Source organism: Phyllobates terribilis, unplaced genomic scaffold (genome assembly GCF_046119375.1).
Source record: "Phyllobates terribilis strain yellow unplaced genomic scaffold, ASM4611937v1 Scaffold_4__5_contigs__length_816908805, whole genome shotgun sequence".
Classification (NCBI taxonomy): Eukaryota; Metazoa; Chordata; class Amphibia; order Anura; family Dendrobatidae; genus Phyllobates; species Phyllobates terribilis.
In genome coordinates, this window is record NW_027362764.1 from 583,293,626 (window position 1) to 583,415,521 (window position 121,896).

Here is a 121,896-nt window from a genome sequence, read left to right on the forward strand (position 1 = left end):
AAATTTTCTGCTTCATAAATGCAACGTGGGCACATAGCCTAAGTGAGTTGGACATCACCACTTCCTCTCCCAGAGAGTTCCAGAGTCTCACGGCTCTGACCGTAAAGAATCCCCTTCTATGCTGGTGCAGGAACCTCCTTTCCTCCAGACGCATAGTGTGCCCCCTCGTCTTTGTCACCATCCTTGGTATAAACAGGTCATGGGAGAGATCTCTGTACTGCCCCCTGATGTATTTATACATGTTTATGAGGTCTCCCCTAAGCCTTCTCTTTTCCAACGTAAATAGGCCTAATTTTTACAACCTCTCTGGGTATTCTAGTCCCTCCATTCCTTTTATTACCTTAGTCGCCCTCCTTTGTACCCTCTCTAGCTCCAATATGTCTTTCCTGAGTACCGGAGCCCAGAACTGTGCACAATATTCTAAGTGCGGCCTTACCAGCGCTTTATACAGAGGAAGAACAATGTTCTCATCATATGCCCCTATTCCTCTTCTGATGCATGCCATGACTCTATTTGCCTTCGCAGCTGCTGCCTGACACTGGGCATTCCAATTTAATTTGCTATTAATCAAGACGCCCAGGTCCTTCTCCATGTCAGATTTCCCCAACGGTTTCCCATTTAATATGTATGGGTGACTGCTGTTTTTCTTTCCCATGTGCATGACCTTACATTTATCGGCATTGAACCCCATTTGCCATTTTTTGGCCCAACTCCCCAATTTATCTAAATCCTCCTGTAGCTGTGCCCTATCCTCATCTGTATTAACTACTTTACAAAGTTTAGTATCATCTGCAAATATTGCTATTTTACTATGCAACCCTTCCACTAGATCATTAATAAATATATTAAATAATATAGGGCCCAAGACAGACCCTTGAGGCACCCCGCTAATAACCCGACACACCCTGAGCTTACTCCATTGATAACCACCCTCTGCTTTCTATCACTCAGCCAGCTATTTACCCACTTGCACACATTATCCCCCAGACCAAGCATTCTCATTTTATATACCAACCTTTTGTGTGGCACAGTATCAAACGCTTTGGAGAAGTCAAGGTATACAACATCCACTGACTCTCCCCGGTCCAGCTGTGAGCTCACCTCCTCGTAGAAGGCGATCAGGTTTGTTTGGCAGGAGCGATCCCTCATGAATCCATGTTGATATGGAGTTAGACAGTTATTATCATTAAGATATTCTACAATAGCATCTCTAAGAAATCCTTCAAATAATTTACCCACAACAGACGTTAAGCTGACTGGTCTATAGTTCCCAGGGTCACTTTTAGACCCCTTTTTGAATATTTGCTTGGCGCCAGTCTAGTGGGACAGTCCCTGTCCATAAAGAGTGCTTGAATATAAGATACAGCGGTCTGTCTATCACATTACTTAATTCTTTTAGTACCCGGGGGTGTATGCCATCTGGGCCTGGTGACTTGTCTATTTTGATATTATTTAGGCGTTTCTGAACTTCCTCCTGGGTTAGGTGGGTGATATTTAGCGGAGGGTTTACTTTATCACTCTGCATTTCCTCTGATAAATTGTTTTCTTTTGTGAAAACAGTGGAGAAGAAGCTATTGAGTAGGTTTGCTTTACCCTCATCGCCCTCTATGATTTTACCCAGGTTATTTTTCAATGAGGCCAACTCCATCAGTTTTAATCCTTTTACTTTTTGGTAAAAGAAGTTCCGGTAATATTAAAAATGCCTTATAATGTCATAGTAAAGAAAAGTGTTGGAAAAGAGAAAAGTTGCCTCCCATAAAGGGATGAATAATAATGGTTTATGGTTTTGTATATGGATACATAAAATTGCATGTTTTTGAATTGTCTTTTGCTCTGTTCCAGCCCGAGGACGTGCTGTGGTTTACTAGGGGGGAATGTGGCTCCCTGAGGGTTCGGTTGCCACAGGGGTATTGCACCTCAACCAGAGGTGTGATATTCCACTCCCAGGTAAGGATAGAGTGTGGACCAGGGCTCAGTTAGCTGCATACATACACACACTCACCCCATTTCCGGGGGACAGCTCAACGGTGCTCCCATATAATTGCAGGCACAACTGACCATGTCCCTGGCTGGAGTGGGGAGGGGGGAGAGAACCCAGTGATGTAGGAGCAGTAGGGGATGGTTTCTGGAGCATAGGAAGGAGCTCATTGGGTGCAGGTCACCTGAGCTCAGACACAGAGAAGCAGATAAAAGGTGGGGGCCATCTTAGGAGGGGGTTGAGGAGCAGTGCAGAGCAGAGTAGCAGCTCAGTCAGAGCTGACAGGGAGCTGTGGCTCAGCCTGAGCTCAGCTCCACGAGGCAGGCCTGGAGAGAAGGCCGGGGCCAGAGAGGAGAAGAGGAGAAGGAGAAGGAAGGAAAGAGGAGAGACAGAGGAGTAGAAAGGCTCCAGAAACAAAAAGGCAGAAGGGACCCTAAGAGAGCAGAACGGACAGCAACCATTGCAAGCCTGCGTTATATCGGGTGAAGGGTCAGGCCGCAGAAGGGTACCGGATTCCCAAGTTGGTGGAGGTAAATCAGCCAAGAACCGGAGGTCGTGATCATCTATTGGTGCGACCCCTTGCTACACCCGCTAGGAAGGCACCACATAGGGTCAGGGAAACTGGCGCCAAGTTTTACCAGAGAAGGCCCGAGGCAGCTGGACAGAAGCGTGGTCACTGGTGGGGCACGAGAGGCCAGAGAAAGGATAGAAGGGGGTCCTGTGCCATACTCCTGAACTGCCTGGTTGTTGACCGAGCCCCTCACCTGGTGGACGCAGCACGGCTTGGGCAGTCATTGCTGACAGAAGTGACTTGGATATCAACTGTGAGTAAAAGGCCTGAACTGCACCATTGGACTCTGTGTGATTTATGCTGCGCCTGCACCATCACCCCCAGAATCCACCTACATTGCCCTGAGGCTACACTCTCCCCGTGGGGAGTTGTCCTATCCCTTTGCTGCACACTAACACCAGCCTCAGCGGTCTGCCTTGCAGCGGCGGTCATCCCTGACCGCAATCCACGGGTGGCGTAGTCGGACATTCCATAACTCTACAAATAGACTGCCACAGCATTTGGTCTGACCACCCTGAGCCACGGGATCGGGTTGCCACTACTACCCCCATCATCGCACTGAAGCCCGATTCCGGGTGCCCCATGGCCTAGGGGGCGAGTCACAGTCATGTGGAGTCCCCGGAATCGCTCGCAGTTATCACATCACATGGTGTAGCGCAGACCGTCAGGAGTGATCATCAGAGCTGTACAAAAGCGGACAGGGAAAGTTGTGGCAATTATAGAGTTTTACAGCCTAGAGAACCACACAGTCCAGCATTAGAGCGCGGGAGAGAAAGGTCTAAGAGATTAGACAACTATGGCAGCGCTGTGAGAATAGAAAATGGTGGTGATAGCAGTCTGTGAATAATACATAGATTAAATTTATAGGGAGATAGTGATTGCAATAGAGCTGTCAGCAGCATAGCTCAGACATTTACAGTACAGACCAAAAGTTTGGACACACCTTCTCATTTAAAGATTTTTCTGTATTTTCATAACTTAGAAAATTGTGCATTCACACTGAAGGCATCAAAACTATGAATTAACACATGTGGAATTATATACTCAACAAAAAAGTGTGAAACAACTGAAAATATGTCTTATATTCTAGGTTCTTCAAAGTAGCCACCTTTTGCTTTGATGACTGCTTTGCACACTCTTGGCATTCTCTTGATGAGCTTCAAGAGGTAGTCACCGGAAATGGTCTTCCAAAAATCTTGAAGGATTTCCCAGAGATGCTTAGCACTTGTTGGCCCTTTTGCCTTCACTCTGTGGTCCAGCTCACCCCAAACCATCTCGATTGGGTTCAGGTCTAGTGACTGTGGAGGCCAGGTCATCTGGCGTAGCACCCCATCACTCTCCTTCTTGGTCAAATAGCCCTTACACAACCTGGAGGTGTGTTTGGGGTCATTGTCCTGTTGAAAAATAAATGATGGTCCAACTAAATGCAAACTGGATGGAATAGCATGCCGCTGCAAGATGCTGTGGTAGCCATGCTGGTTCAGTATGCCTTCAATTTTGAATAAATCCCCAACAGTGTCACCAGCAAAGCACCCCCACACCATCACACCTCCTCCTCCATGCTTCACGGTGGGAACCAGGCATGTAGAGTCCATCCGTTCACCTTTTCTGTGTCGCACAAAGACACGGTGGTTGGAACCAAAGATCTCAAATTTGGACTCATCAGACCAAAGCACAGATTTCCACTGGTCTAATGTCCATTCCTTGTGTTCTTTAGCCCAATCAAGTCACTTCTGCTTGTTGCCTGTCCTTAGCAGTGGTTTCCTAGCAGCTATTTTACCATGAAGGCCTGGTGCACAAAGTCTCCTCTTAACAGTTGTTGTAGAGTGTAACATAGCTGGCGGGGTCCTTGCATAGTGGTCCATCTCCCACTGTGCAAGAGCGCGCACTTGATCTCCAGTCCAGACTGCCACTTTAGCTTCTTTCCATGTTGTCTGTTTTGCTCTGCTCTTGCTGCTTAGGGCGACGCCCGCTGAACTTCCTGTTTCTTGTAGCTGCTGCTGACACTCCCCTGATGCGTCCTCAGCCTATTGCTGTCTGTCACCTGGTATTTAACCCAGCTCCTCCTTGGAATCCATGCCTGAGCATCTTGTTCTGTCAGCTGGCTTTTGGTCGCTGACATGCCAGGTCCTGTCTATGTTTCCTGCCTATTGGTATCAGTTCCCGTGTCTGAACTGTGTCCTGTCTGTGTATTCTAGCCAGCTGTCTGTCTGCCTTCCTGAGGCTGTATTTCCAGGCCTGTCTGAACACGCTCCTAGCCTGTTCGTCTCGCCCTCTGGGGGCCGCATACCCAGACTCGCACCTGTATTTGTTGCAGTACAGTTCCTGTCTGAACTGTCTCCTAGCTTCCTACCTGTTTTGTCTTTATGTCCGTTTGTTCCTTCTTTCTGCAGTGTCTGAACCAGCACTTGGCTTTACCTAGGCTCGTTCCTGCATTTTGTTGCAGTAACTGTTCTTGTCTGAACTGTCTCCTAGCTTCTTACCTGTTTTGTCTTTATGTCCGTTTGCTCCCTTTTTCTGTAGAGTCTGAACCTGCACCTAACTTCTACTCGTTGTCATTGTACTTCCGTTTGTGAGTTGGAGTCCTTTCGCTACTTCTTTGCAAGTACCTTGTGTGTATCTGGTTCTGCCTTTCTTTTCCAGTCTGTTTCGTGTGAACAGAGCCCTGTCCCCTTTGCTTTGTCTTTGTTTACCGCGTCGGCGATTTATCTCTGTCCTGTCTTACTTACCGCTTCGGCGGTTCCTGCCCGCTCAGCCTTGTCCACCGCACTTGCGGTTTTGCTCTGCTCAGCCTTGTCCACCGCGTCTGCGGTTTCGCTCTGCTCAGCCTTGTTTACCGCGTCTGTGGTTTTGCTCTGCTCAGCCTTCTCTACCGCGTCTGCGGTTTCGCTCTGCTCAGCCTTGTCTACCGCGTCTGCGGTTTCGCTCTGCTCAGCCTTGTCCACCGCGTCTGCGGTTTCGCTCTGCTCAGCCTTGTCCACCGCGTCTGCGGTTTTGCTCTGCTCAGCCTTGTCCACCGCGTCTGCGGTTTTGCTCTGCTCAGCCTTGTCCACCGCGTCTGCGGTTTTGCTCTGCTCAGTCTTGTCCACCGCGTCTGCGGTTTTGCTCTGCTCAGCCTTGTCCACCGTGTCTGCGGTTTTGCTCTGCTCATCCTTGTCCACCGCGTCTGCGGTTTTGCTCTGCTCAGCCTTGTCCACCGCGTCTGCGGTTTCGCTCTGCTCAGCCTTGTCTACCGCGTCTGCGGTTTCGTTCTACTCAGCCTTGTCTACCGCGTCTGCGGTTTTGCTCTGCTTAGCCTTGTCTACCGCGTCTGCGGTTTTGCTTTGCTCAGCCTTGTCTACCGCGTCTGCGGTTTCGTTCGGCTCAGCCTTGTCTACCGCGTCTGCGGTTTCGCTCTGCTCAGCCTTGTCTACCGCATCTGCGGTTTCGCTCTGCTCAGCCTTGTCTACCGCGTCTGCGGTTTCGTTCTTCTCAGCCTTGTCTACCGCGTCTGTGGTTTTGCTCTGCTCAGCCTTGTCTACCGCGTCTGCGGTTTTGCTCTGCTCAGCCTTGTGTACCGCGTCTACGGTTTCGTTCGGCTCAGCCTTGTCTACCGCGTCTGCGGTTTCGCTCTGCTCAGCCTTGTCTACCGCGTCTGCGGTTTCGCTCTGCTCAGCCTTGTCTACCGCGTCTGCGGTTTCGCTCTGCTCAGCCTTGTCTACCGCGTCTGCGGTTTCGCTCTGCTCAGCCTTGTCTACCGCGTCTGCAGTTTTGCTCTGCTCAGCCCTGTCCACCGCGTCTACGGTTTTGCTCTGCTCAGCCATGTCCACCGCGTCTGCGGTTTTGCTCTGCTCGGCCTTGTCCACCGCGTCTGCGGTTTTGCTCTGCTCGGCCTTGTCTACCGCACCTGCTGTTTCGCTTTGCTCTGCTTAATTACCGCATCTGCGGCTCTGAACCCGTCTCCCAGTCTGTACTGGACCCTACCCAGCCTACACTCTAGCCTGCCTGCTCCTGTATTCCCCGGTGTGAGTCAACAGCCGTGTCCGGGGTCTGACCTGGAGTCGCACCTGGTCCCTCTGCTCGGTTCCTCCCTGGTGCACTGGCGTCGTATGCCATCGTGCGACCTTGGTCGGATCGGGCAGATACTTAGTTATGCCCCTCCAGGCACTCTCCGGTTCACGGCACAGTGGAATCACTAATCACGCACACGCCAGTCAGTCCGGGCGTGTGCATTACATAGAAATGTGTCTGCTGCTAGAACTCTGTGTGGCATTGACCTGGTCTCTAATCTGAGCTGCTGTTAACCTGCGATTTCTGAGGCTGGTGACTCGGATAAACTTATCCTCAGAAGCAGAGGTGACTCTTGGTCTTCCTTTCCTGGGGCGGTCCTCATGTGAGCCAGTTTCTTTGTAGCGCTTGATGGTTTTTGCAACTGCACTTGGGGACACTTTCAAAGTTTGCCCAATTTTTCGCACTGACTGACGTTCATTTCTTAAAGTGATGATGGCCACTCATTTTCTTTACTTGGCTGCTTTTTTCTTGCCATAATACAAATTCTAACAGTCTATTCAGTAGGACTATCAGCTGTGTATCCACCAGACTTCTGCACAACACAACTGATGGTCCCAACCCCATTTATAAGGCAAGAAATCTCACTTATTAAACCTGACAGGGCACACCTGTGAAGTGAAAACCATTTCCGGTGACTACCTCTTGAAGCTCATCAAGAGAATGCCAAGAGTGTGCAAAGCAGTCATCAAAGCAAAAGGTGGCTACTTTGAAGAACCTAGAATATAAGACATATTTTCAGTTCTTTCACACTTTTTTGTTAAGTATATAATTCCATGTGTTAATTCATAGTTTTAATGACTTCAGTGTGAATGTACAATTTTCAAAGTTATGAAAATACAGAAAAATCTTTAAATGAGGTGTGTCCAAACTTTTGGTCTGTACTGTATATACTCAAGCAGGGCCCCTTTTCCAGCTACCGCTAACTAAATTACACATTTTTTATTCATTCTTGAAGCATTATAAAACTTCTACTGAAGAAAAAAACAGAAATCAGAAAGTGTGTCTGCTGGCTTATGACTCAAAAAAGCGATAAATGACTACTACTACTAATGCAAAAAAAATCCCGAAATTGGAAACACTTAAATTGTCTACTTCACTAGACATCGCCGCATTTGTATATGGTCCAGCTTCTGCCACTGCACAGCCAAACATCTCCAGCCTGTCCGCTGTGTTCTAGGCTGTGTGCCCACTATGCATTTTTTTAAGCGTTTCCGCAGCGGCAATTCCGCTGCAGAAATGCTTAAAAAACGCTTGGTAGAAGGTCTGCCATGTTCTCCAATGATAATCCGCATGTGCTGTGCTCATGCTGCGGAAATTTCCGCTGTGGATTATCATTGCGGAAAAATCCGCAGCACTACCAATTATTTTGCATAATCGCGGCGTTTTCGCCACCATTGACTTGCATTGAATCGCATAATATCTGCATCACTACATGTGCACATGCGGATATTAAGCGATTCAATGTGCGGATGGTACCCAGGTCTGGAGAAGAGGAGACTCTCCTCCAGACCCGGGTACCATAGTACCTGTGAAAAAAAGAATAAAATAAAAAATATACATTATACTTACCTTCTGATGGCTCCCAGTCTCCATAGCGATCTGTCCTGGCTTCCCGATGGTCTAAAAGGACCTGCCATGACGTCATTTAGTCATGTGACAAGTCATGTGACCCGTCACATGACTAAATGACGTCATGGCAGGTCCTTTTACACAACCGCGAGACACCGGGGAGACCAGACGCATCGGATAAGGAGACCGGGGGCCATCGGGAGGCGAGTATAATATTTATTTTTTACCATTCTTTTACGGTCACACTATATAAATCCATGCCGTTTGCATGGATTTATATAGTGTGACCAAGTTGTCAAGCACTTTCCAAGTGATGTTAAACTCGCTTGGAAAAGCGCTTGACAACCCGCATGTGAAATCGCATGTGCAAAACGCTTCAATTACGCTTGTCCCTGCCAGGAAAAACGCATGTACAATCTGCATGCGTTTTTTCTGCCAGAGAGATGCAGAAACGCTCAGGAAAAATCCAGAGCATTTCTGCATCGTGGGCATTTAGCCTTATAGTGCTATACTGTAATGTTGCTGCCAGGCCAGACAAAGCTGGCCCTACACTGCTCCTTGCCTGCTGTCATATTCTATACTGAGCGGTTGCCACTGGCAATAGATGCCCACAGGCTTTTTCTGCTGGTCCAGTACTGCTAATGGGAGGTGTACCATGTTCAGGATACGCAAACATGTTTCTACTCCCACAAAAGGGATAATTTCTGCATGACTTTTTGAGAAGCTATTGCTTCTACAGTTGCAAAGGAGCAAACCTTTTCCTGCTCCCCAAAAAAGGGATAATTACTGGATGGCTTGATAAAAAGCCATTATTTCTTCATCTTGTAAACAGCAAACCTGTTGCTGATTGAAAAATAATAGTTATGCCTTTTGCACAGCTTGTTGAAAAGCCAGTCACTTTCAAAACCGGTAACCTGTTACTGCTCCCTAAATGAAGGGATAACTTTTGCACTGCTGGATAAAAAGCCATTGGTCCGATTCATCAAAGCTTTCACGCCAGAATTCTAGTGTAAAACCTTTGAAAAATCACCAAATTTAGGCACAACTTCGAGTTGAGCCTTAATTTTCCAATTTTTAGTGTCTTCACACCGTTTTTTTTCAGCTCTGCCAAAATGGGCTGAGCTGGGCAGTTGCCTGACGCCACAACTCGTCTAATTCACGATGAGCTATTACGTTCCTTACGCCAGAAATCTCATTTCAGAAATACAGTGGTGTGAGAAAGTGTTTGCCCCCTTCCTGATTACTTATTCTTTTGCATGTTTGTCACACTTAAATGTTTCAGATCACAAATTTAAATATTAGACAAAAATAACGCAAGTAAACACAAAATGTAGTTTTTAAATGAAAGTCTTTATTATTAAGGGAAAAAATAAATCCAAACCTACAAAGCCCTGTGTGAAAAAGTTATTGCCCCCCCCCCCAAAAAAAAACATAAATTAACTGAGGTTTATCACATCTTTAGGACGCTGAGTTCAATTTCCCTAGCCACACACAGGCCTGCTTACTGCCACACCTGTTCTCAATCTTGCCCGGATCAAATGGATGCACTATTTCTAGGGCGGCTGAGGGCTGGTGTTAGTCTGGGAGGGGCCAATATCCAAGGCCCCTTCCCAGCCTATTAAGATCAGCCCACAGCTGTCTGTTTGGCCTTTCCTGGTTATTAAAAATAGGTGGGACCCCCACATCATTTTTTTGGGGGGTCCCCACTTTTTAATAACCAGTAAAGGCTGCTTCTCAGAACAATAACACCAGCCCCCTGCTGTCTGCTTTCCCGCAGCTGGTTAATAAAATGAAGGGGGACCCCATGCCATTTTTATATTTATTTCATGCGTGCTATTCACAGATGGCAGGTGATGACTACAATTTTCATCAGTGTCGCCTGGTCTCCCTGCGATCAGCGAGGCCAGGTGAGTATGATGAGAGCTATAGTCAGCAACCGTGGCTGGGAAAAGCGCTAACTGTATTGCTTTCCCCAGTCCCTGGAGCATTTAATTCCAGGAGGTGTCACATGGATGTTATCTGTGTGTCATCAGTGTGCACATGTGCGGCACTCATTTCGTCTGCGATGCAGGAAAAAAAAAAGGACAAGTCTGTGGGTTTTTCACACACACGTGTGAAAAACCTGACATGTGCGCACCACCATTGAATAGAATGGGTGCGCGTGTGTCCGTATTTGTGGTCCTTAAAAAACGGACTGCATACGGACATAAAAAACGGATGTGTGAAGGAGGCCTAAGGCGGTGTACGAATAAAAGCAATTGATAGGGGTTCAATACTGTCTGAGGAGACCTCAGAATGTCCCACATCACATAATCGCATAATTTTGATGTAGCTGGCGAATAAAAATTTCAAGATTCGATTATCTCTAGTGGACAGCTCTTTCAATTATTTAAGGCTTTCATTTGTTGTCGATTCAGTTCAACGGGAGCTATGTAAATCATGCAGAGGAAGACTTAAAGTGGCTGTGCGGTACTTTAGATTACCACCCCATGTATCCCCCCCCCCAGGTCCCTAAGACTTTTTGTAAATACCTTCTGCTGTTGATAATGCATGAGAGTGGCGCTATCACTGGCCGCTCACAGGCATCACGTGACCCCCGGCTGCAGCCGGCTCTGACATCCGCCTATGTCACGACAAGTGCTGGCAGCAGCCGGGGGTCTTTGTCTTCCGTGTTTCAGGTGCATGCCAGGCTGTGGGCGAGGTTACCCCCCCCCCCGCGTCACACCCGGCATCCACAGCCCGCTCTGCCTCTCCCCATTCATTGGGAAAACGCTCGGTGGATGCTGGGTGTAACGTGGGGGGGTAACCTCGCCCACAGCCCAGCAGCCACCGCGGGGACCCCAGCGCTGAGTCACGCCTCACTTGTTGTGATGTCAGCACGGGGTCACGTGATGCTTGTGAGCGGCCACCGATAGCGCCGCTCACAGGCATTATCAACAGCAGAAGGTATTTACAAAAAGTCTTAGGGGGGGGGGATATGTAGCACCCTGAGGGCTCGGCTGCTACAGGGGTATCGCACCTCGACCCAGAGGTGTGGTATTCCACTCCCGGGTAAGGATGGAGTGTGGGACTGAGCTCAGTAGGCTGCATGCACTACATACATCCCATTTCCGGGGGACAGAACTACGGTACTCCCACCAAGTATATGTGCAGGTACGACAGCGTCTGTCCCTGGCTGGAGTGGGAGGGGGGTGGAACATCCCAGTAGTGTAGGGGCAGATAGGGGGAGTACTCTGGGTAAAGCTAGGAGCTCATTGGGTGCTGGTCACCTGGGCTCACACATAGAGGGAGTATATAAGGTGGGCACCATCTTAGGACAGAGTCAGTCAGTCTGAGGAGGAGCAGAGCAGAGGAGCTCAGCCAGGAGGGCTGACAGGGAGCTGTGGCTCCGGCTGGGCCCAGCTCCAGAGCCAAGCCTGCAGAGGAGAGAGGAGAAAGAAAGGCCCAGAGTGGAAGATCAGAGGGAACCCTAAGAACCCAGAATCAGACCAAAAAGGGTGAAGGGTTGGCGGACACGGGTACCGGAACCCGAACTGGTGGAGGCCACTTATCCTCAGCCAGGAACCGGAGGTCGTGGTCAAGATTTGCCACGACCCTCACCAAATCCACCAGAAAGGCACACCAAGCATAGGGTCAGGGAACCCAGAAGAGGTTTGACCACCAAGAGACCCGAGGGAGCCGGCCAAAGGTGGATCCCTGGTGGGAACGGCCAGAGACAGAGAGAGAGAAGGGAGCTCAGGACCACGCTCCAGAACTGCCTGGGGGTTAGCCGAGTCCAGGACCTGGTGGACGCAGCACGGCTCGGGTGGTCACTCAAGGCCAGAGTGACTGAGAGAACACTTGTGAGTAAAACCCCTGAAACTGCATCTCCTGACTCTGACTCTTCTTACTGCACCGTCACAACCCCCCTCATCTTCACCTGCTGCCCTGAGGCCATACCCCTCCCGTTGGGGGTTATACCACCACGCTGCACATCCTTATACACCTGGCCTCAGTGGACTGTTCTGCAGCGGCGGCTTCAAAGCCGCACTCAACGGGTGGCGTAGTCGATCAAGTTAACATCTACTGCCATAGACTGCCACTTAGTTTGACACCCTGGGCACGGACCGGGTCACCGCCACAAGGACTACTACCCCTACCCAGATCCGGCTCCGGGTTTCCCCTGAACATGGCCCAGGGGGCGCGTCAGATACATAGGTAATCTAAAGTACCGCACAACCCCTTTAATAAATAAAAACTATGATGAACTATAATGGAAGTTCAGATTTCGAGCGGACCTGTAACTGGATTTTTTAATCTCCGACCCTCCTCCAGTTGGTTTTGCTCCACTGATTCTGTAACAGTTTTTCTTTTTCTTCTGTGCCCCTCCGTTCCAAAGTTATGTCCCCCAGAAATAAAGATGCAGGTATTCCCTTCAACCAATTAGGCGTGTACCACAGAACGTCTCTTTGGCCACACCAAGCTTTGATTGGCTAGTGTCAGAGGAGAAAAAGCAAACGCCCACACAGGTCTTGTTGTCCCCGCCCAGTTGGCTGAAGGGAAATTTTGCATCCTTATTTCCTAGGTGGGAGGATGGGGGGGCACATAAAAAAAAGAAAATCTGTTCCAGAATCAGTAGCACAGCACCAATAGGAGGGTCTCATTGAAATCCAGTGCAAAATCTTAAAGGAATGCGACACTATTCTGCAAGCCCCAGTATTGCTGCAGGCCCCCTGCGCGTTATTCCGCCATCCATCTCCTGTGCCGGAGCAGCAGACCTCGGCAGCACCAGAGCTGATGAGGAGGACACAAGCCCCAGCACGAGGAGCGGAGGGCGCAGAGCCGCACATGGAGGAAGTGGCGGCCCCCGCTGCAGCTCACACCGGAGGACGGATCCTGCGCTCAGATCCCGCCCCGCTCCAGCACTAACAGGCGCTGCTGCACCGCTCGCATGCTGTACTCTGCGCCGGGCGCTCCGCTCACACATGCGCCATGGCGGCTGCCGACTGCAGTAATGGGCTCTTGATAGGAGGTGCCATGCAGTCCCCAGGTGTCCGCAGCCTGCAGCACGTCAGGAGGCAGCAGCAGCAGCTCATGGACCCCCGCAGGAGACAGGCTGCCCTCTCCTTCCTTACCAACATTTCTCTGGACGGGCGCCCTCTGCAGGAGTGCGGGGGAGCGCAGGCGATAAGTCAGGCAGGTGCAGCAGAGGACGGCGCTCCGCTACCTGTCACCCCCGTGCACGTCCCGCCGCAGGGCTCTGCCAGCCCGGCCTCTCCACAACTTGTACCCGTGTGTCCGGCGGAGGAGGACGAAGGGCCGGGGGCAGGACTGGAGCTGGCAGAGGCGGAGGACGCCTTCACTCCTGTGCCCATGGCAGCTGTGTGCAGGGGGCGCCTCAACTCCTTCACCTATGGCATTCTGCCAGCTGCCTTCAGCAGGACGTCCTGCCCTGACCCCCTGCAGGGGCTGCTCTCCAGCGCCATGGACATCCCCAGGGCCAGGTGAGGAGGCTTTATTCATCAGCCAGCAGTGTGCACGGTGACATCATACTACATGCATGTGACCTCACCAGTGTAGCATATTACTAATTATTATTGCTGGGTGTGTGTATATATATATAATGTGTCACATGGCGGCTGCTGCAGGCGTTCTGTTCTGCATCGTCCCATTGTCAGTGCTGCTCTCAGCCCGGCCATAAACCTCTGTACAGCAGGGATAGCTCCCTATACTATCCCTGGATGTGGGGACTATAGGACACACTAGGACATGTGCTCCGGACATGAAAAAGTTGATTTATTTCAGTTCTTCAATACAAAAAGTCAAACTCATATATAGAGTCATTACAGAGTGATCTATTTCAAGTGTTTATTTCTGTTAATGATTATGGCTTACAGCCAATGAAAACACAAAAGTCATTATCTCAGTAAATTAGAATTAACAAAAAACACCTGCAAAGGCTTCCGAAGCGTTTTAATAGGTCCCTTAGTCTGTTTCAGTAGGCTCCACAAACATGGGGAAGACTGCTAACTTGACAGATATCCAGAAGGCAGTCATTGAAACACTCCACAAGGAGGGTAAGCTACAAAAGGTCATTGCTAAAGAAGCTGGCTGTTCACAGAGTGCTGTATCCAAGCATATTAATGGAAAGTTGAGTAGAAGGAAAAAGTGTGGTAGAAAAAGGTGCACAAGCAACCGGGAAAACCGCAGCCGTCAAAGGATTGTTAAGAAAAGGCCATTCAAAAATTTGGGGGAGTTTCACAAGGAGTGGACTGCTGCTGGAGTCATTGCTTCAAGAGCCACCACACACAGACGTATCCAGGACATGGGCTACAAGTGTCGCATTCCTTGTGTCAAACCACTCATGACCAATAGACAACGCCAGAAACGTCTTACCTGGGCCAAGGAGAAAAAGACCTGGACTGTTGCTCAGTGGTCCAAGGTGTTGTTTTCAGATGAAATTAAATTTTGCATTTCATTTGGAAATCAAGGTCCCAGAGTCTGGAGGAAGAGTGGAGAGGCACACAATCCAAGCTGCTTGAGGTCTAGTGTGAAGTTTCCACAATCAGTGATGGTTTGGGGAGCCATGTCATCTGCTGGTGTAGGTCCACTGTGTTTTATCAAGACCAAAGTCAGCGCAGCCGTCTACCAGGAAATTTTAGAGCACTTCATGCTTCCCTCTGCCGACAAGCTTTTTGGAGATGGAAATTTCATTCTCCAGCAGGACTTGGCACCTGTCCACACTGCCAAAAGTACCAATACCTGGTTTACACACAACAGTATCACTGTGCTTGATTGGCCAAGAGAATCTATGGGGTATTGTCAAGAGGAAGATGAGAGACACCAGACCCAACAATGCAGACGAGCTGAAGGCTGCTATCAAAGCAACCTGGGCTTCCATAACACCTCAGCAGTGCCACAGGCTGATCACCTCCATGCCACGCCGCATTGATGCAGTAATTGATGCAAAAGGAGCCCCGACCAAGTATTGAGTGCATTTACTGAACATACATTTCAGTAGACCAACATTTTGGATTTTAAAAATCATTTTTGAAGCTGTTGTTATAAAGTATTGTAATTTACTGAGATAATGATGTTTGTGTTTTCATTGGCTGTAAGCCATAATCATCAACATTAACAGAAATAAAACTTGAAATAGATCACTCTGTTTGTAATGACTCTATATAATATGAGTTTCACTTTTTGTGCTGAAGAACTGAAATAAATCAACTTTTTGATGATATTCTAATTTAGTGAGAAGTACTTGTATATAAAATCTATTATTACTATAATAGCCTGGGACACTCTTGGTTTACACCAGGTTATAAACAAAAAACTGATGTGAATACTGCCAAAACCAAAAATGAGCATCGCATAAGAGGCCAAGTTTCAAGTGTGACACAAGTGTTATGGATTGGCATTTGTCACAGATTTAAAGGTCTGATTCAGCTTAACTATGAAGGTATGTGCACACCAGGTCTTTTTCAGGCGGGTATGCTCCGTAACTCAGCTGAAAAACAACTCAATAAACTTTAAAAAGAATGAGCATCTTTTCACTGCCTCAAATTTGTAAAGATGCAAAGTGGTTAAAATAAGTGTCTGGTCCACTCCTCAGGTGGTTTCCGCTCAGAAGATGCTCACTAGTTGATACATAAAAGCCAAAAAAACAGTGGCCAAGCCTTTGACGTCTTCCTGTAGGAAAACTCTATGTCTAAAAGACTTTGTGCACATACCCAGATATGTCAGCAAAATGCAGATTTTCAGATCCAGGCTATGCACGTCTGAGATTTTCACCCGAATGATCATCTGCACAAAACACCCAGGACAAAGTAAGTTTACGTTAGATAACAGCCATTTGGCACTCTTTGCAGGCAGTTTATATGTCCATGTAAAACAACGCAAAGGGTGAGTCCACACAGTGCGGTTGAAACATGATGGCGAATGACTCCATGATCTTGAAACAAATTTGTGTGGCTATCGGCCTGCGTGGTCGGGCGTAGTCTCAGCCGGGTCGGGCGTAGTCTCAGCCGGGTCCGGCGTAGTCTCAGCCGGGTTGGGCGTAGTCTCAGCCGCACAGGCTGCCGCATTACCTGATCTCACCAATAGACCTCTCTCACATAAGAGAGTTTTAACATCAGCATCTCATTCATCTTTTACTGACTGAATTAGGGCTATTCACATGGATGTTTTGGGTTTTTCTTTTTAAATTCCGATTTTCAAAAAATTCTGCATGTTCTTCCTTGGTCGTTTTTGTAGCTAGTATGTGACAATTAATGGCGATGCATCATTATTTCTATAGTGTTTGCATGTGTATTCTCATTTATTGCTATTATTTTCTATAGCAGGGGTCCTCAAACTTTTTAAACAGGGGGCCAGTTCACTGTCCCTCAGACCATTGGAGGGCCGGAATATAATTTTTTTAAAAAAAACTATGAACAAATTCCTATGCACACTGCACATATCTTATTTTGAAGTAAAAAAATAATACAGGAACAAATACAATATTTAAAATGAATAACAAGTAAAGTTAAATCAACCGGTATTTCAATAGGCAGCATAGGTCCCCAATAGGCAGGTAAATATCCCCAATAGGCAGCATAGGTCCTCAATAGGCAGGTAAATGTCCCCAATAGGCAGCATAGGTCCTGAATGGGCAGGTAAATGTCCCCAATAGGCAGCATAGGTCCTCAATGGGCAGGTAAATGTCCCCAATAGGCAGCATAGGTCCTCAATGGGGAGGTAAATGTCCCCAATAGGCAGCATAGGTCCTCAATGGGGAGGTAAATGTCCCCAATAGGCAGCATAGGTCCTCAATGGGCAGGCTGCCCCCCCCCCTTATAATGCCCTATGCAGGCTGTTCCTCCCCTTATAATGCCCCATGCAGGCTGTCCCCCCCCCCCCCCATATAATGCCCCATGCAGCATGTCACCCCCCATATAATGCCCCATGCAGGATGTCCCTTTCTCCCACCATATAATGCCCCATGCAAGATATAACTCCCCTGTCTTTATAATGCCCCATGCAGGATGTTACCCCCCCCCATATAATGCCCCATCCATGCAGGATGCCACCCCCCATATAATGCCCCATGCAGGATGTCACCCCCCCATATAATGCCCCATTCAGGATGTCACCCCCCCATATAATGCCCCATGCAGGATGTCACCCCCCATATAATGCCCCATGCAGGATGTCACCCCCCATATAATGCCCCATTCAGGATGTCACCCCCCCATATTATGCCCCATGCAGGATGTCACCCCCTAATATTATGCCCCATGCCTCCATACATTAAAAAAAAAAATCAAATACTCACCTCACTTCTCACCTGCTGCCGCTGATCGGGTCCGGACTCCAGCGTTACCGGCATCTTCCCGCTCTGCGCAGCCTGTGACGGCTCAGGGGAGGGCGCGGTGTAAAGACGTCACAGCACCCTCTGACCTGAGACGTCACAGGGAGCGCAGACCAGGAAGACAGCGGATCTGCGGAGGCCCGAGGAGAGGTAAGTATCCGGCTGCCGGGGCCCTGAGCAAGCGGGAGGGAGCGGGCCCTGACACCGCTCTCCTCCATCCACAGCCCGGCGGGCCGGATAAAAATCCTCTGCGGTTCGTAGTTTGAGGACCCCTGTTCTATAGGGTAAAAAACGGTTTTGCTTTGACTCAATTGAAAAGAAAATAGCAATGAATAAAAATACAAATGCATAATCTCAGTTAGTCCTGTTTCAAGCTATGTTCATATTGCGGTTCCATATTATGGATGTATCAAATACGTCTGTGTGAAAGAGGCCCCTAGGCAGGACTCAGACGGCCTTATTTTATGGTCTGGGCACAGACAGAAACACTTGGGCTGGCCAAGGGACTCATGATCCAAAGTGACAGTCTCATGTATGCCTATGAGGCTGCTATTTCAGGTATGGAGACCCATGGCCAGGCGTTGCAGTCAGTACACAGACCAAGAAATACAGACTTCTGAACCTGGCCTAATGTTGGAGCTCCACAGCCACTCTGGTTCCATGACGTCAATTCTCAGGGTGCTTTCACATTGCGCTTATCGTCACGTTCGTGGGTCACGTCTGGGCCTTCGTCCGAACCCTTGCAAAGCTGGATTCGGACTTATGCACCGATGGGGCCATGGACTATAATGGTACCTACCGAATGAACATTCTCTCTGCCGTGCATCATTTTCGGGTGCATACGCCTACTGTAAGAGAAGTCTATGGCCCCGTCAGCGCAAATATGTGAGCAAAGTTGCGTGCTACCTGAGATCGAAAACATAAGTGTTTTGAATTGAAGATGGGCATATTGTGGCAGGTCACGGACCACAGCATGTCCTCATTGACAATCACTTGATGCAAATTCTCAGGTCATATGAAGATTATTCCTATGTAGCCCTAGCCTAAGTTATAAAGTCCCCTCTAATTAAACGGCAAATATATCTTTATTATAATAAGGCTAAGCTCACACGAACATATAAAAAATTATTTGATTTCATCCAGAAAAAAATGGACCGTTTTTCATCTGTATTAATCATCCGTTTTTATATATCAGCTGTCAATAAAAGGCCAAATACACATTCCTATGTTAATAAAAATAATCTGACACCATAGGGGTCAACCATTTTTTATGGATACATTGCCATTATTGACATGGGAAACAGCTTTTGATCTTCTAAATTTTATTCAGTGCTGATTGTATAAAAAAAAGTTTGAAAATACCGAAGAAAAATCGTCTCGGTTTTTTGGATGAAAATCAGACTTTTTTTTATACGGTCGTGTGAACTTGGCCTTTTATATGATCATGTTGAAGTTGACATTTTTTTCTGTTTGTAGATTTTCCTTTTAGTTTTATCACATTAAAAACATCTCACTTTTCAGCCTCGTTGGGAAAGTGCCAACGATTTCACTGTTCAGTAGGACATTCAGTGAACTGTAACCCGCTCTGCAGACGAAGCTGCTCATTACCAGAGCTGTGCACTCCAAGAAACCACAGCGCCATCTTAATTTGTTGATTTACATACTCTGTAGGTCATAAATCATTTGCTTCCTTTAACCCTATCTGGTTTTGTCACTTCAGTTGTTATGAAAAACAGATTTCAGCTAATATGCTGCACTGAGCAAGTGCAAAAGTTACAGTAATCCCATTAATTTAGTAAAACTCAGTCACTATATATTATTGCTGGTCTGTCCATATGTGGCTTTTCATAGCTAGCAATAGTCAGACCTCATATACAGCTGTCACTGGCTAACTTATATTACCACATTTGTGATTCATGTTCCGCACATTGGTCGTATTAATGGCTAGCGCTGGATGTCATTCCGGAGCCTTGATTTTTGAAAGCATAGAAGCAGTAACATTTCCTGATTTGTAGTGTTCAGAGCCAACTGTCTAGAGCAGGGTTCCCCAACTCCAGTCCTCAAGGCCCACCAACAGGTCATGTTTTCAGGATTTCCTTAGTATTGCACAGGTGATGTAACTATTGCCTGTGCTGATGATGGAATTATCACCTGTGCAATACTAAGGAAATCCTGAAAACATGACCTGTTGGTGGGCCTTGAGGACTGGAGTTGGGGAACCCTGGTCTAGAGGACCAGACCTAGTAAACGAAAGTGCCAATACAGAAATTGTTTATCCACGTCTTAGTGACCATGTTATTACACAGGTGACACCACTACAGGTAACACAGGATATAGTCACACATTCAGGGCTTGCAGAGTGAATTCTGAACTACAAATCCGTAGCAAATTATAGTCTAAGTGAATTGTGTTTTCAAAACCCTATTCACACATTGCAGAAAAAATCTTGACAAAAATTAGAGCATGCTGCTGTTTTTTGTATCTTCAATGTGCTTATTGTTGTGCAGATTGTCACTGCCGATATCACCTTGTACAATTCTTTGTAATTAGGTAGGGTGACTTGCAGCCAAATCTATGTTAGGCCTCTTTCACACGTCCAGATATATCTGGTACTGGAAAAACCGATACCGGAGATAACCGTGTCCGTGTGTGTGATCTGTGTGCCGCCCATGTGCCGCATCAGGAGCACACGTACCGGGACTTGGGAATCAGCGGTACAGTTAGCGATGTTCCTAAGCACTGGATGCTGAATGCTTCCCTCATCATTATCTCCTGCTTGTGCTGCGATCAGCTCTAGCAAGGGAAAATGATGAGAGTAGTAGTCTGCTCCCGCTGTGTCCAAAACCTGTAAAAATAAGAGTAAAATAAAAAAGTCCTTATACTCACCTGTCCTAAGTGTCCCCCTCTGTAATCCATCTGACCGCTCACACCAAGGAGAATGACTCACTCCAGCGAGCGGGCCCCTGACCTGCGCTGAGCTCACCAAGCAGTGCCCTGTCACTCACTGAGCTCAGCGGAGGTCCGGGGCGCGCTCGCTGCAGCAAGTCATTCTCTTGCTCCTCGGTGTGAGCAGTCAGATGGATTACAGCGGGGGACACTTAGGACAGGTGAGTATAAGGACTTTTTTATTTTACTCTTATTTTTACAGGTTCTTGACACAGCGGTAGCAGACTACTACTCTCAACATTGTCCACTGCTGACGTTGATCGGAGCTCAAGCAGGGGACAATGATGAGGGCAGCATTCAGCACCTGGCGCTTGGGAACAGCGCTAACTGTACCGCTGATTCCCAAGCGCCGGTACGTGTGATACTAAAGACACATGGATGTTATCCGTGTGTCATCGCTGTGCACGTGTGCGGGATATTTTGCGGCCCGTGCTGCGAGAAAAAAACTGACATGTCAGTGTGTTTTGCCCACGGACACACCGTCCGTGGAAACACACTGACCTGTGCACAGACCCTTTCATTTGAATGGGTCTACGTGTGTCAGTGTCTCCGGTACATGTGAAAACTGTCACGACACGTACTCAAAACATTGACGTCTGAAAGGCGCCTTGCATATACAGATTTTGTTGTAGACTAGTAATAAAATCTGCAGAAGAATTTTTTGCAATTTATGAACACGTGTGTATAGAATGTATTACAAGGTTGTTATCATGTTCTTTTTTTCAGTAGCACACCGCTCTCTGCCCAGCCTTCTTGTTTTGCAAGGAGCGGTGTGCTACTGATGATTGACAGCTCGGGTCAGCAGCATGGTGGTGCCGATGCTCATATCTGAGCGCTCTCCCAGGCTGCTTTGCCAGGCAGCTTTGTTTGTGCAGTATTTAACAAAACACTGTGGGACTGAATCTGGTTGGATCCAGCAAACCGGCCAGCTTCATAGCAGTGCATGCAGACTTTTAGCATAGAGGCTGCAAGTGTGTGCGCTCCTTACCTAGGCGACAGGCCACTCTGAGACTGCAGGATGCTATTAAACCTAAGTAATGAACTGTACACTATAGAATTATAAATCCCTCCTTTTAGAGAAGACAGAGATAAATTGCAAGGTTTGTTTTCACGAGCAGTTTTAACCTTTTTTTTAACCACAGGACTTGAGACAACCCGTTTAAGCTCTTGGTCTCTCCTTAGTATGCTATGATTTTAAAAGGTTTTCTGCAATATTTTTCAAGGTAACAGTGGACAGCTAACCTGATGAATAAAATGAAGAAACCATACTTGCCACTGGATCCTGCCTAATCAGTGCTGCCGCTCCGACGGCCTTCACCAGACCAGAAACGATGACCGACACAACCAGTGACCGTTGAAGCCACTACAGAGTCAGGTCACTGATGGATTTTGAGATCAGTGCTTACAGTTTTATGAAGACTATCATAGTTGTAGGAGCATAATGTAAAGGCAGAGTGTCACGATTCCTCCCATCAGTGTTGTCTGGACGCAGTGAATGACAGTTCTGCCGTCCAATCTAGAACAGGGGCGTACTGAGCTGTCAGTATGGTGATTGACAGCTCAGCCGTCCAATCGGATGAGGGGACTTGCTGAGCTGTCAGTGTCTTGAGTGACAGTATAGCCATCCAATCAGTTTAATTCAGATTAATTACCTGCCTATTTAGCCAGATTTCTGCCAATTGTAGCTTTGCTCATGAGGTGTGTGTTTGCTCTGTGCTCCTAGTCTTGTATTCTGATCTTTGCTACTTGACCTTGGATTTGACTTGGCCATCCATTTGCCTAGCCCTTTTGTCGTGATCTGCTACCTTATTGGAATTTTGACCTTGCACTGTTACCTGACTACACCTTTATCTCGCCCCTCTATCTATGACGTACCCTCCTGGCTTTTGATCTCGGACCTCTTTGACTACCCAGCCTCACAGCTTGTCCGTGAGTAGTGACTAGCATCACACAGAGGCCTCTTTCCAGCGATGTATAACTTACTGAGCTACTTGCTGTAGTCTTGATAAAATCACTGGTTTCTCTGCTGCAGATCTACCAGTTCATTGAATTCTGAGCCCTATATAACCCCGTCCACACAACTGATTGGCAGCCTTCTGTCTACACAATTAGCGGTGGGGCAGGGTACAGAGCTCATGAATATGGAGAACTACCTAGCAGATTTACTAGTCCTCTAGTGATAATCTCCTACTGATAAAACTGTGTTTGTTAATACTAAAGCAAGCAGCCCAGTAACTGACCTATTACTGGAATCAGGGTATCTGCCCTATATTATGCTGCTAAGATTAGGTGGTAAAAACCTGTTGACAGATTACCTTTAAAGTATGAATCCAAATAGACATTTAAGCCCACTTAAAGGAAACCTGTCAATAACGTTACTAACCTGCCTGGCGCCTGCACGTAGCCGAACACTGCGGGGAGAAAACCTTTATTCTCCCCGGCAGCATTTGGTTTCAATCACGGCTTGAACTGTGCCCTGACCCTAACTGACAGCCGGCTCCAATGCGGAGCCTGCTGTCAGTCAGGGCCGGGGGCGCGGTTACAGCAGCCACTCTATTCTCAGAGCGGTGACTGAAACCGCATCGGTGCTGCCCCGTGACTGAAACTGGATACTGCCAGGGAGAATAAAGGTAATTTTCTTCCTGCAGTGTTCTCCTACGTGCAGGCATCGGGCAGGTTAGTAACACTATTAACCTGCAGATTAACCCCATATCTGTAGGTTAATAGCATTTTTGCTGGTGACAGTGAAACGTGGTCAAGAGACGGCCACAGGGAGAGGGGTACAGCAGCAATCAGCAGACACAAGATTAGGTAATGTAATATGAATATTTACTAACCAGTTTATAAAATGGAAAGGATAGTAGGTAAACAGTGTATATATAACAAATACAATGACAACAGTTACTCTCAATAACACCAAATAAGAGTACACACAGGTACACTTAAACAGAATTAACAGTTATTTGCGAGCTGAATACAGTGCAATTAACCATTTCTATGCATAAATCCATAAAACAGTGTTGTGCCAGTACTTTACTAATCGCCAACTCAGAGCAATTTTCGAAGTGTTTCTTACAGAAGAGGCCTTTTATCCTAACTAACTAGACCTCTATAAAGCTATTTATATATACGCATACAGTTGAAACCAGAAGTTTACATACACTATATAAAAAGACACATCTGCAGGTTTTTCTCAATATCTGACATGAAATCATAATGAACCTTTCCCGTTTTAGGTCAGTTAGGATTACAATAATTTTTAACATTTGCCAAATGCCAGAATAATGAGAGAGAGAGAATTTTTTAAGGCATTTTTATTACTTACTGTGAAGTCAAAAGTACATACATTTCATTATTATTTGGTACCATTGCCCTTAAACTGAATGACTTGGGTCCAACATTTGGGATATCCTTCCCCCAAGCTTCTCACAATAGTTAGTCAGAATTTGGGCCCATTCCTCCTGACAGAACTGGTGTAACTGATCCAGGTTTGTAGGTCGCCTTGCTTGCACCTGCCTTTTCAGCTTTGCCCATAAATTTTCAATAGGATTGAGATCAGGGCTTTGTGATGGCCACTCCAAAACATTGACTTTGTTATCCTTAAACCTCTTTGTTACCATTTTGGCAGTATGCTTCAGGTCATTGTCCATTTGGAAGACCCATTTCCGCCCAAGCTTTAACTTCCTGTCTGATGTCTTGAGATGTTGCTTCAGTATTGTCATATAATCTTCTTTTCTCATGATGCTATCTATTTTGTGAAGTGCACCAGTCCCTCCTGCAGCAAAACAACCCCACAACATGATGCTGCAACTCCCATGTTTCACAGTTGGGACAGTGTTTTTAGGCTTCCAAGCTTCTCCCTTTTTCCTCCAAATGTAGCGATGGTCATTATGCCCAAAAAGTTCAATTTTACTTTCATCAGACCACAGGACATGTCTTCAAAAATTAAGGTCTTTGTTCCTGTGTGCATTTGTAAACATTAATCTGGCTTTTTTATGTTTCTTTTGGAGTAATGGCTTCTTCCTGGCACAGTGGCCTTTCAGCCCATGTTGATACAGTACTCATTTTACTGTGGATATTGACACAATCTTACCAGCTTCTGCCATCATCTTCACAAGGTCTTTTGCTTTTGTCCTTGGCTTGATATGCACATGTCGGACCAAAGCACGTTCATCTCTGGGACACAGAACCAGTCTCCTTCACGAGCAGTATGATGGCTGGACATTCCCATCTTGTTTGTACTTGCGTATAATTGTTTGTACAGATGAACGAGGCAATTGTACCCAAGGATGAGCCGGACTTTTGCAAGTCCACAATTCTCTTCCTGATATCTTAGCTGATTTCTTTAGACTTTCCAATAATGCTACACAAAGAAGCAGAGTGTTTCAGGTGTGCGTTAAAATACATCCACAGGTGTGTCTCTAATTAACTCAGATGTTGGGGAAAAAACAGAAGCTTCCAAACAAATGACATCATCATATGGGCAGTCCAGAATTATTTAAAAGCATAGTAATCTTAGTGTATGTAAACTTTTGACTTCTCAGTAAGTAATAAAAGCGACTTAAAACATTCTCTCTCTCATTATTCTGGCATCTGGCAAATATTAAAAATCATGGTAATCCTAATTGACCTAAAACGGGAAAGGTTTATTCTAATTTCATGTCAGATGTTGAGAAAAACATGCATATGTGTCTTTTTATAGAGTGTATGTAAACTTCTGGTTTCAACTATATATATTCAGATGTAAGGTGGCACCAGTACGTCCTGAGACAAAAGTAAAAGGTTCCTTGCTGGGCTGAGTCCCAAATAATCAGAAACGCCATCCTAAATCTCGTAGAAAATGCTGATCTCTCCAATGCAGGGCTTCCCTAAATCCTTAGAGATGAGGCTTCACATGACCTAGCCCAAGATGCTGTGTATGTGGTTGTCCTCACCAAGTCGGCTCATGTCAAGCCGAACAATGCGTCCCAGAGTCACCAACAACAGATCCAGAGTAGCACCGCTCTATCCAGACTTTTTCCCAAGGAACCACAGCTTCACTTTTCACCCACACTCTGCTTTGCCTTCCTCCAACCGCCAAAACTCCCCCACCCCTCGTGCTCCCACTCAGACCTCGCGCCACTGCCTTCTCCTGGCCAGATCATATATTACATTACAATACAGTAAACTGTGATTAACCGTTACATTCCACCCCACTAACATTTTGACATCTCGGCAAAAACAGCACCAACCGAGATCTGGCCCTACTCAGTCGTTTTGGAGGTACCTTTGTGGAGGGACACCCGCTGTGGGACGGCCCCATCTACACAAGCCAGCAGGGTCCAAAGACTCTATAGGGCCCTCAGCTTGTCCCTCTAGCTGTGGCTCTGGTATGGGTGCCAGAGCTGTACTGTCTGTTAAGCTCGGTGTGACCGGTACAGTCCACCATTCGTCATCATCGCAATCTTCTACTAGGGATCTGTTATTCCTCCTAGACTAAGGCCGAGGTTATCTCAGGGGGGTTGATGGAACGACAGGGGCGAAGCATGTTCTGATCTGGTCACTGGACAGGATCCGTCTTCTCGCTTCACATCATACACTAGTCCATTCTGCTTCAACACCTTGTAGGGTTCCGACTCCCAGCGAACATCCAACTTTTCTATGGTATTGGATGGGATTTATAGAAATCTCATGCCCCCTGTTTTGTTTTTACACATGTTAATTTCTCTTGCGGGTACATTTTATGTACGGATTTTCTCCATAGAATTGCATTAGATGCAGAAAATCTGCAGGTAAAAAAGGCATATGCTTCTTTGGTGCGTTTCCACTGCAGAAATGAACTAAAAATGCACATAATCCACACTTGACTGTATCATTGAAGTATTGTCAAGGCCAAATACCAGGAACTATCAAAAACAAAGTAGCTTTATTTAAAGCATAATATACCAAAAAGAGACAAAAACTGCAGCATCAAAAATGCGATAAAAATGCATATAAAAAGAATGCACTCAAAAATTCAATGAAAATAACGCAAGCAACCTAATTTTACCTAATAGGTGCCGAAAATCCGCAGCATCAAATACTTATCGCTGGAACGTAGCCTAAAGTCGTTTCCTATTCACTCGTGTAAAATAATGCTGATTTAAATATGGGTTTGTCTGTTCCATTCACAGAGCAAAATCTCATGCGAACACAAAAAAAATCTTTGCCATTTTTATATAGGTAGAGTCCCACTTAGCAGCCATTGTTGTACGGCTGAGATTTGCCCAAAATTTAATTTTTAGGCAGTCAGTTTGAAAACTGCATCTCTGCCTCATCAAAGCCGTGGCGGTCACTACTTGGGACCCCTGATAACATATTGGGCATAAATCTAACAATCGTTATCGCATGGCTCCCGTCCTATTCGTATTGCCTCACTCATATGGGTCAGTCGTGTCCATGTTTATTCTGAGAGACTAATCAAGTTATTGTGGATCTACAGTGTTACCTAATGAGAACATCTACTGTAAATGTAATCTCTGAGCACATAAGGACACTGAGCTTTATACCCACAAACACTGAATTCATTCATTTCACTCACTGCCGTGCTCTGTGGTATTTAAGATGTTTTATTGGGATCACCAGAGATTTTATTAAATAAGCCTAGGCTCACATTTGTGCGAGCAAAGTCTAATATTTTATTTTGAAATGGGATTTATTTTTTTTTAATAAAAAGTGTATTAAAGGGCCTCTGCATGAAACAAAGTTGGTAAGCACCTCCTAACAAAGTGGAAGTGATTTAGAGGTTCAAATGTATTCATTGCACCTCACATCTATAATAATAGTAAATAGAGCAGAGACACAATTTACAATCATCCAAATATTCTGTGTCACATTTACACTAACTGGACAGAAGTTTTGGGACATATCACTTCATCATTGAAATCAGGTATTTTATGTCATTCCATCCCACTTGTGTATAAAATCCCGTCCCTCGCTGTCCAGGCTGACTTTGTGAAACAATGGCTCGTTCTAAAGAGCTCACTGAATTTGAGCGTGGTCCTGAAATAGGACATCACTGGAGTAACGAGTCAGGTTATGACACTTCTTCCCTCCTTCATATTCCAAGATTAACTGTGAGCAGTATTATTGAAAAGTGGAAGCGTTTAGGAACATAAAATCTGTTGCAACCACACAAAGTTACACAACGGGGTGCGCAAGTGCTGAGGCGTATAGTGCATAGCAGTCACATGCATAAAAAAAAATTAAATATTTGTCGGGGGAACAGAAGAGCAGATCTCACAACTGTCCACCCTTTACAAGGTAATTTTCCTCCTGCTGAAGTCCTAGATTCCTCTTTCATTGCCCCGATAAAGTATTATGCAAACAAAAGTGCCCGCCAAACACAGTATGATACCCCCATGGTGAATTCCTCCACATTAGCCTCCACATGCACAGTATAATGACCCTACTGTACTCCCCTGGCAAAGTATGGTGACCCCAACATAGTATGATCCCCTACACAGCCCTCCATGCAGTATAATGGGCCTACATACAGTATAATGGCCCCACACTGTATAATGTCCCGCACTAGCCCTCCAAACAGTATGATGGACCCCACACAAACCTTCACACCGTATAATTGCTTGCATACAGTATAATGGACCCCCACATAGCCCTCCAAATATTATAATAGCCCCACATAATCCTCCATATAGTACAATGCTCCCCCCATAATCCTTCATATAATAAAATGCACCCGCCATGGTCCTCGATACAATATAATGCACTTGCCATGATCCTCCATACAATATAATGCACCCCCCTCATGGCCCTCCATACAATTACAATGCACCCCCCTCATGGTCCTCCATACAATACAATGCACCCCCCTCATAGTCCTCCATACAATACAATGCACCCCCCTCATGGTCCTCGATACAATACAATGCACACCCCTCATGGTCCTCCATACAATACAATGTACTCCCCTCATGGTCCTCCATACAAATTACAATGCACCTCCCTCATGGTCATCCATACAATACAATGCAACCCCCATGGTCCTCCATACAATATAATGCACCCCACCTCATAGTCCTCCATACAATACAATGCACCCCACCTCATAGTCCTCCATACAATACAATGCACCCCCCTCATAGTCCTCCATACAATACAATGCACCCCCTCATGGTCCTCTATACAATACAATGTACTCCCCTCATGGTCCTCCATACAAATTACAATGAACCCCCCTCTGGTCCTCCACACAATACAATGTACTCACCTCATGGTCCTCCATACAAATTACAATGCACCTCCCTCATGGTCATCCATACAATACAATGCAACCCTCATGGTCCTCCATACAAATTACAATGCACCTCCCTCATGGTCATCCATACAATACAATGCAACCCCCATGGTGCTCCATACAATATAATGCACCCCACCTCATAGTCCTCCATACAATACAATGCACCCCCCTCATAGTCCTCCATACAATACAATGCACCCCCTCATGGTCCTCTATACAATACAATGTACTCCCCTCATGGTCCTCCATACAAATTGCAATGAACCCCCCTCTGGTCCTCCATACAATGCAATGCAACCTCCATGGTCCTCCATACAATATAATGCATCCCCCATAGACTATAATGCAGCCCCCATATAGTATAATGCACCCACAGTCCTCCAGTATTATGGCCACCACGTACTCACGGATTTAAAAAAAAAAAATAAATACAATAGTTACCTCTCCTCGTTCCCCTGCTGCTTCGGTCTCTGCAGCGCGTCTCCGCAGCTCCACTACATGACCCAGCGTGGCGCGTGATGAAGTGACGTTATCATGCCCACTGCGTCACATGGCTCTCTCTCCTCCATCAATGCTTTCAAGTGTATCGACATCTGACACCAGGCCCCTCCTTCCCCCGTCTTGCGGGCCCCATTGCAGTCTTGTGGCCTGCCGCCATTGCTGGCACGCTACTGTCAGAACATGACCAGCTCCACAAGTGAGTACTTGCGGCTGACACCGATAATAGCTGACTGGCGGCGGTGCCCGGTGTTGGACCCCGGTAATCAGACATTGATGACCTATCTTAAGGATCTTTCATCAATGAAAAAGTAGTGGACAACCTCTTTAACATCAGCACAATGCTATGCTGGGAACTTGAGGGCATGGCTTTTCATGACTGAGCAGCTAAATGCAAGCATTACATCACCAAACATAGTGCCAAGCATTGGATGGAGGGATGTAAAGCGCGCAGCCTCAGGACTCTGAAGCAGTGGAAACATGTTCAACAGAGTGGTGAATCGCTCCTTTGGCAGTTTGATGGATGCGTCTGGGATTGGTTATCTGCCTGATTGCATTGTGCTAGCTGTAAAGTTTGGTGGAGGAGGGATAATACTATGGGGCTGCTTTTGGGGGCTTCTTAGTTCCAGAGAAGAAAATTCTTAATGTTTCAGCATACCAAAACATTTTGGACAATAGTGTGCTTCCAGCCTTGTGGGAACAATTTGGTGAAGGCCCTATTTTGTTCCATCATGACTATATCCAGTGTATAAAGCAATGTCCATAAGGGCATGGCGGGGTGAGTTTGGTGTGCAAAAACATGACCAGTCACACAGAGCCTTGCCTCAACCCCACTGAACACGTAGAACGGAGGTTGTGAGTAAGCCCCTCTCATCCAACATCAAAGTCTGACCTCAAATGCTTTTCTGGATAAATGGGCAAATATCCCCCCCAGAAACTGTTGTAAATTAAAAAAGGAGGACCAACTACATGTTAATGCCTATGGATTTAGAATGGGATGTCATAGAAGCTCCTGTAAGTGTAATGTGGAGGTGTCCCATTACTTTTGTCCATATAGTATACAGTATCTTGGCAGTTGTGCATGTTTCATTTTTGCATTGCAGTCATCTGCAGAAGAAATAGATTACATTCAGATATAGGAGTTCACCATAGCATAAGCTGCTACTTTTTAGCAAGTCTACACTCTGGCTTACATTGTATGGTGGAGAATATTAGGGGCAGGATTCAAAGGATTGTCATGAAACCAAAGTCAAGTTGTGGCGCTGAAATTGAGAACTCTACTAAAATGAAAGGGGGGATAACTAGATTTAGATGAGTTACATTAAAAAAGAGGCCTGGATAATAAAGGCCTAACAACTTAAAATAGGGGACATTTCTGCATTGTGTGAACATTGGAGATGAGCAAATCTTTTTAAATTCAAATTCTTTGGCTTCAACAAATTTTTCCAGGAAATTCAATTTCTGTCCAATCAATTTGCCACAAATCGAAAGTATTTCAAAGCCTCTAAATGCCCTGAAAATATATGCATGAAACAGAGGTCTCCCAGGACTGTATGCCCATTCAAACTGCTTAACACAAATGCCACCTTAGTAGTGTCAAAGTGACCTCAGCAAATATAGGTAAATCGATGGTCACCAGCAGCCTGTTTTTCACACACTAATCTTTACAAGTGTGCTGTCACATACTATATGTCCTATAAGCTGTATCATCCAATCACTATGCAGATTCACCACAAATGGCTGCTGTATTCCCTGCCTCTGCTTTTATACAGGCTTTGATAGTCCTTCCTGATTGACTGTGTTATACCATGTGATGTGAAAGCTGCAAGGAAGCACACCTGAGGATATGTGAGCCTTCTCTGGCTGATGCAATGTGTAAAATTATGCTGCCATTTTAGGCAACTTTCATGAAGCAAATTGTTTGAACTGAGCTCAACAAATTGCTAAAATTTCTACACAAATCCAATTTGCAGCAAATCGGTTCGCTTCTCTCTAGTGCACATGTTTTTAATCTATCAGGATGTAGATTCAGTGCCTAAATCTAAAGGAATCTTAAGGCTGGGTGCCCACGTAGCGTTTTTCAAGCGTTTATGCTGTGGAATTTCCGCAGCGGAAACGCTAGGTAATCCGCACCCCATGGTCCCGAAGGGGATTCCGCATGTTCTATGCACATGCTGCGGATTTTTCCGCAGCGTTTATGCTGCGTACAAAAATCCGCAGCATGTCATTTAATTTTGCGGAAGCGCAGCGGAACTCCCGCCATTGACTTGCATTGAAACGCATAGAAACCGCGACTGTACATTTTTACAAGCGGCTTCTATGCGTCTCTATGTGCGGATGGTACCCAGTTCTGGAGGAGAGGAGACTCTCATCCAGACCTGGGTACCATTGTACCTGTAAAAAAAGAATAAAATAACAAATAAAGTTTATACTCACCTTTCCGAAGGCTTTTCTCTGAACGCTGGCATCGCTTGAGGACCTGCGGTGACGTCACAGTCATGTGACCGCAGGCCCTTCACCGCTCTGTCTCGCGATATGCCGGCAGCCGGGAACCAGACAGGAACGAGCGCTGCTGCACACACCGGGGCCTTGGGGGTAAGTATAGCTTTATTTGTTTTAATTTTTACGGTTCACACTGTATAAATCCATGCCGTTTGCATGGATTTATATAGTGTGACCTAGTTGTCAAGCACTTTCCAAGTGATGCTATCGCCTGGAAAGCGCTTGTCAATCTGCATGCGGAAACGCATGTGGATCCGCATGTATTCTGCAGGAAAAACGCATGCACAATCTGCATGCGTTTTTTCTGCCAGGGAGATGCAGAAATGCTGCAGAAATTTTCTGCTTCATTTCTGCATCATGGGCACATAGCCTTATAACCATTCTGCTAACAAATAATTTGGGTACTTTATGCTCTGAAAAAAATGTCAGGATTAGCTACAGATTAGTGTTTTTGTACTGTGGAGATCATCTATATCTGCGTCTGTATGCCAAACTTCGGCAAAAAAAATCAAAGCTCTAGCTGGAAACGTCTGACACGAATTATGTTCAAAATCAACAACTGTTTTCCTATTGCAAATCCTGACTATGTGAATGTACCCTAAAGCGAGGTTCCCACAGATTTGGAGGAGTTTTTTTTTAATGGATCCTTCCAAAACTGCTTCAAAATTGTTTGGTAAACTCTACCGGTTAATTTATTTTTTTAATTCAGATTTTTTTTTATTGAAAAAGGAAATACCACAAACATTTTCCATTGAAATATAGTTGTACCATTTTACACTACAGAATAAAAAGAAAGGGTTTAGGATGTAATTTCACATTGCATCATTAATAAGGACCCAATCCCTCCCCTAAAGTAAACATTAATAAACCAGAGAAAATTTCTCTTTGTCTCAAATATGTATAGGAGTTCATTTTTCAGGGCATCTTAATTGCCTATTAATTTCTATGCGAAATCCACTTTGAAGTTCATATGAGTAATATTTCCCCTGAAGTGGTTTTGAAAAGGCCTGATGGAGAAAAAAAATGTGCATGTGCATGTCACTTCTTTGAAGCTCATCCTGCTGAAATTGGCTTCAAACTAGGTAATTTAAAACCAAAAGGGTGCAAAACCCTTCAAAACTAAAACTCCCCCCAAAAATAGAAACACTTTCTAAAGTGTTTTCCAGTTGAAAAATTCTGTAATTTCTGAAAGCTTCAAAACGCTCTGTGTGAACATAGCCTAGGCAACAAGAAGGTTGTGGGGTTCTCCTAGGGCTGTGTACCATACTCGCCAAAGGCAATCCGCATTGAAGCACATACAAAGGGCAGTCCTATATGGAAACTGTATGAAATTGGGCTACTAATGTGACCTGATGCTTTAGAGGAAATCTGAGAAAATAGAAACATTTTTTTATCTGCTTTTGCCATCTACTTTATAATATACCGTACTCTGTGGCCAAAAGTATGTGAACAGTTGTCCATCATACATATTGGCTTGGACATATCATTGAAAACTAAATATGAAGTTGTAATCCTTTTTGAGGCTATAACATCATCTACTGTTCTGAGAGAGATTTTTAGAATAACTTGTACCAGTAGTGTCAGGGTCTATTGGCCACTGTGGTATACAAAATGTTTGTTAAACAATCACTTGATTTCTTGGTAGAACAGCTGTTTCACTGCAAAAACTGTCCGGCTGATTGTAACACCCACACAATTCTATGATGAAACGGCTGCAAAATCAAGCATTTGCTTGTTATACAATCGCAGAAATGCAGTGTCTAATGGCTGTACTTGTTTTCGCCACTGACCCTGCCTCTATGTTTGGCCTTATCCTCAATGATGTTTTTCCATAAAGATTGCATGCTTCTTTGTTTGATTGTATGCACCTGTACAGTGTCCATTTTAGGACATGATCAGATATGAAAATAAAACATCAGAATGATGTCAGTTTGAGGCTAAATACCCTGTCTGACAAGTGATTCTGACAAGTGACTCTGACAACTGTAATAATAATAAAAAAATATTCACTGTTCGCTGATGGGACTTGAACCCAAAACTCTACATCTAGAAGCCAGTTCACTAACCACTGAACTATAAACTCAGTTGAGAAAAGCTAAGCGTTCTATTTGGTTATATGATTTTCAGTGCAAACCTTGTCTGAAACTGATTGGGACTTTCAGAAATACCTCCCCCAAGCCAAATTCAAATGATGTTTGATTTTGATGTGTGAGTGATGTGTGACTTTCTTCAAACATCAGAATCACAATGACTTTGTCACCCTGAGTATTTTCATGGTTGATCTCATAAGACAAGAAAAGCTCCCAGCCAGTATCTCTTCACCGGATAGCTCAATTGTAAGGTATCAGCCTCTGAAACTACAATGTCTGGGTTCAAATCTCATTGGGAATGTTAATTTTTTATTATTATTACAGTTGTAAAAGTTACTTGGACACTGTACACTTGCTTACAATGCTTGTGACCTGAATTTTAAAGTTATAAGCAGGCAATTTGCAATGTTTTTCTGTTACTTTTTCTGTAACCTTTTATGAAACAGCTGCTGCAGCTGCAACCCAGAACGGTACTTGGAACCATTTTTGGACTTTACTAGCCCAGGTTCAAAATAGTTGCCTGAACATAACCTAAGACCACGGCCCCACTATCAGTATTTGGTCAGTATTGGGTCAGTATTTTTTCCTAGGAGTGGGAACCAAAATAAGGTGAGGAACAATCAGAGAAAAGGTATAATAGAAACAAGTCACCAATTCTGCATTTATCACCCTCTCCTGGTTTTGGCTCCCACTCCTGAGAAAAAATACTGACCAAATACGCAATCAGAGCATAAATGGCACAGGGCTTCCTTAGCAGCACTGCCACTTTGTGCTCGGTCAGATCTTTTATTTGTTCAAAGGCATATTAAGATATGACATTGGTGTTATAAAGGGAACCTTTATAAAGGTTATCTTATTGTGTGCATGACTGTGTGGAGGACATGAATTATTTCTATGATGGCAAGATTACAGCTTCTGTGGCTGGTATTTTGCTGGATAAGGAACTTGCCCAGAAGAACTGAAAGAGGACTCCCGAATATGTTAAAATAATTCATGTTTACAGTAAAATGCCTTGACAGCCACCCACACAGTATGCTGCACCCACAACTCCCCACACACAGTTTGATTACCCTAGTGGCTCCCATACATAGTATGGTGTCCCTACCATCGTTCCACAGAATATCCCCCCACAATATGAGGCCCTTAGTGTCCATTGCATACAGTGTGATAGTTCTACAGCTACCCCACAGTACATTTCCCTGATGTCCCCCACAAAGTTTTACACCCCTAGTGCCCCCCCAACAGTATGATGCTCCTAGTGTCTCCTCCCAACAGTATGATGCTCCTAGTGTCCCCTACCAACAGTAATATGCTCCTAGTGTCCCCTCCCAACAGTATGATTCATCCACAGCTATCCACATTACTTCCACCACAATATGATGTCCCAACAGCTCCCTCATGTACAGTATATTATGTGCCCCATAGCTTGCCAACACACAGTATGATGCCCCTAATGTCCTCCACACACAAGATGATGCTCCACACAATCACCCACACATAGTATGATGCCCCACTTTCCTATGTCCCACACACAGTATGACGCATCCACGCAAGCATCCCATTTATCTACCTACATATCTGCTGCCAGTCACATGACCTAAGAACCTTGCAGGTCGTTCATTCTCAACTCTGGCTGAATGGTAGAGCAGGGATCTGTCGGCTCCCTGCTCCACCTTTTGTATTCATCTGTATTGGTGTCCTCTAGACACAGATACAGTTGAGGTTTGGACATACTCTCGACCTCCCAGTAGAGCTCCCCAAATTTGGGACTGTCCAGCTGGATCTGGGACAGCGGAGTTATTGATATATGGGGAAGGGGTACGGATATAATATACTTGTGGATGGCCACTCAGACACTGAAATATTTCTGAGGGGGTGGATGCTTGGTGTTAGACTTGCACATAGACGTGGATTCTTTATTGTGCCGGTCACACAGTCCTGTGTAGAGCAGTAGAGCATGATGCTTTTCAGCCAATCCCATACTATTAGATCAGGTGGGCTACGCAGTACATTCTCCACTAAATCATTAATGCCCCTTTCTCCCAAGCTTACAAGGCCAGATTGTCTCTGTCATTCTTCAGCACAGGTTTGGAGTAAATGTGTAACCAGGGCCACATCTGCAAATGCATGCAGTCCTATGATGTACTTGCATAGGATTCTTGGTGCCCCAGTTTGGGAGAACTTTCCAAATATATACTGGTATATAAAACTCGCTCCCAATAAAATGTAGTATTCTAATAATGTGTATTACGAGCTCAACAAGATGCAAACAGCAACATGAGGTCATAAAGCCCACAATTGATAAACATACTTAAATTAGTAAAAGAACCACACTACCATTATATATGGGGTAAAACTTATTTATTGGTCGGGTACCTTTGTCAATTTTAATCAAATAATCAATATAGTAAATCCATAAATAATCAAATACATTAAATATTAAAAATGCTCCAGACGTAAATAAATAATTTAATAAATAACTCATTAATAATTATCTCCATACGGATCCACCCAAGTATCTGGGTGACCCATCCTCTGACAAAGCACCCAAACCTAGCAGTATAAATACCAAAAACAAAATAACAGGGGTGGGAGGGCGGAGCTTCTTCAGCTCTTGAGGTAAAACTGACCCCTCCTGACAGGAGCCGTCACCTACAGGACACCTCCTGACAGGAGCAGTATCAATGGGATGTTAGGGGGGTCAATGCAGTCTCCAGGCTCATATAGGCATATGCCCCCACTCTCCCCCCTTTCAGAACCAATCAGCTGTTCTCCATTTACCGCTCAAAAAACCGGTTCAGGCCAGATTTGTACCACTTCTGACACTTCCAAGTAATATTGTCAGTTACCTCATAACCTGACTTGACCATGTAATACATTAGGGGCTTATTCCCTCATGATGTCCCCTTTTAAGGCAATGTGGCCATCTCATTCTGTGTACACCACTGCAGTATATCTCGGCGCTGAGTGAATCAAGAAATTATTTGAAGTTATCAACAAGTATTATTAATATTATTACTTTTTGGGCCCAACCTCATTGGTATTGTTTGTTATGTTCTAGCTCGGCGAATGTTACTGAATGTTTTATAGGGGTACAGTCTCTTTTATTAGTGGTCTTGTTTTACACATGGATGGCACAAATAAAGAAAAGGCACATGCTCAAACAGGGGAGGGAAGACTGCGAATGCAGATGTTTTTTTAATGTAGTACCTAAAATGCTCACTAGGGGGTGCAGTTGATCTGTAAAAAGCCACATTTGGCAGTAAATTGGGGAGATCCATCCCATTATTGCACACGTGCAGTAGACATAAACAGGGGAGGGGAAGAGAGGAAGCATGTCATCTGTGATCCCGCCCCAACACCCAGCAATAACAAGCAGTGCCTTGCTGCTACTGCTGCTGTGTGCGCTGTTCTCTGGCGTGCATGCTCGTGCTCTGCTGCTATGAAGCAATCCTGCAGCCTTCACTGATCTTTTAAAAATACCAACCATGGCCACTGCCACCAGCAGTAAAAGCAGTATCAATGGGATGTTAGGGGGGTCAATGCAGTCTCCAGGCTCATATAGTCTGGATCACATTAGAAGGCAACAGCGCATGGACCCTCGCAGGAGACAGGCTGCCCTCTCCTTCCTCACCAACATCTCACTGGATGGGCGACCCCTGCAGGCTAATGGTGCAACAAGGGAGGGCACTGCATGTGCAGTGAGCAAAATCCGACAGACTTTCCAGCCTGCAGAAAAAGGAGCCATGCATAATACATCTCTTAATACATTGCCTGCAAATAATCATCAACTCCTTACACATCACAGCAAGTCAGGAGTGACCTCACCATCAGGACCATTACCTTGTATGTTGGGTGGGAGGCAGGAGATGATGGAGCAGGGGAAGAAACACCACTTAAGTGAGTATGATGAGGAAGAGGAGGAGGAGGATGCTTTTACCAGCAATGCTCCAGTACCAGCATCTACAGGGACCCCTGTACCACTATCTTGTGCAGGGACCAGAGGCCGCCTGAACTCTCTTACCTCTGCCATCCTACCAGCTGCATTTTGCAGGACTTCTGCTGCTCCTATTTTCAGCTGCAGTGACCAAATGCAATGTGGAGGCGGAAGTGCCTTTGAAATCCAGAGATCACGGTAAGGAACGTTTTACAAATGTGTTTATTTATGTGCAGGACATTTGTCATAATATATTAAAGGGGTTGTCCACTTTCAGGAAAGTAGACCCCAAACTGTGTAAAATACCTAAAATAATAATGATAATTTTTATTTTTGTAGAGCCAACAAATTCCGCAGCACTTTACCTTTCAGAGATGGCAAACTCAGCAGGTACTCACCCTCCCTGGGTCCAGCAGTACTCACCCTCCCTGGGTCCAGCACCGCTGCTCTCATCTTGGTGTTTTGGTTGCAACGGTGACGTCATGTCACCAGCGCATGTCACTGCTCTAGCCAGTTGCTGATCTCTGTCCTCAGGCACATGCCATCCACCTCGACACAGCTGCTGAGTCCAGTCACTGACTCTAGCTTTGTTGTGCGTTGTTGACATGATGTCACCACTGCAGCCAAAAACACTGGGACTGGAGCAACAGCAGCGCTGGACCCGGGGAGAGTGAGTAACTGCTGAGTTTGTTATTTTAGGTATTTTACATTTTGTGGCCCAGTTTCCTAAAGGCAGTCAAGTCATTTGATGTTGCAACCTAAACACTATTTTGTTAGTAGATGTCTGACATTGCTCCTTTTCAAATTTGGCGGTGACAGGCGCCAATGCATGTACTTGCTGTGTCGCATCCAAAATCAGCAGGTTAGACATCGTGCACCTGTCCTGTGAACGTGTCCTATACTAACAACACGTGTGTACATGTGTGATGTCAGCGCCACTCAGGTCCGCATCAGCAATCACTTTAACATCTTATTCTGATGTTTACAGAGATACAAAAAATGATCCAATTCTTGATGTGGTCCCTGCCCGGCTTCCTCTCAGTGATACATTTTAAAGGCTGTGGGCGAGCTGGAGTGAGATGCGTCCAATTTATTAGAAGGCACATCTTACAACTGGTTTACGCCTCCATCAGGAATGTTACACCAGCCTGAAGTAACATTTCTGGCCCAAGGTATGCCACAACTTTTTAGGAATTTGTTGGACAAGCTTAGCCATGATCTGTCCAGTCCAAACTCCAGCCACTTTGGTGGAGTTGGCCAAAACTGCCATGAAAATTCCAAAAGTCCCGTATTTTTTTTTAGCAACTTCGGGACATTTGAAGGTGTTCTACACCCGAAAACTGTCAAACACCTTCATGAATCGAGCCCATTGTCTTCAGCCATTCTGTAAGATAGGACTGGTTTACAACACACCTTGAAGGGATTGTCTAGGATTAGAAAAACATGTCTGCATTCTTCCAAAACAGCACCATACTTGTCCAAAGGTGGTATTACAGTTAATCCTCATTCTTCTCAGTAGAGCTGATCTGCAACACCAGATTAACCTGTGGAAGGGTATATCCCTGTTTCCAGAATATTGCAGCAGGGTTTTTCTATTTCTGATCAATTCCTTTATAGAGAATCCATCATGTGTTTGGTGGGTTTCCTCCGGGTTCTCTGGTTTCCTCCCACATTCCAAAGACATACCGATAGGAAATCTAGATTGTGAGCCCCAATGGGGACAGTGGTGATAATGTCTGTAAAGCGCTGCAGAATGATGGTGCTATATAAGCAATGCATAATAATAAATAAAAAAATTGCCCCACCACTGATTGGCAGCTTTCTGTGTCCACTGCGCCTAGGCAGAAAGCTACCAATCAGTGGTGGAGGCGGAGTTATACAGAGCTCATGAATTTTGGGGACTACATGGCAGGAGGTTTACTAATCCTTAGCGATAATCTCCTGCTGATTAAAACAGTGATTTTATCAAAACTACAGCAGGCAGCCCAGTAAGTGACACATCACTGGAATCAGGGTCTCTTTTTCTACATTCTGTTGCTCGCAAATGGGGTAGCAAAAACCTAGTGACAGACAGGGCTGTGGAGTCGGAGTCTGTGTCCATTTTGGTGGAGTTGGCATCGGAGTCTGTATAAAATGGACCAACTCCTAAAATATATAATAAGTTTTTCAATGCAGTGTGTGGGGAATATTTTTTCATAAGAATTTTAGAAAGTTATGAAATATCCTATTAATGCCTGTCCTATTCCTGATCTAAGGGTCTAGATTTTTAGCTGAGATGAATCTGTGCTACAGTAAATTTATCACTAAGGCTATGTGCCCACGATGCAGAAATGCTCAGGATTTTTTCCTGAGCGTTTCTGCATCTCCCTGGCAGAAAAAACGCATGCGGATTGTACATGCGGATTGTACATGCGTTTTTCCTGCCAGGGACATGCAGGTATGAAGCGTTCTTCACATGCATTTCTGCATGCGCGTTGACAAGCGCTTTCCAAGCAATTTTAGCATCACTTGGAAAGTGCTTGTCAACTTGGCCACACTGTATAAATCCATGCAAACGGCATGGATTTATATAGTGTGACCGAAAGACTGGTAAAAAAATAAATCTATACTTACCTTCTGATGGCCCCCGCAGTCTTGCTTCGCTCCGTCCTGGCTTGCCGGCAGCTCGCGGTACACTGAAGGACCTGCCGTCACATGACTATGACATCAGCGCAGGTCCTTCAGTCCACCGCGAGTTGCAGGCAAGTGAAGACAAGGAGACCGGGGGCCATCAGAAGGTAAATATAATATTTATTTTTTTATTTTATTCTTTTTTTCACAGTTTCTATGGTACCCGGGTCCGAAGGAGAGTCTCCTCTCCTCTAGGCCTGGGTACCATCCGCACATTGAAACGCATGGATTCCGCATGTACAGATTCAGTGATGCGGAATCCAAGCGTTCTAATGCAAGTCAATGGCGGCGAAAACGCAGCGCTTCCGCAAAATAATTGGTAATGCGTTTTTTTGCCCAATGATAATCCGCAGCGGAAATTTCCGCAGCATGCGCACAGCACATGCGGATTATCATTGGGGGCAGACCTTCTACCATGCGTTTTGTAAGCGTTTCTGCAGCGTTTTTGCCGCTGCGGAAACGCTTAAAAAACGCATCGTGGACACACAGCCTTAAACATGAGCCATGTACGAAGGAGTTGGTGTCATGGAAATTGAGGAGTCGGAGGTTTGGCTTACCAACTCCACAGCCCTGAGTGACAGATTCCCTGTAATGCCAGTGCCTCAGGTCCTGTGAGAGCGGCCTTTCCCTAAAACGCCCCTTTGACAAGGCTATATTATAATTACCCGTTGTCAGATTACGACAGAGCATAGTTATGAGAAATGATGCTCCAGAATTGTTATTTCATTGGTAATAAAAGTGTGTACTAAAACAGGCAGGAATGGTGACAGGTCCCCTTTAAGCATTTATGGCAGTCTTCATGTTAGAAATAGTCAGATATATCTGGATTGATGAGATATTTTGCTACAAACCACTTCAGTGGCGGCCAGCAATACAAATCAAAGCTTGATGGTGCTGAAGGACAGCCATGGACATATAGAATCAGAGCATGAGTATACATCTACAGATTTATACACTGGACATTGACAATAAAAGTTAGAGAACAAGTGACAGCAGTGTGCCCTACAGGCTGACTATACCAGAGGACGCACATGCAGGATCTTGTGTGGACAAAATGCAGATGACCCTGGCGACTCTGTAGGAATGATTGTGCACCTTAGATCCACATCTGCAGATGTTACCACGTACGCTTATATATAATCTTGCATGATTATGCCATTTCTGACCTGGCATCCTTCATCTCTTATGGCCCTTGTCTCAAATTTTCCCATATTTTGGCTTGAAACAATAGTCATATGTGCTTAAGGAATGATTAGACTGATGTCATAAAACAGTAGATTTAGGTCACATCCCACATTATGCCTAACCATTCAACAGTCTGAAAGGGATTTTCCATTTTTTAATGTTATCTCTTGCCTTGTAGTACACCACTATTTTTGAACAGTAGATTTTAATTGTGGGCTGGAAGTTGTTACAGCCACGCTTTATTATGTTCTAATCCATTTGTCCACAAAAATATTGAATTTTTTTTTTTTATAATTATAACAGCCTACGGAGTTGATTTCAGCTTGAGTTACAATAGTAATGGCTTAGCCGCTTTATGAACCTCAGTCATAAAAACATAGACGCTTGTGCAACAGCTTCTTAGATGTTAACGGCACCCTTTATTTCTTTGGTCACCCTACCAAAGCCAACCCTGGTGGCATAACAATATTCTTAAAGTTTTCCTCACGGTACGTTCACTAATATTAAAGTAGCCATTGTTTCTTCTTTAAGTTAAGCTGAGGTCCAGTATGTGCACTCACTTCCCCCGTATTCAGTGTTTTTGGGAGTGATGGAAATTGTCAATGACAGACAACTATCTTAACTATCTCCATCATTCCCATAGACAATGAATGGATCAATGGTGAGTGCATTACCACCTCTCCATTCAAACTCCCCATAACAAGGACACAAGACCTCCGTCCTAGAGATCAATGAGGTCCCAGCAATTATACATCTATTATATGTTCTGTGGATGGTTAAGAAGTGTTTATGGTCTGATCCCTTTAACAATAATCATTTTTAATTCTATAGCGCTAACATACTCCACAGAATTTTACAATTCATAGGGTACAAACAATATCAGATATACGGTAACATTAAAATAGAAGAGATTAAATATTTGAGGTTGCATTGATGTATGAGGATACTATAACACAGAGGTATCAAGCTCAAGACCTGTGCGCCGAATTCAGCCCACCATGTCATTCTATACAGACTGCGAGGTCAGGACACACTTAACACTGCTCCGACTAGCTCTCCAAACGAGGAAAGTGGAGAGCCGGTCGGAGCAGTGTTTCAGTGTGCGCCGGAGCTCAAAATATAAGATGGCAGCCCCTGTGCTGGCACCACCTCCTCTACTAAGTACTAGCTGCATTCTATGTCGACACAGCCAGTGCTTAGCAGAAGGGGCAGAGCCGACACAAGAAGTTGATGCAATCTTCGAATCTGAGCAGATGCAGCCAGTGCTTAGCAGAGGATGGTGGGAGCCGGCAAAGGGAGCTGGTGCCATCTTTAAATCTGAGCAGATGCAGCCAGTGCTTAATAGAGGGGACAGCGCCAGCACAAGGAGCAGGGGCCATCTTTGAACCCAGTCAGCCTGTACAAACGGTGAACACAATTATCGCAGTCAGCCAGCACAAACATTGAACTCATTGATCGCAGTCAGCTTGCACAAATGGTGAACGCAGTTTTCAGAGTCAGCCAGCACAAACAGTGAGCGCAGTCGGCCAGCACTTTTGTGTGGTTCCATCTTTGAATCAGAGTAGATGCAGCCAGTATTTGGCATAGGAAGCAGTCCTAGGTCTAGCACAGCTCTCTTAGCCTTACTACCCTGGGACAGCTCTCTTAGCCTTACTACCCAGGGACAGCTCTGTTAGCCCTACTACCCATGGATGGCTCTGTCAGCCCTACTGCCCAGGGACTGCACTCTTAGTCCTACTGCCCAGGTACTGCGCCCTTAGCCCTACTGCCCAGGGACCGCGCTGTGAGCCCTACTGCCCAGGGACCGCGCTCTTAGCCCTACTGCCCAGGGACCGCGCTCTTAGCCCTACTGCCCAGGTACCGCGCTCTTAGCCCTACTGCCCAGGGACCGCGCTCTTAGCCCTACTGCCCAGGGACCGCGCTCTTAGCCCTACTGCCCAGGGACCGCGCTCTTAGCCCTACTGCCCAGGGACCGCGCTCTTAGCCCTACTGCCCAGGAACAGCGCTCTTAGCCCTACTCCCCATGAACAGCGCTCTTAGCCCTACTCCCCATGAACAGCGCTCTTAGCCCTACTGCCCAGAGACAGCTGTCTTATAGCCCCTGGCCAGTCTGTGCATTGCAGTCCTTGCTCGAACCATGTTGCACGGACATCTGCATAAGCCCTTACACTTACAAGTGGCCCTTTTTTGAAGTCAACCATAATGCTGATGTGGACCTTGGTGAAAATGAGTTTAACACCCCTGCTATAAGAGTATGGTTAGCAAATTTGACCCACAGTTCTTTAGGGCAAAGCAAGAGTCACCATTTAATTTATTTACTACATTTAGTTCCTTAGCTTATATCAATAAGAATACCGTATAACTGTATAGCATGTCACAAACATATCACTACTTCCATTTTGGCAGGCAGTGGAATAGTCTTATTAGCCAAGAAAAGGATATATTTCATAAATGTTGTTTATGTGTGGTAAAAACTTTGTGGTGTTCTTAAACCATAATGTTAGGTTTTACCTACCTTCAGCATTTTATGCTGCAGTTTTGTTATCTCATCAAATATTACTCTAAAGCCGTGTTCCCACTTAGCATAAATGCTGTGGTTTTTGTGCAGAAAATTTGCTGCGTTTATCAAGTCTAGCAAAGTGATGTAATTTAAAAACACTTTGGAACTGTGCATTGATGCTTTTTTTCCCTATAGGCTTTTATGGGGGAACCGAGGAAATGGATGTAAAAAAAATATATGCTTTTGGGTCTGTAATCCCAGCACTTCTTTACTAGAAATAACACTTAAAAATGTTGCTTCAAATCTGCCCCAAGAATGCATGAACAACACAACTGAAAAACAATCGGAGCAGATTGCTATTACATATTTTTATATAAACTGCTGCTGAAAAAATACAGTGGGGAAAAAAGTAGAAATACTGCTCATGGAAGCATAGCCTAAAAGTGACTTAAAAGTTCCTTAAAGGGAACCTGTAACATGAAAAAATGCTATTAACCTTCAGATATGGGGTTAATCTGTAGGTTAATAGCGTTCTGAACCTGCCCGGTGACTGCACTTAGAGTCCCACTGCTGGGAGGAAATGAACTTTATTTCTCCTGGCAGCGTTTGGGTTTCAGCCATGGGGGTGGCGCCGTTGCAGGTTCAGTCACTGCTCCATGTATAGAATGTAACCGCGGCCTCGGCGCTGATTGACAGCGAGCCCTAATGCTGATCCTGTTGTCAGTCAGTGCCGTGGGTTACAGCCGCTGGCAGGTTCAGAACACTATTAAGCTGAAGATTAACCCCATATCTGAAGGTTAATAGCATTTTTTTTCATGTTATGACATTTTCAGGACACATTGAGTGGTTTCAATGCCACAGTTTTCTCCATTGCAGTTCAGATTTCTTGAATGACCCATAGACTTGCATTGCGATTTTGATCCAACACTCTGATCAATATCGAACATGTCTCAGCGATAGCACTTGTATGTGAAAAATTGATGTGTGAATGCCCTCACACCTGCTTTACATCTGGAACAGTAGTATTGGTATGCAGTGTTTCATGGTTAATTCATGTAAAAAAATATTAAAGCGAATGCATATGGATTTACTAATTAAACCTAAGTAATGACATATATTTTTTTAAAGTCTGTTTTTATTTTATTTTTTTCATATTTTTGTGCACTAGTATAAAGGTCTGAGTTGCTGTTTTAAAATTTAGGAATCACATGGGAATTAGGAATGGTTCAACAACCAAATGGAGTGTAGGAAATCGTAGTCTGGAGAAAGTCATTGACTTCTATAGGAGAGGTTTCTCTAGGCATATTCCGTGATCTGTGCAGAGGTCATTTTGCGGGGAAGGAGAGGAAGTGATCTGTGTCCATCACTTATTGTGACTAGTGCGTTGTCTTTATTTGAGTGTTACCAGTCCTTTTAATCCTGCCTGTAGTGATCATGGGATGATTGCTGATCTACAGAACCGTGCCAGCCTATTGAAAGTGGTCATAGTGAAAACTGCAAGATATTATGATTTATTTTTTTTTTATTTAAATAGTGACATGGAAAGTTAAAAAATCACCAGTAACTTTTAAAACTTGATTTAAATTGTAGGATATTTTCCAATGACACATGCTCTTTAAAGGGGTATTCCAATCTCCAAGATGTTATCCCAATGTATAGTAGGTGTAATAATAATATTAGCAAATACCTCCAATTTAGAAATGTAGTATAATTCTTCTGATTCGCTATGTCACCTACCCCATGTGCAGGGTATTGCAGTAGCTTAGGTATCCATGGTTATGACCACTAACAACTAACTCACTATATGAGTGGTCGTAACCATGGGTACATAAACTACTGAATGTTCTGCACATGGGGTAGGCGACACAGCGAATCAGAAGAACTACAGTGGGGAAAATAAATATTTGATACACTGCCGATTTTGCAAGTTTTCCCACCTACAAAGAATGTAGAGGTCTGTAATTTTTAGGTACACCTCACCTGTGAGAGACAGAATCTAAAAATTAAAAAAAACAGAAAATCACATTGGATGATTTTTACATATTTAATTTGCATTTTATTGCATGAAATAAGTATTTGATCACCTACCCACCAGCAAGAATTCTGGCTCTCACAGACATGTTAGTTTTTCTTTAAGAAGCCCTCCTACTCTGCACTCATTACCTGTATTAATTGCACCTGTTTGAACTTGTTACCTGTATAAAAGACACCTGTCCGCACACACAATTTATCACACTCCAACCTCTCCACCTTGGCTAAGACCAAAGAGCTATCTAAGGACACCAGTGACAAAATTGTAGACCTGCACAAGGCTGTGGGATGGGCTACAGGACAATAGGCAAGCAGCTGGTTGAGAACTGTTGGCACAGTTATTAGAAAATGGAAGAAACACATGATGACTGTCAATCTTTCTCGGTCTGGGGCTCCATACCATATCTCCCCTCATGGGGGTAAGGATGATTCTGAGAAAGGTCAGGAATCAGCCCAGAACTACATGGGAGGACCTGGTCAATGACCTGAAGAGAGCTGGGACCACAGTCTCAAACATTACCGTTGGTAACACACTACACCGTCATGGATTAAAATCCTGCAGGGAATGCAAGGTCCCCCTGCTCATGCCAGCACATGTCCAGGCTCTTCTGAAGTTTGCCAATGACTATCTGGATGATCCAGAGGAGGCATGGGAGAAGGTCATGTGGTCAGATGAGACCAAAATAGAACTTTTTGGCATCAACTCCACTCGCCATATTTGGAGGAAAAAGAAGGATGAGTACAACCCCAAGATCACGTCCCAATCGTGAAGCATGGTAGAGGAAACATCATACTTTGGGGGTGCTTTTCTACAAAGGGGACAGGATGACTGCAATGTATTGAAGGGAGGATGGGGTCATGTATCGCGAGATTTTGGCCAACAACCTCCTTCCTTTAGTAAGAGCATTGAAGATGGTTCATGGCTTCCAGCATGACAATGACCCGAAACAGACAGCCAGGGCAACTAAGGAGTGGCTCAGTAAGAAGCATTTCAAGGTCCTGAAGTGGCCTAGCCAGTCTCCAGACTTGAACCCAATAGAAAATCTTTGGAGGGAGCTGAGACTCAATGTTGCCCAGCGACATCCCTGACATCTGAAAGATCTGGAGAAGATCTGTATGGAGGAGTGGACCAAAATCCCTGCTGCAGTGTGCAAACTTGGTCAAGAACTATAGGACACGTCTGACCTCTGTAATTGCAAACATAGGTTTCTGTACCAAATATTAATTTCTGTTTTTCTATTGTATCAAATGCTTATTTCAGGCAATAAAATACAAATTATGTAAAAAATTATACAAGGTGATTTTTTTTCTGGATATTTTTTTTTTTTTTTTTTAGGTTCAGTCTTTCACAAGTGAACTGTACCTAAGATAAAAATTACAGACCCCTCCATTCATTTGGCAATGTATCAAATACTATTTTCCCCACTTTATACTACATTTCTAATTGGAGGTATTTGCTAATATTACTATTATTACACCTACTACATATTGGGATAGGATCTTGGAGATGGAAATACCCCTTTAAGTCCTCATTCTGACGTCCATTTTTCACGTACATGTTCTATCCATGTTTTTCACAGACAGAACATGAACCTATTATAATCTATAGAGCTGTTCACATGTCCATGTTTTTTTGCGGATCATGGAGACATGTATATTTTTGATCTGCGTCACAGATCTGTACCCATACAAGTTTGTAGGTCCGTGAAAATCGGAGACTGGACATCAATGTGCATTAAGTGTGCTATCCGTAAAATTGAAATGAATAGCAAAAGCTTTACAACTTATTTATTTTTTTCATATGTGAAAAGCATTGATTGTTAATACTGACACACGGACCGAACACTGATAAAACTCAGATCCAAAACAATAGTGAACAATGGTCCGTGTTTTAAGGTGCGACAAAAATAGAATAGTAGACATCTGAATATTACAAAAAAAAGCGTATCTGTTACAAAAAAAAGTTCATTTGTTTGTATTTTTTTGCTGAATGGGTGGGATCTTCTTGGTGTGATGTAAGGATTGTGTGGTCTGGGCCAACTGGATGTTGGTGCTGGCCATGTTATACGAACGCCACTTGCCTCTAAATGCAGATTGTGTTGCGATCCGAGGAAGAGGTCCATTCTGATGCAAAATCAGTGGCCGAAACAGTGCACTGAGCCTATTTGCTACACCAAGGGTACACCGAGCACCCTAATCAACATATTTTATTAAACTTCAGTTTCTGGAAAATGGAGGCAGCTCTTAGAATAGAGTGGCCATGTAATTGCTACCGCATGCTGAATGCCGGTTAAAAAAATAAAGTGGAATTGTTTTTTTTTTTCTTCACCATTTCATCCAACTTGGATTTTTTTTCTCCCTGCTCAATACTACAGGTTCTTCTCACAAAATTAGAATGTCATCAAAAAGTTAATTTATTTCAGTTCTTCAATTCAAAAAGTGAAACTCCTATATTATATAGCGTCATTACAGAGTGATCTATTTCAAGTGTTTATTTCTGTTAATGTTTATGATTATGGCTTGCAGCCAATGAAAACACAAGTCACTATCTCAGTAAATTAGAATAATTAACAAAAAACACCTGCAAAGGCTTCCGAAGCGTTTAAAAAGGTCCCTTAGTCTGTTTCAGTAGGCTCCACAATCATGGGGAAGACTGCTGACTTGACAGATGTCCAGAAGGCAGTAATTGAAACACTCCACAAGGAGGGTAAGCCACAAAAGGCCATTGCTAAAGAAGCTGGCTGTTCAGAGTGCTGTATCCAAGCATATTAATGGAAAGTTGAGTAGAAGGAAAAAGTGTGGTAGAAAAAGGTGCACAAGCAAGCGAGATAACTGCAGCCTTGAAAGGATTATTAAGAAAAGCCCATTCAAAAATTTGGGGGAGATTCACAAGGAGTGGACTGCTGCTGGAGTCATTGCTTCAAGAGCCACCACACACAGACGTGTCCAGGACATGGGCTACAAGTGTCGCATTCCTTGTGTCAGGCCACTCATGACCAATAGACAACGCCAGAAACGTCTTACCTGGGCCAAGGAGAAAAAGACCTGGACTGTTGCTCAGTGGTCCAAGGTGTTGTTTTCAGATGAAAGTAAATTTTGCATTTAATTTGGAAATCAAGGTCCCAGAGTCTGGAGGAAGAGTGGAGAGGCCACAATCCAAGCTGCTTGAGGTCTAGTGTGAAGTTTCCACAATCAGTGATGGTTTGGGGAGCCATGTCATCTGCTGGTGTAGGTCCACTGTGTTTTATCAAGACCAAAGTCAGCGCAGCCGTCTACCAGGACATTTTAGAGCACTTCATGCTTCCCTCTGCCGACAAGCTTTTTGGAGATGGAAATTTCATTCTCCAGCAGGACTTGCCACCTGTCCACACTGCCAAAAGTACCAATACCTGGTTTAAAAACACCAGTATCACTGTGCTTGATTGGCCAAGAGAATCTATGGGGTATTGTCAAGAGGAAGATGAGAGACACCAGACCCAACAATGCAGATGAGCTGAAGGCTGCTATCAAAGCAACCTGGGCTTCCATAACACCTCAGCAGTGCCACAGGCTGATCACGTCCATGCCACGCCGCATTGATGCAGTAATTGATGCAGAAGGAGCCCCTACCAAGTATTGAGTGCATTTACTGAACATACATTTCAGTAGGCCAACATTTCAGATTTTAAAAACATTTTTCAAGCTGTTGTTATAAAGTATTCGAATTTACTGAGATAATGACTTTTTTGTTTTCATTGGCTGTAAGCCATAATCATCAACATTAACAGAAATAAACACTTGAAATAGATCACTCTGTTTGTAATGACTCTATATAATATATGAGTTTCACTTTTTGTATTTAAGAACTGAAATAAATTAACATTTTGATGATATTCTAATTTTGTGGGAAGTGCCTGTATATAGTAAAGTGCATGGTGTCATTCCAAACTACAACTCATCCAGCAAGGAAACAAGCCCTTATTCTGCTAAGTAAACCTGAAAACAATGTAAGTGAAAAATAAAAATTGGCAGTGTTAGGAGTGGGGTTATAAATTGAATAACAGAAAAATAGGTACCAATCCAAAATCAAGAGTAGTGAGCTGACAATATTAGTTTTCGATAACCCCTCTGATGCAAAGTATTAGGCCATTCTCCCACTTGCAAAAATGCAGAGTCTTCACCAAAATCTGCAATAGTACTGGTTATTTTGCTGTTTTTTTTTTAGACTAGAGTCTTCTAGTTTTTTTGTTGCTTTTTTAGTGCAGGAAAACTAAGATTTTACACTTAAAAACACATTTTATGCAATTTATGTTTTTTTTACATGCATTATTTCAAGCTCCCCATATGAACCTTTTAGTAAAATGCTCAGTTTGATAGCATGTTTAATGCACAGTGCCCATTAGATTTCACGAAAATCACATCCACTTAAACTTGAAATGAGAAACGCAGCAGGTTTTCTGCACACACACAAAAAATGAGGCATTTATTCTACATGAAAATATGGCCTAAAAGGCTGAAAAATCCAAAAGTATAAAACACTATTACAGTCACTTTTTTCTGTAAGTTGGATTTACTTGCAGAAGTGTGGGGGAGTTTAACATCAGTTTAGATTTCCTTTTATTGTTTTTCCAAATAAACCTGGACAGTAGAGAGAGAACATGACTATTATACCATGTTATATCATTTCAAACAATACATCAATTGAAAGCAGTGAATGAGAACAATTGTCTCGGCGGTAACTACTCTTTGAATGTAGTATTACTTGAAGTATTTGTCTTGGCTCAAGTTTCATCTTCGCTTCCTGAAAGCCATACTTTCTTTATTTTGCCATCAACATACAGTGGGGAAAATAATTATTTGATACACTGCCGATTTTGCAAGTTTTCCCACCTACAAAGAATGGAGAGGTCTGTGATTTTTATCGAAGGTACACCTCACCTGTGAGAGACAAAATCTAAAAAAAATTCAGAATATCATATTGTATGATTTTTATATAATTAATTAGCATTTTATTGCATGAAATCTGTTTTTCTATTGTATCAAATACTTAAAGGGGTATTCCCATCTCCAAGATCCTATCCCAATATGTAGTAGGTATAATAATAATAATATTATTAGCAAATATTACATTTCTAATTGGAGGTATCGTTTTTTTGATTCGCTATCTCTCTTACCTTTTGTGCAGACATCCCAGGACCTTAAGTATCCATAGTTACGACCACGAGCAACTAGCTAACTGTCACTTTATCAGTGGACGTAACCATGGATACTTAAGGTCCTCCAATGCCTGCATATGAGGAAAGAGACATAGCACGAATCAAAAAAACTATACTACATTTCTAATTGGAGCTGTTTGCTAATATTATTATTATTACACCTCCTACATATTGGGATAGGATCTTGGAGATGGGAATACCCCTTTAACTTAATATTTGGTAAAGAAACCTTTGTTTGCAATTACAGATGTCAGACGTTTCCTGTAGTTCTTGATCAATTTTCTATTGGGTTCAGGTCTGGAAACTAGCAAGGCCACTCCAGGACCTTGACATGCTTCTTACGGAGCCACTTCTTAGTTGCCTTGGCTGTGTGTGTCGGGTCATTGTCATGCTGGGAGACCCAGCCACGGTCCATCTTCAGTGCTCTTACTGAGTGAAGGAGGTTGCTGGCCAAAATCTTGCGATTCATGACACCATCCATCGTCCCTTCAATACGGTGCAGTTGTCCTGTCCCTTTTTCAGAAAAGAACCCCCAAACTATGTTTACCCCACAATTCTTCACAGTTGGGACGGTGTTCTTGGGGTTGTACTCATCCTTCTTCTATCTCCAAACACGGCGAGTGAAGTTGATACTGAAAAGTTCTATTTTGGTCTCATCTGACCACATGACCTCCCATGCCTCCTCTGGATAATCCAGATGGTCATTGGCAAACTTCAAACTGGTCTGGACATGTGCTTGGCGTGAACAGGGAGACCTTGTGTGCCCTGCAGGATTTTAATCCATGACGGCGTAGTGTATTACTAGCGGTAATGTTTGAGACTGTGGTCCCAGCTCTCTTCAGGTCATTGACCGGGTCCTCCCATGTAATTTTGGGCTGATTCCTGACCTTTCTCAGAATCATCCTTACCCCACGAGGCGAGATCTTGCATAGAGCCCCAGACCGAGGAAGATTGACAGTCATCTTATGTTTCTTCCATTTTCTAATAATTGCGCCAACAGTTGTTGCCTTCTCGCCAAGGTGCTTGCCTATTGTCCTGTAGCCCATCCCAACCTTGTGCAGGTCTACAATTTTGTCCCTGGTGTCTTTAGCCAGCTCTTTGGTCTTGGCCATGGTGGAGAGGTTGGAGTGTGATTGATTGTGTGTGGACAGGTGTCTTTTATACAGGTAACAAGTTCAAACCGGTGCAATTATTACAGGTAAAGAGTGCAGAGTAGGAGGGCTTCTTAAAGAAAAACTAACAGGTCTGTGAGAGACAGAATTCTTGCTGCTTGGTAGGTGATCAAATAATTATTTAATTATTTAAAAATAATACAGTCTGATTTTCTGGATTTTATTTTTAAATTCTGTCTCTCACAGTTGAAGTGTACCTACGATAAAAATTACAGACCTCTCCATTCTTTGTAGGTGGGAAAACTTGTGAAAGTAGCAATGTATAAAATACTTATTTTCCCTACTGTAGCTCTTTGAAGGCTTAGTTTTTATTGCAGGAATCAATGTTTTTCAGTTACATCGGTTTGGGGTGTACACAATGTATTGAATATGTTTTGCTAATTAATTTTTAGTTTTTGGGGTTTTTTTTATGGGTGGGGAAATAAAACAGAAGTTTGCCATTGTAAGGCTATGTTGACACACGTTGTGTTTTGCTGCGTATTTTGCAGCAGATTTTTCTGCAAATTTTCAGCTGCGTCTTGCAGTACCAGCAAAGTCTATGAGAAACCAGAATTATCTGTTCACACATGTTGCTTTTTGTTTGCTGCGTATTTTATGCCTTGCTTGCATTTTTGGAAAATAGAGCATGTCACTTCTTTCAGCGTTTTTGCAGAGTTTTTTCACCCATAGGAAGTAATGGGTAGTGAAAAAAACTCTTTTGATGGCAAAATATAATGTGATTCTTTTTTTCACTGAACTTTATGTACATGCCTAAATAGAGACAGAAGGACAGTGAAAAAATGCTGCAAAAACGCAAGAAAACCTGCATTTTTGACGTCGCTGTTTTCCTGCCAGAGAAAAGTTGTCAGCAGATTTGCAGCAGATCTAGCTGCAGAAAAAAACACAACGTGTGTGAACATAGCCTTAAGGTTATATTTGATGTCCTGAGGAATACATTAGACCAGTGTTAAAACATATTTCCCTGCACATTTGGGTAAAAAATAAGACTACTGAACGAACTTCTGGACCATTTCCTTCATGCAGCAGTGCTTTATCATTTCCTATATTTTATATTTTTTAATTTCTATTAAGCGAAAGTTCTTGTACAGAAGCCTACTACCTTAAGCACCCATCTCTGCCTTAATTTGTCTTTATGTGGGTTTTACTTTTTTTATTTTCTTTCTTAGATTTTTTTTGTTTTATGACATTCATCGTGCAGGTTAAATATATTTCCTTTATAGTACGGGTTACTATGGATGAGATAATAATTATGGTTCTTATGTAGTAAAACATTGCATAAGGCGGTAAAAAAAATTGTGCTCTGCGAGAACCTCATAGACTTTTGTACATGGAAGTCCATGGAGCTTATATTGCCCTAACAATTCCACTACCGTTTTGGGGTTTTTATTTTTATCTCCTCGATTGTGCTGCAAAACTGACATGGAAACATGATTCTTTGGAGAAAATGCTTCAACTGAAAAAAGACAGGAATTCTGTCAGTTTTTTTTTTTCAGTATTTTTTTACCATACTGTTTAAATAATTTTAGATTTTATTAGCTTTGAATCTTACGGACATGACAATACCAAAATCTTTTCATTTCCTTATGTTTAACTATAGAAAAGGGGGTGATTTAAACTTTTATCACATTGCTTCGGGCTGATGGGATGGGAGTCATTCATCCATGTCACAGAGGGTGCTTGACCACAGCATTTAAATGGTTATATAGCTGCCAGGATCTGTCTAGTGTGGAGCGGGCTCAGCTCCTGAACCTGTCCAGTACGCCCCGCAAGCAACCTGTGACAAAAATGCACGTCACAGATTGTTAAATGCTGCCTACAGTGAAAACCCCTTTAAACCTTATCCACAGAATGTCTCAGTGACTGGACATGGGAATGACCACTCTGTACAATGTTAATAGCTTTAGAGACTCCAATACTAGTTTGTGGGGTCCTCATGGTAGAGCCCTTAGTGATTCAACATTTTTCACCCATCTTGTGGGTTAGTGATATGTTGTTTGTGGTAAGACCTCCTTAATGCTAGTCTGTTTGAAAGGGAAACCATATTATTACAGATGGCGATTCTTTACTGTCCAAGCAGGGAGACTATGGAACGCTCTGCCACAAAATGTTTTAATGGTCGAATGTGTGAATGTGGTCTTACATGGATCAACATGTTAGGATGATCAGCTAGACTCAATGGGGCCTATTCATTATTGACTTTTGTTTTTCGACTTGTAGTTTTCTTTGCTGTTTTTAGCATCAACTTCTTTAAAATGGCGCATGCTAGATGATGAATTTTGCACAAAATTACAAATTACTCTTCTTTTCAAAACTTTTTTTTAGAGTAAAAACTGCATTTTCCTTTGAAATATTGCACATTAGTCTTCACTGTTCAAAAAATAGTTCGATACATTTTGTACTACACTAGGGGTACTAGAGTACAATTGTGCAAAAATTTTGCGACATTTCGAAAAGTTATAAATAATGAATTTAACTAAAACATGATTAAAAGGGAGAATGGCCTGTGTTACATGAAACCTGTATGACATTTTGCTGCTGCTATTAATAATGCTGACATGTCAGCATTACATCAGGCTTGCAGAATAGACAAACATCAGGTGATTTCAGGTGTACTTTGCCGGCACTCCTATTTTTATGACACCTTTCTAACCTATTCAAGTAGGGCAGTAAAACATGTTTGCCTGGTTATGATGATTGTTTAGAATTTATTTATTTTTATACCGTTGATGACTATAATATATATATATGACAATATATGACATTTATTTTGTTACCCTCCCCATTTCAACCTGCGCAAACCACATTTAAAGGGAGTGTCCGGACACAACCTATTGATGACCTTTCACAAGGGTATCAGATCAGTGGGGTGGGAGGGCGACACTTGCCATCCCTACCATTCAGCATTTTTTTTTTTTTGAACGGTCACCGGATGTAGACATAGTTATCGGAGCTGGAACGCACAGCTCCATTCAATGTGTAACGAATGATGCCCATTAATGCACAATAGTTCCCATTCTGTTGATACAGTAGGAGATGTTGTACAGTATGCGGCAGAGGACAACAAACATTGAATGGGACTGTGCTTTGCAGCTTTAGCAGATAGCAGCTGATCGACGGGGATGCTGGGTGTCGGACCCACATATAATGACCTATTCTTAGGATAGGTCAACAATATGTTGTGTCTGGACATCCCCTTTGAGCCCAAGATCATATGTAGAATTTATTGGGGCTTTTGAAAATAAAAGTGGAATAAAATGTTTGTTTTTTTATCCTATGGTTAAAGACAGTCAAGATCCGTCTTCATACATTGACTATTGGGGTGGACCCTAAAGAGAGGAAAATGTAAGATTTTTCAGTTTTTCGATGGTTTCAATCCTTCGTTTAGAAGAACAGATCTAAATGTATCAAATTTTCAGTTTTGTAGGGTGAGCCCCCTGATCATACATTGGCTCCTCAGGTGACATTGTAGAAAGGCTGTCATCTGCACTACTGCCTGTATATATACTCCACCAATGAGCAAATCTAGACAGAAAAGCTAAACTTCATTCAGCCATTCGCCTAGTTTCTCCAGCCATCTGCTAATGAATAGAATAATTGCACTAGGCATCATGACCTCACTGCCTGCACTATCCTCTTCTTACTAGCTCTTGTTCTCTAATCATCTATGAATATGACCTGAGAGTTAAAAGTAAATTTCCTGGTCACATTATAATGAGAATCTTAGCCTAGATTCACTCAGGTCTGTCACATGATGGAGGCCAATGGACCCCCGATGACAATAATGAGGTCTGTTGAGTTTCTGTTGAGGTGTTCTGTTATTTAACAATTATCACAGCATTCTACAGTTTTACTACCTGTCAGAATTGCCAATCCTGTGATTGAGCCTCGTAGCTGAGCTTTCATCGCAGGAGTGAAAAAGCCTAAAATGTGCTGTAACGCATATATACTCACACTTCACCATCCATACCACTCTTAATGTCTGTCTTCAGTCTCGTTAAGATGAGCATGTAATTGGTCCATGGTGAGCAGATCGTTCACAGAGAGCACACAGACCCATTATAGCCAGTCCATGCACTATTTTGTTCCATTTTACATACCAGAATAATGAATGCAATGTGAAGGCGGCCCCTGCTCCCATACACAATGTAGACAAGCACAAGAAGCCAGCCACTTCTGTTTATTGTGGTGGCGATTGGCCCGGTTTCCGATAGAGCTGTCTGAACGCAGCCTTACTATTTATGGATCACATACGAAGCGCTTACATGTAATGAATACATGCGTATGATAGCATGTACAGCTTGTCCTGCTTGCTAGTCAGGAACAGAAATAATATAAGTGTAATAAACTGTTGTAAGTATTTATTTTCGTGTGGGAGAACAGAATTTATAATTAGTTTTGTCGTAAAGTGTGGTATTATGTAATAGTTGTTTGATGTTTTCAGGGGAGAACCTAGAGCTAAATATTTTGTGCCTAATTAAAGCATTTTTTGGCATTGTCATTCCCAGTTTTCTTACGTGGCATTGTCTAGTTTTATGGAGGAGAAGATCTACTTTTGTTACATGTAGAGGTCTGTTGCAGTCTTGTCCTCAAACAGCCTCCGATGTTTTGTGTTTAATTCTGTTTTTTTGTACAAAATATTTGTCCAGTATGACATAAAGCGGGCTTCTTAAAAGCTTTCTACTGGGATTTCATCAGACGGACCCAGATGATGCCTGAACCTCACCATCTGTAGGAAAAGTCTATGCTTACATTGAAAATTCTCTAAATATTTTTATTTTTTAGTCTCTTGTACATTAAACTAGTTAGAGAATTAGATAATTACGTTAATAAAGTAGAGATTACTGTACTGTAGAAATGATTGTGCAACGTATGATCACTTCTATAAAAACTGCATCACAGTTTGAAAAGCAAAGGACAGGAAAGCTGAAAGCTATTTTTTGAAGAAGCACCTTTTTATGCCAAAACAAATGTTTTCAGGGGTGCTAAAATTGTGGAAACTTATTTTATTTACTTTAAATTAAATACAATTAGATGTGACTTATAGAAGTGTTCTTGTTCTGTTCCTCTCTGAGGAAGCTATTTGCATATTTAAATTCCCAGCACAGCATTGCATGGCCTATTATTATTATTATTATTATTATTTATTATTATTATAGTGCCATTCATTCCATGGCGCTTTACATGTAAAATAGTCTCTTTATGCCGACTTGGCACTCTTCACAAGACGAAACTTTACCCCTTAGACCACCTGTCATAGGCCTGTAACTCAGCCATATCAGTTCCCCTCCTATTTTGCCCTGATGAAGGGCAAACGCCCGGAAACCTATATCTGCAAATGGAGTTTCTGGTTTGGCGTCTTCCTAAATCATGACTTGACGTCTTCCAAAGTCACGTGGCAAGACCCTTTAAAGAATCTTTATAAATGACTCTTGTGATCCGTTATCTAAAATTATACAAAAACACTGCGTTGGCATCCCTCACACTACGGTGTGCTGATGCAGAGTGTTTTTATATGTTGGCCAGAGCCTTTTTGTGCACCTGCATATTGGTTTAATACTATAGGTGCATAAGCCCAGTTTTATGTTTTTTTTTTTCATTGTCTAAACCCTTTCCAAAGCTTGACAATGGTGTTTCTTAGTGTGGGAAATGGAGAGGTTTCATTGCTGGATATGCCCAAAGTACAAGGTTCACAGCTCCTGGAGATCCTCGTCATGGAAAGTAAAAGCCCCTGTTTGGCTTTAAATGCAGATAAAGCAAATGAAGGTGTCCAGCTATTTAGATACAAGACGTCACCAATTTATTAGTACAGCTTAAAAGATTCTAGTTACAGTAAAAATATGGCATTAAAGAAGTTGTCCACTACTTTATATGAACCCCCCAATGTATCCCCCCGGGGCCCAGAAGTGTTTTTGTAAATACCTTGCAATGCCTTTTCTGCCTCTGAGCGGCGCTATCGCTGGCTGCTCAGAGGCATCACGTGACCCATCGCTGATGTCACATCAAGTAAGGTGGATGCTGGGCTGTGGGTGGCGTTACCCAGCACTTCACACCTAGCATCCACTGCGCGTTTTACCAGTGAATGAGAGGTAGAGCGCGGGGTGGAGACCGGACGTGACGTGCGGGGTAACCCCGCGCACAACACATCATCCACCGTGGAACACAGAAGTGAGTACCCCCTGCTGCAGCCGGATCTTGACGTAACATCAGCGGATGTCAGAGCCGGCTGCAGCCGAGGGTCGCATGATGCCTGTGAGCTACCAGCGATAGCGCCGCTCACAGGCAGAAAAGGCACCACAAGGTATTTAGAGAAACACTTATGGGCCCTGGAGGAATACATTGGGGGATCATATAAAGTAGTGGACAACCCCTTTAAGGCAAAAACCGACGCATTTTGGACATAGAATTGTCATTAGTAAAGATTTCTATGTCCAAAATGCGTTGGTTTTTGCCTTTATGCAATATATTTAATGTACCTGGAACCTTTTAAGCTGTTCTAATAAATTGGTGAAGTTTTATATCCAGATGGCTGAATACCTTCATTTGCTTTGTCTTCATTGCTGGATACCCTTGGACTATCCCAAGACCAACATCTCGAGTTGAGATTTATTGTATCACTTTGTTGGAAGCCCCCGCTGCTTTTGTGACATATTTCTCTATTTCTAGAATAGATTTTCAACTCTTCAAAGGATGTAAACTTTTAATGACAACACCCTTTATTATTTATTGTGCGTCAAATAGCAACTGTTATGTTTTATTATATTATTCATTAATGGTAACTCTTTTTACTGGTTTCCAAAGTCATAAGTAACCAGTCTCCAGTGAATAATGTCCTTTTAGTATTTTATTTGATCATCTATAAAAGAATTATGGATCAAGTATGCATTATTCCTTTCACCTCCAAAGCGGATGAGAGAACATAGTGACCCCTTTGATTCGTAATGGCTCTTGCACCAATTCCATCTTTTTACGACAACATTGTCACTGCAGATCTTCTGAAGTCACTGACATGCTTTGTTCTCTAATATTTCGTGCTATTTAGGCTTGGCCGTACATCATGAAACATGGACAAGTGCTGGCTATTGGATAAATAAATGGCTTTGTGTAGTTTTAGAAAGGAGAATGAAAGGGTGAAGTTCAAAAATCTGGCCAAGGAATAGCGTGTTTCTCCGGAACCTTAAGATTGTCTATTCCCATAAGTGTGCTGAACAGAATCCATCTAAAATTGTGGATCCAGGTTGTGTATTTGTTCATATGTTGTGTTTTATCTTTCTTACAAAAGTAGGACATAAATTGGCATGAAAACATTTTTTTTAGGGGGGGCAAGAAGGGGGACTCTTTATTCGGCTTTTTTAGAGGTCAGGCGTTAACTTACAAACATCACATAAAACATTGATTATTGGAAGCCCAATCCTGAAATGCAGATTATACATGTAATTAGTACCAAAGCATACCTAATCAGAAGACTTTTAAAATTTACATTAGTAGATAAATAAATGAATAGTAAATTTTATTAGTGAATTAATCTGACATAGACAATTAAAAAATGGGGAGAAATGTAACAAAGAGACCTCACCAATCCAGGGCGCAGAGAGACGTAAAAAAGAACATGCAAAATCTTAGTAAAACATGTAAGACTAAGAATGTATAGAAATCAAGCCCTGAGTTGGCATATAAATAGCAAGGTATACAGTACAAAATCTCATAAAGGGTAAAAGGTAATCTATGCATATATACAAAATAAATCTAACAGAGTCCACAACAATTACTTAATTGGATACTAGATAATATCAAGTGATAGCTGCAGTAATGAGTAAAGTGCTTGTCTGGCAGCAGAAGTATTAATGGGCAGCTAAAAGGATGGTAAGAAATATCCAATAGTACATGCAATCCTATATCAAATACAACCATAGATGAAGCTCAACTGAAGTAGCAGCTCATTATCAGCTATGGACAGAAGATAGAAGATGCCTGTCCTCACCTATTCCAGGTTGTTCAGATAAGTGCTTCTCATATATGTATATACTCCATACATGACTGTATTTATTCCTGCATACTTCGATCTTCTGTCCATAGCTGCTAATTGGATGTCGGCAATTATTCTACCGCACACACTTTTACTTCTATTTTTATATACAATTTTTAAACAAATTAATGAATTTATGGGAATATATATTTATTATAGATACTGCTTATTCTCAGACTCAATATGCTTTTAAGTATTCTCTTTCCTATGTTTTTCCGGCACAAAAATTTAGAATTTACGATTTGCTTTCGGTAATCTTCACTTGATGAACTTTGACACAACATGGGTCCATTTGGCGAAATCTCAATGCTATAAATGTGTTTGTATCGTGTTGTTTGCAATGTTTTTTGTTCTGATGAAGAAGTGTGCAATACTTCGAAACGTGTTCACAAAATAAAAAAAACACAAACCCACTCGTATGGACCTGGATTTACCATTTCGATTACGAGCAGTTCGGATTGTCCACATTTTTCCTTTCCTGTGATTTCTGTATTCTCGGCCCTCAATATTTTGAATGCCCTTTGTTGTTATCTTATTAAACTTTGTACTGTCTTATTTATCCATAATGGTTTCTTTTTATTTCTGGACATTTTATTACCAGAGGGTATACATTTTCTACAGGATTCTAGTAGTATTTCCTTAAGCACGCTATATTTATGTTCGGTATCCCCAGTTACCATCCATGACATGGTCCCAGTCTACACGATTAAGCTCTTCCCTTAATTTGTTGAAATCAGCTTACCTAAAGTTCCAGGTTTTTGCATTTCCCCTTTGAAATGTTTTATTAAATATTACATTGAAATTTACCATATTATGGTTGCTGTTTCCCAAATGCTCCCTGACCTGTAGATCTGAAATTCTATGTGGTCAATTTGTCAGGACCAGATTCAGCAGATTACCTCCCCTGGTGGGTTCATCTACCAGCTGCGAGAGGTCATTGTCCTGAACTGTGGATAAGAACTTGCAGCTATTAGCACAACTGGAAGATTCTATGTCCCATTGAATATCTGGATAGTTAAAATCCCCCATAATAAGAATCCTGTTATTATTTGCTGCATTTTTAATTTGTTCCAGCATTTCGTCCTCTACCAGTTCAGCTATATTAGGAGGCTTGTAACAAACTCCAATTAGCAGCTTTCCATTATTGCCATCCCTATGTATATTTACCCAGACTGACTCTACATTGTCGCATCTTCCCCCAATGTCGTCATTGAGCACAGGTCTTAAGTTGGATTTAACGAAAATACACACCCCTCCAGATTTTTTGTCTCTCCTGTCCTTTCTGAATGTAGTATAACCCTCTACGTTAGTCACCCAGTCATGGCTTTCATCCAGCCAGGTTTCCGTAATGCCCACCAGTTCATAATCTGTGGCCGACATAAGAGTCTCCAGTTCATTCATCTTGTTTGCGAGACTTCTTGTGTTTGCCAGCAGACATTTAATACTATTAGCACATGTGTTACTCCTACTCAGCTCCCTACTTCCCTTGCATGTCCCAGCCCCCCTTGCATCCTCATTGACCCATACTGTCTTTATCTATCCCCTTATGTGCACAACTACCCTCCCTCCCCCCAGATCCTCCATCCCTCTGACCATTTTTTTCCCCAGTATCCTCTCCTTGTTTCCTGTAATCATTTTTAAGGACCTCTCACCTCCCTCTAACTTTGCCAATGGTACCACTGTGTACCATGACAGCTGGCTTTTCCCCAGCCCCACCCATTTATCAGTCTATGCGATCCGCAATATGTCGAACCCGAGCACCCGGCAGACAGCACACTGTTCACAATTCACGGTCTCGGTGGCAGATGACCCTGTCTGTCCGCCTGATTATAGAGTTCCCTACCACCAACATCTGTCTCCTATTTCCCTCCTTCCTACAGCAGTCGTCTTCCTGCAATATTTGCAGATGATACTAAACTTTGTAAAGTAGTTAATACAGATGAGGATAGGGCACAGCTACAGGAGGATTTAGATAAATTGGGGAGCTGGGCCAAAAAGTGGCAAATGGGGTTCAATGCCGATAAATGTAAGGTCATGCACATGGGAAAGAAAAACAGCAGTCACCCATACATATTAAATGGGAAACCGTTGGGGAAATCTGACATGGAGAAGGACCTGGGCGTCTTGGTTAATAGCAAATTAAATTGGAGTGCCCAGTGTCAGGCAGCAGCTGCGAAGGCAAATAGAGTCATGGCATGCATCAGAAGAGGAATAGGGGCATATGATGAGAACATTGTTCTTCCTCTGTATAAAGCGCTGGTAAGGCCGCACTTAGAATATTGTGCACAGTTCTGGGCTCCGGTGCTCAGGAAAGACATATTGGAGCTAGAGAGGGTACAAAGGAGGGCGACTAAGGTAATAAAGGGAATGGAGGGACTAGAATACCCAGAGAGGTTGTCAAAATTAGGCCTATTTACGTTGGAAAAGAGAAGGCTTAGGGGAGACCTCATAAACATGTATAAATACATCAGGGGGCAGTACAGAGATCTCTCCCATGACCTGTTTATACCAAGGATGGTGACAAAGACGAGGGGGCACACTATGCGTCTGGAGGAAAGGAGGTTCCTGCACCAGCATAGAAGGGGATTCTTTACGGTCAGAGCCGTGAGACTCTGGAACTCTCTGGGAGAGGAAGTGGTGATGTCCAACTCACTTAATGAGTTCAAGAGAGGCCTGGACGCCTTTCTTGAGAACAATAAAATTACATCTTATGCTTAGTTAATTAATCCAAGGATTTAATCTGACTGCCAGATTGGTGTCGGGAAGCGAATTTTTCCTCAATGATGTAAATTGGCCTATACCGCATGGTTTTTTTTTTGCCTTCCCCTGGATCAACGCTGCGGAATAGCTGCAGTGCACAAGAAATAGGCTGAACTGGATGGACGCTTGTCTTTTTTCGGCCTTATAAACTATGTTACTATGTTCCTGGTTGCTAGGAGCAACGTCCTGCTGCAGTGATCCCAATCCTGGGCCTGCATTCCTAATATCAGCCAAACAGGCATATTTACAAGGTTGTGCCAGGACTGGGCTACCTGACACTTCTCCTACCCCTTCTTCAAACTGTTACCCAGGTACCTACTTCTGGGTCCTGATCTTCCCCACCTCCACCCTCCTCCATATCACTGGCCCCAGCCAGCGCAAGCTCAGTGAGCTCTAAACCCCTCTCTCGGTTTGCAATGCTCCTGAGTGTTGCAAACTGAATATTTAGATCCAGTATCTGGGCTTCCAAACTATGTGGGACCATTATACTGTATGGAGCACTATGTGGGGCCATTATACTGTATGGAGCACTATGTGGGGCCATTATACTGTATGGAGCACTATACTGTATGGAGAGTTATGTGGGGCCCATTATACTGTATGGAGGACTATGTGTGGCCATTATACTGTATGGAAGACTATGTGGGGCCATTATACTGTATGGAGGACTATGTGGGGCCATTATACTGTATGGAGGACTATGTGGGGCCCATTATTCTGTATGGAGGACCATGTGGGGCCATTATTCTGTATGGAGGACTATGTGGGGCCATTATTCTGTATGGAGGACTATGTTACCACTGCAAACACCTCACCAAAAAAATAATAAAAAAAACTTGATAAAAGCCACAGAATATCTTGACATTTTGCTGTAATTTCTGGTCCAAAAATGCGCCAAAGAATTGACACAATGCTTTTTTTGACTTGTGTTAAAGAGCTCGTAGGAAAAAAAAGTTACATGTGTATTAAAAGCACATTTTCTCATTCAAATAAATAGGATTTTGAGCAAGCCAATTTGAAGCAATTTTCTTTATGATTTTGGCACAGTATCCATGCCAAAAAACACATAAAAAAAAAAAAACGCTGAATATTAGAGATGAGTGAACTGGTTCACTGGAACCTGGTCCAGCAGCCACATCGGTAGTCTTTGGCGGTCGGCTATTAACTGCCCCCTACCTGCGACTCCATGAGTTCCTCATGCTGCAATGATGCGCCAGGCCTATAAATCAGAGTAGGTGCTAGGAATGCTGGCAGGTAGGAGGCGATTCTCATGGTACCCGCCAGGCGGCCACAGACTACTGGATCAGGGTCCTGTGAATTTATTCGCTCATGTCCAGAACTTATAAGATTCTGTTCTTGTGATTTATTTTAATGCCGTGTGAAATATTAACAATAATAATAATAATTAATAACACTAATAATTAACTATTATAAGTATTAAATTAAAACTTGGCAGTTGATTCCTTATTGTGCAGTTTTGTGTTAAGCAATTATAGACCGTGCAGAAGTGTGTTTTGGAATTAATAATTAACCTTTCTCAGTCAGATTACAGTGCTTGCAACTATGTGGAGGAGGACATTCAGGAGTCAAGAAGTTTCTACTCCTTTGCATTAGGTTTGATGCCATACGAAATTTTACTCTCAATCCACATTTGAAGAGTGCCGTATCACTTCTTTACGATAAACGAAAAATACATATGTAACTAAGCAGTATTCAAATAATCAGTGGAAACATAGTCTTATAATGTCACATTGACACACCTACAATGCTAATTTGCATGTGACTTCAAAGCTTGATTTCTCAGCATTGACACTTCAGATTGCTATGAAACGGGTATAGTTTTTCTTGTTGTTTTACGACCCATGCAGCCTTCTCAAACGTTCACTTTAAGTAAATCCTTCTGAATGAGTTTAGCCAATTGCTAAATTCTGGGCCCTGTATGTAACTACTGTGTAGATGTACGCTGCTGCGTGATTCATTTCCTTTGAATGAGTTGTTTTGCTTTGTGCCTCATTTTCTTTAGTATGACTTTCTTTCATTTTTATGTAATTCTCTATTTTTAGACATAAATGTGTTTTCTTTTCACTGATTTATGTCTTTGTAAGGAGAGAAAAAGTCTTTGGCAGTCTGAGCATTATTTGTGAAAAATAATGGCTCTTTGTGCTTGTGCGGGCAGACATGGATGCTGGCTTGACCTTGCATCTCTTGTCTGAACACCCGCCTGCCTGAATGTGCTTCTTCTGAAAGCTGGTCGTGGGAGTAAAAGAAAACTACTGACTTTTTCCATATTTAATATTTTCATCCAAATAATAGTAGGTGTGAATGCAATCATCCTAAATCTGGAATCTAACCAACACTTCAATCACTGTTCTTTTGATTTGTTCATCAAGTGACCATGTTGCTTGGCAAAAAAAAAACAAAGTCCTAAAGATGTTGAACCCAATAACTCAAGTAGTTGCTGCTTGCACAAACACTCCCCATGTTCTCAACTCGAGGTTCAGCATGGTGTGTAAAAATTTTTAGTAAGACCTTCATGCCATTTAGATAATAATAATATAAAGGTCACAGCCTCTTAGGAAAAATGTCATTTAGTCAAGTGGATTCCCTGTGAGGAACAGTTGGCAGCCAACCTTAGAACATCATTTCCCTTTGTTTCTTTACCATTTGATGTCCTGATGGATGAGAGGCCTATTAATTTTTTCTTATTTGTTGCTGTACTGTATACTCCCATCTATTCCTAAATATCATGTTGTTCCCATATCAACCAAATCTGTGCAGATAGTAAACTGGCAGAGAATCATTTTACATATCTCCCCCAAAGACTGCAAAATTGTAAATGCTTCTCTAGGTTGTGATACAAGGAGAGCTGTTACTTGAAGCTCCTGGACCTCAAGGAATGATCTGTACAAGGGCCCACCACCCACCCACCCACTATATATTATTTACAACACTGGTTTCTAAAGTGGCTTGTTCCCATGTATGATTGCTACCTCTTCGCCTGCTATAGCTACCCCATGAGTTTTATTTCTATGCAAAATTACTCAACAGCTCATGCAGCGTTCTTCATAAAATGATCCAACTGGACCTGTGTCACAGGACATATTCAGCATGAATCCTATCCTTTTGTGAAGAATTCTTTTTCCACCACTCTGATATTGATCTGTCCTTCAGGTCATCAAAATCAGATCCATGGGAGTGTTACTCTTGGCATCGCCTCCGATCAGCTGTTTTCACTTCCGGCAGTGGCTGGATGTAAACAGTCTACTAAGCCAACACCGCAGCCCCATCACAATGTTTAGTAGCCATTGCCGGATCCTGCAGATCAGTTTCTATATAAAAGCCCTGAGTTACATTCATCAAGTATTAGTGTGCATTCACGTTGCATTAACCCCTTGAGCATTCTGTCAGGGGTTACAATTGAATCGCAAAAAAATAGTTTTGCAGAATAGACAGAAATTCTATCAGGACGTGCCTCTAGATCACTCTTCAAACTCTGGCCCGCAGGGTGATTATATTTGGCATGAGACGCCAGCACTGCCCCCTCCCTCCCTGCCCGGCATCGTATTTTCAACTGTGTCGGTATCCTGGATGCCTATACAGCTGAAAGCAATGATGGAAGAGGGAGCATCAGCTGACACTCCCTCCGCCACCATTCTCTTTCTGCGTCTGACATCTCATTGCAGCGAGCGCGATGGCATCACAATTTCACGCCAACTGTGCCAAGCAGTGAGCACTCTGCAGCTCTTCACTGCTGAGACCGGAGCAGCGGGGAATGAGGAGAGGTGTCTATTTATTTTCTTTTAATGTGGGGCCCATTATACTGTATCGAGGACTAGGTGGGGCCCATTATACTGTATGGGGAACTATGGGGGGTCTATTATTCTGTATGGAGGACTATGTGGGGCCCATTATACTGTATGGAGGACTATGTGGGGCACATTATACTGTATGGAGCACTATGTGTGGCTCATTATACTGTATGGGGGACTATGTGGGGCCCATTATTCTGTATGGAGGACTATGTGAGGCCCATTATTCTGTATGGAGGACTATGTGGGGCCCATTATTCTGTAAGGAGGACTATGTGGGGCCCATTATACTGTATGGAGAACTATGTGTGGCCATTATGCTGTATTGAGCACTATGTGTGACCATTATACTGTACGGAGGACTATTTGGGGCCCATTATACTGTATGGAGGACTTTGTGTGGCCATTATACTGTATTGAGCACTATGTGTGCACATTATACTGTATGGAGGACTATGTCGGCCAGTATACTGCATGGAGGACTATGTAGGGCCATTATACCTTGTGGAGGACTATGTGGGCCAGTATACTGTATGGAGGACTATGTGGGGCCATTATACTGTATGGAGCACTATTTGGGGCCATTATACTGTATGTAGGACTATGTGGGGCCATTATACTGTATGGAGGACTATATGGGACCATTATCCTGTATGGAGGACTATGTGGGTGAGCATTCTGTATGGAGGACTATGTGGGACCATTATACCCTGTGGAGGACTGTGTGGGCCAGTATACTGTATGGAGGACTATGTGGTGCCAGTATAATGTTTGGAGCACTATGTGGGGCCATTATACTATATGGAGCACTATGTGGGGCCATTATACTGTATGAAAGACTATGTGGGCCCATTATACTGTATGGAGGACTATGTGGGGTCCATTATTCTGTATGGAGGACTATGTGGGGCCATTATACTGTATGGAGGACTATGTGGGGCCATTATACTGTATGGAGGACTATGTGGGGCCATTATTCTGTATGGAGGACTATGTGGGGCCATTATACTGTATGGAGGACTATGTGGGGCCATTATACTGTATGGGGGACTATGTGGGGCCATTATACTGTATGAAGGACTATGTGGGGCCATTATACTGTATGGAGGACTCTGTGGGGCCATTATACTGTGTGGAGGGTTGTATGGGGATCACAGTTGGGGCATCATATTGTGTTGGGGTCACCATAGTTTGCTGGGAGAGGTATAGTCGGGTCATCATACCGTGCGTGTGGAGGAATTCACTGTGGAAGTATCATACTGTGTGGGGTTTTATATAAGAAAATGTTTATCGTTATATTTGATAAGGAAAAACTTACTCCATTGTAGATATTTTTTTTTAATAAATGTCAAGGTGGTCCGTGTCTTTGTCAAAGTTTTTAATTTTTTCCCTCTGTGTATTTGAGTTTGACATCCCTGCTCTAGATGTACCCATTCAGTTTAATAAGGCAAATAAAGTTATAAAAAAGACTACTCTATCTCCTTTATAATGTATATGTTTTTTTATGGGACACAATAGTTTAGTTTACCATGCTATTATGTCCAATGAAAAGGACATATACTGCCAGAAATTAGGTCAGTCTTTTTTTTTTATTACAGAGCTGGAGTGATGCTGCTTCCCTGCTCTTAGTCATATACTCACCTGCCACCGTCTTCATCTGTTATTAGTGCCTCTCCGATTGGTCTCCAGAGTTTGTGACCTGCCGGATCGCTCTAATGTTTGCTTGAGCGATCTGGAAGTCACAACTCAATAAAAGTCTGTGAGAGCCAGAATGGGGCTTTCATAGACTTGCACTGAGAGCTTGTGACCATTACCTCTCACTTCCGGTCAGTCAGAAGTTGCGGTCACAAGATGGCGACAAGGAATCGGAGCGGCGCCAGGAAGAGCTGAAGACCGCAGCTGGTAAGTATAAGACTAGGGTCAGGGAATTTATATTAGTAGCACCACTCCAGTGCTGAAATAAAGACACTGGAGTGGTGCTTTTCCATTTTTTTTATACAAGCAGGGGGGGGGCACATCTGAATACTGTTTTTATCTATTCAAACATAACCCCATAACAGAATGCTCCGTGAGGAGCTTTAAAGCAATGTGGCTGCTCCCTTAATAGTTGTAATCTGGATGACATGATTACAGAAATCCTGTATACCTATGTATTGGATGATCCCACCATAGCCATTATACCTGATGAGTGAGCATAGAGTGTTAGCGGAATCGGCATTATTACAGGTTAGTTGTGTAATATCACCCACAAAACACAAAAGTGCTTGGCTAGTCATAAAAAGCTGTTGATGTGTTAACAGCCAACACTTAATCTGTCAGATGCTTCTGGATGTGCAAGGCTTGGTTACATAAGAGGAGCACAGCGCTGACAGTTAATTCTGTGATACAGGGAAACAGGTTGTTGTCTTTGGGCTCAGCCTCCACTTATCTGCTCGGCCTATTGTCCATGCATGCGTTTAATTCCCCTGCAGTCCCGGGTGCACTCCTCCTCTTCGCTCCTAGGCCACCCCATCTCTTGGCAGGTGTTGAGCGCAGATAAAAGCAGTTCCAGCTCACATTGAGATAGTCTGGATTGCAGCAGACTTCCGCCGATTAGACAGTTGCTAAGTGACAGGGAAGAGTTAGAAGTACCCACTTAACACAATGTTTTTCACTTTTATTGCTTTAGGGCTATGCATTTCTCACTGTGTGTGTGCCGATGAGGTGACGGCTGGTTATGGGTCACAGTGTGGCATAGTGCCAGCCTGCACACAGATCAATGTGCCTTGTTCATCTACAATATCAGGCTATGGATTACCAGGGCCTGTTGCTGCTATACATAAAGCCACAAGTATTGCTGCTACTCATTCACATTAAAACGATTTTGTCTAAATTTTAACAAGCTAGTGATTTTTTTTTTTTAAAGGGAACCTGTCACCAGAAATAACTGTAAGCCTGCAGATATGCTGGTAATCTGCAGGTTAACAGCGTTATTATGCTGCCCAGCGCCTGCACGCAGCCGAGTGCAGCGGGGAGAAAATTAACTCCACTACAGGCAAAAACCAGCACTGGACCATACAAGCATTGATGTTGGAGCAGTGGTATATAAAACGGGTAATTTATGTGAGGTTGTTTTGTTTTTTTTCTTTTACCTCGTGCATTTTCTGCTAGCATTTCAACACCTTTACATTTGACATTCATGGTTCTAGTGGTTTCAAACAGGATTTACAGGTTAGTATAGGAAAAAGACAATACACTTGAGATGTGTTTATGGAAATGTCATCGTTTTTGACAAGGAAGTGGTAAAAAAAATTTATATAATCACAAAGAAGATTTCTCCCGTGCATCCCCCTTACTCTGGAACTTTCTACCCCAACACATCAGACTCTCGCTCCCTTGGAAACCTTCAAAAGGAACCTGAAGACCTACTTCTTCCGACAAGCCTACAGCCTGCAGTAACCCTCACTCCACCATACCGCTCCGCGACCAGCTCTACTCTCACCTACTGTATCCTCACCCATCCCTTGTAGATTGTGAGCCCTCGCGGGCAGGGTCCTCTCCTCCTGTACCAGTCAGTGACTGCTATTGTCTAAGATTATTATACTTGTCTTATTATGTATACCCCTTTTCACATGTAAAGCGCCATGGAATAAATGGCGCTATAGTAATAAATAATAACAGTGACTTGTGGTCTACCCAGCAAACACTGAAGTGATTCGGCAGGTCACAAACTGCAGGAGACGACTGGAGCTGCACCAATAACAGAAGAAGATGGCGGGTAGTAAGTACTTTTTACAGGCAGGAAACTTACCTTAGTGATACCACTCCGATAGTGAAATAAAAACTTTAAGATGTGAAATTGTTCTGTGTCTACATAACATCCTGTATCTCTAGTTGAGATCCAGACTGAGCCTAGAAAGGTGAAACTCATTGCTCTTTAAGGGTATGTGAACACAGGTTTATTTTTTTTTTATTGTTTCCGAAGCTTTTTTGTGATATTTGGGACTGCAGTTTTTTTTTTGTTTTTTTTTAGCAGTTTCCCAGTATATTTGGGTCATGTTGTTACGCTCATTTTCCAGACGCTGGCAAAATGCTCAAAAAGATGCCATTGACTTGTATTGTAAAGCATAGAGCGTTTTCAAAGGAAAATGCCTGAAGCATGGCAAGGTCACTTCTGTTATCTGCTTGGCTTCTTTGGAAACCAGAAGAGGTTAAAAGAAGTTCAAAAGACAGAATGTATGAACAGCAAGTTGTTCTTACATGTACAGTGCTCAGCATAAATGAGTACAGTACACCCCCTTTTGATAAGTAAGATTTTAATCAATATCTCACTGGACACAAGAACAACTTCCAAAATGTTGACAAAACTAAGTTTCGTAGAACATTCTTTTACCCATAACATGAAAATAAGGTTAATAATATAAATTTCATTACAAAAGCTTTAGTTTAACTCAAAATAGTTAAAGCAAAATAAATACATCCCATATCAAAAACTTCTACATCTAGTATTTTGTATGACCTCCATGATTTTTATGGACAGCACCCAGTCTTCTAGGCATAGAATGAAGTTGATGACATATTGCAACATCTAACTTTTTCCATATTTCAAGAACGACCTCTTTTACAGCATGGATGCTGGATGGAGGGTGATGCTCAACTTGTCTCTTCAGAATTCCCCATAGGTGTTCTGTTTGATTCAGATCAGGAGACATACTTGGCCTCTGAATCACATTGACCCTGTTCTTCAAAAATGCAAGAGATGTGTGTTTTGGATCATTATCATGTCGAAAAAGTACAAGTCTACCAAGGTCATAGAATGATGGTGACATCTTCTCTTTCAATATAGAGCAATACATATGTGAATTCATGATACCATCAATGAAATATAGATCCCCGGCACCAGCAGCTCTCATGTAGAATCACATAAGGACACTGCTACCACCATGTTTCACTGTAGGCACCATGCATATAGAAAAATTATTTTAGAAAGCTGCACATTTTCATTCCTTTTAGCATTTATCTAGAGATTTTTCAGGCATGTTATGGAGCAGAAAAAATGTCGTTCACATCCCCTGGTTGAAGTGTAATTCTCTTGCAGAATGCAGGAAACATGTATTTATTTATTACATGAAATTATTATTTATTTTATATTATTAAAACAGTCTTCTATTATTAAAACAGTCTCTTGAGGAGACGCTAGTCTCCGCAAGAGAAATTCTATCAGTGCAATGTATAGGATGCGGTGAATCCGTATGGTTCAGTGAACACATGTGAATTCACCTGCGTGCAGCGCTTTGGACACAGCATAAAGTATGGTTCAAAGTGCTGCCAATACTGACCATGTTCACATACCCTTATAGCATGTGTGCTGGTGGGGTTTGTGTGGCAGGGCTGCTTTTTTGACCTAGTCAAGCCCTGGTCAAGACCATAGAGAATTTTCCATTTTGGACTCTTCAACTCTGCTTTTCCCGTTTGACCTTGTCTTTCAATGCATTACCTGAATAACCAGGGCATTGAGCCAAAATTAGTTTGTTTTCTTCTGTGATGACACAAAATAAATATTTTACAAACTTTGTGAAGTTGTTCAACTCGGTCATTTACCCTTATCAGGACAAGCGCTAAATATAGTGCATACACACAAATATGTCCAGTTTATTTATATATAGGAAATATGCTATTTGTGTCTTGTTTTCCTGTGTACTATCCCCAGGGAAATGTAAACAGTGATAAGTTCTCAATGATAAGGAGACATTTGCTATCTTGGCTGTATTTGGTGGAGAAGAGTAGTTTCTGTTTTCGAAAAACATTGCTGATTGAGAAAAAAAATGTAACTAATTTCTGCCCTTGTTTTGTATTTTGTTTGACAGTAGGAACTTTTCATCATATCTCTTAGACCAAGAATAGTGTTGTGGAGCTGCGTCCTATACCCAGCACATTTCACGTTATAATTAACAATCAATCCTAAGATTTATATAACAGCTGTTTTCAGAATTCTAGTGGTGGACCGGTATAATGCGAAGTTAGAAAGTTAGCATGTTAGACATGTGTTTTCTTTTTTTAACATGTAAAGCGTTTCTATAAACGTTAGTAAATAGAAGGCTGCAAATAACTAAAAAAGAAAAGCTACCATACAGCCCTTTTACTTTACTTCCACACTGCAATGATATCATTGTGATGTAGATTTAAAAAAGAACAATTTCTATACTTAGTTCAAAGGGATATTCCTATCTTGTGCATTTACAACATATCCACAGAATTTGCAATGTCAGTAGCGTTCTTGGCAATTTTCATCATTCTGATAGAAGTGAACATACAGAGCGAGGACAGGGGACAAGCCCTGTTTCCCAAATGGATGCAGTTCCTAGAGTTGGCTTCTGCATCTATCAAGCATTATAATTATTAGATCTGTAGTGCATTTATAGGGACAAAGTGGCTGATTGATTAGGGTGCTAACCCCTTTATAAGTCACAACATTTTAGTGCAACACGTAAGTTGCTTAAAAATATGTTGACTTTTGCCAATTTCACATCAGTTTTGGGCAGCTATGACAATATGGGTGCAGCATGAGCCGCTACGCATGCCTGTTAAAGGGGTATACCCATGAACAAAGTTCATTTAATTAATTGATTTTGAAATAGAACTAAGCTTTATGATTAGATGTGTTAATAAAATGTTCCTGTGCTGAAATAATCTTATAAATATGCCCCTGCTGTGTACTGTGTAATGGCTGTGTCTGACCGTACAGAGACATGGTCTGATCATACCCCATCTCCTGGGCAGAGGAGGAAGGAAAATAGAGTATACAGACATTACAGCATGGGATCACAGCTGATTATTTTTCTCTGAAGTAAAACATTGTTTTAAAACCGGCTTTGAAATGTTTTACCTCACAAAATGAATCAGCTGCGATCCCCTGCTGTAATGTCTGTATACTCTTTTGCTTCCTTCCCTGCCCAGGAGCTGTGGTATGATCAGACCATGTTCCTGCACGGTCAGACACTGCCATTACACAGTACACAGCAGGGGCACATTTATAAGATTATCTCAGCACAGGAAAAAAATTTTAGAACATCCAATTGTGGAAATTATTATTAATCCAAGATCTATTGATTAAAATGTACCTTTAAATTCATGAAAAGTTACGGCAGTAAGAAATGTTCTCTAGTCCGTGACTGGATGAACATTTCTGCTAGAGGCGCACAGCACTTGTAAAATGCGCTTAATTTATTAAGTGGCATGCACCTCTTAATGAAGTAGACACATCCATAGGCGGATTATAATGAGGGCAATCCGGGCTACCGCCCGGGGCCTCGGGCCTCCACGGGGCCCGGGGCTCCGGGGTGTCTATGGCCAGATTGCCCTCATTATATGTGCGGCGCTGCGGCACATACTGGCCGACAGTGGCGGGGGGGCCCCCGGACCACTCCCCCAGCAGCGGCGCACGGACGCTGCTTCTTCTCCGGCCGGGCCAGCACTGCAGCTGTTAACTTCCTTGTGTGCTGGCCCGGCCGCGTCACTGCTAGGAGACACGGCCCTGTGCGCGTCCTTGTCTCCTAGCTGTGACGTCATGCAGTGCACGCCCGGCCTGCAGTGCTGCACCGGAGAGAAGCTGGACGACTGGAGCCCAGCCGGGGGATGGTGTGTCTGTGTTTGAGAGTGTGTGTGTGAGAGTGTGTGTGTGTATGAGAGAGTGTGTGTCTGTGAGAGAGTGTGTATGTGTGATTGAGTGAGTGTGTGTGTGCAGGCAGATATCATTGTGTGATGTCTGTTTATATGTATTTTTGTGTTTCAAATGTGTTTATGCGTGTATGTATATGTCTGTATATGTTTGTCTGTGCGTGACTGCGTGCGGTCTCCCGCTGTCTCTGGGGGGGCGTCGTGCGGCCTCCCGCTGTGTATAATGGCTCTGTGCGGCCTCCTGCTGTCTATAGATGGATACGTGCGGCCTCCCGCTGTGTATAGATGGCGCTGTGCGGCTTCCCGCTGTGTATAGATGGCGCTGTGCGGCCTCCCTCTGTGTATAGATGGCGCTGTGCGGCCTCCCGCTGTGTATAGATGGCGCTGTGCGGCCTCCCGCTGTGTATAGATGGCGCTGTGCGGCCTCCCGCTGTGTATAGATCGCGCTGTGCGGCCTCCCGCTGTGTATAGATGGCGTTGTGCGGCCTCCCGCTGTGTATAGATGGCGTTGTGCGGCCTCCCGCTGTGTACAGATGGCGCTGTGCGGCCTCCCGCTGTGTATAGATGGCGCTGTGCGGCCTCCCGCTGTGTATAGATGGCTACGTGCGGCCTCCCGCTGTGTATAGATGGAGCTGTGCGGCCTCCCGCTGTGTGTAGATGGCTACGTGCGGCCTCCCGCTGTGTGTAGATGGCTACGTGCGGCCTCCCGCTTTGTATAGATGGCGCCGCGCGGCCTCCCGCTGTGTATAGATGGCGCCGTGTGGCCTCTCGCTGTGTATAGATGGCGCCGTGCGGCCTCCCGCTGTGTATAGATGGCGCCGTGCGGCCTACGTGTGCTCAATATTGAGTCATAAAATTAATGTAAGGCTATGTGCCCACGATGCAGAAATGCTCCGGATTTTTTTTGAGCGTTTCTGCATCTCCCTGGCAGAAAAAACGCATACGGATTTTACATGCGTTTTTCCTGCCAGGGACAAGCGGAAGTGAAGCGTTCTTCACATGCATTTCTGCATGCGGGTTATCAAGCGCTTTTTCAAGAGATTTTAGCATCACTTGGAAAGTGCTTGACAACTTGGTCACACTATATAAATCCATGCAACCGGCATGGATTTATATAGTGTGACCGTAAAAGAATGGTAAAAAATAAATATATAATTACCTTCTGATGGTCTGCCAACGTCAGCGGTCGTGTGACCCGTCACATGACTAAATGACGTCGCGGCAGGTCCTTTTCAGACCATCGCGAGCTGCCGGCAAGCCAGGACGCATCGGATAAAGACACCGGGGGCCATCAGAAGGTAAGTATGATATTTATTTTTTATTTTATTCTTTTTTTTACAGGTACTATGGTACCCGGGTCTGGAGGAGAGCCTCCTCTCCTCCAGACTCGGGTACCATCCGCACATTGAAACACATGGATTCTACATGTACAGATGCAGTGATGCGGATTCCATGCGTTCCAATGCAAGTCAATGGCGGCGAAAACGCCGCGCTTCCACAAAATAATTGGTAATGCTGCGGATTTTTCCACAATGATAATCCGCAGCGGAAATTTCCACATGCGGATTATCATTGGGGAACATGGCAGACCTTCTACCAAGTGTTTTTTAAGCGTTTCTGCAGCGGAGTTGCTTAAAAAACGCATAGTGGGCACACAGCCTAAAAAAATTATTATAATTAATATTGTGCCAAATTAATTTCACGTGAACTATCACATGATCTATCACAGGGGATCATGTGACATATGATACATCAGGTGTAAGTGTGTGTGTGTGTGTGTGTGTGTGTGCCGTGCCTTCTAAACTGCCCAGGGCCTACTCTTAATCCACCCCTGGACACATCCTACTCCTTAATGAATCCGGGACGAAGTTTGCACTATGTAGTTACTTACTTGTCTTACTTCATGCCAGAAAGTTTGGTTCACAGTGTTGTAGTTTTTTGGGGGGGGGTTTTGAGGCCATGTTACAATAAATGTTGTGCGAAGAATGCAAGAAGCTTTTTTAGGGCAAATTAATCCTGAATTCTGGTACATCTAACTTAGTTAAGCGTTCCCAATGTTTTAAGAAGATGTTCCAGTATTATTTTATGGATGTTACAATTATCTGCTATTATTACCTGGGTGTACGGCATCTCTCTATGTAATGCATGGACCATTCAAGTGCTCCAGAGAAAAAGCCTGAGGTTTCCTACTACCCCTATGTGGCTCAATCAGGGGGTTCCTAAGCTGGAGACCCCACCTTACAACAATTTATTTGTGTGCAGAGACTTCATTCTCCTACAGGAGTTGGTAAGACAACAGAAAACCTTAAGAATTTTATTTATTTTTTTGCGTTCACAATTTATAGAGCAGCACGGTGGGTTGCACTGTTGCTTTGGGGTCCTGGGTTCAAATCTCACCAAGGACAAACATAACAACATGTTTGCATGGGTTTCCTCCAGGTACTCGGGTTTCCTCCCACAGTGAAGACATACTGATATGACTAAACACAATAAACAATAGAGATTTGGATACATTTTTGCAAGATCAGTTTTTAAAGGAACCACAAACCGAATGTAAATTTTTAAAAGCGCATCTCATATCAATCGTATGTATAAAATGTGAGATAAAGCAGTGATTGTTGAGGTACACATATTTCTGAACTTACTGTCAGAAATCCTATTTAGTACCATGACAATCTGCTTTTGCTCAGCCTGAAATGGCTGATTACTGAAAATAATAGACTGTATTTGACTACAAAGGAAATGGATATAATGGAGGCTTTAGGTTTAGTGTCCCTTTAAATGGAAGTCACCTTATGTAACCGTGTTTCCACATCTATTGCTAATATTACATCAGACTTTTGGCCCTCCTATTGTGCTTTATGTAGGATGAGCTGGAGCTTTACCGTGAAAAGGTTACAGGCATCGCTTGAATGAAAAAAAACATGCTGGCAACCGTAGTGTTAAATCCAGCCATTGACAGTCTCTTAATTGTCACCAGTGTACATAGTCATCTGAAAGCATGTGTTGACAGGACTGTATGAGTGGGAGCAAAATAAAGACTTGTATTAGGAGGACTGGCCGTTTGTCAAGTTTTGTCTGGATCAGACCTGTCTCCTGCTTCACTTCACAAGAGCAACTCCAAACAAATTTGTCTTCACCTTCTCATTTAACAGAGGAAAAAGTAATAAGTATGGTACTCCCACATAATAAAGGTCTTACAAATTCATCACCGTGCTGCCGAAATAAAGCAGATGACTGCTTATAATATATCATCATACTGTTCTTTGTAGTCAGACCACTAAGCAAGCATAAAAATGATAATAAAATGATTGGAGAATTGAATTAAAAATGGATTTTATATAGTAAATGGTTCATATGGTTTGTGGAAAGATGCACAGAACACTTAATAATCTAGTATCTGATGTCTTGGAGTATTTGTAATGTTGGTATAAGGCCTAGTGCCCACGATGCAGAAATGCTGCTCATTTTTTCTGCATCTCCCTGGCAGGAAAAACGCATGCGGATTGTACATGCGGATTTTACATGCGTTTTTCCTGCCAGGTAGAAGCGTTTGTCAAGCGTTTTTCACATGCATTTCCCCATGCAGGTTGTCAAGCGCTTTCCAAGCGATTTTAGCAACCGGCATGGATTTATATAGTGTGACCAAGTAATAGTTAAAAAAAGAATAAAAATGGTAAAAAATAAAAAAAAAAACATTATACTCACCTTCTGATGGCCTGTGGTCTTCTGTCCGGTGCGTCCTGGCTCGCGATCACGTGACCTGTCACATGACCAAATGACGTCATGGAAGGTCCTTTTACACCATCGCGAGCCGCCGGGGAGCCAGGACGCATTGGAGAGAAGACCGCGGGCCATCAGAAGGTAAGTATAATGTTTATTTTTTATTTTAATTTTTTATTTTTAACAGGTACTATGGTCTCCTCTTCTCCAGACCCGGGTACCATCCGCATATTGAATCGCTTAATATCCGCATGTGCACATGTAGTCATGCGGATATTAAGCGATTCAATGCAAGTCAATGGCGGCAATTACGCCGCATTTCCGCAAAAATAATGGACATGCTGCAGATTTTTCCGCAATGATAATCCGCAGCGGAAATTTCCGCAGCATGTGCACAGCACATGCGGATTATCATTGGGGACCATGGGGCACGTATTACCAAGCGTTTTTTAAGCGTTTTCGCTGCGGAAATTCCGCGGCAAAAACGCTTGAAAAACGCATAGTGGGCATGCAGCCTTAGACTTCAGGTTGAAAGGGGTTTTCCCACAAGCAAAGTTGATTTTTTTTTTTTATTTTTTTTTTTTAAACATCATTTTTATTTGAGTTTCCATGACACACATACGTAACATACAGTACATCAAGTCTGGTACATAGAGAGGTAAGAGTGCCTGTACGCAGACTGGGTCTATAGCAATTCTATTCACATATTTGATTGGTATAACAGATATAACAAACATCAAAATGAATTAGTTGACAGTATGTCTTATATCTCATTGAAGCCATCATGGATAATTAATGCATTTATATCTATGCCAAAAATCCTGGCCCATTGATTGTTCTCCTCATCATTCTCTTCTTCATATTAAGCTAAACGAAGTGGACCTAAGTTATTTTTGAGATCTTCTAGTATATACCATGCTGTAGATGTAAAGGATTCTACCATTTTCCTTTTGTCCAGCAAAGTTGATTTTAATCAATAGATTTTGGAATAATAATAATTTCCACAATTGAATGTGTTAAATAAAATGTTCCTGTGCTGAGATAATCTTATAAATGTGCCCCTGCTGTGTACTGTGTAATGGCTGTGTCTGACCGTACAGGAACATGGTCTGATCATACCACAGCTCCTGGGCAGGGGAGGAAGCAAAGGAGTATACAGATATTACCGCAGGGGATCGCAGCTGATTCTTTCTTTGTTGAAAAACAGGCAGAGAAATGTTTTACCTCACTGAAAGAATCAGCTGCGATCCCCTGCTGTTCTGTCTGTATACTCTTTTCCTTCCTCCCCTGCCCAGGAGCTGTGGTATGATCAGACCATGTTCCTGTACGGTCAGACACAGCCATTACACAGTACACAGCAGGGGCACATTTATAAGATTATCTCAGCACAGGAACATTTTATTTAACACATTCAATTGTGGAAATTATTATTATTCGAAGATCTATTAATTAAAAAGTACTTTGTTGGTGGGAAAACCCCTGTAAGGATTTCCTTTAGATGTTTAAAGGGAACCTATCGCAATGAACAAGCAGTCTGATCCACCAGCATCATGGTAAAGACCAGTAGGAGCTAAGCAGATTGAATATAATACAATTTATACTGAATCTTTTCCCATTAAACTATTTATCATTTTAATTCTTGCTCATTTTTGGCTGAGGCTCAGTCGGCGGTCCTGACCAGTGACTGGAAGCGATCATTCATTGATTAGGACTGCCCACTGGACTTCAGAATGGGTAGGGGTTTATGTGAGTGAAATACAATTTATACTGAATCTTTTCCCAGTAAACTATATATCAGTCTGCTCAGCTCCTCCTGCTCTGTAACAACCTGCTAGAATATTGGACAGCATTTTTATGATGACTGGTTTCCTTTAATGTAACCTGTGAGAATTCATTGGAATTGTCAGCATTCAAGTGGACTGAATACTTTTCATGTATGATCAGTGGTCTATAATGTTGAAAAAAAAGAGTTGGACACTGCTTTGTTACACTGGGTATCATTATCTTCCTTATTGTTTTTTTAACATTAATATTTCGCTCGTCATTGCTTTTTATTATTCTTTTTAACAATATATTGCATTGTTTTCTCTGTAGGCGACGTCTGATCTCTCAGCGGTCTTCACTGGAAACACTTGAAGACATTGAAGAAAATGCTCCTTTACGGAGGTATATTTCCTATTATTTCTAACTCTCATTTGTGATTTTTGGTATTTATTTGGTGCATCTCAATTGTAGAGGTCATTCAGTGGAAAATGTGACAAACTTCTCCATCTATACTGGGGATGTACATCAACTTTCTTTCATTACACAGGCTTCTTACCAGTAGGCTTTGGGTTTTAGCTGCACAGTAAAGGTTTTCTTTTTTTTAAAGAGAAGTTCCCAAATCTCCAGTTTCTCTGAGATTCCTTTGACTCATTGTATTCCTAGGATATGCAGCCTCTGTTATTTTATTACAGTTCTTCATTATTATAATTAAATAATAAATTATAATTATTAATAATTATTATAATTCAGAACTTTTAAAAACCATATGCTTGAACGTGTAATTTGGCAGGAAAAAAGAAACTAAAGCTTGCCATACACATGATCGTTCGGCTGACTGCTATCTCTTATGACTCCCCCATACACTGGAACTCGCCATTCAGCCAAGCGTTCCTGTGTTCTCTATGAGCGAGCCTCTGTCAAACTCCTCTGTTTCTACTCCAGGACTAATCATTAATTCTAAAAATGTTCAATTCAAGGGTAAAATCTGTCTTCAGAGAAGAGATTTTCCTATCACTGAGATAAATGACAGTTAGTGCTCATAAAGTTCTATGGAGAACTGTATCTGTGGTTTCAGGAGAACTTGCAATAGAATGCCTGTGTCTGCCTCTAGCTCCTCAAACCCTTCCCCTTCTCCATAGAATGTTCTGAGCACCAACTGTCATCTATCAGTAATGTGAAAGGTGAAAGTCTGTCTTCACTGAACACAGGTTTTACCCTTGAATTGAGAGTGAATGAACAGTCAAGAAGGATCAGTCCAGGAGAATAAATTAAGTAATTTTTCTCTGATTACATATATTACAAAGGTGCTTATTTTCATGTTTAATATGAATTTATGAAACAACAAAACAGTGGTTACTTTTTAAGCTCATATTCCTTTGCACCAACCGATAGATGGACAATCCTTTGTGTCCTGAACACCAGTTGCTATTTTCTTAGCTTAACATATTTAAGACTTTTGGGTTGATAAAGTACGACTGGCGTAGCGCATGCTAGTCTTAATGAGCTCACCATACCGCTGGAGTACAATGCACAGAATACATTAACAGGCACAAGCCATTCAATGAATTCTGTGCATCTTCTAAGAGGGGTGCCACTTGCCAGAAATGCTACTCCAGTCATTCAGGGATTCAAAGCGCAGGCATTTTACACTTATTGGACTGGCAGGCATGCCCCGGCTACTCCACAATTCCGCTTATTTTGGTGTAGCTGCTTCAAACTGGCGTGAAAACACCGGAACTCACAAAATTTTTGCGCAACTCTGCGTTGTGCAAAAATTGAGATTTTTTCAAAGCTTTGATGAAAAAATTCTTTAATGTATAGAGCCCAAAAGGAACTTGTGATCTCAATCATTTTATGTATTCATCTTTCCATTCAAATTCATGGCCAGCTATACATAATGGAACCCAGGGGGGAATATTTAGCAGGGACTTTTGGATCATGGACTTTTATTTTATATAAAAACAACTTTTACTTTTATGTATTATTAAATGTGTTTTCTATTGTGTAGCCCTTACAGTGAATACAAGGAAAATCCTTCACCATTAGTGAAAATATTACAATGTTGAAGAATTCTAATTGTTCCCTCCTGTCCCGAGTGGCTTTATGCTGTCTGTGAAATGTGACTAGACTGCAGCCACTTGTATGATTTTTTTCCTTCCTGTCTTTGTTTGGAGACGGCATGTAAGATCTCACTTCAGACTTTAATGGACTTATTTTTCAGATGTCGGACTCTGTCCGGTTCACCCAGACCAAAGAACTTTAAAAAGGTTCATTTTATTAAGAACATGAGACAGCACGACACGAGGAGTGGCAGGTAACTCCACAAGCACACATTTCCTCTGTTTGTAATCTGAAGAACCAGGTAGTTTGTGTTATTCTTTATTGAGTCTCATTGTTTTCTAGTCTGTTAAAGCTGATGAAAGCCAAAGTTCCCAGCGGAATAACAAGATGCATAGAAGATTCTTGTAAAACAGTCATTAGATTTGAATGCAACATAAGGTCGGGGCTAGTAAAGCTAGAAGAATGGGCACTCTCCACTTGGCAATTAAAAGTTTCTTTAATTACGGTTCCATAAATAACAGGGAATTCTGAGACAAAATTGGCTAACAGCCGTTTCGCATGAGAGTCACGCTTCCTCTGAGCCTTAAGGTGACCTATGGCGCAAGACAGCATTTCTCAAACAAAAGCAGTTGTGAAACTTATCTGCGACTTTCTGCAAGTTACATGCTAGTAGCCGTCGCATCCTGCTGGCATTGAAGTCTACGGCAAGTGAGTGGCAAGAGACTTGCAACAAATGAGAGAAAATCAAACACATTTGGAAATGTTTGCGCCTCTGTGTCGCAACACCATAGGAGTTGTGATGTTGTGAGGATACATTGCGATCTTGATGTTACAATGTGACACATGTCCCGGTATAGCGCCAGTGTTAAGCACACCAAAGGTGATGAATGCACTATAAACTCCATAACTCAATACCTACAAATATACAGATGACAGCATGATAATGTATCTTCTAAAATTTAGTCTCGCAATGGTTCAAGTCTCATCAAATAAACATTTAATGCTATCAAATCCACTCCTGTTTAATCCCTTCTTGACATCAGCTGTACTGGTACCGCGCAAGTCAGGAGTGGGTGTATGGAGTGGGCTCTTGGGGTGAGACAACCTCATACCCAGCAGATAACGGGTGTGACACCCGGGTGTGAGCCAGGATCTGCCTCTAACAGTCGCAGCATGGGGGCATCATTCTATGCGGTTGTCAGCTGCTGTGAGATGATCGCAGGGTGTCGATGGGTTGCTATGATAGCCGGGGGCCTATGGATGCTGTATAGAAATCCAGCTTATGGCTGGCCTTTAAAAGGATTGTGATCTTTGCTATATAAAGCAATACTTGGTATTGCTGTATATAGCACAAGTGACCAAACAATTGCAGGTTGAAGTCCCAGTGGGGACTAACAAATGCTGTAAAAGGTAAAAAAAAAAAAGTTTTAAACATATGAAAAAAAATAAAAGAACATAAAAGTGAGAATCAAACAAACCTCCTTTTCCCCACATTAAAAATAAAGATATTAAAAATATGATAATGAAAAATAAAAAAAAACATACACATATCACCACATCCATAAAAGTCCAATCTATCAAAATATAAAATTAATGAACCCCCTTGGTAAACACTATAAAGAGAAAAGAAATTCATAACACCAAAATAGTGTTTTGGGGTTTTTTTGGTCACGGCAGAAAAAAAATGTAAGAAACTATCAAAATGTCATGTTTATCTCAAAATGGTATCAATAAAAAATGTTGTCCCACCCCACAAAACTTAAGCCCTTGCACAGCTCTGTCAACCAAAAAATGAAAACGTTACGGTTTTTGGAAAATGGCGACACAATAAAAGAAATTTTTATACAAATTTATGATTTTTTTTCACCACTAAAATAGTAAAAAACTAGACCAGTTTGGTATGGCTGTAATTGTACAGGTGAGGAGAATCATAATGCCAGGTCGTTTTTACCAACTTTTTGATTTCTTTGTGAATGCAAACAGTCAGGAGAGAAGAGAGGTCCTGTTTAATATTCAGCAACTCGAGTGAGGTGCTTGCAATTTCCTTTATTTGGAGAGATAATTGGTTTTCTGCTGACAGAGACACCTGTTTCCCCTGGACGCAGCGAAAAGACAGAGGGCTTCAAGGGGAAAAGCCAGTGCAGACAAACAGTGGGGTATTTGGTCACAGCAAGAAGTCAGATCACATCATGTAAGCGTGTGCTGAACAAATCCCAAAGCCAAGAACTTTAACCTGTCATTATATAAGACCTTTAGCAAAACTGTTTAATGGAAAAACTGACCTTGTTGCCTATTTATTTATTTTCCGCACGTATATAGCTCCATTAATTCCACAGCGCTTTACAGATATTGTCAGCACTGTCCCCATTGGGGCACACAATCTAAATTTCCTGTCAGTAAGTCTTTGGAGTGTGGGAGGAAACCGGAGAACCCGGAGGAAACCCACGCAAACACAGGGAGAACATACAAACTCCTTGCAGATGTTGTCCTTGGTGGGATTTGAACCCAGGACCCCAGTGCTGCAAGGCTGCAGTCTGCTGCCTATAGAAACCACTTGTGACCTCTTTTTCCAAAACTGTGCTTGTGAAGCTGCAGACCAGTGCTGGACAATTTTCCAAGAGCAGGTAGCCATGTGTGAATAGGAATTTACTATTGGTGCATAGCTTTTTAGGTTGCTTTACATAGAGGTCTTTGAAAAGTAAGTACTTTGTGGCCACTGAAAATGTCTAACAGGCTGTTACATTCTACAGTATTTAGTCCACGTATGCACATAGCATGCACAGTATGTCTATGTTATCATTCTTAGGCAGTTGTAATTCCAGTTTGTCACTTTGCCAGTCTGTACACATTGCGTGACCACTGCAGTCAATCAGTGTTGTGCTTCTGCTGTATATTGCTGAGTCCAGTGATTGGCTGCAGTGGTCACATGAGGTTTACAAACATCACCACTGCAGCGGGATAAAGACTCGTATGGAGGACCTAAAAAGTAGCGCTGAAACGGCAGGTAATAAATGCATGGTTATAGCTTTGATTAGTTTTTTTTTAATACAATTGGTGGCTGTGGGCTAATTGTGATATGTAAAAAACAAACAAACAAACCTTTTAAGGTCTGGTCACATTTATACTGTGCTCGATGATGAGCACTGCATCAGGGTTACTGTCTAAATTCCTGAAAAAGGGGATAAATCTTGAGCCACTTTGGACTCCTAGCCTCCATTTCAGCTTTGTCCATCTTGTGTAAGTAGCAACAAAAGCATTGTCTGCTACAGTCTTGTGGCCACCTAAAAAGTCAGACACCACTGAAATGGAGGCCGGTTGGTGTCCAAAGTGACTCCCGCTGCCTAATTATAGTGAATGGCTCTGTTGAGGGTTCCTTCTGAATCCCATTTTTACGAATATAGATGAAAACCAAGATGCAGTGCTCAGAGAGGAGGATCAGTGTGAAGCTAGCCTGATATATAAATGCAATAGAGCAGGAAACATGGAGTTGTGATTTTCTTGTGTCTGTTTATGATACGTGGAATTCTTACAGCCTTGGACATGGAGTCGTTTTAGTTTCTAGATCCACAATATCATTTTTGGTGTAAGGGCCAGAGAAATAAACAAAATGTCCAAGGTCACAAGTTGCTGATGATGGGATTCCAGCAATGTTATTGTTCTACAGTCAGCACCCTGAACCACAAACCTACCCCTTCTCCGTGCCCAGAGTAAACTGCTATTGTCCGAGCACACAGTGCAGCATTGTAGTGGTGCTCGATCACTGCCATTGACCTCTTCTGCTTTTTGATTTACATTATTGTTCTCTTGATTTCATAGGATCGTTCTGTTAAGTGGAAGAAGATCCTTTTGCAGCATATTTTCTGTGCTGCCGTATCGAGACTGTACACATGTTGGGTAGGTACTTCTATACTTGACTATTACTCATTAAGCATTAATTAAAGGGGTTTTCCACCTTTTTGGGAACATTTTTATTACTTAAATGCATGTACTTCTGGCTAAAAGTTATTATTTTGTGATTGGGCTCTATTAAAAATGTTGCACTGTTTGCTTTCTATAGCCTTTGTTGCATCGTCTTTTTCTGGCTGCAGAATGAGGTAACTGAGAATTCGTCAGTCAACCCGCTATGTTTATGTGACTAGGAGTTTCTTACTCTTTTTATTTGTGTTTAATTCAGCTCCTCTCAGCTGATTTATGACCACAGACCACATCAAAGTTGAATGTGTAGTAAAACAATGATCCTGTAAAATCAAAACTGCAACATTTTAATGGAACCCAATGCAAATATGATTTTTAGCCCTAAATAAATGCATTTAGTTATAAGCAAGAAAAAATTAAATTAAAGTGTCCCCAAAGTTAGACAGCCTCTTTAGAATGATACAGTATAAATAAATCATGTTTCATACATATTAAGATACATTATCTTAAGGCTTCCTAAGATTAAGAACTCTTTAAGGTATTGTTTGTGTCGGCTCTTTAGTCCAATTGTGTCAAGAGAGTTATATTTCTGGAGAAGCCAAAAAGCAATGTTGCACCAAGTTTATTCATTCATTGGTTGAGACCCTCCTAAGGGGCCGGGGACATCTTTAGCGCCCATTCCTCACTGTATGACAAGCCAGAATCTCCTCTTGCAGTATCTTTTGTGTATTAGGTAGTATATTCAAAATGGTGCTCAGACGGTGGGAGCTGCTGATCCATTCATTGAATCCTTGTGGTTTATATTGTTAATAATTCATATGAAAGCTAGTACTACAATAGTTATATTTTTCCAAATTCTATATAAGAATCCCTTTCTATGCAGCCTTTTAAAGAGTACCTACCCGTCTAATAAAAAAAATTAAATAATTTCTTTAATTTCCATTGGGTCACAGATCGGTAGGGGTCCAGGATCTAAGACCACCATTGATTGATCAAAAAAATGCTCCTAAGTGTGCTGTTCAGCAGGCAAAAGCACTGAGCTCCGGCACAAGCATGCACACAGTGATGACAGCTTCAATAGGAAGTCTATGTGCCATACACTGCTCTGTGCTCCGATCCTATGAGCCGTACACTGCTCTGTGCTCCGATCCTATGAGCCGTACACTGCTCTATGCTCCGATACTATGAGCCGTACACTGCTGTGTGCTCTGATGCTATGAGCTGTACACTGCTCTGTGCCGTACACTGCTGTGTGCTCTGATGCTATGAGCCGTACACTGCTCTATGCTCCGATGCTATGAGCCGTACACTGCTCTGTGCTCTGATGCTATGAGCTGTACACTGCTCTGTGCCATACACTGCTGTGTGCTCTGATGCTATGAGCTGTACACTGCTCTGTGCCGTACACTGCTGTGTGCTCTGATGCTATGAGCCGTACACTGCTGTGTGCTCTGATGCTATGAGCCGTACACTGCTCTGTGTTCTGATGCTATGGGCCGTACACTGCTCTGTGCTCTGATGCTATGAGCCGTACACTGCTCTGTGCTCTGATGCTATGGGCCGTACACTGCTGTGTGCTCTCATGCTATAAGCCGTACACTGCTGTGTGCTCTGATGCTATGAGCTGTACACTGCTCTGTGCCATACACTGCTCTGTGCTATGATGCTATGAGCTGTATACTGCTCTGTGCTCTGATGCTATGAGCTGTACACTGCTCTGTGCTCTGATACTATGAGCCGTATACTGCTCTGTGCTCTGATGCTATGAGCCGTACACTGCTCTGATGCTATGGGCCGTACACTGCTGTGTGCTCTGATGCTATGAGCCGTAAACTGCTCTGTGCTCTGATGCTATGGGCCGTACACTGCTCTGTGCTCTGATGCTATGAGCCGTACACTGCTGTGTGCTCTGATGCTATGAGCTGTACACTGCTCTGTGCCATACACTGCTCTGTGCTATGATGCTATGAGCTGTATACTGCTCTGTGCTCTGATGCTATGAGCTGTACACTGCTCTGTGCTCTGATACTATGAGCCGTATACTGCTCTGTGCTCTGATGCTATGAGCCGTACACTGCTCTGTGCTCTGATGCTATGAGCCGTACACTGCTTTGTGCTCTGATGCTATGAGCCGTACACTGCTCTGTGCTCTGATGCTATGAGCCGTACACTGCTCTGTGCTCTGATGCTATGAGCCGTACACTGCTCTGTGCTCTGATGCTATGAGCCGTACACTGCTCTGTGCTCTGATGCTATGAGCCGTACACTGCTCTGTGCTTTGATGCTATGAGCCGTACACTGCTCTGTGCTCTGATGCTATGAGCCGTGCACTGCTCTGTGCTCTGATGTTATAAGCCGTGCACTGCTCTGTGCTCTGATGCTATGAGCCATGCACTGCTCTGTGCTCTGATGCTATGAGCCGTGCACTGCTCTGTGCTCTGATGCTATGAGCCGTGCACTGCTCTGTGCTCTGATGCTATGAGCCGTGCACTGCTCTGTGCTCTGATGCTATGAGCCGTGCACTGCTCTGTGCTCTGATGCTATGAGCCGTGCACTGCTCTGTGCTCTGATGCTATGAGCCGTACACTCCTCTGTGCTCTGATGCTATGAGCCGTACACTGCTCTGTGCTCTGATGCTATGAGCCGTACACTGCTCTGTGCTCTGATGCTATGAGCCGTACACTGCTCTGTGCTCTGATGCTATGAGCCGTACACTGCTCTGTGCTCTGATGCTATGAGCCGTACACTGCTCTGTGCTCTGATGCTATGAGACGTACACTGCTCTGGGCTCTTATGCTATGAGACGTACACTGCTCTGGGCTCTGATGCTATGAGCTGTACACTGCTCTGTGCTCTGATGCTATGAGCAGTACACTGCTATGTGCTCTGATGCTATGAGCCGTACACTGCGGTGTGCTCTGATGCTATGAGCCGTACACTGCTCTGTGCCATACACTGCTCTGTGCTATGATGCTATGAGCCGTACACTGCTCTGTGCCATACACTGCTCTGGGCTCTGATGCTATGAGCCGTACACTGCTCTGTGCTCTGATGCTATGAGCCGTACACTGCTCTGTGCCATACACTGCTCTGGGCTCTGATGCTATGAGCCGTACACTGCTCTGTGCTCTGATGCTATGAGCCGTACACTGCTCTGTGCCATACACTGCTCTGGGCTCTGATGCTATGAGCCGTACACTGCTCTGTGCTATGATGCTATGAGCCGAACACTGCTCTGTGCCATACACTGCTCTGGGCTCTGATGCTATGAGCCGTACACTGCTCTGTGCTCTGATGCTATGAGCCGTACACTGCTGTGTGCTCTGATGCTATGAGCCGTACACTGCTGTGTGCTCTGATGCTATGAGCCGTACACTGCTGTGTGCTCTGATGCTATGAGCCGTACACTGCTGTGTGCTCTGATGCTATGAGCCGTACACTGCTGTGTGCTCTGATGCTATGAGCCGTACACTGCTGTGTGCTCTGATGCTATGAGCTGTACACTGCTCTGTGCCATACACTGCTCTGTGCTATGATGCTATGAGCCGTACACTGCTCTGTGCCATACACTGCTCTGGGCTCTGATGCTATGAGCCGTACACTGCTCTGTGCTCTGATGCTATGAGCCGTACACTGCTCTGTGCCATACACTGCTCTGGGCTCTGATGCTATGAGCCGTACACTGCTCTGTGCTCTGATGCTATGAGCCGTACACTGCTCTGTGCTCTGATGCTATGAGCCGTACACTGCTCTGTGCTCTGATGCTATGAGCCGTACACTGCTCTGTGCTCTGATGCTATGAGCCGTACACTGCTCTGTGCTCTGATGCTATGAGCCGTACACTGCTCTGTGCTCTGATGCTATGAGCCGTACACTGCTCTGTGCTCTGATGCTATGAGCCGTACACTGCTGTGTGCTCTGATGCTATGAGCTGTACACTGCTCTGTGCCATACACTGCTCTGTGCTATGATGCTATGAGCTGTATACTGCTCTGTGCTCTGATGCTATGAGCTGTACACTGCTCTGTGCTCTGATACTATGAGCCGTATACTGCTCTGTGCTCTGATGCTATGAGCCGTACACTGCTCTGTGCTCTGATGCTATGGGCCGTACACTGCTGTGTGCTCTGATGCTATGAGCCGTACACTGCTCTGTGCTCTGATGCTATGAGCCGTACACTGCTCTGTGCTCTGATGCTATGGGCCGTACACTGCTCTGTGCTCTGATGCTATGAGCCGTACACTGCTGTGTGCTCTGATGCTATGAGCTGTACACTGCTCTGTGCCATACACTGCTCTGTGCTATGATGCTATGAGCTGTACACTGCTCTGTGCTCTGATACTATGAGCCGTACACTACTCTGTGCTCTGATGCTATGAGCCGTACACTGCTCTGTGCTCTGATGCTATGAGCCGTACACTGCTCTGTGCTCTGATGCTATGAGCCGTACACTGCTCTGTGCTCTGATGCTATGAGCCGTACACTGCTCTGTGCTCTGATGCTATGAGCCGTACACTGCTCTGGGCTCTGATGCTATGAGCCGTACACTGCTCTGGGCTCTGATGCTATGAGCCGTACACTGCTCTGGGCTCTGATGCTATGAGCCGTACACTGCTCTGGGCTCTGATGCTATGAGCCGTACACTGCTCTGGGCTCTGATGCTATGAGCCGTACACTGCTCTGTGCTCTGATGCTATGAGCCGTACACTGCTCTGTGCTCTGATGCTATGAGCCGTACACTGCTCTGTGCTCTGATGCTATGAGCCGTACACTGCTCTGTGCTCTGATGCTATGAGCCGTACACTGCTATGTGCTCTGATGCTATGAGCTGTACACTGCTATGTGCTCTGATGCTATGAGCCGTACACTGCTCTGTGCTCTGATGCTATGAGCCGTACACTGCTATGTGCTCTGATGCTATGAGCTGTACACTGCTAAGTGCTCTGATGCTATGAGCCGTACACTGCTCTGTGCTATGATGCTATGAGCCGTACACTGCTCTGTGCCGTACACTGCTCTGGGCTCTGATGCTATGAGCCGTACACTGCTCTGTGCTCTGATGCTATGAGCCGTACACTGCTCTGTGCCATACACTGCTCTGGGCTCTGATGCTATGAGCCGTACACTGCTCTGTGCTCTGATGCTATGAGCCGTACACTGCTCTGTGCCATACACTGCTCTGGGCTCTGATGCTATGAGCCGTACACTGCTCTGTGCTATGATGCTATGAGCTGTACACTGCTCTGTGCCATACACTGCTCTGGGCTCTGATGCTATGAGCCGTACACTGCTCTGTGCTCTGATGCTATGAGCCGTACACTGCTCTGTGCTCTGATGCTATGAGATGTACACTGCTCTGTGCTCTGATGCTATGAGCCGTACACTGCTGTGTGCTCTGATGCTATGAGCCGTACACTGCTGTGTGCTCTGATGCTATGAGCCGTACAGTGCTGTGTGCTCTGATGCTATGAGCCGTACACTGCTGTGTGTTCTGATGCTATGAGCTGTACACTGCTCTGTGCCATACACTGCTCTGTGCTATGATGCTATGAGCCGTACACTGCTCTGTGCCATACACTGCTCTGGGCTCTGATGCTATGAGCCGTACACTGCTCTGTGCTCTGATGCTATGAGCCGTACACTGCTCTGTGCCATACACTGCTCTGGGCTCTGATGCTATGAGCCGTACACTGCTCTGTGCTCTGATGCTATGAGCCGTACACTGCTCTGTGCTCTGATGCTATGAGCCGTACACTGCTCTGTGCCATACACTGCTCTGGGCTCTGATGCTATGAGCCGTACACTGCTCTGTGCCATACACTGCTCTGGGCTCTGATGCTATGAGCCGTACACTGCTCTGTGCTCTGATGCTATGAGCCGTACACTGCTCTGTGCTCTGATGCTATGAGCCGTACACTGCTATGTGCTCTGATGCTATGAGCCGTACACTGCTATGTGCTCTGATGCTATGAGCCGTACACTGCTATGTGCTCTGATGCTATGAGCCGTACACTGCTCTGTGCTCTGATGCTATGAGCTGTACACTGCTCTGTGCCGTACACTGCTCTGTGCTCTGATGCTATGAGCCGTACACTGCTCTGTGCTCTGATGCTATGAGCCGTACACTGCTCTGTGCTCTGATGCTATGAGCCGTACACTGCTCTGTGCTCTGATGCTATGAGCCGTACACTGCTCTGTGCTCTGATGCTATGAGCCGTACACTGCTCTGTGCTCTGATGCTATGAGCCGTACACTGCTCTGTGCTCTGATGCTATGAGCCGTACACTGCTGTGTGCTCTGATGCTATGGGCCGTACACTGCTCTGTGCTCTGATGCTATGAGCCGTACACTGCGGTGTGCTCTGATGCTATGGGCCGTACACTGCTCTGTGCTCTGATGCTATGAGCCGTACACTGCTGTGTGCTCTGATGCTATGGGCCGTACACTGCTGTGTGCTCTGATGCTATGAGCCGTACACTGCTGTGTGCTCTGATGCTATGAGCCGTACACTGCTTTGTGCTCTGATGCTATGGGCCGTACACTGCTGTGTGCTCTGATGCTATGGGCCGTACACTACTGTGTGCTCTGATGCTATGGGCCGTACACTGCTGTGTGCTCTGATGCTATGGGCCGTACACTGCTGTGTGCTCTGATGCTATGATGAGCCGTACACTGCTCTGTGCTCTGATGCTATGAGCCGTACACTGCTGTGTGCTCTGATGCTATGGGCCGTACACTGCTGTGTGCTCTGATGCTATGGGCCGTACACTGCTGTGTGCTCTGATGCTATGAGCCGTACACTGCTGTGTGCTCTGATGCTATGGGCCGTACACTGCTGTGTGCTCTGATGCTATGAGCCGTACACTGCTGTGTGCTCTGATGCTATGGGCCGTACACTGCTCTGTGCTCTGATGCTATGAGCCGTACACTGCTCTGTGCTCTGATGCTATGAGCCGTACACTGCTCTGTGCTCTGATGCTATGGGCCGTACACTGCTGTGTGCTCTCATGCTATAAGCCGTACACTGCTGTGTGCTCTGATGCTATGAGCTGTACACTGCTCTGTGCTATGATGCTATGAGCTGTATACTGCTCTGTGCTCTGATGCTATGAGCTGTACACTGCTCTGTGCTCTGATACTATGAGCCGTATACTGCTCTGTGCTCTGATGCTATGAGCCGTACACTGCTCTGATGCTATGGGCCGTACACTGCTGTGTGCTCTGATGCTATGAGCCGTAAACTGCTCTGTGCTCTGATGCTATGGGCCGTACACTGCTCTGTGCTCTGATGCTATGAGCTGTACACTGCTCTGTGCCATACACTGCTCTGTGCTATGATGCTATGAGCCGTACACTGCTCTGTGCCATACACTGCTCTGGGCTCTGATGCTATGAGCCGTACACTGCTCTGTGCTCTGATGCTATGAGCCGTACACTGCTGTGTGCTCTGATGCTATGAGCTGTACACTGCTCTGTGCCATACACTGCTCTGTGCTATGATGCTATGAGCTGTATACTGCTCTGTGCTCTGATGCTATGAGCTGTACACTGCTCTGTGCTCTGATACTATGAGCCGTATACTGCTCTGTGCTCTGATGCTATGAGCCGTACACTGCTCTGTGCTCTGATGCTATGAGCCGTACACTGCTTTGTGCTCTGATGCTATGAGCCGTACACTGCTCTGTGCTCTGATGCTATGAGCCGTACACTGCTCTGTGCTCTGATGCTATGAGCCGTACACTGCTCTGTGCTCTGATGCTATGAGCCGTACACTGCTCTGTGCTCTGATGCTATGAGCCGTACACTGCTCTGTGCTTTGATGCTATGAGCCGTACACTGCTCTGTGCTCTGATGCTATGAGCCGTGCACTGCTCTGTGCTCTGATGTTATAAGCCGTGCACTGCTCTGTGCTCTGATGCTATGAGCCATGCACTGCTCTGTGCTCTGATGCTATGAGCCGTGCACTGCTCTGTGCTCTGATGCTATGAGCCGTGCACTGCTCTGTGCTCTGATGCTATGAGCCGTGCACTGCTCTGTGCTCTGATGCTATGAGCCGTGCACTGCTCTGTGCTCTGATGCTATGAGCCGTGCACTGCTCTGTGCTCTGATGCTATGAGCCGTACACTCCTCTGTGCTCTGATGCTATGAGCCGTACACTGCTCTGTGCTCTGATGCTATGAGCCGTACACTGCTCTGTGCTCTGATGCTATGAGCCGTACACTGCTCTGTGCTCTGATGCTATGAGCCGTACACTGCTCTGTGCTCTGATGCTATGAGCCGTACACTGCTCTGTGCTCTGATGCTATGAGCCGTACACTGCTCTGTGCTCTGATGCTATGAGACGTACACTGCTCTGGGCTCTTATGCTATGAGACGTACACTGCTCTGGGCTCTGATGCTATGAGCTGTACACTGCTCTGTGCTCTGATGCTATGAGCAGTACACTGCTATGTGCTCTGATGCTATGAGCCGTACACTGCGGTGTGCTCTGATGCTATGAGCCGTACACTGCTCTGTGCCATACACTGCTCTGTGCTATGATGCTATGAGCCGTACACTGCTCTGTGCCATACACTGCTCTGGGCTCTGATGCTATGAGCCGTACACTGCTCTGTGCTCTGATGCTATGAGCCGTACACTGCTCTGTGCCATACACTGCTCTGGGCTCTGATGCTATGAGCCGTACACTGCTCTGTGCTCTGATGCTATGAGCCGTACACTGCTCTGTGCTCTGATGCTATGAGACGTACACTGCTCTGGGCTCTTATGCTATGAGACGTACACTGCTCTGGGCTCTGATGCTATGAGCTGTACACTGCTCTGTGCTCTGATGCTATGAGCAGTACACTGCTATGTGCTCTGATGCTATGAGCCGTACACTGCGGTGTGCTCTGATGCTATGAGCCGTACACTGCTCTGTGCCATACACTGCTCTGTGCTATGATGCTATGAGCCGTACACTGCTCTATGCCATACACTGCTCTGGGCTCTGATGCTATGAGCCGTACACTGCTCTGTGCTCTGATGCTATGAGCCGTACACTGCTCTGTGCCATACACTTCTCTGGGCTCTGATGCTATGAGCCGTACACTGCTCTGTGCTCTGATGCTATGAGCCGTACACTGCTCTGTGCCATACACTGCTCTGGGCTCTGATGCTATGAGCCGTACACTGCTCTGTGCTATGATGCTATGAGCCGAACACTGCTCTGTGCCATACACTGCTGTGTGCTCTGATGCTATGAGCCGTACACTGCTGTGTGCTCTGATGCTATGAGCCGTACACTGCTGTGTGCTCTGATGCTATGAGCCGTACACTGCTCTGGGCTCTGATGCTATGAGCCGTACACTGCTCTGGGCTCTGATGCTATGAGCCGTACACTGCTCTGGGCTCTGATGCTATGAGCCGTACACTGCTCTGTGCTCTGATGCTATGAGCCGTACACTGCTCTGTGCTCTGATGCTATGAGCCGTACACTGCTCTGTGCCGTACACTGCTCTGGGCTCTGATGCTATGAGCCGTACACTGCTGTGTGCTCTGATGCTATGAGCCGTACACTGCTGTGTGCTCTGATGCTATGAGCTGTACACTGCTGTGTGCTCTGATGCTATGAGCTGTACACTGCTCTGTGCCATACACTGCTCTGTGCTATGATGCTATGAGCCGTACACTGCTCTGTGCCATACACTGCTCTGGGCTCTGATGCTATGAGCCGTACACTGCTCTGTGCTCTGATGCTATGAGCCGTACACTGCTCTGTGCCATACACTGCTCTGGGCTCTGATGCTATGAGCCGTACACTGCTCTGTGCTCTGATGCTATGAGCCGTACACTGCTCTGTGCTCTGATGCTATGAGCTGTACACTGCTCTGTGCTCTGATGCTATGAGCCGTACACTGCTCTGTGCTCTGATGCTATGAGCCGTACACTGCTCTGTGCTCTGATGCTATGAGCCGTACACTGCTCTGTGCTCTGATGCTATGAGCCGTACACTGCTCTGTGCTCTGATGCTATGAGCCGTACACTGCTGTGTGCTCTGATGCTATGAGCTGTACACTGCTCTGTGCCATACACTGCTCTGTGCTATGATGCTATGAGCTGTATACTGCTCTGTGCTCTGATGCTATGAGCTGTACACTGCTCTGTGCTCTGATACTATGAGCCGTATACTGCTCTGTGCTCTGATGCTATGAGCCGTACACTGCTCTGTGCTCTGATGCTATGGGCCGTACACTGCTGTGTGCTCTGATGCTATGAGCCGTACACTGCTCTGTGCTCTGATGCTATGGGCCGTACACTGCTCTGTGCTCTGATGCTATGAGCCGTACACTGCTGTGTGCTCTGATGCTATGAGCTGTACACTGCTCTGTGCCATACACTGCTCTGTGCTATGATGCTATGAGCTGTACACTGCTCTGTGCTCTGATACTATGAGCCGTACACTACTCTGTGCTCTGATGCTATGAGCCGTACACTGCTCTGTGCTCTGATGCTATGAGCCGTACACTGCTCTGTGCTCTGATGCTATGAGCCGTACACTGCTCTGTGCTCTGATGCTATGAGCCGTACACTGCTCTGTGCTCTGATGCTATGAGCCGTACACTGCTCTGGGCTCTGATGCTATGAGCCGTACACTGCTCTGGGCTCTGATGCTATGAGCCGTACACTGCTCTGGGCTCTGATGCTATGAGCCGTACACTGCTCTGGGCTCTGATGCTATGAGCCGTACACTGCTCTGGGCTCTGATGCTATGAGCCGTACACTGCTCTGGGCTCTGATGCTATGAGCCGTACACTGCTCTGTGCTCTGATGCTATGAGCCGTACACTGCTATGTGCTCTGATGCTATGAGCTGTACACTGCTAAGTGCTCTGATGCTATGAGCCGTACACTGCTCTGTGCTATGATGCTATGAGCCGTACACTGCTCTGTGCCGTACACTGCTCTGGGCTCTGATGCTATGAGCCGTACACTGCTCTGTGCTCTGATGCTATGAGCCGTACACTGCTCTGTGCCATACACTGCTCTGGGCTCTGATGCTATGAGCCGTACACTGCTCTGTGCTCTGATGCTATGAGCCGTACACTGCTCTGTGCCATACACTGCTCTGGGCTCTGATGCTATGAGCCGTACACTGCTCTGTGCTATGATGCTATGAGCTGTACACTGCTCTGTGCCATACACTGCTCTGGGCTCTGATGCTATGAGCCGTACACTGCTCTGTGCTCTGATGCTATGAGCCGTACACTGCTCTGTGCTCTGATGCTATGAGATGTACACTGCTCTGTGCTCTGATGCTATGAGCCGTACACTGCTGTGTGCTCTGATGCTATGAGCCGTACACTGCTGTGTGCTCTGATGCTATGAGCCGTACAGTGCTGTGTGCTCTGATGCTATGAGCCGTACACTGCTGTGTGCTCTGATGCTATGAGCTGTACACTGCTCTGTGCCATACACTGCTCTGTGCTATGATGCTATGAGCCGTACACTGCTCTGTGCCATACACTGCTCTGGGCTCTGATGCTATGAGCCGTACACTGCTCTGTGCTCTGATGCTATGAGCCGTACACTGCTCTGTGCCATACACTGCTCTGGGCTCTGATGCTATGAGCCGTACACTGCTCTGTGCTCTGATGCTATGAGCCGTACACTGCTCTGTGCTCTGATGCTATGAGCCGTACACTGCTCTGTGCCATACACTGCTCTGGGCTCTGATGCTATGAGCCGTACACTGCTCTGTGCCATACACTGCTCTGGGCTCTGATGCTATGAGCCGTACACTGCTCTGTGCTCTGATGCTATGAGCCGTACACTGCTCTGTGCTCTGATGCTATGAGCCGTACACTGCTATGTGCTCTGATGCTATGAGCCGTACACTGCTATGTGCTCTGATGCTATGAGCCGTACACTGCTATGTGCTCTGATGCTATGAGCCGTACACTGCTCTGTGCTCTGATGCTATGAGCTGTACACTGCTCTGTGCCGTACACTGCTCTGTGCTCTGATGCTATGAGCCGTACACTGCTCTGTGCTCTGATGCTATGAGCCGTACACTGCTCTGTGCTCTGATGCTATGAGCCGTACACTGCTCTGTGCTCTGATGCTATGAGCCGTACACTGCTCTGTGCTCTGATGCTATGAGCCGTACACTGCTCTGTGCTCTGATGCTATGAGCCGTACACTGCTCTGTGCTCTGATGCTATGAGCCGTACACTGCTGTGTGCTCTGATGCTATGGGCCGTACACTGCTCTGTGCTCTGATGCTATGAGCCGTACACTGCGGTGTGCTCTGATGCTATGGGCCGTACACTGCTCTGTGCTCTGATGCTATGAGCCGTACACTGCTGTGTGCTCTGATGCTATGGGCCGTACACTGCTGTGTGCTCTGATGCTATGAGCCGTACACTGCTCTGTGCTCTGATGCTATGAGCCGTACACTGCTTTGTGCTCTGATGCTATGGGCCGTACACTGCTGTGTGCTCTGATGCTATGGGCCGTACACTACTGTGTGCTCTGATGCTATGGGCCGTACACTGCTGTGTGCTCTGATGCTATGGGCCGTACACTGCTGTGTGCTCTGATGCTATGATGAGCCGTACACTGCTCTGTGCTCTGATGCTATGAGCCGTACACTGCTGTGTGCTCTGATGCTATGGGCCGTACACTGCTGTGTGCTCTGATGCTATGGGCCGTACACTGCTGTGTGCTCTGATGCTATGAGCCGTACACTGCTGTGTGCTCTGATGCTATGGGCCGTACACTGCTGTGTGCTCTGATGCTATGGGCCGTACACTGCTGTGTGCTCTGATGCTATGGGCCGTACACTGCTCTGTGCTCTGATGCTATGGGCCGTACACTGCTCTGTGCTCTGATGCTATGAGCCGTACACTGCTCTGTGCTCTGATGCTATGAGCCGTACACTGCTCTGTGCTCTGATGCTATGGGCCGTACACTGATCTGTGCTCTGATGCTATGAGCCGTATACTGCGGTGTGCTCTGATGCTATGGGCCGTACACTGCTCTGTGCTCTGATGCTATGGGCCGTACACTGCTCTGTGCTCTGATGCTATGGGCCGTACACTGCTCTGTGCTCTGATGCTATGAGCCGTACACTGCGGTGTGCTCTGATGCTATGGGCTGTACACTGCTCTGTGCTCTGATGCTATGAGCCGTACACTGCTCTGTGCTCTGATGCTATGAGCCGTACACTGCTCTGTGCTCTGATGCTATGAGCTGTACACTGCTCTGTGCCGTACACTGCTCTGTGCTCTGATGCTATGAGCCGTACACTGCTCTGTGCTCTGATGCTATGAGCCGTACACTGCTCTGTGCTCTGATGCTATGAGCCGTACACTGCTCTGTGCTCTGATGCTATGAGCCGTACACTGCTCTGTGCTCTGATGCTATGAGCCGTACACTGCTCTGTGCTCTGATGCTATGAGCCGTACACTGCTCTGTGCTCTGATGCTATGAGCCGTACACTGCTGTGTGCTCTGATGCTATGGGCCGTACACTGCTCTGTGCTCTGATGCTATGAGCCGTACACTGCGGTGTGCTCTGATGCTATGGGCCGTACACTGCTCTGTGCTCTGATGCTATGAGCCGTACACTGCTGTGTGCTCTGATGCTATGGGCCGTACACTGCTGTGTGCTCTGATGCTATGAGCCGTACACTGCTCTGTGCTCTGATGCTATGAGCCGTACACTGCTTTGTGCTCTGATGCTATGGGCCGTACACTGCTGTGTGCTCTGATGCTATGGGCCGTACACTACTGTGTGCTCTGATGCTATGGGCCGTACACTGCTGTGTGCTCTGATGCTATGGGCCGTACACTGCTGTGTGCTCTGATGCTATGATGAGCCGTACACTGCTCTGTGCTCTGATGCTATGAGCCGTACACTGCTGTGTGCTCTGATGCTATGGGCCGTACACTGCTGTGTGCTCTGATGCTATGGGCCGTACACTGCTGTGTGCTCTGATGCTATGAGCCGTACACTGCTGTGTGCTCTGATGCTATGGGCCGTACACTGCTGTGTGCTCTGATGCTATGGGCCGTACACTGCTGTGTGCTCTGATGCTATGGGCCGTACACTGCTCTGTGCTCTGATGCTATGGGCCGTACACTGCTCTGTGCTCTGATGCTATGAGCCGTACACTGCTCTGTGCTCTGATGCTATGAGCCGTACACTGCTCTGTGCTCTGATGCTATGGGCCGTACACTGATCTGTGCTCTGATGCTATGAGCCGTATACTGCGGTGTGCTCTGATGCTATGGGCCGTACACTGCTCTGTGCTCTGATGCTATGGGCCGTACACTGCTCTGTGCTCTGATGCTATGGGCCGTACACTGCTCTGTGCTCTGATGCTATGAGCCGTACACTGCGGTGTGCTCTGATGCTATGGGCTGTACACTGCTCTGTGCTCTGATGCTATGAGCCGTACACTGCTCTGTGCTCTGATGCTATGAGCCGTACACTGCTCTGTGCTCTGATGCTATGAGCCGTACACTGCTATGTGCTCTGATGCTATGGGCCGTACACTGCTCTGTGCTCTGATGCTATGAGCCGTACACTGCTCTGTGCTCTGATGCTATGGGCCGTACACTGCTCTGTGCTCTGATGCTATGAGCCGTACACTGCTCTGTGCTCTGATGCTATGAGCCGTACACTGCTCTGTGCTCTGATGCTATGGGCCGTACACTGCTCTGTGCTCTGATGCTATGAGCCGTACACTGCTCTGTGCTCTGATGCTATGGGCCGTACACTGCTCTGTGCTCTGATGCTATGAGCCGTACACTGCTCTGTGCTCTGATGCTATGGGCCGTACACTGCTCTGTGCTCTGATGCTATGAGCCGTACACTGCTCTGTGCTCTGATGCTATGAGCCGTACACTGCTCTGTGCTCTGATGCTATGGGCCGTACACTGCTGTGTGCTCTGATGCTATGAGCCGTACACTGCTGTGTGCTCTGATGCTATGGGCCGTACACTGCTCTGTGCTCTGATGCTATGGGCCGTACACTGCTGTGTGCTCTGATGCTATGGGCCGTACACTGCTGTGTGCTCTGATGCTATGGGCCGTACACTGCTGTGTGCTCTGATGCTATGGGCCGTACACTGCTGTGTGCTCTGATGCTATGGGCCGTACACTGCTGTGTGCTCTGATGCTATGGGCCGTACACTGCTCTGTGCTCTGATGCTATGGGCCGTACACTGCTCTGTGCTCTGATGCTATGGGCCGTACACTGCTGTGTGCTCTGATGCTATGGGCTGTACACTGCTCTGTGCTCTGATGCTATGGGCCGTACACTGCTCTGTGCTCTGATGCTATGAGCTGTACACTGCTCTGTGCTCTGATGCTATGGGCCGTACACTGCTGTGTGCTCTGATGCTATGGGCCGTACACTGCTCTGTGCTCTGATGCTATGGGCCGTACACTGCTCTGTGCTCTGATGCTATGGGCCGTACACTGCTCTGTGCTCTGATGCTATGGGCTGTACACTGCTCTGTGCTCTGATGCTATGGGCTGTACACTGCTCTGTGCTCTGATGCTATGAGCCGTACACTGCTCTGTGCTCTGATGCTATGGGCCGTACACTGCTCTGTGCTCTGATGCTATGGGCCGTACACTGCTGTGTGCTCTGATGCTATGGGCCGTACACTGCTCTGTGCTCTGATGCTATGGGCCGTACACTGCTCTGTGCTCTGATGCTATGGGCTGTACACTGCTCTGTGCTCTGATGCTATGGGCCGTACACTGCTCTGTGCTCTGATGCTATGGGCCGTACACTGCTGTGTGCTCTGATGCTATGAGCCGTACACTGCTCTGTGCTCTGATGCTATGGGCCGTACACTGCTCTGTGCTCTGATGCTATGGGCCGTACACTGCTGTGTGCTCTGATGCTATGGGCCGTACACTGCTGTGTGCTCTGATGCTATGGGCCGTACACTGCTCTGTGCTCTGATGCTATGGGCCGTACACTGCTGTGTGCTCTGATGCTATGGGCCGTACACTGCTGTGTGCTCTGATGCTATGGGCCGTACACTGCTGTGTGCTCTGATGCTATGGGCCGTACACTGCTGTGTGCTCTGATGCTATGGGCCGTACACTGCTGTGTGCTCTGATGCTATGGGCTGTACACTGCTCTGTGCTCTGATGCTGGTGCTTCTGCCGGCAGAGTTGGGCGCTTCAGAGCAGTTTCTTGAGCCATCAGTGGTGATCTCTGGAGTCGGACCCCACCAATTTGCAATTTATGGAAAAGTTATAGGTAGATCCTTATTGCCGGTATTGAAAGCAGATGAAAATATTCTCTGTAAATCCAATTTTATCTCCTGTGATTGTATAACTGTTAATATCTTAACGTGGGTTGTCGGGGAATAAAAATTCTGACTCAATATCTTGTCAAGTTTTCTTGATAAACAATCTGGCTGTGACTCACGGGTTGTCAGAGTGCAGAAAACATTCACAATGTAAGGTTACCACGGCAACAAGATGATGTTCAGGTCCCTGCAAGAAAATCTCCCTGATTTCCAGAATGTAAAGTGTGTGAATTTATTACTTGTTGAATGAGGTCTTCTAATTATTTAGGATATGTGACTACTCTGATTGCTGAGCGTTAGAGCTGTGGGGCCTGAGAACAAGGCCGCAGCCACATAGTGCACCTAGGCTTCCTCTGCTTCCCCATTTTTTCCCTGCACAGTTGTACCTTGGCCACTCGCTGTGCAGAAAACAGCAGCACATCGCCTACATGCATTCTGCCCCTGTGACTTCCACTTCTCATAAAGTGATGGCATTTACATGCGACATGCCCTTATTTTAAAAAATTTGAAAACCCCTCTCAGGGGCCTTATGCCTACTAAATTTTGATCCAAAGTGACAGTCTGAATCTGCCGATTATGGCAAGACTGCCAGAACACTTAATGTCTATGGGGTTGTACCAACCTCCAAACAGCAGAAATTGTGGAAGCGTAGGATCGGGCTGTTGAATTTCAATATGACCGATCCTTTTCCTCACAGAGGAATAAGCTGCCAACAGAAGTGTCTGACAGCAGCTTACTTCCCTCTCCCCATCCAGAGCACAGGCATTGTCAGGTGAGTGTGCATGTGTATGGGCTGGGTGAAAAGCAACCAGAATTCAGCCAACAGCAATGTATAGGGCAAGTGGAGACGACCGTAGATCCTCTCATCTGAGAGAACAGGGCCAATTATACAAATGACACACTGATCAAACTGATTAGAGTCTCAGCACAGTGTGATCCCATTGTCTTTGATGAGAGAACCGGGGCACAGTGTGAGGAGAAGATGGAGAACAAAATGTCTCCATCTTCTCCCTTTGTATCAGAGCGCGGAAATCAGACTGCACTTTAATGTTATCGGAGTGCAGTCTGATGTTTCCCACGAACTCATTGACTTGCAATACTAATACTGGATCAAACTCCGGCATGCAGCGATTTTTTTCCTCAGACAGACTCTGTCCGAGATAAAAATCGAACACGTGTACGGCCCCATAGCATAACATTGGTCCGGGTGCAATCCAATGTTTTGTCGGACGCACTCGGACCGATAATACGGACATCTGCACCTGCCCTTAGAGTGAGAGAAGTTACATTTTTGCTTAGGAAATCGGGGCATGGAGCTTACTTCTTGTACACATCTAATGAGTTCTTTACGGCCACTTTGTGGGTTCATTTTGGATCATGAGGATAATGTATCAATAATCTAAAGCAGTGTTTCCCAAACCCCGTCCTCACAGCCCCCAACACATCATGTTTTCAGGATTTCCTTAGCATTGCTTATGTGAGAGAACTTGTGGCCATTTCTGATGCCTTAATAATAATTCCATCACCTGTGCAATACCAAGGAGATCCTGAAACCATGACTAGTGGGGGACTGAACTTTGGGAAGGATTGAGCTAAAGGAATCCCGTGCTGAGTACATGTTTCCTTTTAAAGGGATATTCCCACTACTATGTCTGGTTGCCTGGACCCCAAAAATTAATGCCCTATTGCTCTTTTGATTTTTCAAGATCTCTCATTCATTTCCACAGAAAGTGACCCTACGTGGTTACCTCCACTCTGAGAAGAGGGACCCTACTGATTTATTACACATGTTATAAAACTTATGCTTTTCTGGTGTGGTTTCTTCTAGTGTTGAGCGAGTATGTTCTATTAACCCTTTTGCCGAGTATGCTTGGGCCGAGCTCCGAGTATTTACAGCTGCTCGGTGATATGGTTGAATCGCTCCCGTGTGCATGATTTGTAACTGTTTGACAGTTTCAATACATGGGAGGAATGTCTATTTCTTACACATTCCTCACATGTAATAAAGCTGTCAAACAGTTGCAAATCATGCACACGGGAGTGATTCAGCCATATCACCGAGCAGCTATAAATACTCGGAGCTCAGCCCGAGCATACTCGTACAGAACATACTCGCTCAACACTAGTTTCTTCCCATTTTCAATATCTCTGATTGCTATGTGTGAAAAGGCTGAAAAGTTGTCCTAATCATATCCACTTGTCACAATTGTGATATGGTGTTCCCCTGTGCTTAGATGTTACCTATAAGAATTAGGCTAAGGCTACATGGATACATTGGCGGTGGCTGCCATCACACAACCAAAGTTTGCTTGGTGCCGCTGCTTCATCATATCGCTATACAAGTGAGTTGGGTCGCATTGTAACACCTACACTACCACGACAAGCAAGTCACAAAAATTAGACACTGTTGGATTTTTTGTGACTTGCTTCTGGCGATAAGGAGGGTGCCTCAGTGGTCACCCATTCACTTCAAAAGCACCGCAATGTAGCCGCAGCACTGAGCGAATTTCAGTGGTGTGACTACTGTCCCTGGCACAGTAGCTGTGTAGCCCCGGCTTCACTAGAGCACTGTGACCCCAGCATTTTTGAAGATCTCTGAGCAGATGTTAATGGGTGCTCCTAGACTTTCAGGGCAGAATTTCATCAGCCTTTGGTCAGTGTTTCAATCAGTTTTTACCATCAGAGTTTTATCAGTCTTTCTCATATGAAAAAATAAACCTGATGGAGGTTTTTCACACTTCAGTTAAAAAACGGACGGCACAATAATGGAGTCCGAGAGCCGTCTGAGTCTTTTCACAGACATTAGCGAGTTTGATCTATGACTCAGATCAAAATCAGACATGTTTCCTTGTTTTGACATGGGCCACTTGGTCTGCAAAAAGCCACTGACATGTGAACAGCCCCATACACTATAGTGGATGTGAGTTCTGCCTGTGAAAAATAGTTTTTCACATACAAGTTATAACATCTGAATGAGGCCTAAGGAACAGAGTAAATGTAAAGAACTGTTCTGTGACACTGATCATGGGAGTGAATGCCATTCTGAGGTTGATGACATGGTTAACACTGATTCTGAATACTCCTTTGATCTTAAAACCAAAAAACTTTTTCTGAAGGTTTTTACCACTCTGCTCCTTTGCAGTGACGCCGGTGTCTGTCTCTTTTAGCAAGGATGGCTAAATTATCTGTTTTGTTCAGTTTGCTAAATATTTAATCTACAGCCTAAATAATTCATAAATAATTGCTTGATGTTGTAGCTGTACCAGCGAGCGCCTCGCCATCCTGCTGTGTGTGTTTTACACTTTCCTAGCCATCTGAAAATGTGAAAAATAATATTTTTCTTGTGTATTACTGACAATGCAATCATGTAGAATTCTGCAGACGCACATTCCTGAACTGGAAAGTAATGGGATCTAATGCAATTTCTTCAGGGTCACAATTATTCAAACATTGCTGTCTTCCTTCAAAGGCCGTGCTGGAAACACAGTTACTCCCTTCCAGCAAGATTAATTCTTGTGAATTGACATACATTCATGCGCCCGGAACGCAGTTATCACATGATCTGTCTCATTCATACTTTACTGTGTTCCTATGTGTGATATCAGAGGAATATAGTTTATGAATAGCGGCTTTTCCTATGAATCACTTGTAACGGGAAGGTGTTTTAAATGTAATTCCATTATGAAATTCACCACTATTATACTTCTGTAACTCCGGCTGCAGCCGGCAGGTGCACGGTTAAAATGAAGAGCTCCAAATACAGAAAGGGAAGTTGGTCCAAACTCATTTACTTGCATTTATATTTCAATAATCATTACGGTTCCTTGCTCTCCCTTGATACAGTCTCCATTGCAAATGACCGGCCAATGCTGCTTACTATAAGGGATGTTCTGAAGATGCAAACGACAAATAGGTGAATTATTATTTGGCCATGGGCCATGATTGTTAACAATCATTATCTAAAGGGCCCTTAAAGAGAATATGTCAGCAGATTTTTGCTATTTAATCTGAGAGTAGCGTAATATAGGGCAAGTGAGCCTGATTACAGCGATGTGTCACTTGGTTTACTGGGAGCAGTGATTATCTCCTAGTGATAAAACCTTCATTGTAAGTAAACCACAGCACACACCTAAAAAAGTGACACATTGTAGAATTCAGTATTTCAGCTGCTACCTCAGATTACATAGCAAAATCCTGCTGACACATCTCCTTTAAGACCTCTGTTAAATACTTCTTGACAGCCCATGATGAGACTGCAGCAGATTGTGGCCCTACACTGATTGGACAGTATTATACTATATAGGGCCCCAGCTACTAGATGAGCAGAATGGTAATACCCAGTTGTATGTTTATTCATCTTCTTCCATCATGATTAATTGAAGAATTGTACAGAGCCTAAGATTGAGGCCAGGTGGCACAGTCAAGTGCGTTTGTTGTCTGCATTGGCCAAATTTAGTAGGCTGATTTAATCAGCATGGAACAATAGTGGTAATGACCCTGCTACACTCCATGGACCCACGCTCATGTACATCAAAGCTTGTTTGTTCATGAACAAACTTCATGCAGTCTACCGCACAAGGCTTTTGCCTCCGTCACAACTGCTCTATCTGGCCTAACCATGGTAGTTGTGCATTCCTGACCAGGTGCCTAATAGAATATCAATTGCCATTTCACTTCTTGAGATTGTATTTTGAAACAGAACTACTTTGCAGGTGTGTGTATCAGTGTAACTACACAACAGAATGGTTTTATGCCTGTAACTACAGTAGTTCATCATGTCCGTGTTCACAAAGTCCTTTCTGTTGCCACTATGCAGGTGGCCAGTTGCACAATCTATTCCACGATTTACTTTTCTTTTTCAATGCATCAGTTCATTTGTACGTTAAAGGGAACCTGTCACCTGATTCATTCTGCTGAAACCATGGGCAGCAAGAATCATAACTAGCTGCAATTCTCAGAACATATACTTTAAAGACAGGGCTGGTGACCATAGCCAGAGGCGACACCAGCCTAGTGCCAACCCCGGCTGGCTTCTCCCAGCGCTGCTAGAGGTGATCTCTATGGGATAGGACTGTTGATCACCTGGATTGACACTGGTAGTTAAGACACCCAGTGGTCTAGAAAAAAAAATCCCTCATATGTCTATGTCAACGGAAAAATAAAACGTTTATAGCTTAGAAAGAGATGAAAGCACAAAAAAACTTGACAAACTACTCAGGAAGGAGTTAATGGTTGTCTGAGGAATGTTCTGTTACCTTGAATGCACTTGGGCACACAAATCATCAAGATCCACTGCTGGCATCTCCTTTTGCAATTCCCGATCAATGATGTCTCAGCCAGGTGATTTCATGTTACAAAAACGGCTCCTGGCCATTTTTTAGAAATGGCTGTACCACTGTACAACCAGTGTGTATGTATGTGTGTGTGAATATGTATGTGTGTGTATATATATATACATATGTCTGATAATATAACTACTTATTAATCGATTAGCTGAGCTTAATATCCCTTGCTAAGTTTTGATTTACTAGTGTTGGATTTTGATGATAGTTAAAGTCAAGATACCTGCTCTCACTCCATTCATACCATTCACAGGGATATAAAACTGGAAGGTACGAGGCAGCGACATTCCTCCGGTGGAATGAATACAAGAGAAATGATTCTTGGCCTTGAAGGAGTTGAGCTTGGAGCTGATGGGAAGGTGAGAATGTAAGCATTGCTTGTAAGACTAAAACACGTCAGTTTTTTTTGGAGAATATCTTGTCTGCATATTTTTCCCATCTTGTCTTCAATCATACCCACTACATTTTCTTTCTCGCCTTTCCTCAATTTGTGTTAAAATTTTGATTATGTAGCAAAATTTTGACTTAGGCTGTGTGCCCACGTAGCATTTTTCAAGCGTATATGCTGCGGAATATCCGCAGCGTAAACGCTTGAAAAACGCATGTATATCCGCACCCCATGTTCCCCAATGGGATTCCGCAAGTTCTATGCACATGCTGCGGATTTTTCCGCAGCGTTTATGCCGCGTTCAAAAATCCGCAGCATGTCATTTAATTTTGCGTTTCCGCAAGCGGAATTGCCTTTGTCCAATGCATAAAAAACGCAAGGCAATTCCGCATGTGGAAAACGCGTGATAAACGCGCGAAAAATGCGCGATAAACGCGTGCGGAATTCCGCATGCGTTTTTCCGGGAGAGGACTTGCATTTATGCAGCAGAAATTTTCTGCTTCATAAATGCAACGTGGGCACATAGCCTTAATCTGATCATCATGGCTTATGACTATGGTGTGATATTAAATATGTAGTTTTATTTGTCTTTTTTTTCCTGCATAAGTCATTGGTAATAATGATTTCCCACCAGACATAAATGGGGAAATGTAACTCATAACTGTGGATTCAGAGTCCCTCAATCTCTCATCCTTTATAAGCTCAATAAACAACTAGAATAAACTCTACCATCCTGGTGACGGTGTCACAATGAGTAGTCAGGTTCCCAGTATTGTGGATGGTGCGAATTATACAGTGGTGTGAAAAAGTGTTTGCCCCCTTCCTGATTTATTATTCTTTGGCATGTTTGTCACACTTAAATGCAATTATGTAGAAGTGTAGTTCTAATGATGACTCGTGCGGAGAAAAGAGACTACCTGTTTTTATATGGAGCTTAGAAGGATTTAGCTAGTCTGGTTTTAATCCCGTGGTGTCACAGACCTAATGGAAAAGAGAAGAATTAACTGGGTAGAAGGGTGAAATGAGCAATTGTAAGTACACAGTACTATATAATATGATGACTGCAATATATTTAGAAGATAAAAACTAGGATGGAAATGCTTCTTTAAAAAGTGAATTGAGTTGAAGGCAGAAAATGTGATGAAATACAAAAGAAATCATTACTTACTTGTTACCTCCCCTCCGCTCCAGCACCCACTGCTAATGTCAGTGTTAGGCTTGGGTCAAACAACAGTTTTTCTCTCATCCGAAAAACTCTGTCTGATTATGCTAATCACACTCTGATCAGAGTGTCATCCAAATTTTTGGGATGTGGAGAAGAAAGAAAAATTCTCCATCTTCGCCATTCTGTCAGTTCGTGAAAATCGGACCACACTTGGATGTCATCCGAGTGCAGTTTGATTCATTCATTTTTTTCAACGGACCCACAGGCATGAATAGCTGAGTGCGATCTGATTATCGGATGCAACGTATGCATGCTGCGATTTTTCCCTCGGTCTGAGTAAAAAATCAGACATATACACGGCCCCATTGAATAACATGGGGACAAGTGCTATTTGTCATAACAGTGGATAGCACTCGTCCGATTTTTACGGTCGTGTGCACAAGCGCTTCAGTGGTCATGTGCATGTGTTCGATCACTGCAGGGCAATATAACAAGACCCGTTGGGACTATGCTTGCAAGGAGATTACCAGGTGAATATTTTTTTCCCTGCCTATCTCTGAAACCTCCCTTTTAAATGTATGAATTGTAAGGGTGGCTCTGTCTGTTTACAGGGGTGATATGGGTAACATAACTTTTCACCTGAAATAAGTGCAGTAATAATTGAGAACAGAGTTTCCTTGTGTGATCATATGTTCACGTTCTCTACATACAAGGTCATTTACGATATCAACTAGTACATGATCTAGATGATAGCAGTGCATAGGTAAATTGGTATCTAACTGTTTAATCATTAATATTCTATGTCACGAAAGGGACAAGTAATGGGATGAGACAAGGAACTGTGGGTCGCTCTGGTCATGCAAGATTATGTGCAAGGATCTCACTTACAATGACTGCAGCGTTTACAGAAGTCACTGCAGACCTCCATTATGTACATACAGTATATTGATTACCCTAATCTAAAGCCCACTGAGAATAGATGTTATCTCTTAGATGCCATCACTATTCTGTAACAGATTATCTGCTCCTTTACCAGTTATCCCTAAACTGATGGAATATTCCACTTTCTTTTTTTCTAGTAGTTTGTGGCTTTGAATCTTAGTTTCCTTTATAATCTTCTTATCTCATTAATGTGTTTAAATTCATTCTGCTTCTAACAAGACAAAACACTGGATTTCTTTTATAATGAAAAGTTAAATTCTTATTGTCCAACTCAAATCATGGGATATTATTACAGCGTGTACAAGGTCATTGGAAATCTCAGAGCAATTATCTCCACAAATCCTGTCTTATACTTTTTAATTTGACACAAAAATACCTAACCTACACAACGGGGTTATATGGTTGGCCAGGCTACATATTGGTTGCATACCAATACTCTCATGAATTAGACAATGCATTCACTAAGTACCTTCATTTTTAGAAGTATATTCTATATAGCGGTAATTTCATATATTCAATACTTGCATACATCTTGGCGCTTACAGTGTGCTTCTGCTTTCTTTTGTTTGTATATTATGCACCTGTTCACACTTGCTTTATTCTGTTCGGAGGTGCTGCTCAGTTTTTTGTAGTATTCTAGTGGAGGTTTTGACTGCCTCCTTTTGTGATCCTACGTATCCTTTAAATTTGTAGGCTTTTAGCCCGGGAGAGGTATAAATTAGGTTAAGGTCCCATCAAAGAGGGGTACACCTTGTCGCGGCTGGTGGGCTCTCGTGAATTGGCCAGTTAATGAGCAAAGTACCTTTATTTTTTTAAGTATATTCTATATGGCAGTAATGCAGTTCAGACTTCACATATTCAGTGTTTGCATACATCTTGGCGCTTACAGAGTGCTGCTGTATTCTTTTGTTTGAACTTATTGGTTGCAGTCAGGAGTCCAACATTGGATTGTCCTTACCAAACAAGTTAAAGAATGAAAAAATCATCTACATAAAAGGTCATTTATTTACAGATTAATTTGAAGAAGAAACACTTTAGTGTGTAGTTTTCTCAAAAATATTCAAAACTCTGCTAAAGTTTTAGGCTGGTGGAAAAAATGTTGCAAAATAAGAATGCTTTAGAAAAAAACAGAAGTGTTAATAGTTTACTTTTATCAATTAACAACATACATATGGCAATCACATCAAATATTGATTAGATTTAGATTTTTCTTTTGTTCATTCACTGTGTTGATAAAAATAAACTATTAACAATTCTATTTTTAAAGCATTTTTTCTACACCAGCCTAAAACTTTTGCACAGTACTATATGAAGACACATTTCTGTAGGTTTTTTTTTATTTGCCATTTACTTTAAAGTTTTAGGTCTTTACATAATAAAATTGCCATCAGTCAGCCATTTTCCATGTTTAAATGTTCTGTTGTGCTGGCGTCATAATTAATGCATAAAGAGCATGAAAATTTACTAGTTTTCAATATTGAGAGCTTGTAGTAAAAAGAAAAGCTGGATTGTTCCCAATTCGGTGTCTCACTATGTATTGGCACTTTTAAAATTTCTAAAAAAAAATAAGACCCATGCTTATCTTCTAGCATAACCATAAATAGCCGTGCCAGGAAGGAGGACAACTCTGCCTATAAATGTTTAATGTTGGCTTCTGACATTTGTTTCTCCCCCCAGACTGTATCATATACACAGTTTTTGTACCCAACCAATGCCTTTGGAGCCCGGAGAAACACAATAGACTCCACATGCTCCTTCTCTCAGTTTCGGAATGCCAGTCATCGTAACCTTACCCTGGGAAGAGCCAACAGTGTCCAGGGGAGCATTGATACAGGTGATGTGATCACATTAGTGGCATACCTTACAATGTTATATAGGGGAATGGAATTACAGTCTGGATATTGGTTTCCGCATCTTCTCTGTGCTTGTTACATTTACTCGGCAGCTGGGCGCACCATAGGTACTTTATAGTTGTTTATTAATCAATACTTTGGAGAGAGGATTGTATGTATTTTTTCTTGCATATAGTTTTATTTGAAGATTGTTACCTGCTCACTGCACCTTCACATTGTCACTTTTGAACATGTCAAATGCATATACAGTTGTACATAACAGGGCCAAAAAAGGCTTGCACCATTTTTTTTGCTCTATTGCAGCTAAACTGGAAAAAAATGAAGAAACTTTTCAAATACTTTTATTGAAAAATGTCCTATTGTTTGCATCTACAGCTCCTCTGTAGACCCATATGTCTCCATGGTAACCGACTAGAAACAAATCCTGTGTATTTTGATCCTGGTCTCATTCGTGTTAACTCCTGTCCTGTTTTTTTTTTTTTTTTTTTTATTTCTAGTCTACAAAAATCTGGAAACTTAGACACTTGGTCCATAAGAGAGGTGTTCACACTTTTCTTTTCCGAGGGCCACATTGTCAGAGTGCTAAACTTAAAGGGTGATTCCGGTCTTTGGATCATATTGACTGTTTATGCTATAAACCGTGAGTGGTAGTTCTGCACTCCAGAGCTGGTGGCCGCACATGCACACCTATGTATTTTTCTATTGTACTTTTAGGCAATATTGGAGACACTGAGCACTACACAACTCTCATGAACTACAGGAACAATAGCCATATGTTCTCCATCACGTCTTTGCTTCAGAATATTGGGTCTTTTGACAATTGTGTGTTTATAAACAGTCCTGAAAAAGAGAAACGTGTTCTGATCTATGGATACTGCACAGAATGGCATTACGGACCATACACAGCCCATAGACCACAGTTTGTGCACATCTGACTATAGTCAACATAAGTTAATATAGACTCAAACTTTATTATTTCAAATCTTACATAATTGATTAACTTCGCTTTTCATGTAGCTTATCTTACTATTGTTTATCCTTACAGGTAGTGACATAGGAGACTTCACAGAGTACGATCCAAATCTCTTGGATGATCCTCAGTGGCCATGTGGCAAGCATAAACGGGTCTTAATATTCCCTTCCTACATGGTGAGTCTTGCTGCATGACTTCAATCTACCATGTTAGTTCATGCATGGATGGTGACATTGGGGTTACTTAGATTGTAATAATTACGATGCAATATCACATTATGTATATACGCAGTTTAAAGCTATGTTTTTTCTTAGCCCAAGACTTTGATAAATCTATTGTGAATGTACTGCAACAACTTTGAGCACTTTCTTTTTTTTGTCTATTGTGGACTTCTTCTTTTAATAATTAGTTAACACATTATGGTCATAACAATGCCAAAACTGCACCATTTGGCCCTGATTTAACAGCAACTTGTAAGCTCTCCCTAAATCATCTACCCAGTAGACATAGATTACTCACAAATGAATCTGATCATGAATTATTCATTTTCAGTCCTTACTTTACTACAGACTTTAAAGGGGTTGTCCTACAAAGTACATTTTAAGTTGGATGTGTTCAAAAAATGTTCCCGTGCTGAGATAATCTTATAAATGTGCCCCAGCAATATACTGTTATTTGCTGCATCTGACCATGCAGAGCTGCTCCAGTTCATGGCCTGCATATTCCACTGATCCTGGCCAGGGGAGGAAGCATAAGTCAGTTATGATAAGTGAGTATACAGAAAAAACAGCAGGGGCTCCCAGCTGCTACTTTCTCAGGTAACACATTTCCCTGTCTGTCTGTTTTATCACAGGAGCAAGTGTTTCTGCCACATCAACTGTCCTGTTAGCTCATCATAAATCAAGGCAGTGACATAAAAACTCCAGTAGCCGCTGAGTTTATATGTCACTGACTTGATTTATGATGAGCTCAGAGGGCTGGAGACAGAATGAAAATACTAGCTCCTGTGATAAAACAAGCAAATAAATGTGTTACCTGAGTAAAAAGCAGCGGCGAACCCCTGCTGTTTTGTCTATATACTCACATATCATAAGTGATTTATGCATACTCCTCTGGCCATGAGCTATGGTATGTGTCGACCATGAACTGGATCAGCTCTGCATGGTCGTACACAGCAAATACCAATATATAGTAAGGGCATAATTATTAGGTTATCTCAGCACAGGAGTATTTTTTGAACATATCCAATTGTAGAACCTATTATTGTGGAAATTATTATTACAAAATCTATTGATTTAAAATATGCTTTGATTATATTACAACCCCCTTAATGTTGATTATTAGATCACAGTAAGGGTTCTACTTTATAAATCTCGACATGTTATTAAGAAAGGGCAGAATGTCATCGTTGATAATTTCACCCCAATTCCTGGAACAAATGAACATTACATTACCATTGCAAAAACCTGAGTCCTAAAATGGGCATGGACCTGTTCAACCCCGTCACCTTCTGAAACCATCACTGTTGACCTGGAATTTTCTATAATGACACCAGTGCGTAGTTGAGTGTCAGTAATGTTGTTTGCCTAATTATTAATAAAATAGTAGTTCACTTTAAGGGTCAGGCCACATACAGCAGGCGACGTGCAGCCATGTTCAAAATATTTTCTCTGAGAAAAATGTGCAACTGCACCGAATCCCTCAGGTGAACCCTCCGGCTGCTACACATGGCCTCACCCTAAAGCTTAGTTGGTAGCTGAGATGCATACTTACTACTTGTGTTTCTTTCCTTTATATGATCAGTGTTAAATATTTTATATTTATATATTTTCTTTGGTGTTAGTTTTTGGCAACAAAAATCTCAATTGACTTAATATGTGCAATACTCAAAGTTCCTAATACGTGTTAAAATGAGCTCTCTGAACTCCAGCCTAAGTATATGTTTATATACTTAAAGGGAATCTGTCACCAGGTTTTCACTACCTAATCTGAGAGCAGCATAATGTAGTGGCAGAGACCCTGATTTTAGCAATGTGTCTTTTATTGGGCTGATTGCTGTGATTTTGATAAAATCACAGTTTTATCAGCAGGAGATTATCACTAGAGGATTAGTAAACCTGCTGCTATATAGTCCTCCCTATTCACGAGCTCTATATAACCCCACCCCTATCATGGATTGGCAGCTTTCTGCCTATGCACAGTGTACACAGAAAGCTGCCAATCAGTGTTGTGGGCGGGGTTATACAGAAGTCAGCATTCATAGAACTGATAGATCTGCAGCAGAGAAAACAATGATATTATCAAAACTACAGCAAGCAGCCTAGTAAGTGACACATTTCTGGAATCAGGGTATATGTCTCTATATTATGATGCTCTCAGTTGGAATAGCAAAAATCTGGTGAAAGATTCCCTTTACATTGATTGTTTCATGGAGACTACTCCTGTCTATAGCCCCTTTTAGGACATAGACCTTACAGAGGGGGCTCTCCACTCCTGAAACTCACCTTTTCCTCCAATGAGCCAGAACATAGCGCTGCTCAGTACAAGCTGTTTCCATTCTGGCAGTCGTAAGCTGTCCTTGTCTTACATGGATAGATAATGCAGTATTTCCTGGCTGGCTGTGTCCTCCCCGGCAAATTCAATTGTTTGCCTGGAGCTAATGGCCATATTATGAATGGAATTGTCCCTGATGGAGCCAATTTCAAATAATAGACCTATAACACACGTGTCTGTAGGGACAGGATTTATCTCCGTAAATAACCTCCTTTTTCTCTTCCTTGAGGATTACGTTTTATTATTCTCTTTTGGAACTTTGAGCATAAGATGCATTCATTTATTTGAGCTTTGCCGGCAAAAAAATGTGACTCACTTCATCTGTGTCTACCCCTGTATACACTGACTGTAGCTTTCATGTACAGACCACTGTTCTGGAATACGTGAAACCATCTGACCTCAAGAAAGATATGAATGAAACTTTTAAGGAGAAGTTTCCTCATATTAAGCTGACTCTCAGTAAAATAAGAAGGTATGTACGAATAACTTAGAAATGCCAACCCCATGGGTAACATAAAACTGTGTATAACGGAGCCCCCCTGTATATGACAACATATAATGTGATTCAGAAGTTTTATATGGTTAGTTGAAATCTTAACCAGCTTCACATACACTCTATAAGCAGATAGTGTAGATTTAGATTTATCTCTGTAAAAAAAAAATAACTTCACAAATAATGAGAAAAGTACAAAGCAAACATTTTCTTATCTGGCAGTCTGCCATCTGCATGTTCCTGGAGCAGTCAGCCTTTCACACCTTTATCTGCTACATATTTCGGAAAGGTGACGTGGCTTATTTAAAATGTTTATTTCCTTTCATTAAAAGTTAATATTTGGCTGCAGATTATTATAATTAAAAAAAAAAAAAACGCTTTTACAGAGGTCCACCAGCTGTCATGCCAATGGTCCGGTGTCTGGCATTGACTGTCAACATGACGTCAGCAGTGCAGCCAATCAGTGAGCTCAGTGGCTCTGAGCGGGGTGTTCCATCTATATGGGAACCCCCTGTTCACTGATTGACTGCATGTCGACAGCGCTGCAGCCAGACACTTGGAGCAGCATCGAGATTCGTTGGTGGTCCTGGGAAAGGTGAATATAGCGCTGTTTGTTTCTGCAGAAAGGAAACAAACACTTTTAAGTTTTTCTTAGTGTCAAATGCAGCCAACGAATATAGGTATTTTAGAGTTAGAAACAAAGCAGTCTTAGGCCTCGTTCAGACGTCCATGTTACCATACAAATCATCCTGGCCACCTGATCTTATAAGGGTATTCCCGTCTCCAAGATCCTATCCCAATATGTAGTAGGTGTAATAACAATAACAATATTATTAGCAAATATCTTCAGTATAGTTCTTCTGATTCGCTATGTCTCTTTCTTCATGTGTAGGGCATTGCAGTAGCTTAGGTGTCCATGGCTAGGCCTTTCTTCATCTATTGTATGCTAATTTTAATATAGCAGGAGCCATGGACCCTCACACTTATTACAGTGATGATTTTCCTTTTTACTGCTGTCCACATAGCCTTAAGCGAGATATTCGGAAGTTAGCCCAGGATGATTGTGGCTATGAAGAACCCACAGTGGCCATGGCATTTGTATATTTTGAGAAGCTTGCATTGAAGGGGAAGCTGAACAAACAGAACAGAAAGCTTTGTGCTGGAGCTTGTGTCCTGTTGGCTGCCAAAATTGGGAGTGACCTCCGAAAGCATGAAGTGAAACACCTCATTGATGTAAGTCCTTTATACAATCATCATCCTTAATTTATCTACCATTTAGGAATTTAGTGGAAGGAGGAAGGTTAAGCAAACAACTGATATTATGTATTTAAAGGGACACTAAGCAAAACTGATACAACACATCATCGAAACAACAGGGCCCCATTGGGCGGTGCATGACACAAGATGTCATATCAATGTCTTCTCCATTATTTTAAGCTTTGTGTCATGTATCGCTTCTTCAGGTCCTGCACTTGGCATAATACATTGGACACATTTTTACACTGATGATTTACTGTTCCAGGAACGCCCCAATAAGTTATGACATATTGATAGAATACATGAACTACTGCTTGCTTACTGATTATTATAGGTTTGAATAATGAGACGCCACTGATCCCTACAATGAAGGAGCTGTCTACTTTGGTTCCTAGCGTAGCCGTCCTTTGACATATTCAGTTCTTTTGGTATTTGCAATCTGTTAACAAGTGTCTCTTTTGCTATCCTCTTCATAGAAACTGGAAGAAAAGTTTCGTCTAAACAGGCGTGAGTTAATGGCATTTGAGTTTCCGGTCCTGGTCGCCTTGGAATTTGCTCTTCACCTCCCAGAACATGAAGTCATGCCCCATTATAGACGCTTGGTCCAAAGTTCCTAGCACAGGATAAACTTCAAAAATGTTTTCCTCTGGGACATTGAATGAGACATTGCTGCTACTGGACATGCAAAAATACTTAAGTGCCCTTGTTGTCGACACACAGTCTAGACAGCCATTGTATCAGAAAAGCTGCTACTCAAAGTAGCTCAGTGGTAACCTGTTACATCACTGAGGGCAAAGCGACAGGATGAACGCAGGATCAAGCCAGGGAATGGCTGCATTCATTAGGTGTAGGTGATGGCTGCACTTCTAAAACCAATGCTTTCATTGGTGCAACTTTGGTATTGCTTCTATACAAAGACACTATTCCAAATACCTGTTATTGGGGACATAAGATGGGGGCAGACGGAAACATGAACCATTCTTCTTTCTCATCTCTCCGCCTTCAGAGCTAAAATTCACCATAAAGCAAAGGAAACTGCATTAATGAAGTGTCAGACCTTCTCTCACTGTGTCAAAAACAAACGTGCCAACAACTTTTCTTAAACTTCTTTTTTTTTTGTATATGGACTACATTGTGTGTGTTTCTTTTAACACACTGGTCCATTCTGCCTGACACACTGGAGGATCACCAAAAAGTGACTTTTGAATGCGTTAGTTAGGCAGATCCTATGGGAAGCAATGCGCCATATCTTCTTACTATACATCCTGGCGGCATTGAGCATGACACTTGTGGACCAGCACTACAAACTGATTCATCCGTGTACGATCGGAGGCTGAGCATTTACAGGACTGTCAGAGATTTGGTATAAAGCCACGTCATTTTAACCTATTGCACTTTTCCACTATGGAGGAAATGCGTCTAGTCGCACAATTTGTTGAGAGTCTGTGCTCTATGTTAGAGTGCATTTTAAGCACGTTTTCTTGTGCTACATGTTAAGCAGTGTTTGAATAATGTTTCGCAGCTGCCCATTATAATGTGCTACAATACATTCATCTCCAACATTGCCTAAGTGTGTTTCTATGAAATTCAATGTAACCTAAAGCTATCTAGCATCTGACAAGACATGAATGCAAGTGCTATTGTACAATATGTCTTTTAAACTTGTCTCATTTGGCAGCCTCAATTATACTTGACTTTTATACTACAGAAGTAATATCCGTAGATGACTGCACTGTCAGTCCATGAAATGTTCACCAGATCATAATCTTATTACCTGCACTCGGCTTTATGAGCCGTCTCGGTATTTGGACTATGATGTCATATGACCCAATCATAAGGACCATGAAAATTGGTGACATCGTGAATTGCAAAAGCTGCATCATCCTCAGCAGGTTGGTCACACTTTCAATGCACACTGCCAAGTATACACTACTTTATCCAAATGCTTTCATCCTTAGGGAAATTCGTTTTCTTTATCTTATTTTCAAATGTTTAATCCTTTGTTGAACACGTCATGATTAAGGGCTATGATTGGGCATCAAATGGCGAACACTATTCTGCTCTTCTATGGCAGTTCATTAAGTTAAAAAATGACCACAAAATGTTGTGAATTTATCCTTAAATACAGTATGCTGAAATGAATTTGTGCCTTTGACTGATTTATATCATTTTAAGTCTAGTTGACTTACACTCTTTTTTTTCCCTCTACATTCACATTTAAGTATTTACTTTCTTAAATAAATTGAGAAATGTATTAATCTGAAGTTTCATGAATTTAATGGTATGAATAAGCTTGGATAAGAAAATGTAGAATTTGTATATAACCTGTGTATTATGCTGAGATTGTGTGTAACATAACCCATACAGTTTAGTGCCTTCAAGGCTTAGAGGCACAAAACCATTCGGGTTGTGGTAAACACACACTCTCAACCTCAGGCCTGAAGGACCTTTCCTCTAATCCCTAGGCAGATTCCCGGGGACCACAACGCTCAGGCCAGAAGCTACGTTTTGATAGCTGTCAGCCCTTTAATTTCTCATTGCTTTGCGAGCACGAGCAGGCAGCATTCACTACTGAACGCTGTGGTGCGTGCAATGAAACATTACGTCCTGACTCTGGCCAATCCCAGCATCTGGATGTACTCTGTGGGCGGAGCTAGCGCGTGTTGCACTTCCATCCCACAGACATCTGCAGCGGCAGGCCCAACGTCTCCAGTGTATACCGCAGCCCCGTATCTCTGTGATGTCTATACCGCAGCCCCGTGTCTCCTGTGATGCATATGCCGTAGCCCCTTGTCTCCTGTGATGTCTATACCGCAGCCCCGTGTCTCCTGTGATGCATATGCTGCAGCCCCTTGTCTCCTGTGATGTCTATACCGCAGCCTCCATTTCTCTTGTGATGTCAACCCCAGTATATCCTATGTGATGAATATACTCCAGCACCATGTCTCCTACGTGATCTATGCAACAGTCTATATGACAGTCTCGGTGTCTCCTGCATGATCTATATGGCAGTCTCAGTGTCTCCTATGTGATGTATATAGAACAGTCTCGTTTCCTATGTTATTTATACTGCAGATCTCTCACTGCTGGAGTTCTATAAATGTGATGAATTTTTCACTGTGAGAAGACCTACAATGTAATATACATCTGTGTTCGGTACAACTTACTGCTGCGAGTTATTTACAAAACTCAGCATTGCAAAGAGTCGCCTACGCTCCAGACTGATGCAAATCAGGAAAAGCAGTTATGAGTAGCCAAACCTCACCAAACAGAAGCAGTTCCAGCTTTTACATTACGGGTGAGTTAATTAAATGTTTGACCAAATATAGCAGGATAATTTTCAAATTGATAATTTTGTACGGCCCCCGAAAGGTGGTATAAATATCCAAATGGCCCTTTGCAGAAAAAAATGTTCCCCACCCCGGCTCTGAGGTCTCTTAGGACTGTAGCCAACTCCTTTCAAGCTCTTTAAAGAGGTTGTGTTACCAAGTGAAAAGTTGCTAGTTTTTCTCTCATTTTATTTCTACTGTTCCCGAGTTTCTTTGTTTTTTTTCAACCACTATATGGTTCTCGAGATAATCCTTTGAGCAATGCCCCCTTGAAAAAGACTATAAACATTAGCTCTAAATAAAAAGGCCCATATCTCTAAAACCATATGACGGATATAAAAGAAAAATAGATTATCCAGGAGCAGCGAAAATAAAATAAGCGCAAAAACTGGCCACATTTGACCTGGTGACAGGTCTTCTTTAACGAAAAGACTAGACTTAATAATGTCAAAGTGATATCATATATATAGCTATGGGTACTAAACGGCATAAGTAAACAGTCTGTTTATTAACACACAAACACAAATTCATTTTAGGGAGCTGTTGCCTGCCGGTGTTTATACAAGTCGAGACCCATCTGCAGACCCATAAGTATATGGGGTCAGGGCTCAGGGTATCTGCCGTAGAAAATGCACAGTCCAGATGTGACTCAACCTGGTGGTTCAGGCGTCGTATTTGCTTATGTGCATTAGCTTGGTGCAGCAGATTAAACAAAATAATTGGTCCATCATGTTCAAGAAACTGTATTGGCTGCTGGTGGTGCAACTTGTTGTAGCAGTTGCGCTGGCATAGGCGATGAAGTGGACAGAAGCCTTCCGGCCAGCAGGCATCTGAAAGCTGGCTTCAGAGCTTATCCTGGTAATACGACAAATTCACCTTCTTTCTATAAGCAAGAAAAAAATCTCCCCATTTTGATTTTATAGCATAGCTATCCAATAGTCATCACTTTGATGTATCAATGTCTGTAAGCATGTAAGCAGCCAAGCATGCAGCTATCCATGCTCGTCAGTGTGACCGAGGACCACATCCAACTTGTCCTCTGAGATTGTCCGTGTGGGTCTGCAACAG

General features: G+C 43.8%; 1 protein-coding gene across 4 annotated transcripts; it reads left to right on the forward strand.

Annotated features, from left to right (window-relative positions):
* Positions 1-13,088: 13,088 nt before the first annotated feature.
* CABLES1 (Cdk5 and Abl enzyme substrate 1) lies at positions 13,089-119,757 on the forward strand. Of its 4 annotated transcripts, none has more exons than XM_073679159.1 (10): positions 13,089-13,651; positions 80,569-80,640; positions 82,460-82,552; positions 86,116-86,193; positions 108,129-108,234; positions 112,048-112,204; positions 113,269-113,372; positions 116,115-116,221; positions 117,268-117,475; positions 117,976-119,757. In XM_073679159.1, exons 1-10 carry the CDS (start codon positions 13,140-13,142, stop codon positions 118,114-118,116), a joined length of 1,578 nt encoding a protein of 525 aa, XP_073535260.1. In that variant the 5' UTR covers positions 13,089-13,139; the 3' UTR covers positions 118,117-119,757. The 4 variants fall into 4 exon arrangements, with proteins under 4 accessions (XP_073535260.1, XP_073535261.1, XP_073535259.1 ...); XM_073679157.1 differs by lacking the exon at positions 13,089-13,651 and adding an exon at positions 37,156-37,948; XM_073679160.1 differs by lacking the exons at positions 13,089-13,651; positions 117,268-117,475; positions 117,976-119,757 and adding exons at positions 37,153-37,948; positions 117,204-117,252.
* Positions 119,758-121,896: the final 2,139 nt, after the last annotated feature.

What these genes read in the sequence shown, in the direction of transcription:
- CABLES1 (XM_073679157.1), top strand. Translation starts at nt 37,302, where the DNA reads ATGGCCACTGCCACCAGCAGTAAAAGCAGTATCAATGGGATGTTAGGG. An exon ending in TAATATTCCCTTCCTACATG is followed by an intron (nt 113,373 to 116,114) that starts GTGAGTCTTGCT and finishes TTTCATGTACAG; the next exon opens with ACCACTGTTCTGGAATACGT. An exon ending in AAGTGAAACACCTCATTGAT is followed by an intron (nt 117,476 to 117,975) that starts GTAAGTCCTTTA and finishes TCCTCTTCATAG; the next exon opens with AAACTGGAAGAAAAGTTTCG.